Source organism: Apteryx rowi, unplaced genomic scaffold (genome assembly GCF_003343035.1).
Source record: "Apteryx rowi isolate R43461 unplaced genomic scaffold, aptRow1 scaffold_629, whole genome shotgun sequence".
NCBI lineage: Eukaryota > Metazoa > Chordata > Aves > Apterygiformes > Apterygidae > Apteryx > Apteryx rowi.
Genome location: NW_020450904.1, coordinates 1,283 through 145,461, shown reverse-complemented (window position 1 = coordinate 145,461; position 144,179 = coordinate 1,283). Strand labels below are relative to the sequence as shown.

Below are 144,179 nucleotides of genomic sequence, written 5' to 3'. Positions count from 1 at the left end.
TGAAGGTAATACCAAACCTCAAGGTTAAAGTTTTATGGTTTTTTTTTCAATCTGATCTTCCCTTTTCAGTCTTGCAAACTTTCTCAACTTTAACCCTTTGCAATGAAAATTTCCGGGCTTGGTGTCTGCATCCAGGTAATTTTAATATATATATTTGTTTTGGAAAACTCATGCAAAAGTAATTTGACTTGTTTTGATAATGTGCAGCTTCTGGGTGGGGGGAAAGAATGACAATTTTTTCTATTTAAAGATGAAGCTCTTGCAGGTGTTTAACATTTTTTTTTTAATTTCAAATTTGAAACATGGTTTAGAGTTATTCCTCTTTCTAAAGTTTTTTCTGATTAAAATATCATTTGACCAGAAGTCTTATGCTATGTTCTGGTTTTGTGCGCGTCTTGCTGAGACCAAAAGTTGCACTATTAGCAAAAGATGTGCTATTTGTTCCTGAATGAGAAGCTGTGATGAAAAGTGTACTCGGAGAGTCTGCAGGTGAGGTGCTCTCTGCTTGTTCACACGCAAAGGTATTAGGCACTTATTCTGCAGCTGACAACAAAGGGTGTCCTGGCAGACATGAAAGTGCTGGATGTGAGATCTTGTAAGTGAGGATTGCTGGGCACTTTGAAATACTTGTAGGAAGAAGTCTTCTGTGATGGCGTTTAGGACCTCCCCAATTCCTGATGCGATAGTAAGCAAACTCTTTTTCTTCTGCGGTTCATCTGGGCAGAGGACAGGATTTCCCAGCATTGTCCAGCCAGCACGTTCATAGTTGGAGGATGTATATAAAGCATTAGAGGTTTGTTGCAAAGTTGCAGACTTCTGCATCTGTATTTTGTAATGTGTCTTCTACTGAGGAAGGGAAAAGAACAGCCAAACAACTAGGTAAAGTATCACAAAAACTTGATAAAATGAGCTAAAGGATGTTGGGGTTGCATATATTAGCATCCCAGTAGGACAATATTAAGGATGAAGTTGCATGTTACCTTAACTCTGTCCTTTTCTGAAATCTGCAAGATGATTGTCTTTTATGAGTTCTTACATTAAACATAGAGCTGTGCATAAATAAAATCTGAATATGCCATATACCATGCTGATTTAGAATTATTTTCTGTGTTGTTTTCTTAATTTTATTCCTATGGAATTTGTTTTTTTAAAATTTCAGATTAATAAAATTAAACAATATAAAACCATAACATGATCTTGATAGCATCTTGAATTGATGCTATATATATTAGTTACTGCATGTACTAGTGCAGCATGCTGGATTTACTTCAGTTGCTGGAATATTACTTGCCTGATCAGAAATTATGTGTAAATCTCTCAGCTATAATTTTCAGACTGTGTTTTGGGCACTTCTCTGTGTGTGCTAAGCAATTGGCTGGTGATCTACAGAGGACCATTTGGGCATATGGTGTTGGTTCATTTTCCCTCTATTTAGCTACTAATGGTTTTAAAAGAAGCCAAAATATATTAAATACTCCTCTAATAATAATTATCTTGATAAGAAGTTGCTTTAATGCTATCAAAATTGGAGGTGTGTACAAATACTATGTGAGCAGTGTGCAGGCAAATCCAGGAAAAGGTTCAGTGAGAGATACGTTGAGTTCTGTGAAGATCTGCTGAGATGCTGTTGCTGCAAAAAATGTGAGCACTTCTATGACACAGTAAATTTGGAACAAAGACAGAGGGACTTGATTCAAGGAATGCAAAATCTGGCTTTGCTGCTACTTTCATAGTGCAGAAATCATTTTTGTCGAGTAAAACTGTTGGATTCCTCTGAGTAAAGGTTTTAGCCCTTAAAAGCTCTTCCTGACACTAAACAGTATCCCTTTCCTGTGTTTGAAGTGTATTAGAAAGACTGGCTAGTAACATTCGTACTGGTGAATGAAAAAGGAGCTTACAACATGAGATACTATTCTTTAAATTATTTCCTTTGTTGTTAGTTATTACAAAGTACTAGAGTGCTACAACTTGAATGTAATTAATGTAGTAAATGGTTTATTAGGCACCATCTGACCTTTTGTCTTGTTTAATTATAGAAGCTTAGTGCAGTGATCTGTGTACAGTATTCAGCAAAAATAGTTACTTTCAGACTTTTATCTGACCACGGTTATTTTTGGAGTGGCTGTATACATGGCTTTTTCTTCAACTTTGTACCTTTTAGGCTCTGATTAATGGCAGTCATGCCACTATATTTCACAATTTACATAACTCAAAAATACTTGCTTTGCGATTTTATTGGTAGTAATTCAAAGCAACTGTTCCACATGCCATTATACACCATATGTCTTGATCTTTCTTAAAATTCTTTAATTGATGTTTAGGTATCAACAAAACCATGACACAAATGGGAAAGTTGCAACTATTTTTCTTCTGAAAGTTTTGGGAGTTTTTAAACAGTTACTGTATTTCTTCCAGTGACGTTGTGTGTCTTCAAAATGATTTTAAGAAAGTAAAAGGAGCAGCATAGGGTGAAGTCTGTGCCATAAAGAGTTTACAATAAAGGGTTCAGATACAGCAAACCCTTCTTCATGTGCTTAATTACATATATAAATTCCATAATGGATGCCATCTCCCTCTAGCAGAACTCATGCGGTCACATTTAGGATATAAGAAGATCATATGAAACACTGATTGCAATTACTGCATGATACCTGAGAATAACATAAAAAAACTGATATTTATTATGAATCTTGTGAGCATTTTGTATTCTGGGTCCAGTCTTGAAAATGTGCAACTATAGCAAACTGATTTTCTTGATCAGTAACATTCTTGAGAAGAACAGATTTGAAAGGATTTATTTTTATTTGGTCTGAAAAATTACACAGATTTTAAACAGTGTGTGAATAGCTGGCCTTGAGGGTAAAGCATGCCAAAATTATCATTTGTTGTATTCATTTTTCAAAGATTGACTATTTCCATACGGATTAAAACTTTAAGAGTTAAATGTCAGGGAGCTGTTGTCAGTGTTCTTGATGGGGGTCCTTGACCTTGGACCTTGCTCCTAACAGATGTGCTGACAGAGCCTGTTTGTTTACTGGCCTTCAAAGCCCGTTAGACACCAGTCCCTTTGGAAAGGCCAGGTCTTCCACGCTGCTGAAGACTGCTAAAAATTCAGTGGGAGCTGAGGGCATGCAGCAGATCTGGCCTCTAGGATGCACCGGCCATTCTCGCTATTACCTTTTGTTGAAGATGCGATCTTATAGTTGTCCGCATGTGGTGTTATACTGTGCTCTCTGGAAGGCTGCACTTCATAAATCTAAACATAAATGAAAAGCAAATGTTATTCATTGCATAGCTCTGCAATTGTCATCATAGTAGGATTCACTGCATTTCTTGTACAATCCACTGTTTTTTATATTAAATTGTATAAATACTGTACTAGATTAAGGTCATTTATACCTAGGGTTGTGAAATGACTGCAAGTGCTTTCTGAAGACTCAGCACAATACCAGTTGAACCAAATGGCTGTTAACTGTGGAAGGGAGTTTGTTCTTCCCTTGTGATACGTATCTATCTTTGTGGAAGATGTCTGGCTCACAAAATGTAGAGGACTTACTGAAATGTGGTGATTTGTTCTGCAACTTTGTGAATCCATTGTGTTATTGATGGAGCCAAAGGTGCAGAGGAGGTAAAATTTGATGAAGGATCTTTATCGGTTCCTCAGTTTAAAGTAGCTCTGCTAGACTAAGTTGTATATTTAATTTTGGTACCGAAGTTGCCCTTCAGTTCATCATTGGAAGAACTACTTTTGGCCTGGTCACTGCTGTACCTGTCCCTCAGCCCATATAGTATGTCCCTCAGTACATATATACCAAGCATATAGTCTCTTCTGCCCATGATGTCTTCTTTGAAGGACAGGGACCAAAGTCTACACCTTTTGTGTATAAAAATATAACGGTGTTCTCTGCAATAATGGTCCAAACTGCCTTCATTCTTCAGATATTGCATAACCACGGAGTGCAGAATTTTACATTCTTTAATGAATAAACAAGCATCCACAAGACTTACTTTATAAAAAATATAAGAATAGTTCTTATAAAAGAAGATGCTAGTTCAAAATATTGCTTCAACACAATGAATTGCAAATCTCAAAAATATTATAAATATTTTATAATTCAAAGTGCAGAGCCGGAGTTGCTTGGCTTTGGGCTAGTAACAGGATATCAGGTCTTTCACACTTACACTGCCTCTGTGAATCCAGGTCAGTAACAAATGAAAGCTGTTACCATCTGATGGCTGCCTAGTCACCTGTGAAATGTGGTTTCTAATAGACAGATTTCCAGACCATAGAAGCAGCCACTGCAATTAGATAAGCGAAACCAGCACCCTTATAGAAAGACTCTCTAGAACAGCTAACAACTACATCATGCCTCATCTTAGTCTAAAACTGATCCTGCCAGGTAAATATATGTAAATATATACTTATGGCATAGGGTGGTGTGACTGCTAATCATACTGCATCTGCTTGTGCAGAAAGAGTGCATTTCACTGTCAGAATTATTTACCTGTCTCTTCTATAAATGCTTCCTCTCTAAAAGTAGAAAGAAGTAGGATGCACAGCAGCTTCATTGAGGTCCTATCTCCATCTGGAGTTGTCCACAAAATCTTCACACAGGCTTCATTGGGTTTAGGCTTTTATCCTATGGAAATATTATAGAGGGCACACTCTCTCTCCCAGTAAAGCTAATCATGTCCAGGCTTGATAATAGTTACCGAGAAATTGGCTGAGAAGTTGGTGATTAATTTTAACAAAAGAATTTTCTCTGAATGCAAGCTCACACGTGCAAATTATAACAATAAACCTACAATAAAATTACATTTTTTTTCTGTTTAAACTTCACACCTGTTGATGACTAATTATTTCTTTTGATGTCTTAAAACATCTATGCTTTATGAGCAGCGTCATTGGGGAAAACAAACAAATGCTCTTTCTCCCCCAGAATACCCTAGGTCCCAACCAAATGTTCAAAATGTTTTTTCAAGAAGGTAAGGATTATTTAGCATGTGGTATCATACAGTCTGGAAGGCCTCTAGTGTCTTCAGTGAGCTATGGCCCTGATCCCAAGTTCCCTAAAATCAGTTAAGTCTCCCACTGATTTCAAGTAGGCTTTGGATTTAGACCCATGTGATTCTTAGTTTGTGTTCCAACTGCAAGCTCTTTTCAACAGGAGACAATAAACTTGGGTGGTAGGAAACAAACCTCTTAGAAAACATACGTGAGTTAGGTCACATTTTGATGTATTGAAGAAGCTGGTTTTAAAAGAAAGCCTGTTGGGGTTAAATATATCATAAGTCATTATAGAAGAAGTGTTAGGAATAAGAGAAGCACAGGAATATTTGGAAGTAAACAGTGTACACTATGATTTTTCTAGAAATGGTGGTACTAGCATAAAAATTGCATTATAGCTGCACAGACAAAAAGTATTATTTCTTAAAAATACATATGTGGTTTATAGCAAAATCAAGTAGTGACATGTTTTAGACATTTAACTGAGATATAATATAGTACATGGATGCAAGGCCGTGTTCTAACTACCTTGACTCCATGCACAGACTTTTTATTAGCACTGCTGAAGGGCACAGAATACCACGAGTGGTTTTACATTGATGAATCTGCATGACTATAGCTGTGTGCTGTTGACATTTTCTTTATAATATTCCACTTTTTTTTCAGAAGCATATAATTCACCCATAAAACACATATTCTGGTTTAAAGTGTAGTTAAAAGGCCTACTTAGTGGAAGGAAAAGTTTTACTAAATATAAAAATAATTGCTTTGACAAAATGGAGAATAATGTGGCTTTAACAAAGAGAGCTCTCTTATCTTCTTTCCTTTTTTTTTTTTTTTTAAATCCGTAACTCTCAGTAACCTTAGATTTAAAACTGACATTTAGAAAACTGGAAGTCCCTTAAAAAATTGTTTCTTTCATTATCTTGACAAACCTTGAAAAGTAGTTTCTGTGCCTGCACAATGATTGTGTTTCAGAAACAGTTCTTAGGGATTTTATTATGTGCTGAAACATATGTTTATAAAAAAAGACTATAACCTGGTGGAAAAAGTGTCTTATAATAATAAACCTGTCGATGGGCCATATGCTGCCATCAGTATGTCTGAAAAAATAAATTCTTATACAAGCGCTAAGTAAGTTTACAGCCCAAGTGTTAAGTTAGGGTCAGACTGTGACTGGCCCTCTGTGGATTGATAGGGGGAGGGAAGTGCATAGAGGTCCTTCTTGTGCTCTTCTCATTTGTTCACACAGCAGCGCGCGGAGCAGGCTGGGTACAGCGGTGTGGCATGCCTTCTCACGGTGACAACTGGGGCTATTCTCGAGCCCTGGCAGGAGCGCCATGAGATCTGCATGTAGATTTGTGCCAGTTCAGCGCAGGGCTGTGGCTTTTTTTTTATAAAACCTGACTGAGCTCTGCATGGTCTCCTGAGGAAAGAAACCCTTGCAGGTAAATTATCTGCATTTAGAAGGTGACAGAACAGATATATAAAGTTGGTACAAATAAAAGAGCGCCAATAAATACACAGTTGGTCAAGAAATGTGGAAAAATTTCAGATCTTCCCATCTACTGGGTAGATCACTTATATTTTATGGATTTTTTTGTGCTCATATTATAACTTTAGTTTTTAAATGTAGGGGCAAGATGATTGCAAAGTCTTTTGTTCTTGAAGAGTAAAAGTAAAATGCAGTAGGTCGAAGAATGTGTCATTCTTAAAAGGCACTTCTTTGCAGGATCAATGCTTGGTAAACGTAGACACTTTCAAGCCTATTCTACTTTTGATGCACTCACATAATTCTTGTGAATGGGAGTCATGCATGTGTGCATCTCGAAAAGAATAGATCTTTTTGTAACTGAGGCACTTTCCTTGTAGAAAAATACTTCACTGAGAAGTGTTTTTAATGTCCTGATGTTTTCCACCACTGATCAGCTGTGCACTGTATATTTTTGTGGCAACTCAGCAGGTGATAGTCATTGTCAAAGGAAATAAAGATTAAGGAGAATTGTTTAAAGTAGGTGACCATGCTGAAGGCTGTGTCAAGAGATCCATAAGGTTGCCATAGCATTTATTATCAAAATCAAGATTGTAGACAGAGCAGTCCCCACAAGGAGCATATTCCTCACTCAGAAGCTTTCCAGGGTTCATCAAAGCTTCTGGTTTGCTCAGGTGGAAATTTGCTCCTTGAGGGCTGAGATCTTCCCCCTGGGTTTTCCTGCCCAGAAGTCTAATGAGGTGTGTTGTGTGTATGTGTGCAAGGCTCCAGATCTAGAAGGCAGCCTTCCGTGAGGGAGTGTAATGGAGAGGGAATGAGCCTCAGAAGAAGCCCCAAAACCCCAGGAAGGAGATGGCAATCAGTGTGCCCTCAGCAGTGGAGTGGATCGGTAATGTGGGGAGGAGGGAGGGATTTGGAAGTTATTTGGATGTTCCCTGAAAAACTTATGGGAGATTGAGAGAATAAGGCCAAGTATGGATTGGAAGAGTAGAAGGTGAACAACAGTAAGTCTGAGGAGAGAATTCATCCATGCCTGGTCTGTGTTTAGCTTTACAAGAGAGGCACTTCGGTACTGGCGAGGCTTGTAAGCACCCTGGGAATGCTTCCCTTCAACTTAGGGAAAGGTAGCTTCCCTGTGGAGACTGTAAAGTCCAGCCAAGTTCTTACACCCTGTTGGACCTGAGGGAAGAGTCTTCGGCTTCGGTTCTGCCGCCTGAGCAGAACTGATGAGGTGATTAAGTAGCCTGTAGTGGGCCAGACTGGCTTGCCTATGGTATATGTAAGCCAACATGTGGTGTTAACAACTGCAGTACTCAGGATTTGCACAAACCCACATTTAATAATAAAATAGCCTGCAACTAGTCAAAGGCACCAGTAGTAGCCAAGCAAACTTGGAATGTTTAAGCCACCCATTTTTAAGTTATGGTGAGCCAAAAAAAATTAGGAAGCAGTCCAAGAAATGAAGAACACCTCACTTTTGGAACTCTCATATCTCCAAGATGCCTTGGCCAATCTACCTCAAACTTTCCAGAGAAGCTTTCCTTGGCATAAGATCATGACTGTGAAATTTCATGTGACTGGGTTTTAGTTTGTTGAAGTTATGAAGGTTAGAACTGGAGTTTGTTAAAAAAAGCTAATCTTTCCATTAGAAATATTTCTGCATAGTTGGCATTCATTCCATCTTAATTGTTTATTGCTATTTCTTGTTCAGGCTGAGTATATTTTTGCTATTCATTTTAGATGAATTTGTTTTTTGAAAAAAGTTAGATACAGATCTGTGTAGCTTGGAGTCAAATTGTGCATGGCTGTGTACAGGTGTACGTGGTGAGGCAGAAGCATTAGCTCCGTGTTCATGGGATTGGTAGTCACAATTAAGAGTCCTATCCMCATCTCACCATCACTTCAGAGCTTTTCAGAGCATCTGATTTGAAAGCTCACTGTTTAATAGAGCTTCTCCCTATCTGCTTGGCAGAAGGGAGCCTCTCTGTTGGCCTAGTTATACTCTCTCCTCCAGGCAAAAAATGTTTCTGGTTGATGCCTTCTTGTCCTGCAGTGTTTCCCCAGTGGCAACTCCTCCTGCTATGGAAAGCCATGAAGGTGGCAATAGCCTAAGATTGGCAGCAGTGTTCTCTTTGCATGCTCTTGAGCTGTTCTTCATTGTGTCTAAACATCCTTAGCCTGAGATGTTTAGCTTCCAAAATTGCAAAATTTCAGAGAAAAATAAGAAAATCTAGAGCAAAAAAAAGCTGCATCTAAATTGGTGGGCCTGGTAGTGGTTCTTGAGTTAGGGGCACATTTGGCACATTTGGTTCAGTGACTGAGGGAGACCCGGTTATGAACCAGCCCTTTCCTGCACTCCCTGAGCTTTGGTTTCTGGATGATGTGGAGACTAAGACATGCCATTGCAGATACCTGCTATTGTTAGATGGAGCCAAAAGAACGCTAATGAGAAAAGGTCTTTAAAGACACTGTATTTAAAGACACTGAATTAATTTAACCAAGTCCCTTTACAGACAGAGGGGAAAGGGCTGGAACAGATGTCAAGCTGGAATGAGCCCTCACCCTGAGGCAGGAGTTGAGTGCTTTTGAAGTTGATGCTTGACTGTATTTTTCTTTCCCTGGTTAGAGTCTAAAAGTGCCAAGAGAAACTGAGCAGAAATCAGGAGGTGCTGCTTCTGGAGGAGACAAGGTGCTGTTGATCACTGTTTGGTAGGACTTCGCCTCTGTTTCAGGCAGGAGCTCCCAGCACCTGCAGAGTTCTGCGTTTCATGAGGCCAGGAGGTCCTCTACTGCTGACATCTCCCTTGGTATGTGCTGGGCTCAGACATTGTGCTGCTTGCCATTTGTACTGGCGCTGATATCTGTACCGGAGAGGGGTTACTGTTTCTTTCCTAACATGCCCCAGGACGAACATTCAGTTGTTCGTTAAGATACAGTAGATTATCATGGGTTAATCCCTGAAAAGGGTGTCTGCATAAAATACCTATGAGCAAGTTTTCTATTTGTTCAGGCTTTTTATTATTAGAAGCACTGAAAAGACCAACAGAGGCAGCTAAAAATCAATCTGCCACTATATAGACTGCCAATTAAAAGAATGTAGGGTGGGTGTAATGTGATCACAGCTACTTAAACCAGTGATCAGATATACTGCTACATTCTGCAAAAGCTGCAAGCAATAGAGAAACCCTGCTGGAAACTCCTGGACCACGGAATTAAAATAATTAAGCCTTGCGGTTACTGGAATATACGTTGCTCTTGCAAGGTCGTCATGAGATAAATAGAGGCACAGCTTGAGCACATTGTGTACGTGGAACTTTGCTTTTGTAGTGTGTGACAGACAGGTTCTTATTTTTAAAAAATAATAACTAGCTGTGATTCAGAGTGCCCTGAGGATTCTTCAGCTGTTTGATATCACCAAAACCATAGCCATCAAAGAGAAAATACGAAGCAAGATGTATAGGTATGAGCATATTCTTCTGATACCTGAGCTAGCTCAGGCATCACGGTGCAGGACTGTAGTGCTCCGCACAGAGACTCCTGAATGATTTCTTCAGAAAGCAGGGCCACAAAGGTAGAGTTCACCTCAATGAATTTTTATGCTCTTGGCATTTCTAGAAATAGTGTGTCTGCATTCTTTTCAGACTGCAGAACTGCAAAGCTTTGAGTTACTGCTAGTGCTACTCCATCCAGTGTTTGCAGATCAACATTTCCAAGGAGGCTCATAAACTCATTGCACAAGCTGAGAGAAGGGATAGAAAACTGCATAGCCTGTAATATTGCAATATTATAGTATTGTTTACTGCTGCAGTAACTCCTGCTGTGTTTGGAAGGTCTTAGGCGTACCAGTACCATGTCTAATCAGTGAAGCAGCCAATAGAAATTCATAGCCTTGACTGCTGAGCAATTTAGCATGGCTAAGATAGACACCTGATCCAGACTTAAAGCCAGCAAGAAGCTCAAGAAAGTGCAGTCCACTTCCTATGATTGTTTGCTCTCTGATAGATCCACTTCTACCTGGTTTCTGAATTTGCTTGTTTATTTCCTAAAGAACAGTTAAAAGGTGTGACCTTTCAAGTAATTAAAATACCACCTTTAAATCTTTGATACTGTTTCCTTATCTGCTGTTGTTTATTTAACATCATTTAAGTAAATGAGGCAGAAACAATAAAAGCTGGGCAGTGATACAGCGGTACAAAGACAGCAAAGCTGTTAGGTGGACAGTAAAGGAGTTTCATGTCTCAGAACTATATTACCAGTGCAGAATGGACCCAGTAAGTATCTGCAATAGAGATGAAGTCTTTCTTACCCTACCACTAGGTTAAAGTCAGTCTCTGTCCTCAGGAACACCTCTATGTCTGTTTTGTTTTTTTTTCTCTTAATTGTTTGGGATCAGCTATGAAGCAGAAGTGTGACAAGTAGTAGCTGAGGGAGCAGTTGTTCATTACGCCGGTGTCCAAGTTTCCCCTAAAGTGATATGTGATACCACATCAGTACCATCATGGCTTTGGGATATAAACTGAAATTGATTTTTTCGTTCAGATTTGCTAAACTGAACAGAGTTATATTTTTCTTCTTTGAAATACAAATACTTTTCTAACCAAATCCTTCTCCTTGCTTTTCATCCATCTGAGGTGAGTTTACAGAAGAAAATTGCAAGTGCTGTGCATGAGAAGTACTCATGAAGATGTGATTGTGACTTGGAAACAGGCATACTGAACAAAAATTTCATCAGGATAAAGACAGATTGGGTGAAGACTTACAGCAACAGTAACTGGTTCACAGATCTTTGAGATAGATCAGGTTAGGAATGCTGCTCCTCATGAGGTGTTTGAAAGCAAGAGGTGTTTATATTGAAAAGGTGACATTGGAGAAAGCACACAACTTCAATCTGGAGATGCAAGTCACCTGTCATGACCAAAATGCTGAAGAAATAGTAGCCATACAGAGAGTACACACAGTACATAAAGTGTGTGTGTGTATGTAATATATATACACACACATACATATGTAATATTAAGAATGTTACATCTACCAAGAAAGAGAGTGCTTTTAGAAAGTAGGTATCGTGTACTAACAGTCTATATTTTCCCCGATCCTTTGATGTCTAAGCAAAGTAAAATTGATTTTAAACTAAAGACACCAATGTGCCTGTTCCTTTCAACAGTGTGCTTGGCAGAAAAGTGATATATTAGAATTCACATAAACTTGGATTCTGTGACTCCTGGAAAGGAAATTGTATATGTTACCTGCTGACGAAAATGCTGGCTCCTCTACAGCATGCCCTTGGGCATGTTCTATTTAAGTGGCTTGAAAATATGCAATTATTCTTCATGTGCTTGTCCCTATTCTGTATCCTTATGGAGACAGTGACATTTACAGTATCTGCAAGCTGGAGTATTGCTTTTGCCATAGCTTTTAATTTTTTTAATAAATGGAGATAAACATTAAACAGAAATCTTGGACTAACAATGGCATGAAAGATTAAACAGACACAAGTTGTTACCTGCGTGTGATGATAAAGTTAGGAAATACTTTCAAAATATCAAGCTTTCCATTTGCCTGATCTTATCCATACAAATTCTTTTCCTTTAATTTCTCTTCACTAATATCATAAAACTGTGTAAGTCTGCTTATTCTCTCATCAAAAATGATTCAGACCTGAGAGACACTTGTAATTTGGAAGTAATTAGTAAATAAGTCAGATAAATACTATCCATTGAGAATTATGAAAGCACATTGGACAGGATTCATAAAGAGCCGTATCAAATTCTAACAATTAAAGCTTAAAAAATTATCAGTAGTTAGTATGATAAGTCCATTTCATCATAAATTAGTTCACTGTTAATAATTTCTGCAGCTTTCTGAGCAATCTGAACAGATCTTGCAATCTCAAAAAGTGGTTAGAGTAGTAAGAAGGAGGAGAAATTCTGTAAAACAACAGCATCTTTACACTAAATTGTGACTGTATCCAGCTGCCTGGTTTGTGATATGAAATTGGGGTGTGTGTTGGCAGCCACTACTTACATGCGAATGCAAATGTAGTCAGTATAGTTGTGTGTGCAGACCTGGGCCTCAGGTGTGAAGGTGATTACTTCCCCCTCCCCAAATAACTTTAAATAATATTTCTTTCGGTTCTTTCGGTTCTTATGGGGCACAACACTTTATTATGTGCTATTGCTTGTACACTTGCTTAAGAAAAGCAGAATGGTGCTCATTTTCTTATGCTGATTTTAAAAAGCCATCTTGTGGCTCTACTGTTTCAGTTCACAGAATCAACCCCTTTAAGAGAGAAAGCAAAATCTGACATATAAGGCATGTTTGAATAAATGTAGTAAGTAGACCCATCTACCATGCAGTTCTTTTCCTTAAATCATCTTAAAATCTTTGTATTGCTCCATTTAAATATCACTTCAGGATTGTAAGATGCTACAGAAGTCTATTGTAGCAACACAGAAATGGGGTTGTATGAACACTTAGGACGATACTATTCTTTCCTGGGAAACATGCAGTTTGATAATGTGATGCTTCTCATGATCTACCAAGATCTATTAGAGGTAATATTTGGCTTCATGTTTCGGGGTTCAGTGATTTTTGTGTCTTACAATTCACTATATTTACTAGTAGAACTATGAAATTATGCAATGCATAGATAATTAAAATACAAGTTATGATGTATTAATGAAATATACCGTTCCTATATAGAGTTCCTTCTGCTTTGTTGGATTGGTGCATTACTTAATCAGTTCACCAAACTGGGTTTGGTGGTTGGTGGGTTTCATACTAATGGCAAGTTTCCTACTAATGAGTATGAATTACCAACACTCGGCTGTACTACTGTTCCTGCTCATGTAGTAGAGAATCACAAGAAATTATTCTTTTACCTCATTTCCTGAACCACTGTAGACCAGACTGTTGCACAACAGAATGTTTTGTATAGATTATTAAAAAAATCTGAGAAGTTAAGAGTAGATCGAAGACAGCTGAAGACCAGAATGAGAGTCTCATAACTACCTGACATCATTTATGATTGCTCCCATCATATCTTTTTCCACTTCATACCCATATTTAGCATGAACTTCAGTGCATTTCTCTCCAATAGTTAAGAAATCTGAGGAAAGTAGGAAAATTTTGCTCTTCTTGCAGTTATCTTTTGTAGTATATCTCATACCTGCTACAGTAGATTTGACTGTAAAACATCTCTGTGAGCATATGTTGATGAAAAACGTAGATGCACTTTGAGAAATAAAAGCAAGAATCATTAAAATGTTAGAAACATTAGCATTAGCTTTTAGTTCAGACTAAATGTTAGTTCATTTATTTTTTGTCTGAACAGGATTGAAGCAAGACTAAAAGCCATCAACATAGTATGTTTGACAGGATTGGGAGTTGCTAAGGAATCAATCTATGTTAAAACAAAGATTTCTTTTTTAGAACACTTTACGGTGGCAAAGAAAACCTTTTTACTGTGATTGATACAGGGCAATTAATTGCCTTCATTTTATTACATGTTCTGCGCCTTTAGCATTTAAAGGCTGCAGCCATGGATTGGGGCTCTATTGTGCTAGGCAAGGGCAAAAAACACATAAAAGTTTGTCTCCATCCTTACAAACTTTTTTTCCTTGATTCTGCAAACAGTTGGCTTCAGTGCCTCCACTGTTGCCGATAGCTGAAGCGGTAGATGGTGAAACACAGAGGAGTGTGCGTTTTCCCCAGCATTGTCTGGGAAGGCTGTGAACCTCAAGAGAAGCAAGCGCTGGATCCAAAGAGGCTCCACGAGGAGAGTGAGCAGGCAGATGCGCTTGGAGAGCGTGGGCAGACCCCAGCTACAGCCAGCCTGGGGACTTAGTCGCCTGGCTGCTGCAAGAGGGAGCAGAGGGAGGCAGAAGGAGGATTTCGGATRTGTCTGACATCTTCCTGAGAGGGTGGTGAGGCTCCATGCCGGGAAAGAGGCTGCGTTTTATCCGCGTCTGGAGGAAGCTGCTTCTCCTTGTGGAGCTTCTTCCAGCGTGTCCCCATCTACCCTCCTCCCTGCTAGGACCGGCAGCCACTTCTCTGCTCTTCCCTTCCTCTTTTCCTGAGGAGAATTGCATTCTCCTGAGGAGAGTGTGCAAAAGGTAAGCAGGGCTTTTGCATGTTTTGACTGCTTAAAAGCAGTGTGAAAGAGGAGTCCTTTTTAATGAAATCAGCGGCGTTTCAAAGAACTGCCTGTTGGCTGGAAACCAAAAAAGACGTAGCAAGTATTTGAAATACTAACAAATATTTGTATGGAAATGTTGAGAGTTTCACCTGTTGAAGAACTGAACTAAGGGAATGTATTGTGTGTATACTGATTAGCTTCAGACTTCAAAGTCAATATTTAAATGGGGACTTTTTCCTTTAGAGGTAAAGGCATCTCAACAACCTCTGCCAAGTGTCTTCGTAAGCAATGTATTTACTCTTTTACAGATTCATCTGTAGTAGCCTGTAGATCTAAAAATAGATGGTTTTATGTTCTGATGTCTGTTATGATGGTGCAAATTAGCAGTAAGTGGTAATTCCTCAGATATATCCAGCTAGTATGAGATCAGAATCCTGTCTTTTCAAATTTTATAACAAAAAAAACCCAGTGCCACTAATCTTGCATACCAGCCAGCCCTGTCTTGCTTCTCACTTACCTCAGGTTTTCACTACTGTAATAATGTCAGAGCTTTCAGAGATCCTAACTTTTTTCCACTACCTTCCACCTTGTAAAGTCACATGTACTTCTAGGGAGTGAATGGCAAGTGCTGGAAGGGAGGAATGGTAATATTTTACGTGCATTGCATGTGGGCTCTAATGACTGCGCTATGAAGAATCCAACCCATAACCTTCATTTAACTGACAGTATTCCTCATACCGGTTTCATGATGGTAGAGCTCAGACATCCTGTTTCTCTGCAAAATTTCCAGTCAGGTAAGATTCAAGTTCCAGTGGTTAGTATCAGGTTACAGACAGCTGTATCCCCCACAGAAGAGATTTCTGTGGATCTACTTGTAGTTTAAACTAATACTGCTCTCAGCTATGCATAAAACAATGCCAGAATGGAGAAAAAGAAAAGAAAACTTTAAATATGAATATCACTTTATTTTGTTTTATGAAGCCAAACAAAACATCCCAGCTAGGTTGGCTTATCATCAGCATAGTCATGTTAAGTATTAAAATAAATTTTAAAAAAGTGTTTTAGTCCAGGAAATTTCAATTTTGGATTGTATTTGTAATGTAACAAGGGCTAAACTTCATACTTTAGTTCGGCAGACCTCCTCCCAGGGTGAAACTTTTCATTCAAAGTTTTAGCCTAGAGCAAGTAAGTATATAGAAGGCATGTTATATGTATAAGTATATAGAAATGAGACATTAACAATGATAATTTCCTAAATGATATCTTACAATTATGTTGCCAATGTATAAGCAAATAGGAATTGGCACTAAGATAGAGCTGAGAAATGGAGAACAATTAATTTATCATTGTTCTTCTGTTCAGAGTTTTTAAAACAAGGACTTGCTTGCTTTCTGGAACAAATGTAAAAAGACAAGCTAGAGTCTAATAAAAAGATAATAAAAAGCAAAGCAAAACAAACTGCTGTAGTCTTTGCTTTATTGGAATGTACAGTAGAAACATAGTCTGTGGATGTAAAATTTACTGCTATACAGATATTCAGTATATGTCAGAAACAGTGCTTTACAGTGGAAAACCAAACTTCTCAAACCATTTGTGCTTGGAACAGTTTTTGTGTTTGGTCAAGTTTTTGTGATCCTCTTAAAACAGACTTTTGTAACCATGCGCTCTGTTCACATGGATGTTAGTATAAACGTTTCTTTCAGGAAGCAATTTAGATTGCTCTTTTTCAGTGCAATTACTGCTGCGTTAAGTAATATAGTATCTAGAAACGTTTATAGAGCAAAGAGAAGGAGCCTTTTATTCTAACCTTGCCAAGAGCAGAAATAAAATGAGTTGTTGTGTTCTCAGTGCAGAACTGCAAGTGGATTTGTAACGTTCTATTTCTTGTGGTTCAGTCTTGTGTGCAGACTGAGATTTGTGTGATTTAATGAGACTGTGATTCGTTTATCCTGTCAGGCTTTAAATTAAAAAAAAAAAAACCCTCAAAGCATTTCCTTCCTTTTTTGAATTATGTGTTTTTGCAAGTACAGTATCAAAAGCTATCCCTTAAAATTAGGTTTCTCCCCTGCCCCACTAATACAGCTATGTATGTTAGTTGGGTTTTTTTAATGTTTTATTAGACACTGAGTAGACTATCCATTTCTCTGTGTCTCTCTGTTTTGTTTCAGGGCATTAAGAGTTTCCTGCAATCATGTTTGCTTACATGACATCAGAATATAGACACAGGCTGCTCTGAACTGCTGTTTTGCAGGAGGAAAGGGATTAAACTCCTCTCGTGAACTCAAAGGAGTGGGCAGGGGAGGTTCAGTCCCACAGAAAGCCAGGCTGTGCTGAAGATGGGCAGCAATTCCTGCTTGTGCTCTGGATCAGCAGGCACCTACTGCAGCTCCAGCTTGGAGCTGCTCTGCACGGGCTTCTCAGAGACCTGCCTGGGGTGGCCAAAGGGTCCTGCTCCCCCACCAGATCTCCAGCCTTTTGCAGGGGCATGCTGGCATCTGTCCTCTCAGCTGCTTGGGAGAAATAGGGTAGGACATCGTGGGCCCTCAGCAGGAGCTGGGTTCACCTGGTGTTCCCCTGGAGGGAAGGATTTGATAGCTCTGATATGAGGAAGGTTTTGCTTCCAGTTCTCATCCCTTCTCGGTGCTGAGGTGCCCGTGCCTCTGGCAGGTGTTGTTTTGCTCTTTCACTACAGCTGTGGGCATCTTTTCAGTCTCTTTGCCACTAGCCCCTGTCTTCCTGCCCTCTGCAATGTCCTGCAGCTGGCCTTCCTTCCTCCCTGTCTCTTCTGCACAGCATCCTCCTTCTTTCCTTCTATTTCTTTACTGCCATTCATCTGTGTCCTCACTGCTTCCTGATTAACCCCACCTCAACAATAAAAAATAAATACATTAGGCGGTTACGAATGAAGGGAAGATGAGCAGACAAGTGGTGGCCATCAGTCTGATTGCCTTGTTTCTGCTCTTGGATTTTATCTCCACCCAGCAAGCCTGTTCAGCTTGTCCTCCTTGTGCAAATGCACAGCATGTGGCTTCGCAGGACCCTAATGCTAATCAGGTCCCTTGGGAGCAGCTGCAGTAGTAGTCAGCTTTTGGTTTGTGGGGGGGAGCAGACACTCACAAATGTATCGCAGAAAAAAAAAACATGGGCTGTTTTAGGGCCTGATCCCTGAGATTTCTTCTGCCTAGAGGAGCTACGTAGATGCAAGGGTGTAGCCAGCTGGGGTGTTCCTTGTGCAAAGCTGAATCTCTCCAGGATTATCCGGTGGCATACTGAATTTCACTTTGTAGATTACTTGCAATATCTTTGGATAATTGCAGAGGTTTTATACTGATGTAGATAAGAACTGATTTTGTTTTTTTTCCCCTTCATGCTTGGACCAAGAGGTAATGCTGTGGCAGCAGAAATTTGACCAAAAGCTGCCCAAAACAGCCAGCTGGTAGTTCTTCAGGTGGTATAAAGATACCTTAATTGCCTCTCTACTAGTTGTGAGGACATGCRAGGGACAGTGGCCAAAGTGGTAGCTCTGCACCCATGTCCTGTGGCAGAACCAGGCACCGCTGACATTTGCTAGAACTTGAAGCAGCCTTGAACCTTTGTTATTGTGACTTGCGGCAGGGCACTGCAAAGATACGGCAAGAGCAAATGGGAAAGAAAGGGAAGCAGGTGAGGCTGAGTATGAAGAGGGAATGGATGTGTGAGGGATTCTCTGAGAGGCTGTAGGGGCCGATTTGAGTTATGTTGTGAGAACTGCTTATCTTCAGTAGAGCTATGTGATACTTCTGCCCCTTTGTAGTTTCCTTCGAGGAGCCTGGAAATGATTTACACCAAAGTTCTGGATTTTGCATGTAGTGAAATCTAATACATTTCTGTAGAAACCCTCAGTTATGATACCAAGACTGCAGTCAGCTCATAACTAGCTCATAAAAGACAAAGAGGTTGTATTTCCTCCCCTGACCTAAAATTTGGGAGGAAATGCTGACTGGAGTGTTGAGTCTCGGTGTCCATCAGAGATGGAGTTGCTGTTGTGGCTGGTGAGAAAAGGTGCTGCAAGGTGGATAGATGGGGATTGAACTGAGAGGTACAGCCAGTCACCATGGAAGCCAGGTTTTCCCTGGCTCTTGATACTGTGATGATCATTTCCATTGGCAGCAGGAAAGCCCACATGTGAGGCTAAAAGCTAGTATGGTTATTTTTACTTCCCTCCTGTCAACCCTCACTCACATAACCTCTATGTGGTCTCTGGGCTGTGCAGGCAGTACTGAAGGCTGTAGGAAAGTGGTAACTGGCTTCAGTGCCAAGCAGCTTGAACCTGATGATGGAGGGTGGAGAGTGGGTATCAGATGCATAGAAGATAGCTTTGACCTCCCACTAAAATCTAGAGATTTATGGATCTAAGCCCCCATGCTCCTGCAGAATAATCTAGGACACATTCCTTGGCAGAAGCCCCACTGAGCATTTCTTCAGCTGCAGGGTTGCCAGCTTGAGTGAGTTTTACCACAAATCTCAATATATTTGGCAATTTTTCTTACAGTCTGAGCTACTGGAAATGGGTCATTAGCAAAAAAAAAAAAAAAAAAAAAAAAATCCCCCAAAAGTCCCCCCTCCCCACTTTAGCTTAAAATGTAAGGTTTTATCAGAGAACCTAAAAACAGGCATGCTGTGTGCCTGGATTCTCAGAAGCAAACAAGAACCTGAGACTCCACTTTCAAAATGTCTGGACTTGGGATGCTTGGCTCACCTTTAGTGAGTGATTCAGGTTAACAGTACCATCATTTGTGTCCCTCCCAAGGAATCTTCCCTGAGAAGAAGATAACTGGATATAAGTTAAAAAGGCACAGAGCAATACTGCAAAAAAAATCATACTTCTGAGTTGCTTGGATGTTTCTTCTTTGTTTCAGAAGGCATTTTCTTACATTGCCACAAAAAATACTGAATGCAGCTTGACTCCTCTGAAAATAATGTTGAAAGAAGGAGCCAGATTTGTTGGGACTAACAAGGAAGTTGTCCAAAAGAGATTCATTAATTAGGAGGCCTAATCACAGCCAGTAAGACGAGTTCCCAAGCCATCAACAGACTAATATACTTCTTTTGGCAGTCACCACTCCCCACAGGCTTGCCTGTCTGTTGCTGCCTACTGTGTGTCCTGCACAGCAGAAATGATGTGCTGATGCTGAAACCAATTTGGCACTTCCCACACGAGAGGATGAGTGTGCTTCCCAACCCTGGAAATGCAGCCTCCAGCTGTCTTGCCCTATGCCAGAGGTTTCTTAATGCCCTGGAATTAGCTGACTAAGAGATGAAGCAGACTAAAGAAGCATTTGCTATCTGTTCAGGCTGCCTAAGCTTTCCATCAAATAAACCCCGGTCTGATTCTCAGCTCTCTGGGAATGGTTGCCCACAGCTAATGTTTGCTACCCCAAATAACCCCGAGGTGACCTTCTCACTGCAAAACTGCAGCCAAGAAAGGCCCTGTTTAACATAACAGTGTGCAGCTTAGAACATCAACTTGAACCGTTCTGACCTCTGAGCTGCTGGGGTCTGTACAAATTAATTTAACAATAGACAGCGTTGAAAGGGAGGAATGTTTCAAAGGAATAAAAGAAAATCTCCCTCATCCATCTCTTCTCATTTTAAGAAATAGTCAGGAGGCCTACTTTAGAAAAATTAAAAGCGTGCTTTGTTGCAAAACAATGGGCTATATGGGGAGTGGGGGGAAGCATTCACTGGTTTCTTGCATCTTAGCATAGCACAATGAAATTTCCCATAAATGAGTGCTGCTTCTGGAAAACCAGCTTCCTTTAATTTTAACTGAAGAGTTGTCTTTTTTTTCTGGGAGCTTCAAAGATACTCTTGCGGTTTGCCTTTATTTTTCATATCTGCTATTAGTACTTCTATTAAGCAAATAAATAAGTCTCCCCTTCCTACCCATCTCACTGATTTGTACTTTGCTCCATGTTTTTTATGGCTTTCATGCAAGCAACCTGACTGGGCAGAAAAAAGCCCTTGTCCATATGGCAGATGGAGTTTATATCAGCTAACGGTTAGAAGAGCCCATCAGATAGGAGATGTAGCAAAATAAGATCTTCAGTCACAGGGGCAGCTTGTTCTACTGAACAAGTAACTGAGTTTGTTTAGGTCTTGGGGTTTTTCCCCTAAGTGCAGGCTTATTTCTCCTGTCTCCTGTCAAAGCRTGAGCTTTGACTCCAGTGTTCTCATTGCTTGTAAGTAGGGAGAATCGTCAGGGAAGGGGTTGTGAAGTTGCAGACAAGAAGCAATGTTAATGATAATTTTAAAATTGGTATAGATTTGCTTTGACAGCTTGAAAACTGCACGATGAGCACAGATGAGAGAGCTACAAGTTTCTTCCTGAGGGATCCAGTGGACTTCAATAAACACAGTCATGAAACTGCCTGCTTTTCTTTATTCAGCCAGTGTAATTCATTATGCTTATCATTTCTGGTTTCCTACACAGATGGCTTTTTTCTTTGCAGTTGAGGTGCCTCATCTTCAGAAACATACGTCGTGAGCCCAAGCACGTCCCTCAGATGGTTTGGGGGAGATTCCCCACTGGACAGCAGAGGGGTCTGCTGCAAGTAGGGGGGAGTGTGGCGAGAGGCTGCCCTCTCACCTCAAAGCCGGTATCTGCGAGGTGTGAGAAGTTGCTGGGGCTGAAGGGGGGCATGACTTAATGTTTAGTGCAGCGGGAGATAAGATAAACTGATATTTCTTTGGACTTAGTGCAGCTTTCCACTCCAGAGCCTTCAAGATCCTGTAAGGTTGTAGAGGTCCTCTTACAACTAATACAGTAATGACCTTGAATTCGCTTCCAGCTCAGCTGTGCTGCTGGAGGACAAGGCTTTTCTTGTGAGCAAAAAACATTAAAGCAGTACAGAGATTTGCCTGCATAGCTCTGGTCTTCAGGAGATTTGAGTATCCTTTTTGAGGCCCCACTTGCAACAAGGGATTGTAGATAAGCTTCTGCAGTAGTTAATACGTAAAGTTTTCTGATTTATTCTTACTGGTGTCTCTCCTTTTGCTTCCAGTGTTGACAAATACATTGCTGTATGCCGATTCTTTGATTTGCACAGATAACTTTTTGCTGCATGAAAAAGGTAAATATGTGCACGCTCACATGTGCACACCAATAAATACAGGCTTGCTTTTATGACCGTGTAAGTGTCAGGGAAAAAAATCCATGATTTAAAAATAATTAATAATGCAACTCATCCCTTTTTCAGATTGTAACCTGAATATCAAATTTAGGACTCCAGGCTAATTCTTCCTGCTGAGGCTGTCTACTGCACCATGCAAACGTTAACACAGATAATTAAAAACTTTCATATTCTCACACCTGAATTAAGAAAACTAAATCCTTTCTGTTTTTCATCATCTTCTGGCATTAAATATAACCTGGAAAATTTGAGAAAAATATGAGATTTTGTGATGGATTATGTTTAAACTGGTGGTTGAACTTGTTGCATGAGTCAGTGGAAAATATTAGTGACCTCTTCCTTTATAGCTTATACTTCCTGCAAGCTTGTCTGTTAAAAAAGTTCTACAAGATGCTTCCTTTGCAGATCCTGTAAGAAATGTATATTCAGCAAGAGAAACCTCTGACTGAGCAAAGGCTAACTTATACAGTGGTTTGGAAGCCACGTGTTGAAAAGTGCTGGGGAAACACAGCAGGGAAAATGATAAAAAGGGATGAAAGCCATTCAGACAGGCGAAGAATGCTGATTTAAAAATGCAAAACATCCCAACACTGATGAGTGGGCAGGTTGCAATAACTGTAGGGCAGATCTCAGTTGCACAACAGTCATATACTGTAAGTAGACTCCCACAGGACATAGCTTGTAGTGATTTAAAATTGGAAGAGGTGGGGGGAAGTGTTGAGATACTGAAGAGAACAATCTTGCGGCAGCAGAGTGCGACTAGGAAATGGGTCAGTTGGAGTAATAGCTTTTTTTCCATGTGGTTTGTGTAAGCCAAACCAAATGTGTGCAGAGCACAGGGTTATCATACTCATGAACCTTTTTCAGTGTATTAGAAATGAATTTGTTTGCAATGAAATTTGGCCATCCAGGTGTGACATTATGAATCATCCCTCTGTTTGGACACTGCTGTAAGTCCCAGAGTCAGCTTGCTTTTTTAATGTTCTAGGCTTTGTCTAGACTATTAAAATAGACTGTGTTTGGAAATGTAATGCTGTGGCCTTACGTTCCAAAGAGGTCAGCAGAAATACTGGTCTAAAGTATCCCTGCTAATACCACCTGCGGTTTGCTCTCGCCTCTGCATTGTGGTGGGCAATCTCCTCATTTGTGCTGAAACAACTGTATGTGTGGCCACACTGAAATGGATAAAGGAGCTGACCCAGTTAACACAAAAATACCCTCTAACGCATACATTTCTCCCCCACCCCTGCCATATCAGTTCACTGGTCTAGTTCCTCATTACTCCAGCTTCCTACATAGCAGTGTTACACAAGCTGGAGGCGGAGGCATGGTGCAAGAGCAGGAGTGAGGAGCTTAAACCAGTGTTACTGCCCATTTCTTTGTGTTGTGAAAACACAGCCTTACTTAAAACTTGGTTGCAAACTTTACATTCAGCGTAGCTTTCAGAAAGGTGATAGTGTATGATGACTATGATTTTGGTCCTGCCCAGTTGTCAAGTATAACCAGCCAGTGTGTTGTTAGAGGTGTGCAAATTGTGTGTGGTGTTAGGCAGTGGTTTGATGAGATGGTGGCTTCTGAGGCAGAACCTGTTAATGAAATCCAGGCCTGCCCCCACCCTTTTCTGACCATAGCTGGCTGTTATAAGTGGCTTTTAAGTCCCACTATTGAAACGAATGGGTTAGAAACCAAACCCCAAGAGAAAGGGATTATTTTTAATACAGATCAGGTAAGTGATCTGTCCCTTAGTAATACATCATTTACACTGCAATGTTGCAACTGAGGTAGTGAATGAATATGATGCAGGGAGATGAATAAATGGCTTATGCTAAGGGGGGTCAGGACTTTCTTAAGCCAACTCTGCCACCGAAGACAACATCACTTGATTATGTGAGTGATTATGCAAGTGAGTTCATGTTTCCTTCTTCAGACAAGGCCCTAGGAAGCAGTCAGTGGACAGCCTGCACTAGGGACACTGTATGGTGTGTGTGGTTATTGATTAATGAGACTTTGAGGTAGAGCATTTGTTGGGTTTTTAATATAACAACAGGTAAAACCAGTGTAGTGTGTAAGGGAGAGAGGTAGCTCCCTCTCAGGTTCTCGCTAACAGTGACTCGTTCAGGCCAGACTGCTCCAAGGCACTTCAGGAGCTAGTTAACCTTACAAACTTTGCACCTCTGAACATCACGTCCGAGGTGTAGGCAGCAGCTGTTCATACTGCAGTGTGCAGCCTGCAAAGTAAGGATATGGGCTTGCAGGGTCATTCAGGCAGGTCTGTGGAGTCAGTTAAGCCTCTTGGGTGGCTAGTAAGATTCATGAATAGCAGGCCCATGATAACCCAAAACACGCGTTGATGAAAAACGATAGACAACTTCCAATTCTCCCAAGCCACTGTTTCCTGGGCTTCGGTAGGTGACCAGCTGAATAGCATAGAAGGACATAGCATGTGTGATGGCCCTTTGGTCCAGGAATGCGTTAGTGTGTTTTCCTTGGAAAGCAGCTCCCCTCAGTCAGACTTCAGTTCATTTGGGAGAAAGTATCCCTGCTAGCGGACAAGCTAGCCAGAATTCCTGGTGATTAGTAGAGCACAGATTTCCAAGTATAGGCCTGACTCCTCTCCCCATCTTCTTTAAGGAAATCTCCATCCTAGAGGTGTATATTCAGTTAGTTGTGCCAGCCATCATCCTTTTCAGAAAATGCGAACTCCTCACCCCTTAACATGCAGAAGTCCAGAATATTCCTTCAAGTCATCTTAGTGAGCATGCAGCATCTGTAGCAGAAATACAATTGTTTTTCTCATATTAGAGTCTGATTCTAGGCTGCACTCCATTTCCAGCAAACTATTTGTCCCACTGATGCTATACCAGTTCATGCCAGCTGAATAAAAGGTTCCCCTCTGTCCTGCCCGTGGGATACTCTCCCCTACACCTCCTTGATGATACCCACAAAGCACTGCCTTTCAGGGATGTAGGCAGAGGAGGACCTGGGGGAGTGTATGCTCCCTGCCTGGTCCCTTTGTGCCCAGGCTCTTTCTCAGTCTCACAGTCTCACTGCAAAAGGACTTTCCATGACAAAGAGAAAGCAGCTAATATTTCCTCTAATATGCATGCAGCCAGGCTTGGGGCTTGATTTTGCTCTTATTATGGTATGCTCCTTACAGCAGCAGAAGCAGGCAGGCACATGATCTCCCTGAAGGCAGGATCCAGTGTTACTGTAGAAACTGGCCACCAGCTTCTTTTGTAGCTAGCAGCTGTCACTGTGTGGTTAAAGCCAAAGCCTGTCACTCCTGCAGTGTCTGCAAGCCCTGGAGTCTTTTTTCTGCTTCTGAATCCCCCATGCTACAGAATAGAGATTAATTCTGCACCTTCTATCAAAATTTGCTAAGATATTTCTGAACTGTATCTATTTTTAGAACCCTTCCTGATTAATATTTGATGTTCTTTCCAGGTTTCATTTTCCTTCACCAATACTTCAAGGCACAGAAGAGCTGGTAAAGGCATTGCCATGAAACCTAACTTGAAGCAATGGAAACAACTCATGCTGTTTGGGATCTTTGCATGGGGTCTGCTTTTTTTGGTGATCTTCATCTATTTTACAGACAGCAACACTGCTGAGCCAGTTCCCAGTTCCTTTTCTTACATTGAAGCTAAGAGGCTTCTGCCCATTCAGGGCAAGCAGAGAGTCATAATGGGAGCCATACACGATCCATCATTCTCTGAAACTATTGATGAGAATGAGGTACTTCTTAATGAAGATCTTTTAGGTACATTTAAATCGGGGACTGGAAGTATTAAAAAATGGACTGATTTAGAGGATGCCTTCAGAAGTGAAGATGAGTTTTTTCCATCCCAGATAAGAAGAAAATCAAAAAGTGCTTTCTACCAAGTGACTGATGATTATTTATTTGCTGCTGGTCAGCCTCAGACACGCAACAGCCTTCAAAAGATAGCAAAATTCATCTCGGCCGATGAGGATAATCCAAAGGAAAATGTTTTACAGAATAACTGGAGTCACCAGAGAAGAATGAGGAGGAGGAACACAAGGCACAGGAGAAGCCAGATGCTTGACGAATCTGATGACTGGGATGGGCTATATTCCACAATGTCGAAATCCTTTCTTTACAAGCTTTGGAAAGGGGATGTCTCTTCCAAGATGCTAAACCCTCGACTGCAGAAGGCAATGAAAGATTATTTGAACACCAATAAGCATGGGGTGCGGTTCGAAGGGAAACGAAACTCCAAGCTGACAGGAGACCAGCTTTTCTGTGAGCTAAAAGAAAGGGTGAATGTGAAAACAATAGATGGCAAGGAGGCTCCCTTCTCCACTCTTGGATGGGAAAAGCACGTTCCCCAAATTCCACTGGGCAAATTGTATACACATGGCTTTGGGAGCTGTGCCGTAGTTATGTCTGCTGGTGCAATACTGAACTCCTCTCTAGGGGATGAAATAGGTGGGTGAAATGCATCTGTTCATGTACACATGTATGTACATGTATGTATTCACGTTCATCTTTTGAAAGATTCATTCTCAGGCATAAGTCTGTAAAGTCCAGTTGTTCTCTCTTGCCAGTGTTATATCAGTGTAAGCTTATAGACATAAGTAAAGCTATTCCCTTTTTGAACAATATAACTGAAAGGAAAATCTGGCTTGAAGTCATAATTTGATTTAAATAAAACAATGACACACTTTTATTATATTACAGCTAGTAGTATAAAGGAGGCATTGGTTTCATCAGATCTGCCATATATGACATTTTGCTGTGATGTGTGTTTATTTCTTCAGCAGATTTAGAACCATGTTCAGGCTTTTATACGGAAAAGCTGTGTTGTACCTATCTGTATTTTTTGGTAGTTCATAGAAAAACTGCTTGTGGTATTGCTATCCCAGGCTGAAATTTGTTTCCATGCCAAGAAGCAGTACAGCATCCTCTTCATTTGCTACGTGTTTAGAGTTCCCAGGCATATAGAAGTCAGACCCTTTAGGAGCTTCATGAACTGAAGTCAGGTCCTCTGACCTCTTTTACAAGTGTGAATTTAAATGAGTTCAAGTACCTCCTCCTACTGGTTTTCCATTGCTGCACTGAATCAATGAGGTTTACAGGTGCTGAGACATCAACATTACACAGAATTCCCCACTTCCAGTTGGTAGTTTTGTGATAGCTCAGAAATGATTGTGGAGTCATAAAATTAATCCAGGTCAATTTTATTTTTTCTTTTAAAAAATGAGTGTTACTAGTCATGTTAATATCTCAGTAATTCTTCATTTTAGTAGTACATATCCAGTATGCTGAAATATTGGAAGAAGGATGAAATGCATGTCTCAAACTTGCTTCTGGAGCAAGAAGAGTTATCACCTTCAGCTTCCTATAAAGACCTTTTGATGTGCACTTGTTAATCCTCCCATCTTCCAGGACTTCACATCCCACTACCTGCTTCATCACGCTGTATCATCTCTTTGACACAGATGGGTTTCCTTTAAATCTCTGGGATATATTAAAACTTCTATGATTATCAAACTACTCTAATAGGCTTCCAGCACAGCACAGGTGCCCTGTCTGCCTTCAGCTAAAATCAAACCAGGGTAACCCCCAATTCGCAGGAAGCCCCACTGATTTAGAAACCTCTAATATGAAATAGCTTAACTATTCCTCACTTCTACAATGTGTTACCATTGAGTGAAACAAAATCTTCTGTCAGTGTTACCCAATACACCTGGTTTACACCAGTAGTGATTAGTGCGGTAATGGAGAAATCACAGCACTGATTTATCTGCACACTCTGTATACCAGCACAACAAGTATGGAATTTGGTGCTTGAAGTAATACCTAGTGGTCCTTATGCTCCTGTATGTATCCATTTTCTCAGAAATACTGTGAGCACAGAAAGCTTGTGCCATTCACTGACAGAAGAGCTTTTGATTTAATTGGAAATTTTCATCAGATGCCACCTGAAGGGAAGAGATGTTGTGTTTCCTAAGGCCTACGTCGCAGTTTCAGATCTGCTCCTACTTGATCCCAGATCACCCCTGTCTGTTATACAGGATAGCCTGTGGGGCAGCAAGAGTCATAAAAGATTTTTTTGACTTATCCTCCAGGCCATTGTCAGATACTTTTGGCTGGGCAGGGAGTGTGGCCCAGGATGGTGACAGGGCAACTGACTGCTTAAAGCCATCCTAGAAGGGCTTCATTCATGTGTATGGGTCTTAGTGGTCACTGCATCTCCTTGGAAGTGCAAATATACTGGAGATGTAGTGCCAGTGTTTCCCTCTTAAAAGACTGGTCCATGGAAAATGGAAGTGCCAGCATCCATCTATATTACTTTTCCTGCAGAGAAGAAATTATGCTTAGCATGTGCAGTCCAAATAATATGTGTCACAGATGAGCTCTTGGTCTCTCCATGTACCTTTCCACCTCCCCTCTAGTCCTTGACATTGGGAGAAGAGTCTGACTGAAAAGAGAGAGACCAGCTTGTTTAATTTTTTTTTTTTTCCTGTGCATGCATAGCAGTAGGAGAAGACTGTCCCTTCCCAAAGTTTGCCTCAGAGCTACCATCGCTTGGTTGAAAGGTTGAGCAGCCTGCCAGTTTGGAGGCACCTTCAGGGGCCAGTCTTACTGCTCTCTGGAGTCAGCCTAGCACTAGTGCTGAGCTCCTCGGTATCCACAGATGCATGGAGAAGCCCTTATCGTTAATGAAGGAGGAGAACACCGCGTGCATGAGTTCTGGTTCTTCAGCCATACCCTGTACAGACTTGGTTTATGAATTTCCTGCAGACAAAGGTTTTTTTACTGTTTACCCTCCCGAAAGAAAAAAAGGCATAAGAAAGCAGTATTAAAGGACCTTTTTCTTCCCAGGCCTTTAGCTCCCTCTTCTGTGTTCCTATTAGAAATGCAGGCGGAAATTTTAATTTGTGTTCTGCCTTCTTGGCCTCCCTTCTGATTGTTTTTAAATGAAAGTAGGTTTGGATATACCATGCAAATACTGCAAAGACTCCCATCATGATTATGTTATTTAATAGGAGAGACAACTGTTTTGATATTATCACATTCGTCTAAGGAAGTAACAGGGACCACCAAACAAAAATCAAACATTTTATAACTTTAAACTCGTTATCTCCAAATACTAACTAGCATTAAAATCAGTTGACTTAAAAACAGCTATTATCAGTGTGTGACTGCATCCAGATCAAGTGTTTCACAGTGAAAGAAAGTCTTTTAAATTTGATATGAAGAACCAGCATAAGTAATGTTGGAAATGTAGCACACTTTCTCAAGTTATGAACCATACAGTTCCCAATTCCCCATACAGTTCCCAATTCCCAGTCAAAAGATTGTCAACAAATTGTTGAATACAGGTCCAAATTTACATTTTTAAATTCATTAGCAGGTTCCAAATGTGAAGGATCTTTGTTTTCTTTGTCTTCTCCAGAAATGTGGAGTATCTGTAGCTTCTGTTGACTTTATGTCCTCTAGCTCTTAGAAGATCAAGATGCTTAGGTTTAGGCAGATGGAGGCTGGGTATTGATACCTGTATAGGGACATAGAAAAAGCCTACACTTCTCAGCTCCTGAGAGCTCATTGGACATCTGGCAAAATCTCTCTTTTCAGACACACTATGTTCAAGCAAGCAAGTCTGGCTGAGAGTTCTGACTGCTGGCTTCATATCACACACACTTTCTTGTCTTTTTTTTCTGGAGGAAAAGGTGTGAAAGGAAGGAAAATCAGAGTTTGATGGGATCAGGACTGAACTCCGTTAAAGCATGTTGGTTCTCTTTGAAAATTCCTGTCTGCTCCATTCCTGAGCTATACAACCACATTTTAAGTTACTAGAGATAAATAACCATATAAATTACCTATGGGTACCATTCTGTTCTGAATCACGTTCTCCGCTTCCATTGGTAGAAGGGATAAAACCAAGTGGACCAAACAGGAGGATACTGGCAGGAGCAGTGTGTTTCTGGACAGCAGATATCTTTTCTCACTCTCCTTCACTTCCTTTGGGGCTTTGAGATCTCCGTAAAAGAAATACTGGGAGGGTGATAATCTTTTTTCCAACAGAGAATTACACACAGTGTCTGCCCTTGACCCGTGCATGACCTATAGCTACTTTTTATTTTGCATGACTGTGAGATCAACAACTTGTGGGGAGACTTCAACAGTTCAGTTCTGTTAGATCTTTGCTGCCAAAGGATCTTCAGAGTTTCTGTACTACAGCAGGATTTTGAATTGACATCCCTACATAGATTCTTCAAGATCTATACTAACCTTGAGAATAGGTAGAAGGTGCAATTAGTAGGTCTGGGGTGGTCTGAGGTTTTGAGGTCTTATAAAATACAGTGAAACATAAGTTTATGGTTAAGCATAGTTATTCATTCAAATCTGCAATTAGATATCACTGTAATTAACACGCTTTTGTGTGGAGTAATTCTTTATAAATTTTGCAATAGAAATAGTGAGCAATAGTGTGTACTGAGTGTACTAATAACCTTTCCATACTAATTTTATCCAGTTAAGCAAACTGTTTAAGGAATGCAAGCTAAATGAATAGATTATTCTGAGCTTTTTCCAGTGGATTTTAATAATAGTAATAACATATGGCAGATGCAAGAGTATTTTTATTTGCTCATAGTAGAATATTTATCATCCTTAGAAAATCAAGATTAGGAAAATGTGTAAGTTTTACGTTAGTTTAGATCATTTGGCTTTTTTTCCTGTTATGTTATGTTATTTCACTGTTTTGTTTTACTAAGAAAAACATTATGACCCCTCATTGTGCTCCTAGATTCTCATGATGCAGTTCTGAGATTTAATTCTGCTCCAACACGTGGCTATGAAAAAGATGTTGGAAATAAAACAACCATGAGAATCATCAACTCGCAGGTAAGATCTTATTTTTGTGAATTCAAATCAATATTACTTCTGTACAAGATGACAATAATTTCTGAGAAAGTGTTGGGCTTTTTGGGAAACATCTAGTGATTTAACAATCATGATGTAGAGCAGGTAAAAGTTCTCCCTTACAGGGATGTTCACATACAGTGTTGGTGTAGAGTGATTGCAGTAGTTATTTGATATTCTTGTTTTGAAGAGCAGGTTTGTAGAGTTTCTGATGTGTCCTGATGTGTAAAGACTCTGCAGGATGCCAGAGCCATCAGTAGAGAAGACCTTCCCCACACTGCCTCCAGGATCTTCAGAAAGCCTGAGCTGTGTGGGTCCCAGAGCTCTTTTCTCATACTCTCCTGTTCCCCAATTATTTCCTCACTGGAAGGTGAAAGAGATGGCAACTGAGTTGTCTTAATGCATAACTGTAGGCAAGTCACCATTCTGTAAAAATTTAGTAGGAACAAGATGCTAAAATACTTTAATGAACACTGGATATTATGCCTAACATGAGGTTGCTCATCTGAATGGAAACAGAAAATGTGATCTTCTGCATACGGGTGCCAACAAATAAAGTGTGTATTGAGCTGTAGTGACACCTTATGGTTGAGTGTGTCTTTTAAATTTTGACAAAACTATTTCCTGAACTCCAGTCTTGGGCAAACTAAGCTTCTTTCCTCTTTGTGAAATGCACAAATGTGAAAATGTGAAAAGCTGAAAAACAACAGAATTACTGTGAAATTTTGTGAAATATTGTGAAAGGATGAGTTTAAGTAATCAATGGCCATAGTGTGATTGCAGAATTAGCAGCATTTTCATTTCCTATTACAGTTATGGATTTATTTTATTCTTTTTCTTCGCTCATGCAAAGTCCCTCCTTGGCAGGTATTTTTTCTGTGTGTATAAAATCACGTTCCTTGCCACCACATAAAGAATGCTGTTCAATGTCATTCCCTTCACATTGGTTTTGTAGTTCATTGTGAAGCTGCAGGGCAGACTAGATCACTGAAGTGATCTGAGTTAATTATACCCCCTTTCTTTTAGTAAGGGGGAGGAAGTAGAAATACATTAAGCTGGCTTTGTTGCTGAAACTGATGTATCGTGGAATGTTTATTTTAGTGTCATCTATTTTACCTCTCTTTTTTAACTATTCTTCATTTTACCGTTGTTTGCTGTTAGGCAAAATAATTAATATCTGAGTGTCCTGCTTGCTGACCATGCCTGAACTCCTGTGCCAGGCAAGGAGGAGGGTTTAGAAACTTTATTTAGTTGACTAGTTTCCCTAGGCCCTGTAAGAGAAGCGAGAAGTTCCTCAAGAGGGTGATTTGAGCTTTGTTAGCTACACAGTGAATGTGGAGAGACTAAATGGCTAAATTAGCTGATCTCTGCTGCTAGTGGTGCATTGGGATCCTCCTGGCTTCAGACACTGCTATGGTACAGTTCTGCCATGGTGATAATGGAGATTTCTGTAGTCTCTGCTGCTCTGTATGTTGCTTATTCTCCACACGGCCTCTCAAGAACTTCAGGGCATTGCTAAAAGTCAGACCAGGTCAGCTCACACAGCTTCCCTCATTTTCCTCACAAACACACTTATTCCCACCAACTTCTGCTCTTTCAGAGAGGTCAGAAGAGCCTGCCTTGACACTCTGGCCTCCTGCAGAGAGACTGGCCTTTCCCTTCCCAGGAGTGAAATCTGTGCAGCTCACTTGCTAAAGGTTATTTTCCCTACAGATATTCAGAATGTGATGTCCATACAGATTTTCTGACCTTCCTTCCCTCCTTGCTACTGGAAATTCCTTCCTTTAATTGATTAAAAGGCAGTTGTGGCCCTCTCCTTCCTTCATTTTCTCTGCTGTGGAAGCCCGAAGGACATGAAGGAAGTGAGCGCAGCCACAATGGATATTGCTGTTCCAGGAGAAACTCATCTCATACATATAAATGCAGGCTCACTAAGAAGGAAACTTGTGTAGACAACCCCTCTAAAGAACTCTTGCTTACTGAAAGCCAGATAAGAGCTCCTTTGTGTGATAATTGTAGAACAAAGCTTTTAAAAGCTTGACCCTTTGATCTGTTTACTCTATACCCTAAAGAAAGTATGTCCTCAGACAAAAACTGCTCTGAGAAATGGAATTTAGGGGTGCTGATGGCAGGAAGACTAATTCTGCTGTTATTGTAGAATGCTGATGGAAAGTCATTAAGCTCAAAGTTTATGGTAGGAAGAATATTGCTATGGCAACAATATTATTTTTCTGAAGAAAAATATGCGTAATCAAATATGGCTCATTGGAACCTAAAGGGAAATGAAAATTAGTATGAATTTATTTGTCTGGAATGCTGATTAGTTTAACAGCTGGAGCCAAATTCATGCTGTTTCAACCAGTGTTGAAATCATTCAGCTCAATCCTTCCTGAGACTGGATGCACCAGGGATCAGAGAGATCTGGTTCAGTGTGGAGAGTCAGGGAAAGGATAAGCCAGCAAGAGTGAAAAGGAAACATCCAGTGCAGTGGGAGGATTAGGCAGTGTACCAGGAGGTGCAGGAGGGAATTACCTGAGAGCAGTAGATCAGAGTGATATGGCTGCTACTTCAAAAATAGCATTGTCATGTGCCTTTTCTTGGAATTCTTATTCTAGGTAGACAAGCTTTTACTATCATGGTCTAATTTGCCTTTCTGGAGTTACTTCAAATAAGACTGTGTTTTTGTTAAAATCAGAAAACAGTGGAAAGAAAAAAAAAGAGGAAAAAAAAAAAGAAAAGAGTATCCTTGGGGCTGCAGCCTTTCAAAGAAAGCTGCTCTGTGTTCAAAAGAGGCTCTATGGGCAGTCTGAAATACCATTGCTTTCATTTTACAGTTCCAGAATACACTGTAATGTTCATATGCAATTATGCAGCATTTCAAGTGGTCCCATCACATCCCTCACAGATGGAGAGTAATTCAGCAAACTGCTCCTTCAAACTGTTACCAGTGCTGTTTACAGCTAAGCTGCTTTATATATATATATATGTGTATGTATGTATGTATATATATATATACACACACACATACACACACGATTTTTTTTTTTTTGCGAAATAAGTTCAAACGAATTGCTTAAAATCAACCAAAATTAATGTAGAACAAACAGCAAAGTGGAGAGGAGTGTTCATTTTAGGAGATGGTCCCAGCTGCTTTTTGAAAGTTTAACTCTGCAATTTTTTGTATGTTTGTTTGCAGATTCTCACCAACCCAAACCACCACTTTGTTGACAGCTCCTTGTACAAAGATGTTATCTTAGTGGCCTGGGATCCTGCCCCCTACTCTGCAAATTTGAATGTGGTAAGATCTTCTTGGTCCTTTTCCTAACCAGTCTGAAAACAGTGGACAAAATGCATGTATTTAGTACTTCAGTCTCCTGGTTCTCACTCATCACAATGAACCCTAAAGTCTTACTCTGAGGAGCGGGGCACACCATTTCTGCCTGAATGAATCTGTTTATTGGTTAAAAGCTTTTTAATAGCCACACTTGTACTGGAATGGGCATGGTAGGATAGGTGGATGACTTTTTTTTTCTATAGAACATTGCTATTTTCATATAAAAGTGAGATTTCTGGTGTGTTTGCCAAGGAGGGGACATTATTAGGTTTCACAAGGAGGCTTTATCAGGAAAGGTGAAGAATTGCATCCATTTTTCCCCACCTTCCCCCCTGTCTTTCCAAACAAAACACAACCTAATAAAAATCTCTCCTGGCGCCTTCCCCATTTCTCAGGCCTCCTCCCCACCAGTCTTTCCTTTGTGTCCACTCACCCACAGCCATCTGTGCCCAGCCGCCTACCCCCTCGCTGACAGCAGCAGACGTCCATCTGGTTGTCACTCAGGGAGTCTCTGCCTTGGCTGGTGTTGCACAACTCCAATGGGCAAGTTGATCTGATGGTTATTGGCAGGGGGAGCTTGGAGCTGAGTAGACTGCAAGTAGAAAAAGTAAACCTTCATCCACTGAACTGCCTTAGCAACTGATGTTAGAAACCATCTGCTTCCTACACAGGCTGCCTTAAGGCTGTTTCACATGCTGCTGCTGCCAACAAGGATAGAGGCACTTTTAGAGAAAGGTTCACCCTAATGCCCATGTCTTGTGTTGAGGCTTTCTGAACCCATGATTTAACAGGGGCTTGGGAGTGGGAGATGGTGTTGGCTCATTCCACTGCAGTGAATTGCTTATTGGGAGTCCTTGTATGAAGAACATACTGATTTGATGACTTTGCTTCTGTTTTGAAGAACCTGAATGAAGCTAGTTCATGTTACTTTTCATGTAGTGTTCAAAATACATTGAATACCATTAAATAATTTCTTACTTTTTCCACCCAGTGGTATAAGAAGCCAGACTACAATCTGTTCACTCCCTATGTACAGCATCGCAGGAAGAATCCAAACCAGCCATTTTACATTCTCCATCCAAAGTTTATATGGCAGCTCTGGGACATCATTCAGGAGAACACTAAAGAGAAGATACAGCCCAACCCTCCTTCTTCAGGTTTCATTGGTAGGTGTATCAAGTCATGGCCCAGAAGACATGTTAGATTAAAAAAAAAGTAAATGTGCGTGTTGCATGAGGATCATGTCTGTGTGCATGTTGCATGAGGATCGTGTCTGTATGCATGTACTGTTCATGTTGCTTCATACAGAAACAGTGACTAGCTGAAATATACATTATGAAAAGGATAAAATAGTTGGGGGAATTTAAAGTTCTGCTTTCTTGCCCGTCACATCCGTATTATGCATTCTGCATTTTTAAATCAGACATACATCTGTGAGAAACCTGTAATATTCCATATTAACTTGGTGGTTACTTATAAAGAGAGATTTTTGGAACTGGCTGTAAAAATTTCTATGGAGAAATCTGCTCATGTGGAATGATCTCAGCAGCATCATTCAGATTTTGCAAAAACAATTCCTGCAGTAATGAAGTTGTTGATAAAAATAGGATAACAGCTGCTGATCGTAGGAATGGTGAAGAGGCTCATTCTGCTATCAGTCTGTACTTCCATCATATATAAGAAATACTTCAAAAGCTGTCCTTGAAGAAAAGAGTTAATTTCATTGAAAGAATAAAGCAGAAACCTTCAAGCCCAAATTTAAACCTTCCTGACAAAAAACATCTCCCAAGCAGAGAACACTATGAACATACCAATCATTACACAAGCAAAAACATTAACAACAAGAGCTGTAGAGATAAATATACTCTGTGTATACAGATAGAAATTTAACTCCTTCAACTCTACTAGGAATTTTATTTATACCGTTCTTTTCCAAAGAAGATGCTTAGACATTGTGGTAATGTCTGCTAGTATTAGCCTTAAGATAACTAGGCAATAAGACAAGCTTATTGTGAGTTATATTTACCTCATTTGATAAATAGCTACCGCTTTGATAGATGCATTTAAAATATTTTCTTAGGGAGAGGTTTCCTATTTTAGTAACCTTATTTAATGAATGTCTATGCATTGCATGTATAATGTAATATAAACTGGGAGCCAGCACAGAAACAACAACTGTGTGTTGTCAAAGGTGGACATAAAAGGCATGATAAAGCATACATAATTAATACAGCTTGGCAGAAATCTGAAAGGGCATGATGGTCTTCAGATCAGGTATCTATCAACAACTCATGCAGCAAATATCTACTTGGAACTGAAGCTGACAGACACAATTGAGTGGACCTGTGTGAAATGTATTCTAAATGTCAAGTTTCTACCTGATTATTATAAAATCTATACAATTAATTTCTATAAAATTATTAGAAAGAATGGACAAGTTATAGCCATCATAAGATATGAAAGTATCTCAATTTCAGGAAGAGATGGAGGGAAATGGTTTATTAAACAACCACACTACTAATAGGATTGTGCTCAAAACATCTGTATGAATGGAGATAGGAGTATCTTGCATGTATGAATTTTCACAGGTGGAGGGATCTATGTCCTTGAATCTAAGCTGTTTACAACATGAACCACAGGCAGGATAAAAGCACTTTATTAGAATGACTTTTTCTAAGTCTGCATGTAATGCTTTGTCATTAGAACAAGTACCGATTCTGCGTAAGGATCAGGTCTGTGATCTAGATTTGCACTGGCAGGGAGTCAGTGAGCAAGTAGCCCTATGTAAGTGCTGAGATTACTTGTGGAAGAAGAATAGCAGTTCTACAAGTCACTGTTGCTGCCAATAACATGGAAAGGAAAAAAAAATGGTTCTGTACAACTGAATCACTTTGTTTCAAGTTTTTTAACACTCTTTAGCCCCAGTTCACAAAATTAGACAATTTCTAAATTAAAACACAGAGACATCACATCGTTTCCTTTTAGGAATGTCAGAAATGTTGTAATGTGGTCTTAGGGTGTTTCTTCTATAGTTAGATTTTTCATCTGACTCTTTCTGCTGCTTAGCACTATTTCTAAGAAACTTAGTCTCCCCAAAGAGAGGAGGTTTGGTGGAATGTATTCTCTTAGTGTTCTTCTGCAGGAGTGAGAATCTTTTTAACATTTTTGAAAGCTGTATTCAGATACTTAAGTCACAATATTATTAAGTCATTTGGAAAAGGGGTCAGTGGGTCATTTGTGGGGAAGAAGGACTTTCTTGCATGCTGTGACTTTAGGGGAATGAGGGAGTGGGAAGGGGCAGGACCTTTTCCCTGGGTTTGCCACCTCACGGTGGAAGCTAGGGGGAAAGATTTTTGCCCTTCCTCTGGGGTGTGGGATGCCCAGTCTCATGAAAACGTTCACTTACAGTTTTTAAATATTACTATAATTACATATGTCACTGCTTTAAGCCGCTTCTGAAATGCTAACATACACCTCAATAGCAATAACGAAATTCTTATTCTCAAAGAGAAGTTTGGGGAGAAAAGGGAGGGGAGTATAATATGGGAGAGACATCTACATGTAGGAGACACAAATGAAGATATTTGTTATGAAGATGCTATTAAAATATCCTAGAGGAGAAATCTGCTGACATTTTGTGTCCTCTAAATTGTTATACTCCTCTTAGGGTGGATCTAATTTCAGTGCACAGCAAATGTGAGCTACTTTCAGTTAATAAGAAATTAAATAACAAAGTTCACACAAACTTGTTAATAAAAGATATTTTGCTAAATGTGTGCTAGCAGTCTGGACTGATGCGTAAGCTGCTCAGGGGTTGCACTTACAGGTTTACGCTGTGGCACATGCAAGCATAAATGATCCATAATACACTTTGATGGATTACTATCATCTTTTGGATGTTAATAAATTACATCTAATGTAACCTTACAAATTTTATTGGTACACAGGTTTTCATGTTTTTACTTACTGATCACACTAGCACAGCAGCCCTGAGTCTTTATGACTTTCAGCTGGCCAATGAGAGTTTATAGCAGGGCAAAAAATACAGCAATTAGCTATCAGACATTTGCTGGTGATCTTTGGTTTGGTTGTTGGGGAGCAGTGGTTAACTGGGAATGATTATTCACTTGTTCAGAATTTATACAAGGGGGACCAAATCAAGTTATCATATGGTGGGATCAGAACAAATTAAAGGGCATACATTTTCAGACACGACATAATTAAACATGATATTTACTGTCACAGGATGTTGTAGATGCCACAAGTTTACAGGGTTTTGCAAGTGATAAGACAAATTCACAGAAAGCTACTTAATGCAGAGATATAGTGTTACTGTCTCTGGAAGTTCCTAAGCTGCAGGGGGCAAACGACTATATGCTTGACTCTTTCCTAGGCATGCATTTGTCGGAGAATCTTCTCCTGAACAGCCGTTTTTGAGTTCTTATAGAAAGAGAGCATTGCGTGAGCCACATCACTCTCACCGCTAGCATTATGTTTTATTTTCACTGAATTGAGTACTTTGCATCAAAGTTATAAATTGGAGTTTTTTAACCATCATGGTTCCATGTTTTGTGACTCATGAATCAGCAYAATTATCTTGCACAGGAAGGCTGACCATGGCCAAAAAAAATATTTAAGATATGTTCAGTTTCTTGAGTTGGGTTGACTTGATTTTTCGGCTTTTAATTAGTGGGTGGAATTTTTATCTGCCGCTGAAAAGAGTGAGCAATGTGCCTGGGTAGACATGGTGCTTGGGACGTTACTGTACTAGTGATGCACTCTCTAAAATCTGAAGTTAGCTGTCTTTTGGGGCATTGGGTAAGATGAGGCAGTTTTAGGATAATGTGCTCTTCTACATCCAAAGTGGTTGTCTGGACTCCTGGTAGTCAGCAGGTAAAGGGAGTGGTTCATTAGGTAAGAGCCTGTTTCTCTCCACTGACTATATAGATTAGATGACCATCTCGGAGATAGACATATTATACATTATGCAGGTCTAAAGTTAGGTGAGATGAATGCTACCCAGCACTGATCAGCTTCATCCAAGAACAGAGTTTCTCAGTTCCCCTGGCTTCAGGTTCCAACATTTAGATGTTCCTGCTTTCCATTTTCTTCTGAATAACATGTCAGCTTGTGGTGACCCATTAGTCACTGATGCCATTCTGTACCTTACCGGTGCTTTGTATAGGTCCTTATCTGACTGCAGGTTTTTCCACTAAATTTCTTACTGCTTTAGCACTGTTCTCTGTCCAACTTAGTGGTACGTCTAAGTCAGGACATCACTGAAAACAGGCTGAACTCATTGTCTTGCAAACTGCAGCCAGTTTGTAAGGTGTTGCATTTGAGGGCGTATCATGTCTAGAAAGGATTTTTCTCAGCTGTGATGGAGCGTAAGCATACAACCATCAAATTCCAGTTGTGGATTCCATTGAAAAATCCTAAATTGGCAGTTGAAAAAGTCACTGTTTTTAGGCAAGGGTTTTGCCCTATCTTTTGGCAGTGACAATAGGTGGTATCTGTTCACTTCACATTAATACTGATACCCTGTAAAGACACAACATTTTTCACTTTTAAATAAGAACTCAGTCTTCCTCATCTCTTTCTGAACATATCAAAGTTCAGTTTTTAATTGACACTGATGATGCATAAATCAGCAGTCTCCATTTTTACCATTCTGTTGTAAGAGAACTGTTCCTATGCTCTCCTTGAAAGCTTGTATAAACAACCTAGTTCTGACTTTACATTTTTATCATCTAATGACGAAGACTTTTCAAACTGCTCCCTTTGGTTTCTCAAAAGCAGTATCTTGTGTACATTGGATGTTTTTGTATATTAGCATTCTGAAGGGTTTTTTTTAATAATATCTAGGTTATATACAGGTTTTTCTATTAAGTTCACTATTCCAAGATGTTTTTGAACCTGTCCCTTGTTTTGCAGCTGGATTGGCCATGAAGTCTTGCTTACTGAAGTCCATTGGTACACTTTGTTAGCTTACCTCCTCTGTGATGATATTACTTGAAATTCATATTTATGTACCCTTTACTTTATCCCAGCACCTTTGTCCTTTTCCAAAGCTAGATGCAAGCCCTGACCATGCTGTTCTACTTTTTTTACTCCCCAAAGATGTGTGTGTAGATTTTTGTATTGCAGGTTGTCTGTGTAGATAGCAATCTTTGCTACGTGTTGTAGCTTTTAGTGTAACATATGAAGCATTAAACACAAAATGATAACGAAGCCTAGATTACTTTATTATTGGGAGAAAGAAAGTCTTGTTTGAGATTTACAGTTGACATAACAGATTTAAAACAGCTATGCATCATTAATTGTTGATAACATTATTTTAATCTTTATTTGCATGCATCCAGACAATAGTACAAGCAAGAATTTCATTACACTGCAATATAAGCAGATCATTGTTTGACTAAGAACTTATATTTAAAATTGCTTCAGAGAACATGTTGAACAGAAGACTGCATCTAATCTCCAACTTTGCTTAGAAAAATACACTTGCATAAACTGAAAGAGACAATTAGACATACTAAGAGTTGACTTTATTACTGTGACTTAAACTCAGCTACTTGCCAACAGTTGGCTAAGGAACAGAATAGTGCTTACTCTTTTCAGCCCAGTTTTGTTCAAGTATCATCACACAAATAAATAATACCTCCAAAAAGATAAACTTTAAATTCTTATCACGCAAATAAAAAGCACTCCAGTATTTGAGCATCTTCTGCTTCCTGATACACAAAGAAAAAGGAACAAAGTCTCTTCTTAAAGCACCCCAAAGCACATTAAAACATCTTTAATATTTTAGTATATCATCCAAATTTGAATAATACATTAAAAAGCATATGATATTACCGGTCAGTATTTTCCAATCTATGTTCATATTACAGAATATATTATTGTGATTAAAGTATAACTTTTGCATTTAAAATTAAGTGATAAGTATGTCCTTTCCTAGCTCTACTACATAATGCAAAATCTGTACATCAAAGACAAGTATTGCACAACTTATTAAGCTTAGGCACAGAGCCACTTGGTGACAATTAAATTCTTTAATAAATACTTGGTTTTCTGTAGATTCAGGTAAGGTTCTCTTATGGTTAGCATTTTTCATAGTGTGTGGACTAAAGAGATGTAAAAGAATACTTTTTAGAATCATAGTATTTAAAAAAGTCAGAGCTACTTTGATTATATATTCCAAAAGAATAACTGAGGCACATTTGGCCCAGTTTCAAGGAGTAGCAAGTTTTCCTGTGGTACCTGGCCTCCAGCAACAAGCTGATGTGTTTACACAAGAAAGGACCAATACAGACTTTAGAGAAGTAAACTAACACACAAAAACTATACATGCTAAATGCTTTATGTTTATTTGTAATACCTTCTAGCATGTGTAATATCAAACACAAGCTTATTGGTGCATCTAGCTGAATTCTTTTATGTAACAAAATTTCTGTGATGTGTGCAAAATGAGACACATTATGAGTGTAATAATCATATTATGTGTATTTAAATGTGTTCCATGTCTCTTACGTTTTCTTAAAGTGATGGTAAAATCTTGGTGAATGTTTGAAATACAGTTATTATTTTAGATGCTTTCATACAGCATCTATTGTATTCAGGTATATTAAATTATATTTTATTTACTTATAAACTAAAGAACATTCTTTTTAAATTATTTGCTAACCACAAAACCTAATTGTACTGTACAAAAGATGCATGTTGGAAATTGAAAACCTCTTGAGTCATTAAAATTGCCAAGAACAAATTAAAACACATTTTCTCCTTTTGATTAGAATCCATAATATATGTTCATTTGTATAAGCCATCCATGCAAGGAATTTATTCCTAATTTAATTCTGTTTTTAAATGTTTTCATCAAGGACTGTAAAAGCCCAGGAGTTTAGTTATGCCAATTAGACTGAATTTAAACCATACCTAAAACTTCCTGTCACCATAGATATCTGCCAAAAAGTAACAAAAAATAACACATCTTTTTGAGCATTTAAAAAATTAATATATAATATTTTGAAATATATAATATTTTGAAATATATAATATTTTATTAGCATCTACCATAGTAGTGTTGTAACAAACTTGCAAGTTGGCTGTTTCTTGACAGCTACATCATTTTGGGGAGAGTAATATGTTTTTAAAACATTTTAAAATGAATATTCTATGCTGGCAGCCCTATTTTTTCAATGTGGAATCCAGAAACATTGTCATTCAACTATAAAAAACTCATAAATCACAGCCTTGAATGATGTACTATAAAACAGCTTTTCTCTACACAGAATTATTTTGCATTTTTCCATTTTACAGATATAAAAATGGGACTTCTGAAAGAAAAAAATCCAGCAAAAGTGTTAGCATAGATTAGAAAGGCCTATAGATAAATATCTTTAGTCATGATTTTGAATGTATGGTTGCGCTAGGGATGTTTGCCAAAGTTAAAATCATGCCAGATAGACTGACTTTTTCCATATTATGAAATTTAGATAGGATATTTAAGATCTAAGAGTTAAAAGCGCAAACATCATACCTGGAAAACCTACAGGTAGTTTTCCTTTCTGCTTGCTGATTCACAGTGATGCCTACAATATATTTCTGCATGCTTCAGTATACTTTTGAAAAGATTCAACAGTTCCATCTCCATCCTTGGAGATAATTCAAAACTGGACAGGACAGGACCCCAAGCAACCTGATCTAACTTCAAAGCTGCCTCTGCTCTGAGTGGAGAGATGGGACCAGATGATCTCCAGAGGTCCCTTCCACTCTGAACTACCCTACAGTTCCCTTCAGACCCATCCACAGATCTCATTGCAATGTCATCACTCCATCTGACGATATTTCTGCTATTTATACTGTTGCTCAGCAGGTTCTTGGCCAAATCACCTAGGCACAGTAGTAATATTGCTACTACTAGCTTTTAATATAGGTTTTAATGAGCTTATTTGGGGCCGGCTGATGAAAAGTGGACTCTGACTTAGCCTAAGCAGACTTTGTGTTGTGCCGCATGAACTTCTCTCAGCAATCTAAGGAATACTCCTTCGTTTTTTGATGTTTGCACACTATAGATAGCTTATAGGCTTTCCCTTTCAGTTTTTACCTTTTGCTAAGTTGTGCATGTCCTCAGGTCTTCTCTAAATACTTCATTATTCTCTTCTACTCCTAGTGCCATATCTTAATCCTAATGAGTGTAAAAAGGTAAAGGCAGATCTGGCCATCTCCCCTTAGCTTGGTGCTTGCACATAAAATTGACTTCTCTTTGTAGTACATAGCAAGGTTGGTCACACTAGTAGGACTCATGTCACCTGGCTTTAGATGTCTCCAGTGCAAGTCTACATTTGTGCTAGTCAGCCTCAGATTTATTACAGCAAGAAATAGGCATCTGTTAAGTATGGTTATTAGACCTGTCTTCACACCTACATGTGAAATTTTCATCCTGTACTCAGATAGAATTACAGGTATCTGATAGAATACAGGTATCTGTGCTCCCTAAAATGCGGGTATTGGGATTCCCTTTATAGTCAATAGCAAGAAAAAGAAACTTCTGGAGAATGATTCATATGTTCCATTTTTAAATATCCACTCTAGGATCTGCTTCCTAAAAACACCTGCTTCCTTCCACCACAGTAAAGGAGTCTGTGATAACTTTCTCAGATGGGGTATCTGCACTGCAAATGGGCACATTTGATAGATGAATCCCTCTGTATTTTCATTTCTTCACACAGTGTTCCTGGAAAATCCAATTGCATTATTTTTCTGAAAGCTACAAAAGCTTCTGACCTATAAGAGGGGAGAAGAACATGCTTGATTTCAAGAGCTAGATTCTATTTTCAATTTTTGTCTAGTCAGTAGAGAGAAACAGCACTTATAGGGTACAATTCACCCCATCCTAAAGTAGAAACCTAAAATAAGTCAGATGAATTGTGCCCTACAAATGCCTGTCTCTTTCCCTGTTTGTAAAGAGTTCCCTAGACAGCTAGCTCAGCGATGGGACAGCTCAATGAGATTAATTCTACCCAGACTAAAGTGTTGGGATAAAGAGTGTCTCACCATGCTCATTAATATCTCCTTACATCTTGCATAAGCCAATCTATGCTGTTTTATATGTAGCACAATGCACAATTGTGCATTGATGGAAAACATTTGTGCATTAAGGACTGTGAGCAAAGACTAACAGTGAAGCATATTGTATAGAAATTCTTTACCTTACAGGCTACCAGATAATTTTTTTTTCATTTGTATTGATGCTGGTGATCAAGGAGGAGTGCTGAGATATGAAACACACTTGCAGATGATATGAAATTGGGCAGTGATGTGAAAAGTAGACAGACCAAAGAAATAAGTAGATAGGCATGTACTGTATTGGCAATATATGGAAAAGAAGTAAWCATGGGACACCTGGAAACTGGGTTAATACATGTGGGAGGAAATAACCAAATGCAAAGAGATTCAGCTTGAGAAACCTAGGAATCAATAATGCAGAAAAAGATGTGGAAAGACAACAAATGGGAGGTAAGGTAGGACTTTGCAGAGCAGTCTGGCAGCAGAACAGGTTAACAGAAGCAAGATCAAGTCAGGAAGCAGTCAGGTGACACACCTTTTCTTTGTCTTTGAAGTTGCATCTAAAATGTTATAAGATCACTGTTATAAGATCACCGAAGGTAACTGAGAAGAGAAGGGAAGATGGAGAAACTGAGTTGTGAGGAAAATGAAAATATAGATAGCTTGGCACACCTATAGGTGGGGGATACAGATGTTAGTAGCTCATTGCAAGGTTGTTAACACCAGGCAAAGAGAGAAACTGAGTTCAAGTGATACTAAAAAAAGATGGGGTGGAATGTGAAAGCCATAGCCTGGGAAATTCTATTGGCAGCCCCATTTCAGGGACTTCATAAAAACAAGACAGACGTGGCATTAGAAAGTGAACAGAGAAAAACCCAAGCATATCCTAATAAGGAGACTGTCATAAATGTCCTCATGGTTTAAACCTCTGCTTCTTTTAAAGATGCCTGATTTTTTTTCCTTCTAATTCATGTTGTTTGTAAACTTAGATTTCAGTGAAGGCTCTACAACACTAGACGTGTCCCACTGTGGAGGAGGTGGGTTCACATCCTCTAAGGCACAGGAGAGAATTGAACTCATTTATTCCATATTTTAGTGGAAACTCTACTCATAAAGGAGCAAAACAGCTCACAGACACCTGCTTCCCAAGATCTGCTTTTTTGTTCTTTTTTAATATAGGGCTATCCCACCTTCTGTTTTTGAAAGAAACAGTGGGAACAGCTAATTTGAAGAGTATTTGGGGGCTGTGACTGCTGAGTGGAGGGACTTGCCTCCTTGGGTTTATGTAGCTCAGGCAACAAGTGTGTAACCTTGGGATCTAGTGCGTAGGTTGTTGAGTTGGGAGCACTAGTTGTACTGCATTTCTGGTCTCTCTTGCTGGTGGTCTATGGTATTAGAGGTACTGAAGGAATTAGAGGTTACTGAAGGCCACACTTTTTCCTCAAATCTGTCTTTGAGCATTTGGCATGTGCAGCAGACCTGGAAGTCTCAGGAGTGCTCCCATGTCCACCAGGACAGAGTAAGCCTTGGCATCCCAGGGACACCTCCCTGCATGGTAGTGTTCATTCATGGTCTTAGCACACCTTTAAGTTTGTTGCCTTTTGTAGACTTTGCCACAAAGATGTGCCATAAATTAGCTGTTTTCACTCAGAAACTAGACTGTCAAGCCACTGTGTTTCCTCCTTCAGAACATCAACAACCAGCATGATTAAAAATTTTAATGGACTGTTACAATTATTAGGGGAAAAAAAAGGTGAATAAAAGAGAGAAAATCACTATGTCAGTATGTAAGGCCATGGTGTGCTGCCATCTTGGATATGCTGTATGCAATCTGGAAAACTCATCTCTAAAAAAGACAGAAGAGCAAGACAGTAAGTGTGATGAGAGGTAAACACCAACTTCTGTAAAACAGAAGACTAAAATCAACCTAGTTTTATCCATCTGGAAAACAGATGAAAAATGCTATGATAGATATCTGTAAAATTTTGAGGAATACAGGAAAGATATTTTATTTTTTCCTATCAAAGGGGGAAGGGGACCCTCAAGATATTTTCATCTAAAAGAGATTTAATGTAAACAAAAGGAAGTACTTTGCTCACAAGACAAAATGGGCCTGTGGAACTCTTCCACAGGATGCTGTGGAGACCAAAAGCTCGAGTGAGTTTAAAAAGGAATAAACATGTTTAGGTTGGACAACTTCATCTCTGGGAATTAAACAGGGTTGTCTGGATACAACCAGTGGGTTAGGAAGTCCTGAATCACTGATAACTTACCATGAGTAAGTAAATGGTGAATTAAGGGTTTGATGATGAAGAATCCTCTCTGTATTGATTTGTTTCCCTTTTTCCCATCTGCTTTTTCCCTTTTCCCATCTGCTGCTGGCCCTGTTAAGACCAGGATATCAAGCTAAACAGACAGTTGGTCTGAGCCAGCGTAGAAATCCTTCTGTTGTCTTCTGTGGGGAATACAGATCCATCCCTAAATTTAATGTTGTGAATTTCACTAGGCAGCTGGGCATCTAAATGTAGAGTGATGCAGTAGATGTTGTTGTAGACCTTAGTGCTCATGTGGGGAAATCTAGCCCCATCCCCAGTACTTTAAGGAATGAATTGTATGTGAGAATGAATAGATAGAAAGCGGACAAGGCACAACATCCTAATAACTAGACATCCAAGGATGTTGTAAATCCTAGAGATGAAATTAATTTTGAGGAATAACTGACTTAAAGTAAAAAGAAAAATTTAGGCTGAGCTGAATACAGAAAAACTTGGAGATATTTGGCTGTGGAAGAGTTTCCCAAGGGAAATGGCCCAAATTTGTCACCTTGCCATACTTACAGTATTTGTTAGTATCCTAATTTGAAATCCCAAGGAATGGAGTATATGGAACAATGCAGGAAGGCAAGGAGCTAAACTAGATAGCCCAGCATGCCTTTTAGATTGATTCTGGAGGACATTGATCCACAGATCACTAAGAACTAAACCTTTACCACTTCTAAGTGCTCCAGTTTACAGGAAAGGCAATAATATTGCTTTAAAAAGTTGTCATTTTTGAACCATTTCTGCAGTGATGTGACCATCTTTACTGTTACTAAAGAAATGATAACAGAGTCCCAATTTTTTGTTCTTGACAGTTTTCCTATTCCACAAATGGCAATTTCCTTTAGGAATTTTAAGGTTAGCTGGGTAAAGGGGCAGTGAAATGAAACATATGCTGGTTAAGGCTTGTACTTTCCATGAGAACAAATTTTCCTATGACATCGGTGGTGTATTTTTTGAAATTGGCTCCAGGCTTGGCTCTGGGCGCAGGAGAAAAGTCATTTTACTGTCTGTTTTGGGACATGGCTCATTATTGCACGCATTTCCACAGTCCATTCTCTGATTCAGCTGGATAATGGTTACCTTAGAGTGGCTGGTAGGCTCTCCATCAGTGGAGGAATGAGTTTGACAGTGGAAAAGCAGACGAAAGCATTTGTAAAACTGAAACAACAAACAAACAGTTCTTAGTGGCTAAGCAGGCTAAAATTCAGAGCATCTCTATAACAGTCTGGAGGAAAAGAAAGGTCTGATTTATTAAGCTTGTACTTTCTGGACAAATTGTGGTTAAATATTTTTTCACTGTGAATCCATGTTTCCTGCTGCTTAAGACTCAAGTTCACTTACATTTGTGGACTTTTCCTTTGGAATTGATATTCTTAGCTTTTCTAAGACACAGACTCTGTAGAATGTAAAGCTGCAGAACAATTTAAAACATTTTCTGAACCTTTCATTTATGATAAAAGATTTAATCACAGAAATAATTGTTTTTGAGCCACTTCACACATCAGGCAGGAAAACATCATTTTGATAATCTAATGATACACAGCAGGAAGAAAATAAGGTTCATTTCATTAGTAAGCTGTTGAAATCTCTGTGTTCCCAATCTGCAAACCAAACTTCAAACAAKGGCTTTGCTTAATTAAAGAACCAAAATAATTTTGATGTTAATTCATTTCACTTATGAGAATTACCCACAACACCTTTGATGCTTTATGATTTCAAAGCTCTTGTACAGAAAAAAACAATTACTTCAGTTCTCATTTGTAAGTGTCAAGTGAACAGTAGTAACACAGCTGTCTCCTTCTCTGAGAGCTAACAGTTGTATTCAACAGATAAGAATGCCAGTTGTGCAACAGGTGCTTCGATACATTTGCTATAAGTTTTGATTTTTTAAATGAAATCTTCAAAAAAATTTGTCTCCAAGGCTTACTCATCTCCATTATTTTCCTTTCACTTGGCTATGTCAAACAGAAAAGACTCCCATAAACTTTGATTGATGTGAAAATGTTGCAGTTTAGACAGCGCTGGCGATCAGTATCTCATATTGGTCCCTTTGAAAATGTGCAAACTCAACAGTAAGATATCTCTCATTTTCAAAGCTAAAAAGACCTTTTGTTAGTGCAGATTTACTGTCCTGCCTCAGGAAAACAAATTTTGCATAAGTCCTCCTGTATCTGTCATGGCCTTGGGATAAGTGGAATAACAGCATCCTATGATTGCAAGTGACCTTTGGTTAGCTTTAAACAGCAAATGAATTTCCATTTGGCCTGAGTGGCTATTGACACTGCTGATAATAATCTGTCATTGACATGTGGCACTAGAAAATGGATTGGTATTTTGCAGGTTCCTCTTTGCTGCGTAGCAGGTGGTCAGGGGCTTTTCTAGTGGCAGTGTTCCCCTAACAGGGAATTCACCTTCCTCAGCTTCTCTCCACAAGACTCTTTGCCAGCTTCTCAGAGGGCATGGACTTTTACGCCACCAATACATGGCTGATTCTTCTCCTGTATGTCTGTCTGCATGTATTTAAGCTGTCACCCTGGCAATGTTTTCCTGTGTGGAAGGAAGCAAGTGGATGGAAAAAGTGGAATATGTTCAATTCCAGACTGAGAAAAAACAGTATTATGATAAGGGGAGAGTATTCAAGGAGTACAGTAATACTGTACACTTGTCAATGATCTCAGTCAACCATTCAAAAGTCAAAGGAAGAAACATAGGTGATACTGGACCATCTTTCTATTCTTGTTTCTCCTTGCCATGATGTACAAAAAAGGAAGGGAAACAGTCAGGTTCTTCATATCCTTGAAATTAAGCATGTGTGTAAATATTTGCAAGAAACAAATATCTGAAAGCACAGAGAAGGATAAAAAGGGCATACCTTTTCATACCACCTGTACGCGGCAGGTCAGGGTTTAGCTGTGGAACTGGTAGAAATACCAAGAAAGGCAGAAATACCAAGAAAAGCTCCTAAAAAAAAACAAACGGACAAACAGTTCTGTGTGTATGTGTTCCGTACTCTGCAAGTGAATGTAAAGACCTTGTCTGTCTTGCTAAGTAACTTCAAGAGTCAATAATATACAAACAAGGGATGTGTTACAGAAAGCGGTTTCCTCACTTGGGGAGGCTGATGGTGGTATGCCGGGCATTTACAGGCTTCTCTTTCTTTCCTTATGCTAAGTGTCCTTCCCTGACAGCTCTGCAAGGGATTGCAGTCTTTATATATCAGTGACAAGTGAAAGCTGGCCTACTAAAATGGAACTATTACCTCACATAATGATTTTATGTAAGCACAGAGTAATCCATAGGGTGTGGAACACATGAATGAAAGCAAGGAAGAAAAACTGGATTGGATGATTGCAGGGGAAATGCTGGGAGAAAGGTGAAATCTGGGGTTCATTTTTGTTCTCACTTTCTGCTCCAGGTATCCTCATCATGATGTCCATGTGTAATGAAGTGCACGTGTATGAATACATCCCTTCAGTCCGACAGACCGACCTATGTCACTACCATGAACTCTACTACGATGCAGCTTGTACCTTAGGGGCCTACCATCCACTGCTCTATGAGAAGCTGTTGGTTCAGAGGATGAACAAAGGTTTGCAGGATGATTTGTATCGGAAAGGGAAAGTCATTTTGCCAGGGTTCAAGTCTGTCAAGTGCCCCGAACAGAATAATTTCCCACACTTGTAGAAGAGAATCTTTCAGAAACAATGTGCAATAAGGTACTACTGTTGTACTATAAACAAGAAGAGAATACTTGAAAAATGTATCTTAGACCAATCTAGTCTTGAGTCTATAAATTGTAAGTAAGTAGCAGGCATGAGAAATACTTCTTTTCTGAGCCTGAGTATTTATTACTGCTTTGCAAATAGTTAAAGAAAAAAAGCTTAGCTCATGAAGGGTGCAAAGGACATAATTAGGCAGAAAAATAATGTATTGTTGTGGGTGTGACTGTCAGAATTTGTCAGTGGTCTCTTATGCCACATGTGCTAGATTGTAACTTTTTTTTAATGAACTTATTTAACTGTTAAATCTGGCATTGTGAAACAGCCTGTATTGTTCATGTACAGAGCTGCTGGTTGAACAATGCAGCGTTTCTCATGGCTCCATGGGATTTTCACACTCTCCAAGAATGAAGTAATCACTACTCTGAGCTATGCATTCATTGATTAGAGTAGACTAATTCTCATTCATACACAGGCTCAATTCATACACAGGCCTCTAACAATATAAGGGGCCTTACGGTGGCTATGAAGTCAATGCAAATAGAGATTGCTGTACACACAGCTAAACCAGCTAAATGACTGGACGTATCTTTGATGTCAGATCCCCATGCTGACACCGTATGGGGCAGAGGGAAAAGAGAAATTTCTCCTTTCTTCAGAAAGCAACAAACATTCTGAACCAAGTCAGGAAAAATAATTCTCCTTGGGAGGCTTATCAAGAGGGTGTAAGCAAGACTGAATTGATGCCTTAGGGTGCCTTTCCCTGGTCTGCACAGATAAAGAACAGCTACCCAAAGAACGCCAAGGGAGGATCTGTAGCTCGCACGACTCACACTGAAAGCAAACCTAGATGGAGCTCACCTTTTTATAGCAAAGATAGCATTCAAGTTCACGGACGTCATTTGTTAGGTATTTCATTGTGATCCAGATCAAATCCACTTGTTCACAAGTTACTGCTTTTAAGAAAGCATGGGGAGTTTTCTGACAAAGAGGATATCAGCATTTTTTTTATTTCACATTTGAAAGACTATAGACTAAAGAGACCAAAGACTAAAGAGAAACTATAATGCCATCAAAAAACTGACTATGGCTTGCATATGGAGATAATCTGATATTTTCCTTCATAACACACAGTGAGGATATTCTCTAAGGCACTTCTAAATAACCACGTGGATATTAATGCATTTAAAACATTACTTTCCACAGCAAGACTTCAGTTTCAGATTTTCAGAGTGGCAGGACATTAATGTTCTCTTTTTCTAACAGCACTGTGCCCTTAGGTACTGTACCCTTTTCTTAGGGTAAGTTCAGGAGAAAAGTTTATGTACATAAAAGCACAGCTATATCCAACCCTGGTCCATTCAGTAAAACACAGATAGCTTAAAGAGGCACTGAAAACAGTGGCAGAGTGGTTATGGTGGAAAGTATTTTTCATGTTTGGATTTAAGCAAAAGAAAGGCAATCAGAGAGTGCAAACACAATATTAATGACTATTTCCTCTCCAATAATAATGTAAGTATTGGATGGATCACAGAATCCATCTTCTCTCACTCTGCTCTTATGGTCTGATGATTTTCCTTCCTCAAAAGCAAAGAATATGTTTCCTACATATGGTTTAGCCTTTGTTTCCCATCTAGTCATTTTATTTGGGTTTTGTGATCCTCTAAGATTCCTCTCATTGACAGAAAGTATGTCCAGATGATCTAAACACTGTACTTCTGTGTTGTATGGATAGTAATGTCCATAAATCATTTTGGTGCATATCAAAATGAATAGGTTTTATTCACATTAGTTTTAGCCTCTGGATATATCACATACTGACTTTTAATGTTACATATGGCAGCAACTTTTATTCTTAAAGGTTAACACTCATTTAATATTGTGGAGAATAGGTGACCTAAATAGAACTAATAATCTATTTTTTCCATGTATTTGGTTCCCTGTTTGCAAAACATATGAAGTCTGAACAAGTACTATCAAACACGTCTCTCTTTCCTGTATGCTGGGTTAGCTATTATGTGCTTGTAAAGGAAAGGAGTTAATTAGCTTTCTAGAAAATGAAATATGCTAGCTAATGAATATGCTACTTTTCCATAAGCAGGAATTTCTCAAGTTCTGAAAAAGATCACACCACTTTTGACTGATCTGCAACCACTAACATTAAACTGTGATTTCCACAAAGAAGAAAAATACTAACTTCATTACTCAATTATGCACAGCAGGATTATGTTTTATTACTCCATCAGTAATTTGTCAGCATAGTCTATATAGCTGTTGTACAGAACAATGCAAATTCTAAAAGTTTCACGTAACAAGTGCTAAGCATACTTACTTGATATATCTTTTAAATAGCAGTGCAAAACCAGGTCTGGGACGTCAGAAAATAGACTGTACATTTTTAATCTTTTGGACTCTGCACAACGCAGCCCTTCCAGCAGAAATTCTTTCTTTGTCCATATGCCCAGACTCTTTGACCTTTGAAGATACTGGGCAACTAGTCCCATGAGAATTTGGTGTGTATCTGCTCAGCTGTATCCTAATTTATAAGGCAGTCAGTGCCCCTTCCACAAGTCAAAGGTCGATGTGGGTGATGTAGCACTGCCACCTTAGGAGATGCTTCAGAGCTGTGCTACAAGCCCTTGCTTGTTCACAGAGGAGGAAGACCAACTTGTGATGTCCATCCTCTTGAAAAAACATAGGCACCCTTAGAGTGGCTTCTGAACACTGGTTTCCCCTGTGATGCCTCACTGGTCTGTCTGCTCAGACATCTTATGATTGCTTAAAAGAGAGTTTACTCCTCCTGCCTCGTCTTGTCCGTACAAGTGCACCTGTTTTGCTAACTGAGGGCTCACCTCCACCTTGTGCAAGGGGGGAAGGGGCAGAAATAAAGGGGGAACATAAAGGACCTATAGAGGTGCTGCGACCACCAGTGCATGCATTCTCTGTGGCTTTGGCATGGGTGGCTTTTATAGGAGCCTACCAAGTATTTTTGCATTTGTGGGCATTTTCCTTGCCCCTAAGAAGGCAGAGAGATCTTTACAAAGGATTGGCTTCAGTCAACTTAAAACAGTGATTGAGTATGTAATAACACTGAATCTGTATATCTTTTAATAATAGTAACTTATGAGAGTGCTGTTTTTACATGCATATATTAAATGCAGCTAATGTGAAAGGAAATGCATTTTCCCATCCAGATCTTGGGGGTTTGGGGAAATAAAGGCATGACTTTGCAGCTCTCCTGTGTGGCTATCACACATTAAGAGAGGGGAATGCCAGCATAGAGGAGGTCTGCTCAAACACAGCTCTGCATACATCATCAGCAAAGCAAATGCCAGTGCTAGCTGGCACCTTGGGCTCCCTTCACACTTGTTACAATGCTGCAGGCTTTAAATTTAACAGGTGTTACTGATAAATAGGAATAAATTGCCTTCAAAAGATAGAGAGCCTCGTTCTGTGCCCTGTTACTGTGAACAGCAGTTGCACTTGATTAAAACAAAATAGAAACACAGCAGCAGCTTAAGTAAATATGCTGAATTTATGTTGAATTTCATTATGCTCTTTTTTCCACTGTGAATTCTGTAGCTTTTCTGACTTGTGGTGCTCTATTATTTTTTGCATTCAGCCTTTGGATGGTTAAATCAAGGTATTCTTCTGTTTATTAAAGACAAACAATGAAGAGATTTTGTCTCATTTTGAGCCAAAGTCTTCATCCTAGAAAAAATTATTTCATTGTTCCATTCATTTATTGTTCTAAAGCTTACCTGGGCATAACCTCACAGTCAGGCAGTCCTTCCATGGACTAAGCTACTAAGTCTTCTTTCTTCCCCTTACTGTGCTGGTGAAACTCTGATAAAGTCAGTGAAGTTACAATGATGCAACAAATATGTACCTTTAGAGAAAGACATATGATTTACATACTCTAGACTGATCTACACTCAGTCTGCAGAAATTTAGCTAAATCTTTGCATGTCTTTGCTCAGGACACTTTCTTTGGTGACAGCATCCAAATTTTGAACTTGCTGCTGTAGACCTCTTGCCAAAGTCATCAAAACCAAGACAATTTCTTCTTGAATGAAGACAAGTGTCTACACTAAATGGTTGCACAGACTGAACTCAATCATTTTAGAAATGGATTGAAATAAATAGGAATTCAAAACACATGTAGACTAATCCAATTCATAGTGATATTTTTTTCATTTCCTTCTTCTAAAGTAGTTCTTAGGGATAGGAAGTGCCATTTGGACAGTGACACAGAGGTACCATGAAATGAATATTAGATGCATTGACTGCAAAAATAAATGGCTAGCATTTCTCCTTTCATGTTCTCTAAAGTTCATGGGTATTGAATAAAAGGAATTGTTTTTTGAAGTAGGCATTTCAGAAGGCTGTCATTAGAAAGCATCTAAAACTTTCCTGGGAGCTATCCTCTCACACACAAGGAAGATATCTGATTTAACTATTTGAACTTTAAAGTAGCCCATGTCTGGGCCTACCGGCATCATTAAATAACTTTTGACACTGCAAATTTTGTCTCTCTGGCCTAGTGATCAGGTTTAGCGTTTTGTTCTTGAAATAAGAGTTGTGTGTAAAAGCCTTACGTTTATTCATATCATCCCATCACTCTTATGATATGTAGTCATTGAACTATTCAAATATAGACTGTGTACTTTTTTAATAGCTTTGAGAATTATTTTGTATGATGATTTTTTTTAATGAATGTGTACTCTAATAACAAAGTTTGAGATTTTACAGGAGTCACATTTTTAAGCAGTGTTTGTATACATTTTAACACTTTTTATATTTTCTATTATGATTTTTGTATATTTTTATGTATGCACAGTGTACAGATTTTTTCCTGTAAATAAAACATTTGTTTTCATTTGTTTAGGAGTTCTGGTCTTTTCATATGGGCTCGAGTGGGTGACACTAAACTGCAGACAGTGTGAAACAGGGAAGGTGACTGTCAGTTCTGCCCACAATTGCAACAAAATCTCAAATTAAAATGGACATCTAGGCTGACAAGGAGCTTTCACAGTAAACCACAAAAAAACACACAAAAATTGTAAAGTCAGTTTTATTTTAAAATGAGCATGTCTACCCAAGTAGGAGCTCTTGGGTTCCCTTGGGGGAATGTATTACACTACTATAGCTACAGCAGTCAATTTATTGGGATAGTTAAGCCCTCTAAGGGCTTCACCTCACCCTCTGGTGACTTGAAGCTGTACTCGAAAAGCTGGTAAAACTCAACCGAATGGCACTGTCACCAGTTCAGAAAGTCCAGTGTCATGTCTTAAAGAACAAGACTAGACTTCTTTTTAATTAATCATTAATTAAAGTGAAAAACAACTTACCAGAAGGAAAACATAACTTGCCACTTAGTCTATGATGAAATACCATATAATTTAACCACTACAGGTCTGCTTAAATCTATTAAATATGAGGCATTCCTCTGCTTTTGATAGTCTTTGAATTATGCAATTGCTAGAATTCAGCTAATGGGAGGTGAGGTACATTGTTTTCATCCCAGAAAGTCAGTGAGCATTCACACTTACAATAAAGCTAGTTACACATTAGTGAAACATTAAAATTTGGATTGCTGTCATATAAACTCCTGGCAGGCACTAACAGTGCAGCTCATCCTTTGTATTACACCACCTCCTGGTAGGCAGTGTGAGGGGATAATTACCATATGTCATGAAATGCGAGTAACACATCTCTGAAAACTCAGAACAATGAACTACAGTAGATGATATACTGAATGCTGGGATGCATGAAGGAAGCAACTAATTGAAGCTTTTCAAATCCATCAGCTTTGCTTTTTCCATTCTTTTTTCTTTTTAATCACTGCATTCCATATGATAAATTGCTCAGTAAACTTTGTTGTCTTTATGAGATGGGAAAGAACATCCTTGTCTCACTGTCTATCCCACATGCATGCAATCCAGTATCTCAGTAGTAGGTGAAACATAAACTATATGGTGTTGGGTGTAAAGAACATGTTGCCATACTCCCTATTCTTTAGCAGTGATGGCTGTAGGAGGTGAAGGTAGAACTTCATACAGGCATCTTGGTTTGTTTATCTGCATTATTAGCTTCTCTGTTGTGACTGTGTTGAAAGAAGTGTCTCAGAAGATGATTGCTACAGCTTGCTGTCTTGACCGCAGCATGTACCTGCTGAAGGACTCAGAGCAACTCCCAAGCCAGGAGAAGCTAGTCTTCTGCTATCATCACACCAGCCATCTTCTGCGGGAACCTGCATCTGCAGCAATGATTAAGTAGTGGCTTATTGTGAGGCTACTTCATTGATCAGCATGAACAGGCCAGTAATGCTTGTGGTTTGGTTGGGTTCCTATTCCAGCTCTTCTAGCATCATGATCTTTTCAGGTTGACAAGCGGATAATTTGATTGTTTCATTGGAATAGCATAGGTTTACCCATTTAGCCCCACAAACCTACCAATGATGTCCACTTAAAATATGTATGTTTGCTTATTTTTAATAATTAGATTCTACTTTCTTACAGTGGTAAGTTACTCCAGATGATGCACTTCAAAGCCATTACTGCACTTGTGGAAGTTAAATGCAGAAAGACTCCTTGGGTAGCTTCAAGCCTTGCTAACCAAGGCAAGTTACAAGTGCATGTGCTGTTATTTCTTGTAGCTAAAAAATGACCTAATGTTCAAGTAAACGCTTATTGAGTTTGATGGACATGCATTAAAAACACAGAGAACTAATTGTAATACTAGAATATGGTGGGTTTTTCCCCCAGAGACAGAATAGCCACCAGAGAACTGGCAGCACAAGTAGGTTGTGACAAATCATAAGGGATGCCATAGCTGATGTGACCATCTGATTCTTAAATATGATAGAAGTAAAGAAAGGGGGACATGGGAAGGAAGGGGGGGAGACAAAGAATGATGAAGCACTGCAAGGAAAGAGAGAAATAGCTAGGAAGAAGTAATATACTAGACGTAGATGCAAAACTGCTGCTTTTTCCTTGTAGTCACTTAATTGTTTTCAACTGCTTGTTTTCTTAATTTTTCCACAGATCTAGAGAGGAACCCAGGTAATCTATTGCTCTTGCTGCTGTCAGGTTTAGCATGGTGGGGATGTGATTTTAAAATGAAGAACTAAGGCAGAGCCCTGAACAGTAACCAACTTCTGCTCAGGCTCAGCTTGCTTGTAAACACAAGTACCATAAAGTAAACTCAGAAAAGCCTCATGTCAGCTGAGTTGTGGGGTTACTTTGCTACACTCAACAACCTCCTCCTCCTCCAACTGCTTAAACTTGGCTGTACAATAACTGAAATACGAAGGCCCATTTCCTCTGGTGACCTGTTTCTGAGCATAGACAAATACAGAATTAAATACCCTCTTGGCTAAAGGATGCTGACAGATATGGGATAATAACTGCAGCAGCAACTCCTTATATGCTTGTGAAGGGACTTCGCAAGTGATTCAGGAGGGCAGGCAGTAGACATCACAGCTGCCTTCATTTTATGGGAGCAGCCAGAGGGGAAAATTGCTACCAGTGCTGACTCCAGGCTGTGTCAGCTGCTGTTAATTGCCTTGCTCCCAGACAGTTATCTGGCTGCAACTGAGCTTCCCAATTAAAGTATCTTGCTGGCCCACCTTCCAAACAGTGCTCTTTTCCTCAGTAAATCCCAGCGTGCTGATGCACGTGGTTAATTCTCCACTGTTGCTGCCATGAGCAGCAGATGTATCTCCTGTGCAGATGAGGTGCTAGAGAAAAATGGGGAGGTTTGAAGGTTTCTGAATTGTTTTCACTTGTGCCTGTAAAACAAGAAGACTCTCTTTTGTCTTTTAAGCATTATTTAGTCATTCTTAAAGCACTGCAGGCAGATCTGACATGAATTTGCCTCAAGAAAAGTACAGTTCATGTCTTGTAGATTGTCTGATGTTTTATAGATAAGGTGAGGTTCCTGATCTCAAATTCATGTCAAGTATCTACAACCTAGATTAGGACAGGGACAGTAGCAGGGACTTCAGGCAAGTCAGGAATGAAACATGAGATGTGTCTCTTCCGCAAACTAAAAGTGCTTGAGGACTACCCTTAAGGCCAGCCTTGCTGCCTATGAGGCGTGTGGGCAGCAGGCAAGAGGGGCATTATGTCCTGAGTGTGAGGAGAACAGACGTCTGGACAGATGATCAGGAGGGACAGGGGAGGAAAGTTCTGCGCAGAGCCTGCTTCAGAGCCTGCTTTTTCAGAAAAGAGAACAGGAGGATTTGCCAAAATTTCTGTATGGATCAAGCGGCATTATTTTCTTTCCCTAGCAATATGTCTCTGTGAAGGTGTTGGGTGGTTTTCCAGTTATTTCCTATGCTTGTCTTCTTCTATATAACTGAAATTATAAGCTATCTGATGGACCTAATTTAGACTTTGCAAATACATGGAGCTGAACATAGCTATCCAGCCATTAGGTATTTTAATGAGCAGTTGGAGCGTCCCGAGAGCAGTAGAGATGAGAAGAAAACAAATCAATAAACTGTTACCAAAATAATGCTAACAAAGTTGTTCCACAGGAGAAGAACAGGGTAGGCAAAAATAAATAAACACATACCAAGGACAGAAGAATATTGCCTTATTTGCATGGATATATCATCGATATATATTCCGATAATCCCTGATCATTTAAGAGTACTATTCTTTGAAGATAGATCCTCAGGCAACCTACAGCCTCAGATAAATTGAACAAAGTCAGAGATCAAAGCTGCAGGGATCATTTTGTGGGAGTAGCTATTCTGTGGAAAGAAACAAACTGAGAGAAACTTTTCTTTCCTTTATCCAAACTTTGATGTAACCAGCACGGTCACTGAGTTTCATGGGGGTTGGTTGTACACATAAAAGCAAAATACTAACACTCGTATGTCTTATGCAAGCACCTCACATTGCTTTAGAAGAGCATTGTCTCTTTCAACAGGGTTTATCACTCGGAAGAAAAAGACCAAAAGTCATATTGATCCCACACCAGCTCTCCGCTGGACTTAAATAGAGCTATTAAAACCCATACAACACACAAAGAGGCAGAATATGTGAAGTTAATTCCTCCTACCTAAAATGAACTTGAGAAAGAAGAGTTTCCTAAAGCAGTGTGAGGAGCAAGAACAGGCAAAGAACTTAACAGAATACCAACAAAATGGATTCTGCCTCTATTTCCTGTTCTCATTTTAGTAAGTCAGAACTGTTTAGACCTTTGCAATGTGATTGATGGATCCTGACTGACAGAGCCAGCAGCAAATTTACCAGTCACTACAGTAACATTTTACTTCACAATAGGAAATGAAGGGTCTGTTACAAACATCATATGTGATGAGTGGTTCCAGATCATTTTGAAATAACTCCTATTTTGCTGAAAGCTCAAAGCATAATAGTGAAAAATATTTTGACACTTAAAAAATATGTGTTTATTTAGTCATAGTCAATATGCTGTCCTGTCTACCTGTGTTCCTGTTGCATTTGCAGCTCTTCACCCATGGACTCTGGATAAGCTCACAAGTATCAAAAGAAAGACTCCAACTGACTGCGATGGGCTTAGGCTGATATGTCCCTGCCCCATTTCTGTTATGATTAAGGCATATGAACAAATATTTGTAGGTCTGTGACCTTACTGTGTTCTTGTTGCTGTGTGCTATGAGCTCTCTGTAGACTATCCTTGGCTACAATTTGCATATAATGCATGTTCGGGGAAAACAGTTCTTCCAGATGTTTCTTACAGAGCTTCGCTTAGGCTCAGACCAAAAACACTACGCAAGAAAACCCAAAGCTCTTATTTCCATTAGGTTATATTTGCAGTATTTCACATACCACAGTTATCTTCTCTTGGGATTTACTCAGGTTCTTCTTGCCTGAGGCTGGGTCACTGTCTCCAGCTCTGCTAAAATATTTTATATATAAGGTTTTAAAACCTTCAGCGGCTTGTGGTTGTTTCATCTCCTGAAGAGTAAAGCCATCCGCCTGTTAAATATGGTCAGATGAGTCTATGGCAGCTTTCCTCTGTGCTATCTTTCATTCTGCCTCCGGCTAAAATATAGGTTTTTATGAGCTTCCCCCCAAATTTTCCTACCTCCTGCCCTGTTGCTACAGCTTTTGTTGTCCAAAATGATCTTCTTCTGGTTGCTAGAAATGAAATACTGGAGGTGCTCTGACAGTTATCTTTATCTTGGTTTCCAGACAATTAGGTATTGATTTTACCCAAGGCAGAAGTAGAAAGCACTGAGAATGGTTTGATTTGTGACCATGTTTTGGTAGAAGCTGTTTGTTTTTATTCATAAGTAATGCAACAACAGAATAGATTGGATTAAGAAAGCAGAATTTCTGTTGTGAAGGAAACGCTAATAGTTCTCCAATTTTTTTTCCTAATCTGGGACAAAACCAAAACAAATTACTGAAAAATTCCAAACAAAATCTTGGACTGTCAGAATATTTAATTACAAGTAGATGCCTTCAGTGGATTATAGTTCAGATTCATTCTGCCCGTTGTCCTACAGACTGCATTTCCCAGCTGGGCTACATTTCACTGCACTTTCTCCCCTAACTGAGCCACAGGAGGCCCATGGCTGCACTGGTGAAGTTGTAGTCTGGTCTGTCCTGCCTGGGAGAATGAGTGTTAGTCACTGAAGTTGCAGCTTTTGGAAAACAGGGTGCAGAGGCTTAGGCCCAGACATCTGACCTGAAATGGGATATTTTGGCCTAATTTTTTTCCCAGTTGAAAATAAAATTGGCAAAGTTATCAGTTTCTAACTTTGCAGAAACCACATTTTGTACTTGCACTTGAGAAGACGTTTTAATGGAAAGTTGCCCGACAAGTTCTAAAATTGCCTGGTTTTTGCTTTTTAACTTGCAGATAAATCCCTTGAATGTGATGTTGGTCATTGCTGAGGGAGAAAACAGTGAAGGAAGATATAATGTCTATGATCTTTTGGGCAACTTTTGAATCCCAATTTTCATTTATTCCTGTTGGCATAAAGATAGCATGCTCAGAAGCCTTGTAAAGCCCTGAGTAAGTACTTCCTAAAACAATAAAAAATATTACATTTGAAGCAGAGAGTCATCCATAAGGTACTCAGTATACAACAGTTGTACCCTATACAACTGACCACTGTATATTTCTATACATCCATTTCTCAAAATCTGGTTCTAATTTAGTCACAGTAAAGGGATTTAAGAAACCATTGTAGAGCTGATGTTCTTGTTTTCAGTTCAGGTTGTAGAGCTAACAATAGTCAGGGAAGCTAAACACTGCAGAAACAAGAAATAATTCCTAATGTATTGAAGCGTTTGTCCTCTACTAATATTCAGTGAACTGCTAATAAGTTACTTCCCAGATGAAATATGCAGTCTCAAGCATGATTACAAAAAGGGTTAATGTTTTGAATACTTATTTTGTTATTTGAATTTTTCATAATTTCAGAAAGCTAAAAGAGTCATTACAAGAGAAAATGCAAGAGGAAAATACTCTAAGAAGCCAATGTGTCATTCTCTGCCATGCTCCCTTTGTCACTGCATGCCAATGCCACAAGAATGGCCCATTGCCTACACAGCAAGGATATCTATTCACCCACAGCAAAATAAAAGACAATGTTACTATCTTACCATATGCAATTAATGAAAATTAGGGCCTATGCAGGGCTGGTTTTGCTATGACTGCACGTTAGCGATGACGGTTGGACACATTCTTGGTCACAGGCATTTGCGCATATCAAGAGGATTGACTCTGTCTTTTGAGCATGAGACTGCATGGCAAACACATTAGTATTAAAAAAGCCTATAACTGTGTTTAGATTTGACATCAGAAGAAAGAAGAGCCTAGGCTACTGGAGGAAACTAAAAGAGCTAAAATAGATTCACTTAGCAATATGGAGACAGAAGGTAATCTGATTGCTATGTCCCAGTATGAAGTGAAGATAACTATCAAAGAAGGAGAAGGGCTCTTTGAGCATACCAAGAATAAAGGTTTAGAAAATGGCTACAAAGCCAAAATTTAAGCTGTAAATTAGCAGAAAGTTACTAATCATGAGAGGGGACAAACCTCAGAAACAGCTTCTACATCAAGGAACCTCATATTTGTTTTAATTTGGACATTCTTGAATTTCTGAATGGGATTAAATGATGCGGTTTACAATGAATATTGTAAACCATTTACATTGGACTTACTCCAATGAACCAACAGTCCCAGTATAGTTTTATGTTTTTTTCCATAGTGGGACAAACATTATTTCCTTCAGTATAGCAGTGTTTTTGCCCTGAAATGAGAAATACATTGTGATTAAATCATAAGATAACGTTCTACAGATTTGAATTGTATTTGCTATGCAAGTTCCTCAGGTTTTGAGGAGTAATCTAACCCTTGGTCCTCAAATTTCTCTGGCTGTAAAACCAGGATTATGATAATTAGTTGCTTTACAAGCTGCCCTACAATTCATTTAATATTTTTTTAGAGAAGATTACATAAATGCAAAAAATGTTCTCTGATTAGGTAATCTCATTTTGTTTTTCTCTCCATCCATCTAATCTGAAATGAGTGGTTCTTGAATTGTTAGCTGTATACATGACTGCAAAAATACACCTGGTAGACACAGTAGAACACTGAAAATTAATGTGAACTGACAGACAAAATGTACAAAAATGTTCCGCTCTGGATAAAATTTTAGTATTATACCACTGCCACATCACTAGGGATTATTCAGTGATTGAACAGGAGAAGCAAATGAGAAGTTCTATTACCTCCAGGGTTACACTTACTTTTTCAAACCTTTTTCATCTGTTGAATTTGATTGTTTTCACTATGCAACTAGATTCTTCATTTATAGAATCTGTTGCATTGCAATAGAGATTCTCTTTTCTTCAGCTGACCTATTAGCATGTATTCAGCTTTGAAATGGTATGCTGAAGCAAATGTATAGCTGGAGAGCTATTTGTAAAATGTTGATATATTATAGAAAAACAGAAGTATTAGAATTAACATGGAGAAGTCTAAGTCTGAATTAATTCTTGACCTTAGTCAGACCAAGCAGTGGGATAAAATTGATTATGATCCTTGACCTGGCATTTGCAGCTGAGATCTCTGTAACATTTGTTCAGTGTGGTCTGGTATGCTATTTGAAGATCGGCACAAGTTCAGTCTACCTATAGATCCCCTATACTTTTGTAGGACCTGGACTGTCCACACCAAATTTGGAAATCAGTTCAGAAAAAGACACCAAAATGTTAAGCGCTTACACACAACTTCTTCATTACATTGAAGTAATGGCAAGACAGAAACAGCACAGTTCACTAATACCTAATCTTTTTTCCTGCATTTCTCTAAGCACCAACCTAGCTGTTGACCAACTAGACTTTCCCTTGAGGGGTTCCCCAAGATGAACATGTGAAGACAGTAAAGAAATATTGCTTCTGGTTGAGTTTCTGCTGGTACATACTTGCAAGAGCAAACAGGATGCTAGTAGGTCCTTCCCCCTCACCTTCCAAGTGGGCCTTGTTCCTGACATCTTTTATTTAGGTCTGAATATACTGTATTCCTTGCTTCTATAGTCATCTCTGCATACTGGAAATCTTCATTTAACTCTCAATCTATCCTACAGATTTAACATTATAGCTGGAAGTGTGTCAGAAATGGCTGGTTGTAAATGATGTCCTGAAGCTCCTGACAAAACTACAGCTTGATTATGATAGGTAAATGCAGGTGATTTGACTGAAGCTGCATTCCTTGTACTGAAGAAAAGTGGAGAGGTATAACTCAACAAATTTTTTAGATCTTTAAACAGTTCTGGAAAGTACATCTTGCATCATTTTGTTTCATTGCCTTTTGGATAGTGACAGAATACCCAGTGTTTTTAGAAGTTAAATCTTTTCCTACAGAAATTTCCCTGCTACCTCTAAAACAGGTGGCAGTGTTAATTTCCTGTCATTCAATCAGTGCAGTAAACTTTGATTTTCCTGGCTCTGTAAGGGTAACTGTGACTATAACCCTTTTTACTAACCAGTTGATGCTGATCAATATGCCACCTGCAAAGGTGGCATGACCACAGAGGCAATATTCTCTTTTCTCTCTCTCTCTAAGCTAACTTCAATGGAAATGCACTAGGGTGGTTGTGACCTCTTAAGTTTAGCTTTCAACTATACTCCTGTTTTGAAAGCTGACTGTGAAAACTTCTAAAATGAAATCTCCTTTCCTAGTCTGATCACACCAAAGCCTTTTGAGTATATGAAAACACTTGATTTCACTTCTTTTTCACCTCCCCTGTAGAAACTAACACACTCCCACTGCAAATTTTGCTTTCATGAATTGCATTTTCCAGTAGAAACCCCTCCCATCAGATGACATTCAGCTTGTCCAAACACATCACAGTGTTTACTTGTTGCAGTTCACCTGCATCATGACTAGGGCCTTACTCTAAATGACATTGATGACTTTATTTAATATTTCACTTGCATGAGAGGTGGCCTGACTTCCTACTTTTGCTCTGAGTCTAAACAAACTCCTAAACTTCTCTGCAATGTTGAACACAATTAAGCCCTCAGAGACCATCCCCACAGCAGGCAGGGTAAGGCTGAGCTCATGGAGGCACACTCAGTCCAGTTGGTACTAACCAGAGTGTAGCCTGGGGAAGCAAAAGACTGGCTGGGGCTGCAGAATGTCCTTGGGACCCTAGGTGAATGCTTGGATTGTTTGCCTGAGCTGATTTTTTTTTTCAATAGCTGAGAGAAATTCCTAAAGTAATTTTGAACTTACTGTGTGAACTGCCTTACACTTTATGACAGCAGTGAAGGTGCCCTTGAGACCTCTCTTCTCTTTGCCCCTCAACTTTAAAAACTCATAACACTACATTTTGGGAAGAAATAAATTCAAAACATTTCTGAACTGTACTGTAATATTCTACCTAATGAAGAACTGCACTGAAAGATAATTTTGACTTGGCCCATTTTCAGCTTAAGAGCTTGAGTGTGCAATTCTATTTGGATAAAAATGCTCAGTTTCCAAATGACTGAGATGATTCAGCAACACTTACTTATGTTGACTAGTATTTACTCAAAGTCAGTCCAGCTGCCAGTAAAGATATGAAAAACTAGATCATAAGTGATAACATCTAAATGAATTTATTCAATAATGATAATAATTTATGATAATAAATCTTATAATAAGCCCATAAACCTGACATAAACAGGGTCTCTTTTCAGGAATTAACAGGTATGTCCAATTTGGGCACAAAATTAACCTTGACGCAATTGTCCCTGGATTGTATACTATCTTTTTGGCTATGTACTCCCATGTTCTCATGCACATGAAATATCTTGTTGTTTCCCAAGTAGGAAAATAAGCAGCTTAAAAGAAAACAGTGTTACTTGTCCATGTCATACTTCTGCAGATTTAAAAATCAAACATTACTTTTTGTTGGAAATACTGAAGTCTGTGCAATACCAGACATACGTGAAAAATGCAGCTGTTATGCATGGGAAATGTCAAGGTGGTTTGGGGTTGGTTTGTTTGGGTTTTTTTGACTAGCACGTGTGACTGTTTCCCAAAGCAAGTATACATTTCTTCCTGCTCAGTGCCTATGGTAAGATGAAGAAGGACTGAAAAGGATTCTTAGAGAACTGGGAATATAAGGCACAAAAAGATTATCATTAAAGAAGGACTCCTTGTTCCTTGTCTGGCAACAGGGAAGTCCCACAAAGGTGTTAGAAGAGGGAGTTCAAATGACTTATCTGAGACGTACAAAAAAGAGGAGCATTACTGTGCAAGGCTGACAAATGCAGAGAAAGGAATAAGGGAGATCCCCAGTTCCCCCCATCTGTGGATTAGTAAGGTTAAGTCTATGCAAGGGAACCCATATGTAGAATGGTCCTTTGCTTTGTAACCTGACTATACCGCTTTGCCCCCTGGGATGAGACAATGGATAATGTCTTGTCTTAAATAAGCTGGTTTTAAGTTGGCTCATCCCTAACTCCTTGCAGGGTGCCACCCCAGCTGGACCAGCAGATGGAGGAATGGCAACCAGGAAGGCTGTAAGCCCAAGTCCTGGCCAAGGAGGAGCTGAACTGCATAACTTCAGCCCGTAAGGGGGCTGGCACAGGCAGGGATCCACCTGGGGAGAGCCGGGTAGCGGAGGGTACAGTTTCTGCTGCAGCTAAAGCCTGTCTGCGCAGGGTCTGATATGTGCTCTTAGGCACTACCGGTTCTCTGAACAATGAGTTATTGCACATCTTAATGTAGCAAAATAATAAGAAAACACCTTTCCTTTTGCTCACAGTTCTAACTTATTGGGGAAAATCCACTTCCCTGCTGGGTTAGCTTCTTGTATGACGCATCAAACTCCAAAACTCAGTTCCTCTGCCTCTTTACAACTCTCTGTACAGGCTCCCATCCAGAGCCTAAACATCTTGCTTTGCATGCATGAACAATGAAGACAGATGTGAGGCCAATTCTATATGTGTCTGTATGTCCCATTGCAGCAACGGGGCTGCAGGCCTGAGCACGTGCTAACTTGTGAGAAGCACAATTGAGTGTGCGGGGTCCTGGTCTCACTGAGGAAAATTCTTTAGTACATTATTATTCTTATCTCACTGTCCACCAGAAATAATGGAAATTTTTGCAACTGGCTTAGTTTGTTCATTCCTTCTGTGTACCTTTCCCCTCACTCAGCCCCCAATTAGCTGGTAAGTTGTAAAGGTCACAGTATTAATTATTTTCAAATGAGCGTACATATTCTTTCAAGCATCACTTCTTTCTCCAAATCCTTGGTCAAAATGACAGGGTCAGCTTCTATTTTTATAACTGCAGTGATTTTAATACAAGAAGACAGACAGAGAGGAAATCAAACTGCTAATCAGGGACTTCTATTCACATCTAATACATCCCTTCCCTCACACTCTCCCTCCTTACTTTTGCTCAGAGACACTTTCCGACACCAGAAATAGCACATTGCTAATCACTTTTTTTTTTCCAATTGTAATATGCAAAACAGTATTAGATGTGCTAACCTAAGTTTCAGTAGTCCAGGGAGCCCTGGGTGCACAACCTGAGTGACTAAATGTGTGGAAATAACTCCTGAAATCACATAAATAGTCTGAGGCCCATTAGAAGCAGTGGAGTAAGGCTACTTTACATCAGCAGAGATCTCTGATCAGTGGCTCCCAAGTGATTGGTTCTGTAGATCTTTAAATGATATGGGTTTAATTTGGCTTAAATTTTTCTGTCAGTAGCAATGTGGCAAATTCCTGTTTCTCTGAATGCTAACTTGAAATTATGTGAAACAGAGAGTGCAGATTCACTTGATCTCAATATCCATACCCATACCTACTCAAGTGCTCATTATTCATATCTCAACTTAACAGCTGTATCAAGAAAAAAAAATGAACTTCAGATATGTAAGATAAGGTTAACCTCAAAAAGCTGCCACACCATTATGTTATCTGGCTAATGATCTCTGGTTCTCAGGACAGTACATCTTCAAATACAATTATACCAGCCAGAAAGTTTTTCAGTGTTTGGGTTCCCCTGCTGTTCTAGGGACTATGTAAAATTGAAATCCCCCTGGCGATCATCCATGTAACAGGGAGCTCATAGCAATGGTGATGCTTATAACTGTTTGGTGAATGCTTAATACTTGCTTGAATGTTACATGTGAAAGAGAAGGTTTCTGTTAGCCCTGTCACAGTGAAATGCAGGTAATGGAAGCTGTCATTAAAAATCTGTTTGGGGTGGCTGCACAGATGGAAGTCTGAAGAAAGCGAATGTGAACCTGACAGGGAGCTGTGATAGAAATAAAAGATAATGAGAGAGGTAAAAGAAGATGAAACACAAAATGTATTTAACTTTATAACTACAAATGAGTGAGGCACTGAAAGCCTAAGCGTGCTGACCCTGCCCAGATTGCTCCAGCAACTGGTAGGCAGTGCCAGCACACCTAGCATGGCAGTCTGCTGTGCACCGCCTTACGGGGAGCACTGCACCAGACACACACAGCAGCACTGCCGAGAGGCAAAAGAACCAGGCCTGGTGAGAAAACAGGTAAATCTATCTGGTGGGGAAAATACAGTCTCCTTCTCTGCTGTTTCCCCTGCTTCCCCCAAAACATCGCTTCAGGCTGAAGCAGCTTAGTGCTTCACAGCTGTGTCAGTGAAGCTGGATGATCTCAGGTCAGTGCAGAAGGTAACAGCAAAGACTAAACTTTCTTGCTGGGGCTCCTGGACCATGAAAGTGACTTGGTGCCTGCATGAGAGTTAATGTAAAGATGTGCTCTGCAGTGCAGGTCTTAAGGCTGACTCAGAGGCTGGCAATTCCATGATATTCCAAAGTGATTTATGATAGATTGAAGCTAACGCCACCGCTGCAGTCAACCAATGCTGTTTTGCAATCTTCAGGGCAATCGTGCATCCCAAAAGACAGGACTGTGAAAAATGTAGGCCAGATACATTCTATGTTGGGAGGCACCAGCCCCCTGCAAGAATTTTAAACTGAACATGAAGCCCAGAAAAGCTGAGCACTGGGTAGGAGACAGCTTTTCCTGAGGTATTAAATTTACAAAAAGGAATGAGAACAACTGCAAAGGAGTTAAGTTGTGGTGAACACTCATGACGCATCCAATGAGGGTGTTACTATTGTTCCTGTTCTGAAAGGATGGTGAACAGATGGATGCTTCACTCTTTCTTGAGTGAAGTTCATTCCTCAGTTTCAGATAAAAATAATTATTTTACTGATAGTACAGTTGTAAAGCAGATAAGAGCTATGGATTAATGTGAGACATTAATTATTATTTTGGTTTTATAACAGTGAAAACTATTTACTCCAAATCTGACGAAGCTCCTTTTCAGGAGTGATTTTTTTCTAATTTCTACAGCAATAAGAAAATTAACTATGAAAAATCCCAAGCCATACAGCGACTACCAGGGGGCAAAGACTGATTCAGCTTTGCCCCTTTGCACTTTCTGATAAATGATGACAAGCGTGGAAAGGTAGGCAGTGAGAAATGAGTGGAGCAAGCTCTCACTGTTCAAAAAGGGAAATCTAATACATCAATCTTGCAGACTTGCATTGATCTGAAGACTAAGCAAGGATATTTAAGAAACTGTTTCCAGTTCCCTGCCATGGTGCTCCTGAATTTTTGCACAATCTTTTCAGTTCCTGCTGCTAAGAAACTGTCTGCCTTGTCTCAAAACCGTCCTCACAGAATTTTTCTCTTATAGAGAGATCATCCCACACTGCTTTTCTCTTATAAGAGCTGACAAACTGGATCAAAAGTCACCTCCATATTGAGAAACAAATTAAGCATTCAAAAGTATTTCCTTTATAGCTGAAAGAGCTATACATTGCAAGGAAAGAGCGATTTTCAGACATCTTGCTGCATTCCTGTGACGTGCAGGCACCCTGATTTTATTCTTGCTAATCAAGTTTTCCCCAACAGTGAATCTTTGCTGTTTGCCTCAGCACACCCACAGCAGCATGACTGTTTACAAGCCTTTGATGCTACAGGAGACACTTCTCAATAACTGCTTGGATAACTGTGAAAATCTTTATAGAAAGAGCCTTAGTTGTGTGTATATCTGTGGATGCCAGATTGTCACCACCGATAATTGTGCCTGTGATTCTGTTCTTGAGATGTCTGAAGACAGCCAAGACTCTATACTGAGTTCATGTATTTTAGGATCCATATCTCTCCTCAAGCTTCCATAGTCTTGCTATTTGGCTTGTGCTGCATGTGTGAAGACAATGCCAAAATGTACTTATCTTCTCTGTTATAGCCTGCTCCAGTGATGACAGCATGGTCAGATGATCTCATGGAAGTTAAAGACCTAATCAATCAAAATTCTTGGGGAATAAAGAGCTAAGACAAAGGCTGCCATTGAGCAGTTTCCATAAGAATTGTAAAACATAAGAGAAGTTACTCTTTTGCTTCAGTATTAGCACTTCTCAGCTGGAGCTATCTTTTTCAACATTAGCTCAGACTAGATTTTGGAAATGAGATCCTGGCCTTGGTGTGAAGGCAATAGTATTCTTTTCTTCCAGGGAAGTTTCATGGCTTGCCTGGGATCTTTTCTTGAAACTCCAGGAGTAGATTCATTCCTTGTTTAAGAACTTTGGATTAGACAAACCAGACCAAGAGTGATCTCAGGCTGTGGTGAAGTTAGCGTATATTTGGTGGTCACATTCCACTTTTCCCTTGGCTAAGTTCCATAATCATATAATGCTGCTGTTGATAAATACTAATGGTAAGCTCCAGCATACACTGAGTAAGAAATGATAAAGGAATTTTATTTGCTTTATAATAGTATACTGCACATAATGGCAATAGAAAATTGAGACTGTCCTAACACTTAAAATAATCAAAAAAAGGTGTTTTCATAAACTATGCTGCATTTTCCAAATGTCTTTACTGAAAAGCACTTTTAAAACTTCCAGATCTACCATTTACCAAACTAAAGTCAGAGTTGTCAGCACAGAAATATTAAGAAGTTCACTTTTCTGTACTGAAAATGCCATTTACAGGAATTAGACACCTGAACTGGATCTAGGCATTTTAAAAGCTTTAGAATTGGCCTTGACCCTCATAAGCCAAAATCCATTGTCCTATTCTGGCATGTAGCTGAACTGGAAATTTAGCAGAAAGGATGTAGAAGTCCCTAATAACTGTAATTGTTATGACCATTTGTTTTCAGGGGAATCTGTCAAGAAAATAATAAGTAATTGCAACTAGTTTTGTCCATTATATTGTTTTCAAGGTCATGAAATATTTTCCTCTTCTGTCCCTTTCTTTCCCTCCCTCCAGACAAAAATGTTTGTGTACTAGTCTTGTAAATAGATGCCAATACCTTTGGCAACCCTGCAGCTTACAAATTAGCATCCAGTGTGTCCTTAAAAGAACACAAGCAATTTCAGTTAGCAAACTTATATCTGTTCTTCCTATCTGGCAATATATTATGTTGACTACAAAAACTTCCATCCCAAGACTCCAGTGATATCATTTGGGCAGACCCTCAACGCTCTTCTCCCAAAGACACATCCAAAGACAACCCTCAATGTGACAGGCAGTCGCAGTGCTCAGGTCAAGAAAGCATGACAGATGATGAAGAAAATATATTTAAAAAATAGTAGGTCTTACCTGTTTATTCATAAGTATGTAGATAATGGGATTGCAAACAGTGCTGCTTTTTGCTAGGATAGAAGGTATGGTGCTTGCAACTGGAGTCACCACACCTGGTTTACCAAATGTTGCAAGCAGTGCTATAACTCCATAGGGAATCCAGCATATGAGGTAACAGATAACTGTAGCGATCACTATGAACAGTACGTGGCATTCTCGTTTGCAGGTAGTGTTCTTGTGGATTTTTCCAACCTAGTGAAAGGTGAATAAAAGATAGGATTTAAGGAGCTGAGCTATTGTTTTTATTGCTTTAACAAGCTGAGACTCTTTGTCTCAGATCAGCAATGATAATCAACATTTTAATTTCAAAAGTAAAACAAATCTACATCCAAAGCTGAACAAATGCTTTCATTTTCTCTGCCAAGCACAGGAGGAACACCTGCAGATATCATGCTATGTGCCAATGTAAGCCAGAATCATAGCGAAAGGTAGAACAGAAGCAGAAGGGTGATACAGTTATCATGTAGTGCTTAACCCTTGTTGATCATCTCCTGTTGCTTTTCAGGTATACCATTTTGCATGATCTTCCAGTATTTTCACTCAGGTTAGTCCAATACCCATAGCTTGCTGGAGGTGGAGAAGCTTTATGAAGCATATGGGAATCAACAAAAGGGTTTTCTGTTTTGGGGTGTGGAAACAGCAGAGCAGCTTTAGGACTATGATAGTGCTCAGCTGTGGTATCTCTGTCCTTGGATGTTTTCAAACCTTGATTAAATAAGGCCTCAGCTGGCCTGGTCTAGTGTCGGCAAAGGGCCCACTCTGAGTTGGATGCTAGACTGTGTGACCTCTAGAGATCCCTTCCAAGCAACACTTCTGTGAAGTTTTAAGTGGTAGCATTCAGTCTTTCTAGCCTATGTTTTACAGGTATTTTGAAACAAGGGCCTCAGTCCTGATAATCTTCTTAAGCAGTTACGTTGTGCCCTTAAAAAATGTGCCAGCTATTGGCAGAGATCAGTTACTGTGTTATGTCATGGGAATGGAAGGGAGCTGGGTAAATAAGAAGCATGGATCTAAACAACCAGTTTCAAACTAGTGGTACAGTAACCCATTTTGCTTGCATGAATTTGCCAGTAGTTATAGCCTGCGGGCAAATCCAGCTCTGCTTAGGAAATACTTAATGCATTTCCTCTTTGCTTCAAAATATACAGTCCCTTGGTCCGTTTTCGATTAACGGGTCATGTCCTTTTGGAGTCTAGAGTTCTAAGATGGAATGTAAACATTAAAGCAATGGTCAATTGTTATTTGTAAGGTTTGGTGTGAATGCATTTCTATACAGGCAACTACAGAATGCTTTTCCATTGTACTTCTACCATTAAGGGCATTGGCAATAATCATGAGGAGGAAGTTTCACAGAAGGCGCATATAGTACTATCTGCAAGCATTACTTTAAAGCAAGCTTCCCATGTGCTGTCTCTGTGAGATGGCCATTAAGTTTGATCCCAAGCTCACAGAAGTCAGGACAAGGTAAGATGGGTATAGATCAGGTATGGGTGCTTAGCTTCATTTTATGAAGGATTATGAAGGTTATGAAGGAGTTCCTGGGAAACACTTACAAAGACAAACTCCAGAGGAGTGAGGCTGGTCTCCCTAAGCATCTTTGCAGCCAACAGAGAAAAACGTACTCTGCAAGGACACTCATTTTGGAGCGAGCCTCCCTCAACTGACTCTAAAGGAGTTTCAGCACACAGGTCTCCCAAGGTTATAGGTAATTCCATAACTGACCCTCAGAGTGTGTTTAGCAAACCCACACATTCCAGCAGAATTTCAGGAAGTAGTCAAATGATCAAAGTATATCAACTGAATATTGTGTTCAGCCAAATGTAATTTATGTCCACTTTAAAGTCTCTTTGTCTCCCAAATTTAATACTTGAGAGCAGACTGCACACAAGGAAACTAAGCTCCTGTAAAACTACAAGCATAAATAAGCAAAAGGGCGGCTCCCTTGAATGTAATGAGTCCAAAACTTGTCTAGCCCCCCCAAAAAAGTTGGAAATGAATGGATTTAACCTGATGCAGTAGAACACTGATGTGCACATCTCTGTAAATGAATACAATAGTGTTAAAGGTGGAAGCCACTAATTATCCAAGTCAAATGTCATCTACTGTCTCAAGGTGCATAGCTTGCACATGCTAATGCTGTGTGAATACTGTGTCTGTGCTAATACGAATGAATGTCTGCCTGACTGTTGGTCCCAATAGTTTCTTTCCTTGTAAATTTGACTGAGTTTCTCCAAAGGTTTTGAGACTAATCAGATGAACAGATGTCTTTGACATTGAGTTCTTCACATGTGACTAGAGAAGAAAGATCCTTAATAATGTTCTCATCAAGGAGAAAAATTCAATGTAAGATGAACTCAAATTAGACACCAAAGAATCCCCTCTAGTAAAGTTTTGGTTTGGTTTGGCTTTTTTCTCTTCCATCTTGTTTCTCTGATAATTAATAAGAAGCAAGCTCTGATCACAGCTGCTCCTGAAATAGGTCATTTATAATGTCTCCCTGATATCTGTTAAGGGTGACCTTCCACTGCAGTCTTCTATAACTGAGTTTAAAAAATCATTTGTCATGAGACAAACCTATTGGAAAGCAAATTTAGTTAGCTGTCATGCTCACAGAGTCTTTTGCTTCCATGTTTATGCCAGTATACCTAATTGTTTTGATTTTTTATGTGCCTCATATTATATTCCTATAATATGATTTAATCACAGTCCAGATCCTGGGAATGAGCAAGTTAGAACTTTGAGTTTTTTTAAAAGTACTTTTTTTTTTCAAAAGTACATTTCTCTTCTTACAGTTTCAGAGAAGAGGTTAAAAGTATGGAGTGTCAGGGCAAAAAGCGAGCAATGGACCAGAAGAAGCGAGGAAGGATCAGAACATATGGCCTTCCTTAACGGCTCCAAAATCCTGGTGACCTGGGTGCCCCAGCTTTCCAACTCACCTGCTTCCTCATTATCAGTATACTCCCTTTTTCTTGGTGTTCTGGCTGCCAGTCTCCCCTAGCTTTCTCTCACTCCATATCCCATTGGCCTCGTGTTTACACTTGAGATTCAAGGTTCAGTGTTCTTCCCTTAGTACCAAACCAGCTGATCAGCTGTCTGTTCAAAGACAGGCCGTCAGTTTGTCCTTCAGCTCAGGAATAGCTTGGGAAAGGATCTTACTGTGATGGTGGGTTACCAGGCATAGACTCTAACTAGCCCAATGAGCAGAAGTAGCGGGTTTCATTATAAACAGAACAGGACAACGCAGAGTCCTTGAGAAGCTGCAGTGAACTGTGAGGTGAAAGCAATCAGAGCATTGAAACTGGGTGATGCAGAAAGGTCCAACAGTAAGGTACGAGCTATAGTTGAGACCTGAAGAGCCATAACTGACCATAAAATGAGATTTGCTCACTTAGCATGGGGGGGGAAAGTAGTAGGAAACCACAGAATCAGCATTACTGTTTTAATTAGATATGCCTCAATATGGAGAAGGTGTGCTGGTGGTTCATTTGGCTTGAAGCACAGGATGTGTGCTGTTCTGGAGTTCTGGAGTTGTGTGCTTGTGACTGGTACCATCCACTGGAGGCACTGAAGAAGGGTGGGGGAAGAGTCATATTGTTTGGTGCCTCCGAGCACACCGCTGGACTGATCGCCCACTGCTGGGTGACTGTCCGTCCTTAGTCTTGTGTCATGTCTTGGGAAACGGGGCTGAACAGTGTAATCTTGTTTACTAGGCTGTTTTTGTCCCCCCAAGCCATTTTAGCCCAAACATTGCTGTTGTGATGGTAGCAAAGGTAAGCAGCAGAGTCTCAGGGTGGTTGTGATATCATCCTGATGCATTCTGGGATACCTTAACAAAGCAAGAAATGCTAGAGGATTTCAAGAAGTGTTAGACTATTCTGTAAGAAGTGCTCAGAGAGTCCTGTTTTTGGAGGCATGTACTATATTTTTTTGCACAGTTTTGGTACCATTGTCTTTGCAACTTTGGAGCCCACCTTTAAAATGTTATCTTTAAAAATTCTCTGTTTATAGGTGCTAGAAGGTCTCAAGCAAAACGTAGTTCAAGTTGACCTGACCTACACAAAAACTAGTTTTTCAAGTGAAAAAGCAGTAGGCAACTTAACATTAAAATGATTCTATTTCTTATTTTAAAACTTTGGGGCAATTTAATGCAATTACTACACACTCTTTTCAGTAATCAAATGGGAGTTCCTCCCAAAAAACATTTAGTGTCTGGACAGCCAGTTGGTAGAAGAGCATCAGATGATGGTAATAGAAAGTAGATTAAAATAATGTTCTAGAATAGCTCAGTTTGTTAAGTCAAATCTAATTGTGAAGATATAAAGTATATGTGCATACAATATATTTTGAAAATGTATAAAAGATATAAAACACATCATTACAACAACACAAGAAATACTGGATTGTTGGCACCAAGAGATGTTTATTTAGAATGGTTGGAAAACATGTGCTTTTGCTATAAACTCAATTCTTTTCTCTGGGACAAAGGTCATCTCCTGCCAAATTTGGGAGCCCTGTTCTGGTGTAGGAGAGGCACTACAGTTAAGGAGAAAAGGGCTGGGGGGGGGGGGGGACCTGAGATTCTTTTTTAATGAGCAAGTAGTATCTCACATAGTCTCATTCTGGGAAGCAGCAGAAGTGCTTTGGCGGAAACTTCAGAAATAAGCCTGGGGTAGCTACAGACAATCTTGTCTAATCTCAGGCACTGAGTGTAAGACTGGCACAACTAGCTCTTGCCTTCTTTTGCCCTGTAGCCAAGCTACATCTCACACATATACATAGCGATCCTTTTCCCCCTCCTTTTCCGCTCAATATGACATGCTAGACACCACTAGTTAGATGATTATGGCAATCTGCTGAGCAGATGCATTAGATTTGATAGGCCACAGAGCATGGGAAAAGCCATGGGGGTTTTCAGCGATGGCAGTGGCAGAAATATGCTCAAAGGGGGCCTGAGTGACACGTTGCTTGGTTGACATCAAAAGATGCATCCTCTCCCTTCCAAGCTGACAAGGTGTACCAGATATATCCCTCACCATGTGATAGGGTACTATTTCATGCATCGGAAAAGAAGAAACTGGAGAGCTCCACACAGAGTACAGAAAATTTCAACACAGCTGGTGAAAGTGTGGAATAAACCACTGAAAGGGGAACTTACAGCGGGAAATGGAGGCAATTAATAACAAGGGATGCTAACAGGTTGGAGCTTCTAAAAATAAGGACCCCAAATATCTGTTGTGGCAGGTACTTTGCCAGGAACCTCAGCCAGGGTATAGGCAAATTTATGGGGCTCTCAGACAGGGATCTGGGGAAAAGGATCTACTTAGAGGAATCTTAGCTGACCTTGTAGAAAGGACAGGATGAGTTTGTCCTTTTCCTTGCAGAAGACTAACCAGCACTTCCAAACATATTAACTCTGTTGAACAATATTATGGGAGCAAATAATATGGCAATAGACCATATCAAATGATTTTAGGGTAACAGATTTATGCATGCGGTAGCTCTGAAGGGTCCAGATCTCACTGCTGCCAAGTCAGTTGGTCCCATAAGCCTCCTGCTGGAGGGGGAGCCAGCCTGCACCCATAGGTGAGCCAATGTACTTTTTCAGGCTTAACACTGGAGCATTCCTATTTTGGAGACAGAAGGCCCAAATAAAACAGGACAGCAGCCTCAGGTGAGAGGTATATTGCTTTTAATACTTTTTTTCTTAGCCTCCACATGGGAGAAGAAGAGCCCTAAATGGTGTCCTGCCCAAGGGGACAGCCTGCCCTTTCCTGTGCTCCAGAGACCAAAAATTTGACCTACTCCAAACCCTGCTCAGCTCACTTCAGATTTACCTGGACATGAACTGTGGGACCTGGGGAGTACTGGTGACACTTCAGCTACTTAGGAGAGGGCTCTAGTACTAGGAAAGACCTGACTGATGGGTGTACAGAGAGGCTGTGTTGCTGCGTGTTGCATGTGACTGAGAGGCCTATGAAGCCAGGCACATACATCTGAGTCAGCCCTGTAAGGCACTAGCACATAGTGCATACTCCCATCACTCATAGGCAATTTTTATGTATTTATATACGTTTATAAGACAACTGAGTTTGGCTAAAGATAGCTATAAAGAAGAGAAACTTTTAATGATGGAGGTTTAACCTGATTGCTTCATGGATTCCCACCTTCCATTTTGCATTTACCCCCATCTCCACCCCTTACCTAATGCAGCTAGCTCCTTTCTCTAACAAAGTATTTCCTTTATATTTTAACTTCTCCCAGTCATTTTCAATTGTGAACATCTTGAAAGGGTTTGAAGAATATAGGGCATCCCATCCATCTAACCACCTGGATGGAGAGACTATGCAGTAAGAATCCAGCATCCAGAGCCACTTGAAGGAAGGAACACGCACATCATAGCATCTTAAAAATCAAGGGGCTATTTATGCATTTTTTCCTTCAAGATCAGCTTCTCTTTCTCCAACTTCTCATTAAGAAAGAAAATAACTGAAGTCCTACACTTTGTGAATCTAAACAGTGGATGTTGTAATCACCCTTTACTTAGCCCTTTCTAAATAAGCAATATGGAAACAGTGTGCAAAGTGCTTTGTTTATTTATCATGGCTGATACATTATTCCTGGAGCTGTCTTTGTACATTTTACAGTCAGATAGCTCTGTTTTTTCACTCCTTCAAAACTGGACTATAAAGAGCAGGCTATTTATGAACAGCAGTGTTTTTGCCAACCTCTTTAAGCATCAGATATGAATGCTTGTTTTGACATGCTCAAATACTCAACAGTACTACCAAAAACAGGGACAAATTAAATATTCACAATCATTTAAGGGAAATCTGTCAATCTTTGAAAATTTAGTCTATTACAGTTTCTTGAAATGAACAGAAGAGAGCTAGACTTTTTAATGTGAGAGCCACAGTATAGAAAAAAAACTGGAATAAGATAATTTTTCTTCTTTCACTAACCAGTCAAGTCAGACAGTCTTCTTTGTTATGTTTCTACTGTAAGAAAATTAGAAAAGCTCTCCACTTGTTGGTAAGAATTGGCCCTCCCTCCACCAAACCCAGGAGTCTCTCAAACCAAGCAGTGACACAGATGTCAGCTGTGATGAGCATTCTCCTCCTGGGTGCTGTCTTGAGGGAAAAACAGAAAAAAAAAGAGAAAAAAACCCAAAGAATGAAAAGCTCTAAATGGAAGCTCCAGGTAAATCACAACTGAATGTAACTAACATGCAGTGCTACTCCAGAACTGATACCGTATGAATTTATAATTTGGTTGTTACTTAAGGCAGATAATCACGGGAAAGAAGGGCTCACTGGCTTAAAACCGAATACCTTCTGCATCAGTATTTAGGTGGCTACATTCAAAACAAGAGTGAACACTGAAGAGAGAAATAGTTTCTGTGGAAACAGGGACTGAACAGAAAGATCTGATTAGAGTCATCTTATCATGCAATGAGCCCTAATTCAGCAAAGTATTTACACTTATATGTTTACTGACTGAACTGAGATTTAAGCATACATCCTAACGCTTTGGTCATTTGGGCACACGTAATGAGTTAATAGCAACAAATACAAAGGAGGAAGTTATAAAATCACACAAATGGGCTTTATTCTTAATTATTTTAGTGTTATTGTTAATTCTAGGAACTGAAGTCCACATGAAGGATATTTTATCAGCTGAAGTCTGGATTTATTGGATGAGAGCAGTCATCTTAATATTTCAAGTTAAAGTGAAGCTGTGCTGTAAATGCTAAACTTAGGGCATCAGACACTGCCCTTGAAGCATGAATGTTATTGCTACTAATATCAGTGAAGCTCTATTGTGGACTTAAGAAACGCTATAATCCTCTTTAGTTGCAGGAATTCTTTTACTGTATTAGCTAAAGAACTATTAGCAGTAATTTGACTTACACAGTGAGCACATTTGCATGCACTAAACAAACAGCTCATGGTGTCACTTCCATCATATACAGCTGGCACTTTATCCTGACCTTTCCTCACTGTGGATTTTCTAGCATCAATGTACATGAGAAAATTAAAGGTGTATTACTCACAGCTATCATTCAGTTTGCCTAACAGTCTGGTTTTAGAAAGGGGAGTATATTATATATCCATACCTTCCCAAAATGGAGGCATTCCCTTTTCTCTCTCTAGCTACAGCCTTGCTGAGCAAAGATAATGGCTACAAAAACATGAGCTTGTGCTTCTCCCTGTGCTCAGCTGGCAGGATATAAGCCAGCTCCAGTTCAAAGCTCAGCAGGCACTGTGCTCAGCCCCGATAACGAGCTCAGCCTCGCAGCAAGCCAGCTTATCCACTGGGCTCAGCAGCGGACCAGCACAGATGTGTGAGGTCTGCAGCTGCCTCTCATCCCACCAGCCTGGAGTATGGGCAAGGTGTACATACTCCCTCCAGCAACCTGTCCGGACAGACCCTGACAGCAGCTGGGGTTGTTTTTTCTTATATTGGAGGTAGGTGGCTGGGAGAAGTTGTTTGCCTCTGGTGCTGTGAGGAGGTCAGACCAAATAATCCAGCCCCCAGAAGACATCGGCTCACATTTAGGGACTGATTCATTGAATGGTCTGCAGGCACCACAGCAACAACTAAAACAATTCAGAAATGTTAAAATCTAAAACCATTAAGGAAAAAAAATCCTTCTGAGGTGAAATAGATCATCTTAAAGCTGAAGCATCAGCAGCCCTGACTACTCATTTAAGCAGATATATTGTTTGTGATGATAATGTACTTCTCTAAAATGTTACTTCTATATCCTTCAGTAATTGTGGGACTGCAGAGAGCTGCTGTCTCCAATATTTGCAGCAGCACTTCCATGGCACTTACCTGCCTGAAACAAATCAAAGATGTGTAGAAAATAAGATATGTGGAAAATGGAAACTGAAAGGGCAGTGAGGTGTGCTTGCTATCTAGAAGATACAGTTAGACAAAAAAAACCTGGAGGTGCATGAAGCCTCAAATGTTATGTTCAAACTTATTTAAATTCTAATCAATTTTCTATCAAAAAGATGATCAAAAGAAACTATTCTATGATGTCATATAAAATATTAAGATTGTTGGGGTTTTATGCATCTAACATGCCTTACCCTATTTCTTAAAATTCCCTAGACAGTTTGGGAGACTGTAATAGATATTCCCTTCCCTTGAAGCCATCAGGTCTAAGTTGTCCAAACTGATGGCAACCACAGTGTTCATTACTCGCTGGTACTTGATTGCTTGTCTAAGTCTAGTTCTAGGGAGCGTGCTATAACTGGCCTTGACTCACACTAACCGACATTCCTATCAGTGGGCTGAATGGGAACACGCTGGCATGAATTAGCCTAAAGACCAAATTATATCCTACAGATGATGAAGGTTTACAGGCACTTCAAAGCTTTAAAATCAAGATGCACTTTGCTTCCAGCACAGGCTGCAAAGGTCTTTCAAAGAGCCTAACTCTTTCTTTTAACTGTAAAAGGAGACTAGAAGATTAACTGGCCATGGACACCTAAAATTCAGGTTGTTAAGTTTATATGAACTGAACCTCATCCAGAAAAGACCAGGAAGGGACAGAGAGGCAGCTAGTCTTCTTTCCATTGCATTGTAGGCAGTACATATGGGATTTTACAGTAGTATACAGTAAAAAAGTGATAACATTGGCCAAAAAAAGTATTATAAAAGAGAAAATCCTGTGCCTTTTAAGGGGGGAAGAGTAGGAAAATTGAAGACACTTGGCAAAAGACTGGCACTGGAAGGGTTCTGGGGAACAAAGCTTGTACATCAACTCCTCTGTGGCTCTGTGCAGAAACCTGGCCTGCAATTCTGCAGTTAGAGGATTTTCATAGTAAGACAGAGAGACAAGAGTGTGGGCTGTTTTGATTGTATCAGGATGGAGCAAGTATTTCTTTGGTCTTTGAAAGTTTTTGTTGCATGGTTGAATTAAGCAGGAGATAAAAAGGAAGTTTGTCAACAAATACATCACAGATTCCTGAAGGAGATTCAGTAGCTGCTGAACCAAGTGAGGACTGAGAACAACCCAGAGCCCATACTACTGGATCCATCTATGTGGGGGAACTCCACCTTGGGGAGATAAAAACTGAAGGTCTGAGGGATATTCTCAGATACTAGAAATAGAATGGAAATGCAGCTAGTTTCATAAGGATATAAGAGTATTACTAGGAGCTGCTTAATGACACAACTTCCCATTATAAGGTGGAAGGTGCTAAGACCACCTTCAGCAAATTGAGCCAATAGTTTTGTTTAAGACTCTTTTTTTTTTTTAAAGTTTCCTAACAGATTATACCTATAATGGATTTACTTTTCCAATAACTGATTTCTATTTTTACCTTGTTTACTTTAATAACTTTTGCAATGGTTTGGACTGATTTAACAGCCCAGCTGAATATAAAGGAAAAGAAAAGTGAAAACATACTTCTGATTTTTGAAGCTGGCTTCAGTGTATTTTGCATCAAAGAATTTCTGGAACAGAAAGGAGAAATATCAGACATTAATTCCATCTTGGTTCCTGTGTACATTCTTCCAGATAAAGCATCATGCAGAATGCATATCTGCAAAATTGCTAATGTGGCTGAGCTCTTCAAAAAGAGATGAATTGACAGGTGTAAAATTTCTTTTCCAGGTTTCAAAGTTACCATTTGATGCTAAGCCATAAAATGCTACTATCTGCTTAGGAAATGGACTGCATATTGGCCTGCATATAAAGGGAAAAGTGTCTTCAATTATAGGTAACAAAGAATAATGTTTGGAAAGACTGGAACACTGATACAACAAAAGCAGGAAATAACAACCTGTGTGTAATAATTGGCAAGGACCATAAATACAAGAGTAAATGTCAGCTGAGATCAGAAAACTTATTTAGTTAGGATCAGAATACATTAAAACCTTCTCCCTATTTGTCATTCGGACAAATCTGTATTTGAAGTTTGGGTTATGTACTCTCCCTTCTCACTGAAAAAGTGTATGATGTATGTGTGAGTGTGTATACATATATACACACATATAAGAAAGCTATGATGCAAGTATGGCTCACTGCCCTGCTCACCTCTTGAATGAGATTAACAGCAACAACCTTTCCTATTTTATTCCTGACATATCAATACTTCCCCTAAATCTGGGGTGTGAATTACAAAAAAAAGTGTCAGGATTTTCCCTAAAAATGATGCTTGGGTATTCCCCTAGATCCCATTTTGCTTGCATGTATAAAAAACTCTCACTCATATTTAACACTACTTTTCACCAAGGCTAGCACATGTGGGTGAAATTTTGATCTTTGCATTCCTTTACATTGGTATTTGCTTTCCTTGCAGTGAAGTTAGATGCTAAAATCATTCAAGCATCAGCAGTCTTTCAGCACCTAATCACAATTTCTCGTTTTCCTGGAGAGTTTTCCTATACTTTACTGAGGCCTGACACACACATCCCCCACCCTGGGCCCAAGAAAATTTCTAGAGATCTACAAGACAAAAAGGCAGCAAGGACATGTGGGCATGCCTTTGACACTGGCTATTTATATTTAAACAAGCAATACAAATTCTGTAAACTCTTTATGGAATATAAATCCAAAGTGGCTTCAAAGCTCTCCTTTCACTGGCATCTTTAAAAATTCTCCTGGCTATAGTAATTATGCCTAAATTGGCCTGAAAACATTCTCCTCCATACTCATGACAGACCCTTTCCCTCAAATTATTACAAATGTATGACAGCACAGGTGTATTCAGTAAAAAAGTGACCCTGCAAAGTTTGGAAGTCTTCAATTCCTCTCTCCTTGGTGAGACCCCTGTGGAGTTGGCCCAACACTCTCCTGAATTTTAATCTCTTTACAGCACACCATCATTTTTTCAACATGCTTTGATAAATAAAAGGGAGGAAATTATGTAAAGTACTAAATTAGAAGAACTAAATTTAGGCAATAAGCTCAAAGCTCAGGTGTACAAATCTGCTATTTTTTTCCCTCAGGAGACTGTGTATCCAGAACAGTGTTGTACCTGAAGAAGTTAGGTCTCTCTGACTCTCACTCTGACGTGCCAGAGAGGATGAGCAAGATGAAATAGGCAGAGTGAGTTATATCCAGTCTGGGTGCTTATAAACATTTATCTTAGCTCACAGAAAATGATGATAAATTCCTTTTCTGTAGCTTATGTAATAAAGACAGTCTTTATAAATTATGTATCGTTTTAAAACTTCCAGTTTGGAAACTTGTACTGAAGCTGTACTAAAGTTTCATATTTGTTTTAGATTAGTAAAAAGCAAGGTAAGCAGAATGATTATTACAATTTTATGAGTGCAATACATTATCCTGCAAGGCAGTCATTGACTATGCAGTTATTTGTGCTTGGAGAAGGCTATGATTAAACACTGAATAATCCAGGAATAAACAAGACTGAATTCCTCACTAAATGCTTTGTAATCCTCTTCCCACATCCCCTACCATTAGACGGGTGAGGAGGGCAGAGTGTCTCCAGAGCGTGGTGCACATAAGAATACAAAATGGTCCCTGAGCTGCGTGACCACACGCTTCAGCATGAAGAGGAGATGAGCTAGCATTTGTCTTTTAAGAGGGTGAGGATTATGCAGCACATTATGGATATTTCTCTGTGTCTGGTCAGTTTGCACAAGCTGATGATGTACGTAGGTATGGCAGAAGAGCAGGTATAGAAATGGCCCCAAACCCACAATGCAGTGAAAACATTGCCAATATTTCAAGCCCGTCATATTTCCAATCATTTTGCAGCTGTGTTCATGCTGGCACTTACCCTCTGCTGACAAAACAGGGAAAGTCCTGACAAGAAACAACAGCACATAGGAATCTTTTATCTAGTTTTGGTAATGTAGGCTCAGATAGTCCTAATATAGGACTTCCACCTTCTGAAAGAGTCTCTCTCTCTCTCTCTCTCTCTCTCCCTCTCTCTCTTTCTCTCTTCTGATTATAACAGCATCCCAGAAAACTGGCTTAGAAGCCTACAACTTAGATGCCTTCAAGTTAGGTGAGTCGGTGAGACGAGTCTAACTCTTAACTCTTTAAACCAACATGTTTATTGTTCATAAACATGCTACAGGTATTACGAGTACGGAAAAGTAGTTTTTAAAGGAAGTTCTTGATTTATTATTCAGAAAAAGGTTCCTGTACAAGTAAATGAACCTGCTTTATGAAAAAAGCTTGCTCAATAAATTACTAACTGTTCTTGCCTTGAGTTCAGAAGTTGAACTGTGGCTATTCCAAGATACAGTGGTTAATCCAGTGGCTATTCCAAATAACCAAAAAGTATGAGGTACTTTGGGTCATTTTTAGATCTACCCAGAATAAATACGTTTATTCAAAAAAAAAAAAAAAGCCCTCTTTTTTCTAGTTAAAAAATTAATCCCTATCTCCACAAAAAATAAGAACTTATACTGGGATTGGAATATACATAATACTAGGCCAAAGATTTGATGTTACAAGGAGAAGATGTCATAAAATACTGCGAGGAACAGGTCAGGGAACAGGTAAAGAAAGAATGCTGCCCTTTCTAATGGCATTTGAACCCCTACAGGAGAACCATCACAGCTTCACTCTGGGAAAATCATTCTGACTGTCCCTCTAACCTTATTTTGGGGATCACCTCCAAGAAACAGTGTTCTTCACAGCAGGACCCACCAAGGAAGGTAGGTAGCTGGGACTCTTAAACCTGAATATGTGCACGCTGAGGAAAACCTTCTCTCAAAGGGGAGAATCTTGTTCACTGCAGGCAACCAACCATAACCACACATAAAAACAAGTTATAGGAGATGATGGGCAGGAGTGACTTTGCCCAGCCTACAACACTAATGATCTTCAGACTCCCAAAGGCATATTTCTAAACTTCATTATTTTCAGAGATCCATAATCTTCAGTGAAGGTCATTTAAGACCCCATGCTACCCCTAAAAGGGTCAAGAGGCCACCCAAGGAGGTGGTGTAAATGATGTGAGGGGTTTTTGAGGTGTCAGATACGGGGTAAGGGAGCTGGACAGCAGCAATCTGACATGAAAAGAAAGATATCAGGAAAACAAGTCCTGGAGTGTCAAATCTAAAACAGTGACCAGACTTTATCCATGCCCTGTTAACTTGGAGACATGTGAGATCCAGCAGTTACATGTTGTTACCACAGACTTATGATATACAATAAGACCTGGGTCAGAACAGACCACAGCTGCCATGAAATACTAAAAAGGTGGGAAGCTGGATTCTTAAATGCTATTCATTATTAAAATTATGAATGAAGCAACAAGAACAATAAAAACAAGATGATTTCTTGTATGAGGCAAAACTTTCTACTTTTTCAGGCTTACAGGCTTACAACTTAAAAAAGTGGGCTAGCTGACAAACTGTAAAATTTCTACCCTATATAATTCCTCTCTGTAGAAGCAAAAATGTATGAAAAGTTACAAGTTAAAGATATATATGGGGAAGGAGGACGTACATGCCAATATTTGTTTTGTTTCAGTTTTACACCAAATCATGACTTAAAGTGGAGCAGTCTAGATGTGTTCACAACAGTCAGAAATGTCATTACAAAATATAGTGGAGTATGACAAGACATGTATATCTTTTTTTTTTTTTTAATAAGATGCCTCTGAATTATTCTTTCACTGTCTGACATAATCATTCCACCTCATATCCAGTCAGATCTTGCCCTTTGTCCATCTTCTGGAGTTGGATACAACATTTGAAAAGAAAAGGAAATAAATGTTTCTTAATGCAAGAGGAACACTTAAATATGTCAAAAAGTACAATAAATATGTCATAAAGTATTCTCCAACTAATTGAAAACAAATGTCAAACATGACAGAGTCGGTCTTTTTTTGTAGCATTTTGGGCTATAGCTGTTGTTACATATTCACAAATCTGGCATGCTGAAAGTTTATTTTACTTTGTCAGATGCACATTAAAATAAATAGCAGCTGGTGGAGTCAAGTCATTGAATTTCTCTGCTTTTCTACCATTTCATTTTCATATTACCATAAACTACTCCAGTATTGCAAATTTCCTGTTACTTTGATGAATTTGTCTTATAATCTTTGCAAATAAATGTTTTGACTGCCATGAATTTTAAGCATTTAAAATCATAAAACCAGAGGGCTGGAAGGATGCTGAGGAGATCTGGTGGTGTCTGTCTCTCCTCCTTCTCCATCACACACCCTAGAGCAGGGTGAGCATACCTAGAGCAGCCCGAGAGTTACTAAGAGAAAGAGATCTCTTATTCCTAAACAATCTGTTCCATGATTCACTACTTATATCCTTAGGAACTTTTTGATAGTATCCAATCTAAGCCTTAATTTCTATAAATTGTTTCCTTTTGCCTTTCTCTCAGTGTAAGGGACCACAATTAATCACAACCTTTTTTCTTAGTAGCAGAGTTTTATACATGGGAAAGCTGTTCACATGCCTGTTCTCAATCTTTACTTCTCTTGGCTAACAGTTTCTTTTTTCTAGATCCTCTCTAATTTAGTTACAATTGCCCAGAACGGCACACACTCTCTTCCTGAGCCCTCAGTCACACACAACAGAGCATAGCAGAGGTCTGGTATACCATACTTCTGCTCACATGTCCCAGGATAAGATTTATTCTGTTCACGAAAGTATCATGTTCTGGAATTGCATATAGTTTGTGATCCATTATTCAAACTAGATCCTTTTTATAGTATCTAACATGTATTTGCTCCTCCTATATGCTTTCTCCCATCTAAGCAAAACCCTGCACTTGCCTCAGCCAAATCTGATGTTCACTGTTAGTTTTAGACGTAGATTTCTACTCCATCATTCAAATTGGTAATGAAAATGCTAAAAGTGCTTGACAGATCACCATGAAATACTCACCCAGTTTAACTATTTTCCATCAAGTTGGACATCTTATGGGGATTCCTTTAAGAGCATATTTCTCCAGCTGCTAAGAGAATATCATGCATCAAAAACTGTACTTTAGCCCACTTAAATCACAAATACTGTTTCCTTTCTATCCAATAGGCCAGGTATGCAATGAAAATGGAAATGTTTTGACCAACTTTTGACCAACCCATGTTGGCAGTTCTGACCTGAAACATTCAATTGCTAAGAGACTGAAACCTTTTTCTAAAGAACTTCTAGAGTAGTGAGAGCAAGAATGAAATTAAAAAAATATATATATATCTCCTGATTGGTGTGACTCAACCCTGACTTAATAGGGTATCTACAGAAAGGGAGTAGTTGAAAATATTCAGCTAATGGATCTTTGGAAAACAAAATTCCTTGTCTGATGTTTCTACAGTAAGTGCTCAGGCTGCAGATTTTTTTTCCCCCATATCTGTGGATACTGAAGAGATTATCTTCTCTGATATATCCTTAAATCCTTATTATCCATAATTGGTAAGATTGTGAAGGGTAGATAGGATTCTCCAACTCTCTCTCTAAAAATTATTTGAAGAACCTAAGATGTAAAAAGTTTTTCAATACAGGAAAAACAGGAAGCCAGATAGAAAACTGGTGGAACCATATGATGATAAAAGTATAAAAGGTGTACTCAGGGCTGAGAGGCTCTAGGACGGAAGTGTCATGAATTCTTTGCATCAGTCTTCACTGCTGAAGATCCCATGCATTCTTCGTAGCAGATATATTAGAAGACCTACACCAGTTTGAGGTAAAATTGCAAGTATTAAACCAAACAGATAAGTTAGTGGATGCTGAGGGAGTCCTCTGGGAATGGGCCACAGAAGGTGACCATATTTGCATGCATTACCTAGATAGCATCTCCTGTTGTCATTGTCAGTAGCAGAATACTGGCATGACAGACCACCAGTGGGGAACTCCTTATGCTCATATGAAACACTGGAGGAGCTGCATGCTTAATTTAGTGTAGGGAACAAGAGTATAGTTGCAGACTTTGTCTTATAATGTCTGTATGAAAAAACTAAGCTAGAGATTATGAACGCTTCAGCTATAAGTTCTTCTAGATCTTTCTTTTAGCATTACAGTCTGCTTGCATTCCAGAATAAATGATCATTCTAACAGACATTGTATGTATCACTTTATGCTGAAGGGGCTCTCCTAAGCTTCATATTTTACTTCACTATCTATATATACTTATTTATATTTTATATCTTTATATTTTATATTTTTATTTTTTATATTTTTATATTTTTATATTTTATATTTTATTTATATTTTACTTCACTATCTATATATACTTATTTATTCCTAGAATGATATTTTTATGTGTATGCTGTTCACATCAAGGAAAAAAATTAATCTGAAGGCAATAGCCACAATTATTTCATCCTGTGGACACAGGAAGACAGACAAAAACAATTTTCTGAAAGTTTTTTTTTTCCTCTCAAAGATATTTTTGTACTACCTTGAACATGAGATTAGGCAATTACTAAGCCACCAAATGCCACACAATTCCAAAAATTGCCCATAGCACAGAGTATTCATCCAAGAAGGGTGTACCTACAGACTACTTGCAGCTGACTTTGCAAGAGCCTCTACTGTTCTTCACTGAAACAAAGTTCACCGAGCCTACTTTAAGGCAGGTCAGTGATTTCTATGGAGATGTCAGCATCACTTAGGGAAGAAGTGGCAGTTTTATAGCACTGCTAGAGACCTACTGGCATTTCTAAGAGAGAGTCAAACATTTTAAAAGTGATGAGCTGCATTAACTTCACCACACTGGGATAAATCCTTTTCATACCTTTGCAGAAGGAGCACAATACAGATGATAGTGCTGAAACACACATGTAAAGTATACTGCCAGTCAATGACAGTGTTTGTATGGAATATAGATGCATTACATGTTAAAAGTAGAATGTGCAGCTCTACAAAAATTGTTCAGTTGGCGAGCTCCATTTCAGTTTTATCTTTGGTCTGTAATCATATGTAAAATAAAATGTAGGAGGCTACTGGTTTGTGATAAGCACACTCTCTTTGAAAGAAAGCAATGAAAGACAGTAATAGTCCATCACATTATATTGGCTTTGATACTACTCATTCTTTTGAATCTTGACAGCTCCAAGTGCTCTGAGCCTGTAAACTAGCATTATCATGACAGAAAAAGAATTTCAGTAAGAAAAAGACTAAAGTAATCACTTAGAAAATGACCTGAACATAAGACAACTGCTACTGGGACTTTAGTTCTAAATAGTATTTGCTTTTTCCTCAAAAAATTTTTTTTCTAGTTTGTTTGGGGGGGAGGGGGGAGGCAAGACTGTTGCAGGCAGATTTCTATATTGTTACTTTGCTGCAATATTCCAGAAAGCACTTTTGTAAGTGATTTCTGCAAGTAGCACAGACTTGTGGGTTATAGGGGAACAAGAAGAACAACACAGTAGTGATGGCAACTGAAAACAGTCAATGCAGATTCCAAATTTTATTTCCAAAGCAGAAAATTTGTTATCGCACTGTATCAGTTCATTTGAGCTATTTGCCATGTATTCCCACATACCTTGAGGTGATAAAAGGGCACACTAGCAGACTTCTATCAGTTAAAACCAGATCATGGCTTTTCTTTAGCCTACTTTCATATTTGTATGCAGTGGTTATAACTCTAGAGTAGGGAAGTGGCAGCTTAACAGATAACAGACTAATCTTCCACCTGTGAGACCACTGAATCTGTATCTAAGTAGCTATCAGTTTGTACAGCTGCAGTTTTTTTCTCAGGAGAAATCCAAGAGTAACCTTACATAGAGACTAAAGATGTAGTTCTATCAGAATGGTTTGATCAGAATGGTTTGATCAGTAAACCTGACCAGTCATTTATGCCTTAATGTATTTATGAATTTAGATGGAAACAATCATTTTCAGCAAGCTCTCTGTTGATCAACACTAAAATGAATGGAAAAGTAAATGAATGGAAAAGGAAAGGAACTTAAAGGAATGGAAAGAAATTGAAAGGAAAGGAGAAAGGGGAATGAGCAGTGGGGAAATCTGGCTACTGAATAATCTATTTTATGAAAATCTCCACAAAGAGGCATGGTTTAAATCTTTCATTTCCTTTCCAGTTTGTGGATGGTAAGAATTCTGTATAATGCCCAAGCATTAGAAGACCTGAAAAAAAGTTGTTAAGCTAAGCAGAATGTGGTGTGGCACAGTTAGATCTTGCTTGTTTATGTGGGTAGACATGGAAATTCAGAGCTGAAACTCTGCTTCTGAAATGTGGTTTATATATCCAGAGAATTCAGTGGGACTGTACATGGACCAGTCTACTTACTTGCTTGGGTCATATTATAATCTTGGAGTTTGGGATTTTAGCTTGAAGAAGTTGAGTGCCTCTTCTTAGGCTTCTGTTTCCAAAGTAATTTTTTTGGTTTCAATTAGTTACTGTCCATGATTAAGTGACCAGCCAAATTAGTGATTGGTTTCTGAACTGTAGTTACACCTGTATCTTTGTCTCTACAAAAAGCATAGTGCAAAAGAAGCAATGTGAATCTGTATTCTTTTTGCTTGTTAATTATTCATTTAAAAGCTCTGAAAAAAAATCATATGTTTTACTTTAAAGATAAAGGACACTTTAAGCCACATTCCTGCCCTTTTCCTAATCTGTTGTCTAAATTCATTCTGGGAACTCTCTCAGCCCAGCTGAAAGAGTTAACGCATTAAATTCTTCACAGGGATTCTGTCTTAAATGTTTTAGTAAATAAAATTGGCCATGAAGAACCAATGATAAATAAAATAATAAGTTTAAGTAAATAAATACTCTTTTCCATTATGTTTAATCTGGATTCACATTGCTAGTTATTAGTGTCATAATTCTCCAGCTAACCAGAGAAAATGTCAAGAGTAAAGGATTTTGTACAATAGTTGGTGCCCAATGCCACAAAACTGAAGTGAGGAAAAAATCATGTTACGAATAAAATTTGTCATTTTTAACAGCTGGAGAGATTAACCACTGAACCAGGCTTTCCAGGGAAGTAGTAGAATCTTCCTTTCTTAAACTCCATAAATCAAGGATGGATGCATTTCTGGAAGATGGACTTATGCTTTGTGAAACACATTGTATTAGTTTGAAAGAAGAGCAGCATCTCAGTGAAACATTCTGGCCACAGGTTGGCAGACTAGATAATCCAACGATCCCTTCTGGAGCTGAATTCTTATTAATCTTTAAACAAGCTTCCTAGGATAGACAAGAGCTGAATTTATAATTTGAACAATAAGCAAGCAAAAACAAGACAAAAATAACCTAGAAAACCTAACTTAAAGAAACAGAGCTTCTTGAGCTTTGCTTTCCTTTACAGGTTATTTTTCAGAAATTGAAGCCAGCTTCAGTTAAAACAAGTGATTATGTTTAGAATCACAAATGCAACAAATTAACAACACTGGTTAACCGCTATGACTTAACCTGGAAGATGAATGAGACCAGTAAATCTTATCACTAAAATGTATGTCCAGGGCAATGCCTTTATTTGCTTATACGGCAGAATTAAAGGCTCAGTCTGTCCAAGAGGATTATCAACATACCAAAGCCCTTAAAAAAACCCTGATTTTTCAGAGCTGCTATTTTTGGCTTAATGAGCAAGCTTTTCTTTTATTTCATGGCAGTTCCTCTTAATGCATACAAGTATGGCATGAGCATCAGAATGACAGACAAAGTCAAATGTAGAATGACTCTCAAATGTGGCACCACAACTGAAAGATGATAATGTTTGAACAGCGTTTTCTAAGGATGTTTTTCTCACTATTTAATCTCTTCTTGAATGACAATTGTTCTGTAGCTCTAGACACAGTCATTAGGAGAAAAAGAAAAGGCACAAAAAAGACTACGTCCTTTTCAAATAGGTGAGCAAAATTCCACACAGCATGCAAGTTTATGTGATGGTATAATAACATTTGGGATTTTGCTCTCAATTCCTTTCATAACACTTCATAAACAACCTAAATATTTTCTTGGTTATCCTGAGCACAGAACTGAATTTTTTCACAAAATTACTCAAAGTAACTCCAAGATCTCATTGAAGAGTGGTAACCAAAAGCCCTTAGTTATATATGTATTGCTAAGGTTTCCTTTCTCCATACAAAGGATCGTACCTCAGGCACTGTTATCACCTACTGCTCTCATAGGCTCTGCAAACTCCATTCTGCTCCTCTAGCAGTACTGGGGCCACTGTTACCCACCTTCACCCTTGAGCTATGATGCTACTGCCAAAGCTACTTGCTCCCTTGATTCATGGGTTTCCTGCTTCAGACAACCGCTACTGACCATTATCCGGCTCTGCCAATCTGGACCTCGAATACTGCTGCTTGCTTTCATAATCAATGGCACTCATTTCCCAGGTGATGTTCTCAATAGATATTTGCTATTATATCAATCTGTTTGGTTTTGTTTCTTTTCAAGGAGGTTGTAACAAGCACTACCAGAGATGATATATGCTCTGGATTTAGATTTTGAATCCCTGCACAGGGATCTATGGTCAGATACTTATATCACTCTGTTTGCAAATTAATACTACTCCCAATTGCAAAATGTGTCCTTTATCTTCCCAGGAAGAGGTTGGCACTAGGATAATATTCTTTTACAGCCTAATTTTGCTTTAGATATACTGGTCAGGCTCTCTCTCTCTTTTTTTTTTTTTTTTTTTTCTTGACAATAATATATATCATTTGACTACATCTAGGGAAGCAACATAGATATTTTAAATAATCTTCTAGATTTTTTTCTAATTCCAGTTTCAAGGGATCTAGCATATGTCTGGGACAGTACCAAGACACAAATTACTCCAGCAAAGATTTATTAACACGTCTGTTCAAGTCAATATCTGTAAAATACAGATATTACACATTCAGGTTACTTGTGAGTTACATTCTCATTTCTGAGTTCTGTTCTGGAAGAATTATTCAGAGTGCAATGAGCAAACTGGAATGGCTAAAGTCAGAGCCACTATGAAGCCTGTCCACCATGAACTTTACCACCTGTGAGAGAAAAGGGTAGTTTAAAGGATGGTTTCTTATAAAATTCCACAGTTCTTCTGAACAAACCTAAACTAATCGAGCAATACCTGTACATCCCCAAGAAAAGGTCAAAGCAAAAAGAATACTGAGCTAACAAGATGATTCAGCAGGCTGAAATCGTATTTCTTTTCACTTGACATTTAGACTGAATTAACATCCTGAACTTACTCAGCAAGCAATGGAGCTCAAAGCAAATGCATTTACTTTTATATTGAGAAAATCCAAAATGTGCCAGAGTCACATGACTAAGCACCTACTGAGCCTTGACCACCCTGGAGTACAGAAGCATGAGCAGGGCAGAAGAGCTTTTTCACCACTGGAGAGTGAAAGAAAACATACAAAAAGAAAGGGCTCCCACAAGTAGCATGCAATTAATAAAAGGCCAAGGCCAGATTGCCAACTGCAGTTAAAAATTTTCTCCACAAAGGGCTTAGAGATTGACGTGAAAAGACCAGGTTGAAAAGATATGAAAGCCCATTCTTTTAACTTGACATTTAGACTGAACTAATATCTTCAACTTGCTCAGCAAGTGAGGGAGATAAAAGGACAGGCTTTTAGTGAGTGCCTGCAAGCCATACAAATGGTGAAAATAGAAAGCAATATCTGGTAGAATTAGTTAGGTGAACATTTCCAGAGGTGGGTGTTTTCTCAGGCCCATCTCTTACTGAAGGTATCAGAACAGAGTTGAGTGCTATTGGTCCTTAACTAGAGATATCTATGATCAGAAACTAGCGGCAATACTCATCCTATTTTCTGTGCAAGGAAATGGCTTGTTTATAGTGTTTTTACAAACTTAAAACCAAGCTTTAAACAAGCTCAATGAGACTGCTGATAGGAACAGAGATATGCATATGCTTCAGTGTTCACAGGGCAGACCAAGCTCCATTCATTATAGGAACGTTAGCCCCCTTTTTTTTTTAATTTAGGCTCAGAATATTTATGAGTTTCTTTCATTTCTACTTCTATGCAGGTTGTTTTTATTCATATTTTGTTTATGATTAATATTTAGTAGGCCAGAGATAAGCAGCAAGATCACCGCTAAATGGATATTTCTCTTTCCATACGTTCTGGTCGATTTCCGGAGAGGTGTTACATTATTAGATAAAATGGACAGCATCAGCCTTCTGAAACACTGCAATATTGTGCCTCGTCTCCCTTTTACGTGACTAGAAACAAAACTGTCTGATATTACCAAGATCCTCTTATTAAACACCTTACATGCTTTTTATTATCTAAGAAGCTGTTTAGTTGACAGATCTCCCATTCGAATTTAGATTACCACTCTTAAGTACAACAGAAGGTGTGGAATATATCCTAAAGGCAGCCCTATCACATACTCAGCTGTGATTAATCTAACTGCTTAGCAGATGTCACTTGTGCTATCAAAAGCCAAACAGTTACCCATTCATGGTAAGCTAAGATCACCCTACCTCAATCCAGAGACAGTTGTTCATTGTTTTAAGATGCATGTAGTGTCGGCTTTTTAAAAGAATAACCATGGCAAGAAGATGCTTATCTAACAGAAAAGTGAAGCCTCAGATCCAGAAATCTTAAAAAGTAAGACTGAACGTTCATTCTTTACGTATCTTGTAATAAAAGAAGAAGAATGAATCGAGGCCACATACAGGGCAATGGTTGTTATAATGAAAACTGTATGGAATAGAAAACTTAAGGAAGTCAATGGATTAAGTGCTATCTTCTCAAAAATAACTTGAGAAATACAGTAATATACTTTATGTAGATTTCTCTGAAGGAAACACTAGCTACTTATATCTTTTCCTTCCTAGCCTTCGCCTGTCCAGAGGGGTACTGATTTACTGCATAAGTATTCCTGCTATTTTGAAGATCTCTGTAATTAAGCAGTTCAAGAGCTCACCTGAAAACTTCATTAATTACAAAGTGAAGTTCAAATGAATCATTTGCCTGATAATAAGAGATGTAACGCTCTCTCCGTGGTCTGATAGATCCACATCGTTTCTCCTAGGAAGGTTCAAAACAAATGCTCTTTCAGTGAAGGAGGCTTCCTTTAAAATTAAAGTGTCAGATGCAAACTGGAAATTGCCTGAACAGTATCCATATTCTTCCAGCAGGACCAGATGTTTTGAAGAGCCATATGCTAGAACTTAATTAAAAATGCTGTAAAAGCCTCTACTCTACTCTATTTTGCACAGACTGTTTTCACTCCAACCGAGGCGGCACTCAGGCGGAGTGCAGGGTGTTAGCTCCTAGACCTACCCAGCTGCGGCTCTGTGACCGACGTGAGATATACCCCGAACCCCAACTGCTGTCAAGGCAGTGGTACCACTCCCATCCTCTCACTCCAGCCTTTCTTTCCCACCTTCACATTTCCTTCCCACCCTGCCACATTCATAAAAAAAGATTTATGTTCAGCCAGATGACTGCCCCAGTTATACTCTAACAACCCCTTCCTCTGTGCCCCAAACAGTTCATACAGTTGGTATCCTAGCAAAAAGTTGTGAACTTTCTGTTGAAGCATCAGAGTTTGACCTTAAATTTGTGTTTAATCCAGCTGAGTTAGACTGCATAATGAATACAGTAGGATTATACTCTATCCAAGTTTAGACTGTTGCCTAATTAAAAGCACTTTGGTTGTTGCCAATCTGTTTTCTTTGATACAGATGAATGAAATGCAGCCTAAAGTAGAAGTCTGTGTGTTTAAAATCTTATTGGACCTATTTCTGCCATCTTTTGTGACTTGTGACAGTGGCCTCACTTTATCATCAGGGCCACTCAAACGTGTAAAGCCAAGCTGCCTATTAAGATACTAGTAAATTGAAGTATGACCCCAGTTTTAATCTACTGGAACACAGAAGCTAATTTCCACTGACTCACTGTGAGACGGGTCCAAATAGTCTAGTCATCTCTTTATCTTTTTCAGCTCAGCTGCAAGAAGTCAGACTTTTCTGAAATGCTGTCTCTAAAAAGAGGTTTCCCAGATAAAGCAACAATAATTTAGTAAAGGGAAAAAATTCCATAAAAAGTCCTGGCTGATTACTTTAGTAACAGAGGAAAAAAATTACTAACAAAAAAAAATCCCTGTAATAATGCTGATCTGGACTGACTGTATGAAAGAGATGGAGTGTATAATTAGACCATGTGAAAATTAGTGTGACGTTCCAACATTTCTTCACCATACTGATGAGGCTCAGCAAGCTAAATACTAGTATTTGCACTTTTGCCCTTGTAAAATCTGAAGGGCAATGAACCACTATGTAAATGTGAAAGCTGCACATCTATTACCATATCACATCATGCATACTGAACAGGGTGGTGAAGATGAAGAAAGTGGAAATGTGTTTAGTTAAAACCACAGAAACCCTCTTGGTATTTTATAAGCAAGCAGCACTGCAACAGTGAAATACAGGAGTTTAATTTGCAAAGAGACAGATTACAGATCAGGTAAGATTCAAATCAGAATTATTCTAGTGCGACATTTCTGCTCTGGGAAACTCATTCACAAAAGTGAAAATATTCTGTGGGAACATGCAAATTTGAGACATTTCTGGTGAAACCCAAGAAATTTTCCTAGGTTTCTCTCTCGCTCCTTGACAATTTACCTGCCAGAGATGTAAAATGCCTGGTCTTTTGGTTCCCAGTTACCTCATGGAACTATTGTATTCAGGATCCTGGAATTAACAAGTATTCTAGCTCATCAGCTCCAAGAATTTCCAGGCTTTCTTGTGCCATGTCATGTTGGCTAAGCAACTGCTGTCACAGGGCACCAAGACCTTGAGTGGTTTCAGGGTCAAGAAAGACTATTTTATTTTATAACATCTAAATGTCTAGTGGAGGATTATGTGAAAAATAAAATACTGCTGGTTTCCTAAGCTGTGAAAAATAAAATGGTTTAGATTTTTTCTCCTTATTCAAGACAAGAAATCTCTCCACCAAAAATCTCAAGCTGGGAGGAGACCAGAAAGTCTATTTCCCAACCAGCTCTATTTAAAATAGTTTTCACAATTGTCTGAAGTTAAGGAAAAAAAGCCAGAAATTTAGAAATTCATGTGCACACACAGAACTTTTTCATACAAGAAGCTGCCTTTAGGGAAGACAAGAAAATTCCAGTTTTCTTAAAACTGAATTAAAATCAAACCTCTCTGGAAAAGAAAGACATGGACCAGGCACATATTTTTAAAAGCATGAATAGCTATGTTTATGTCTACGAAGTGAGATCACTCTCTCAACCCCTGATCATCCAGCCTGCCTACCTGTTAGCATGCTTGGCTCCCCAGCACAGTTTTGCCCTAGAACTCTTTATGATGATGCCCTCAGCCACTATTTTAAAGACAGAAAGTATCAGAGGTAATCTGCTGTAGGGGGTATGGTCAAGGCTGCACCAGGCGCAGCCAGCTTTTTCCATCACCTTCGGACACTGTACCTGCAGACCTGTGCTCACAAACATCTCTGCTATAGATCAGGGCACACCATAGCAATCCTCAGCTTCATGCTATAAAAACTCACCACTCTAGTAACCTGGAATGCAGCCCTCACATCATTTCAGACACTTTCAGTTGGGGAAAGAAGGAAAATATTAGCTACTGTATTTGAGAGCCACAGGGACACTCTAGAAGGTCCAGAGGAGGTCATCTTATCTTTAATTAGGTTAATTTGAGCTATAGGATCAGAAAATACTGGAGACGCTAGACAGAAATGACCTGGTATTTCTCACTTTTTTTGTGGATGAAACAGCTTGAGTGTTGAGTAGCTAAAAATGTAATTTTTACCTTGACTGTGGTAAAATGATATGATCCATTTCATAACTTTACATAGGTTAATAATTTTATATTATTGACTGAGATAGTAAAAGCCTGGCAGTTCCTTTCCTCTGGCACCTTGAACCTGTATTTATGCAGAGGTTCACCTCTGCAAATGTGCAACTTGGAGAAGTGAGCTAGGCAAAAAACCCTACCTCACAGATCATTTCCCTACTAATGTTTCTTTGAAATGATGTTTATTCTTGATTTTATGCATTCATCCTTCTTTTACATGTTTTTGATTTTCATTGTGTAATCACATAATCATCTTTTGCATACATTTCATCTCTGTGGCATGTGGATTTGTGTGTCGTATCTCTATTCCATTGTTCTTTACTGCATGATTAAGTTTGCAGGCAAAATTATTTTCATCTATGTGAATGAATATTGTCTTTGGGCACTGAACCTTGAAGTTTCAGGATTTCCCAAACACTGGAAGGAGGGCAAATACAAGGTACCAATGAATGGTAATAGTTACTACAAAAGTCAAAAGTCCACGGCTAAATCCTGTCTGCAGGTACAAGTAACACAGGACTAACCTGGAGAATAAGGGTGGAAGAAGTCATTCTATGTCTACATTGCAGATAGGCCCTTGCAAGCGTTTCTGCCAGGGAAACACCTCTATAGTGCTACCTGCAGGATAATGTGTTTTGCTCAAAGTCTGGTTGCCAGGGACCCTGCCTAAGGTCACAACTTAGTCTCTTAAGTGGAGTCAAACTACAGGAGAGTGAATAACTGCAGCTCAATTCTTAGTGCTGAGATGTAAGTAAACAAAAAAAAAAAAATTCTCTACTGCACAGAACACTTTTCTGTAAATTTAACCTTTCCAATTTTTATATCTAGTGATTTAAAAAAAAGTTATGCTTTTACCTATCATGAAAAATCTTTACAAAACAATCTCCTGAAATGAGACAATGTGAGTGCTTGGTATTGGTGTACACCATCTGCTCTTAACTGAAAGACCTGTCAGACCTCAGCCTATTCTTTACGGAGATAATGCATCCAAAGATTAAAGCATCAGATCTTAAATTTCTATTAGTTTGTTATTGAAGCTTGTGACAAGCTTTTTTCCTCACAAGTTTAATTAAAGAATGAAAAATGGCAAACCCAATGAAATTCTATTTTCTGCCGAGCCGTTAGTTTGATTTACAATGAATTTGTATAGCACCTGATTTATGCTAACCTTGCATTGCTACTTCTCCACTAAATACAAACAATAAACTAATGATTTACACCTACGTAAGCACAGGGGAAACAAGATCATAGTCCTTTCCCATTCTTGTTTCCTTTCCAACATGCTCTGACCTCAAAAAATGAAGAGTAACCTGGTCAGGCATGCTTCAACAGTCAGTCTACGCTTTTTAATTAGAAATACAGAGAACATCCCTGAGTGAACATTTCCATCATCCAGGAGCTAGACATGTGTGTATACAAGACCTGACAGCAAGTCTCTAAACACCTTAGAAGGTATTTCATGTTGAATGGACTCACCTTATCTTCTTTTCCCTTAACAACTGAGATGCTGAACTTATGTGCCTTGCAGCTATACACAGAGAAAAAAATGTTAGCCATTTTCTTTATTTCTCAGGATTTTGCACTCTTCTCAGCTGCTATAGAAAACCCTGGATTTTGTGCCCATGAGGCAGACTCCTTCCACAAAAAGTGCTATTAATGCGGTGCACAAAACTGAAAACATTTTTACAGTTGAAGCAGTGAATCCTAAAAATCAATGCTCATACTAACTATATTACATGCTTGTGATATACTCATGCTCATACTAGCTATATTATGCTCACGATAGCTATATTACAATCTACTCACCTTCTGGGAAAATCCTAACATTTAAGAAAGAATACAAAAATAAGTCAGTCCTTTAAAATTAACCATGCCGATAAATCTTCCTCTGAGGTAATCAAAACAACTTTATATGCTAGCAAGCTGATTATAGAAAAAGAACCAGCTAACAGGAATAATCAATGTTTGCTTCACTGAAATATCCTTGAACAGAAATGTAAGGATAGAGCTGTTTGAAATTTGGAATTCTGACATCTGAAAATTGCTGTTAATGAAAGTAAAAACAAGTATTTTTTAAGTCCTCATGAAATAAATTCCAAAATTCAGTTTCAGAATGCTACAGATCTTATTTCAAAAGTTATTGTTACATTTGTATTTTTTATTATGTGCTGGCATAGGATAACAATACCATAATGGCATAAATATTTAAATACTGTACTGTTGTTTTGAAAATCACTGAAAACAGGTACTTTTTTATTAAGAAATGATTGATATAGTGTATCCACTTTTCAAGCTCAAAGGGGATATCAACTGTAATACAGTTTACTACTAGTGAGATTCATCTTACATGCTTTTGTTTGACAAAAGTTGTCTATTTTGAGATTAAATAAATGACCTCCTTGGAGGTGCCTGTCTTTCTGTATCGACCTCAGAGGGAATGCAAACAAAAAACTTAGACTAGATAGATGCCTAAAGTGCCTTGAACTCTCACAGTTAACTTCTCAATATTAGATGCTTTACTTCTGTAGAGTGAGAATAGTAGTATCAACTTTACAAAGCATTGCAAAACCCATGTGTATGCAGAACATTTATAAACTGCCAAAGGAAAATAATTACGGAAACGTCTTCGCTGAAAGAAGAAAGGAGGAAATCTGTGTGTGTAAAAAATAGCATCAGGATAAAAGAGATGAAGGAAGCAATGAGACTCAGGGCCTGTGAAAAACAAAAGTTGTTGTAGAAGCTATCAGTCAGAATATTTTTAAATAAGAAAAGAAGCTGATATGCTAAGAAGTTTACATTCCTCTAAGGCCACTTACAGATTGTGACCTGATTCTAAATATTCAACACAATAATATTAATTTTCTCTAGGAGAAATGGCAATAGTAATGATTTTTTGGTCTCTCTTTTTTTTTTTTTGTACTCCAAGAATTTCCATGACTTTTTTCTTAACAATTTTCAAAATAGTTGTCTGAGACATGACCTCAACTCCAGGCTTTTGAGAAGCTTCATCATGGTAGAAGCCAAGAAGACTTGAGAATAACTAGATCTTCAGAGAACTGAACACTGATACATACTACATGTAGCTCAATGGATTTCAGGGCTCCTCTTCTTGGAAAGAAAAATATTAAATAAAAAAGTCATGCCAGATGCTTCGCTTTTCCACTTGAGAAATGATCAAGAAATTCAGAGAGAATCATATTTCAATTGCGCTCATAATTTAAAGCTCATTCTTAGTACCAAAAATCCCAAACCTGACAAAAAAGACAAGTTCTAAGTGTTGTTATCATAGAATCAAAAAGTGGCCTGTTACCAGCTTTGTGTTTAAGCTATACAATGGCTTACAATGCAGAATTTGGCAAAGCTCAAGCAACTGCTCAGCAAGGGGATGTTGAATATTGACTGCCATATGCCAGCTGAAGGCTGTGCAGGAAGTTCAGAAATTCTGATTTTGATGATTTTCTTGATAATGGTGGCTATAAACTAGATGATTACATTACTTTTATCACATTCGAAAATCCAGCAGACCCCTTTCATTCATTATGCTGAGATTTATTCCAGCTCTCTCAGCTCTATATGAAGCATATTTCAATTAAGTTCCCATAACCTCATGATGATGTGACAGAAACAATCCATCCATTCATATGAAAATTGAATCTCTTTAGGCTTGCTAATTTATATGTAATTGTGATATCTTTACAGCAAGTTTTAAAAAGGAAAGGCAAAGTTATTTATCATTCTTCCTCTATACCATCAGAAGCTTGGAGAGAATGTATACAGGAGGACCCAAAGGAAAGAAATAACAATTATGAAATTACAGTCATTACATATCTGCCATATAAGCGGATATGGCTGTCTAATGAATATAGATGTCTGAGCATAGATGCAGTTAGGGTCAAACACATTTTAAATTAAGTCAAACCCCAAATGTAGACAATCACATTTGAAAAAGATGATCTGTAGGAACCACGTAACCAAGTCTACATCATCTTTACCTGAATTAGATTTCTTAGGACTTCCTCTTTCATTAAATCATTAAATTAAATTTCATTAAATTAAAGATTTCTAGCTTTGCTTCTAAAATAAGGCCTATGACTACAAAGATGTTTTTAGTTGGAACTTTTAGAAGAGAGAATTAATGGTGCATAACTGCCTTATTAGTTTTCCTCAAGATAAGTCATCACTAGCTTTCCCAAGGTAAGTCATCACTTCAGTGCCATCGGTTTATGATAAAGCTTCAGAAAATCAAGTTTCCCTATAAATAGACATATGAAGCATGTGAAGGAATGATGGAACAATTGTTACTTTTCCATTCTACTCCTTGCATTATCTGAAAATAATTTCATTTCAGTTTAAATCACTGAACATTGTCCTAATGCGTTGTCTTCCTAAAAACAATCATTTCCAAATGAGCTTGAGAACTGGAAACATTCGCAGGAGTGATCTTTCCACTTTATAATCCTTTCCTGACTGCTTGAAAGAACAATGATGCAATAATTTCTTTTACAGATATTTTTAACTGTTCCAAATAATACAGACATAAAATAGGGTTAAGGAGTCAGAAGTCATAAAAGTCTACATCTCTTCTTTCCTTTTCTCTCTAACATTCTTTGTGGGCATAGGAAATTTCAAAACCATCACTGTTATTTATATTGGATGATTTAAAAAAAATACAGCAAAGTTGAAACCTCACCCCATGGAATTCAACATGAGTTTTTATGTTTAGAATTGAGTCACAATTTCATTCTGGGGCTTTATTCCTTAGTCAAATAAGACACATAAGTACTTTTTTTCCAATAAATTTAGCAATTTAATGTCTGGAAGAGGAGTAAGAAACATAGGACACGGCAGCTTTGTAGAGCATAATCTGACCCTCCCTGTTTCATTACAAGGTGACAACATCGTGAAAGGTCAGGCGATGGGATAATAAAAGATGATCTTGTTCTCCTAAGACGCTTGGAAGTTAGAAATCAAGAGGCACTTTTCAGAAGAAACATAAAGAGTTGCTGTATTAGGAGACCCTGAACCCTCCTTTTGGTCACTGGTTAAATTAGCAGTTTCTGAGGAACTAAGTATTAGAACACACATCACAGAGTGGAGGACAAGGCATATTGTTAAGGCTAGCTTCTCACTCAAGTGGGATACTCAATATTTTCTTCTTTTTTTTCATATTTTTTTGGTCAAAAAGTTTCACATGGTATAATTTCAACTTTTCCTTTTGTGGAAAAATTCAGAGTAGAAATGGGGTAATGGCATGAAAGAATGTAATAACTATTTTTCTTATCTACTTTTTCCTTGCTGTTACCAAGAAAAAAGAAAAAATCCCCCACACAAAAGTAGCAATACCAGGTCAGGTCACAAGTCCATCTACTCTAGAACCCTATCTTTACTAGAGGTTATAGCTTCTCTGTGAAAAGGGGCAAAAAAAGATCTAATGTGCCTCAAAAACAAAGTAGAGCCTTGATTTTTGAAGATAAGGTGAAACCAATTCGAAAATTGCAGTAGATGGCCTTGTTTCATTCATCTCTAAAAGGAGTCAGTGTCACCACTGGCCCTTTGCTCACTTCAGCACACAGTCTCTTGCACTGGGCAAGAATTGCATACTCAGATGTGTGCTACACTGTATTTGATTTAAGTCTTTGTACTCTGTTCACAATCCTTCTTATTGTTTTCAATGTCCTAGTTACGTTCCATAAAGAGCTTTTGAGCTTTGCTCAGGCATAAGTTTTGATAAAAGACACTTGCAACGAGAAGAGCCAAGATGAGACTTTCCACAAAACCAGCCTGAAAACTTTTCTTGGAACAATGTTCTTGTCCTTGGGCAGGATTTTTGTATGCAAGTGGGAGATAATGCAGACTGAAGAGATCTCTTTCAAATGTTTTACTAATTTTCATTAGGTTCATATGAGTTCTCTGGGTCCCTCAGTGGAGGATTTTAATCATATTGTGCCTTCTCTGCTACAGTGATCGCAATGCTAATCTCTGTAATTGCACATATGGGAACCCACTTTTCAAACTGTAAACAACTGACACTGAGTTTATAAAGAACATTTTTCCAGGGGGAACACATTGGTGGAGTCAGAGAACTATCTTAAGTCAAAAACTAAAAAGAATCTGATTGTAATGAGAAATAAGCTATTCTCAGTTTCTTCCTCCTCTTCTCTAGAATGCACATGAATGCACATGTTATATATGAATAACATTTTGTGAGGTAGAAAATCTTGTCCCGTTCTTCTTACAGGAATCAGATCCGTTGCATCTAAGAAAGAACTTAAAGAAGAAACTGAATTTCAACATCTGCAGCAGTGGATCAACAGGCCTCATAAAATCTGTATACAAGATTAGCATGAGTAAAAATATGGACTCAGAAGAAAAAAGTCTAATAAAATATTTGTGTTTCTGTATGTCTTAAAATCTGATGCACTGCCAAGATCCCTAAAAGCTTATGAAACCATAGTTTTTTCCATTGGCTCTCCATTTTGAACATTACTTTGCTTAGTATCTCCAAAATGCTCTTACTGTCCAGAGCTCATCCACTCTAGCATTTCCCAGGGCCATGACTTGTGCATCCAGCCCCATCTCTTGGGCTGGACTGAGCTTGACTCCTCCAAGCACGTCACACAAGGATGGCAGCAAAGACCATCTGCAGAACCAGACTCAGTCGTCCAGATAAAGACTCTCTCTTGAAAAAGAAACAAAAAACAAAAAACCCACATATTTTAAAAGAAAATGCTCGAGCAATTCCTAAGGGTCTTCAAACTTGATAAATGTCAAGAACTCTGAGATAACAGTGTAATCATGTTGTAATACTGTATAATGGCATTGTTGTTAACATTATTCATACAGGGGTGCTATTGACTTGTAATTCCTTCAAAATTCCTTCAGAAAAAAGATCTTTTATAGTCTGTATTACTGAAATCCTTGTGCCTTTTACCACTACATGGATTGTAGATGATTTCATAGGAGCTATTAATGCCTAGAGTGACAGAATGCTACAGTGCCTGACTAAATTTAGAGAAGAAAAAAAGAGAAAAGCAGACCTATAATTACAGTTCCTGCAAAGAGAAAATGCAGGCACCATGCCAATTCTTGCATTAACTGGCCCAAACCTATTAAGACATTTCTTCTACCTCAATTAATTTACATTGCAGTACTAGTAATGGCATAACTCCCACACTCTTGATCTCAAGGTGCAAACCATTAATGCTACAATACTGTAATATACAATCTCCTATATATCTTGCAAACATAAGAAATGCATATTTTAGAAAATTTACATAGCAGCTGAAGCTGGGATAACGTGCTTATTAGGTTTGCAATGTTCTCACGTTTCTTCTAATATACTACAAATAGGGTCACAGAAAGACTCTCTTCTTAATCTATGAGACAAGAATATAATCTTTTTGCAAGCTAATGATTTTTTGCTCAGTAGTAACAACATTACAATGTATGTGGTAACCTCTCTAACTTTTTTGTATTACTCTATCTAATCTCTGTAGGTTTGTAAGAATTATTATATTTTTATTTGCCCATTGCTCATCTCTTCTTCCAGTTTGAAATACAATCTGCTTTAGCATTTCACAATCCACCCTGTTTATTACAGAAGAGTTAGGGGAGCTCAAACTGAAGATGAAGTTGTATTGAAGTGATTGTGTAACGATATAATCTTTGGAAATTTAGATATATATCACAGCAAATTTAGGACATGCCAGATTTCAGGATTGTGGTATGATGCTGAGTTTTCTTATTAAGATTCTTATTGCTGAAATATAACTTATCACAGAAATCTTCTGGAAACACCAAGAAAACGTTAAATGTTTTGTGCAAAAATTAAAGATTTAGCTATTCAAGACTTCATCAATGCTCAGGCTGCTGTTATGGCCCTGCATCTGTACAACCTTAGTGAAGAGATACAATATGATCCTCACTGGAGTTCCTTTGTATTTAATAAACCTTAGTTCCCTAAGACCTGCCCTTCCAACAGATTATGCAAGATCCAAGTTTGATTCTTTTTCACTCCCACCATTTACAGTATTTCTCAGGGATCCCTAACCTCAGTGTCCAAGAGACCTCTTGATCACTCTGTAAAGCACTTGGAAGGAGGAGGAGACAGGGTTGTGAAAAATACTATTCCTTCTCCTTTTTTTTCTTTATATAGCCAATTAATCAATAAACCTAGTAACCACAAATAAGGGACCTCCTCATGTCTAAATACAAAATGGCTAGAGATTGCATATATCTTTTCACTGATACTTTGTTCCCTCAGTATTTTTACCACACCTTCTTGAGACCCATCAGGCAGATCTGTGAGATTACTACTTTTAATAAAATTAAATTTCAGAAAAGGTGATTGAAATAACACAAGTCTACATTTACAACTACAAAATAAAGTACATGCTACAGACATTTTATTCACATAAGTATTTGTATGTTGTCGTCATGACTGTTGGCAGTGAAGACTAAGGGAAAGAAGAGAAAAAAGAACAAGAAAATTGTAGTTTATGCACATTATTAGCCATATATGCTCCAGGATCCTACTTCTTTCTTTAAGGCAATGGTAAGTGATATTGCTGCCCAGGGACCAGAGATGGTCTGCAACTTCACTTGGTTTACAGTCAAGGGAAATTTTTTCCATATTACTATTTCACAGCATTAAGATAAGTATTAATGTATGATTCATCAAAGGCATTTTACTGGCCTGCCTAGCACTCCACCAGGAAAAGATTTCTCACTCAGGCTTCGAGTGTTCAGAAAGTTTTGACAAATTATGGAAAAGGCTTGACCTTAACTCTTTATGACTAATCAGAAGTGAACTACTCTACTTTAATTCTGAATGAGAGCCTCTCCTCTGGGATTTACTGACTTTTTTTTTTCTTTTTCCCCCTCATTTAACACCTTAGTTAATTCATCTGAACATTTTAAAGAATCACTTTTTAGAGAACACCTATTCATCGTTATTCATCACTAAGCCATTTCATTACTGTCTCAAGAGCACTAAAACTTTGAAATCCTGTATCTCCTGGCAGGGTCTTTTTGAACATTCATTTTGGAATATCTGCAGTATACCTTAAATCAGTTAGAGGAGTGTCTTAGTAATATTTTAATCAATTTAAGGAAACTTTTAAATGTGGCCTAGAATTACAAGGAGAAGCTAATCCCAGGGATGACTCTGCAAACTGTGGCAGAATTGCATTAATGTAGAATTCTGTCTCCACAGATTAAGAAGTAGAAATTATTAAGATGTTATGACCTAGAAATAGAAAGAAATGAGAACATGGGTGTCTTATTTATAGACAGGTAAACATGTTGGTTGGTGGTGTTGGTTTTACTACTAATTTAACCTTCACCCAGATATACTGGTTTGCTTAGAATACAGCATTTCCATGCCACAAAGTCAGTGTGTATTTGCACGATAACTTATTGTTCTGAATGGAGTTTCAGGAGCATGAGAAAGCTTGGTGAAGACACCACCCCCGCTTTTTCCTGCTCTTCCTTCAGGCTTTCTGTGGTCTTTCATTTGTTTTTGGTGTGTTGTTTAGCTCTCTACCATCAGTACCTCCACTACTAGGTAATGGAGACAAGCAGCATTTGTCTCAACTCAGTCTGCACTATAGAAAACATGCAGTGGCCTACCTGTCTAACAGCGTAAAGGAGACAGCCATAGCAGTATATCATCACCACTACAGGAACGACCAAGCAGAATATGAAGAGACAGATGACGTAGGATGTGGACTTGGCCGACTCAGAGGACCAGCGTACTGAACAGTTGATACCCGCACCTTCTATCCCGTAATTGCTCCATCTGATAAGAGGTGGCACAGTCCAGATCAGGGAGTAAATCCACGAACCACCAACTGCCAGCAAGGCTTTCCGATAGTCAGCGCTGCGTTTGTTGCACAGGGTGAGAGTGCTGTATCGCTCATAGGACAGGACAGCCAAGGAGATCAGGGACACAATGCCTGCAACCAACCAAGCAATGTAAATGTTTACTTTCATTATTTTACCTGGCGTTGGTTTCAAACCCTGAGAAACTAGACCCTTTTCTGGTTATTACATTATATGAGGCAACAATGAAAACTATTTCTGTTATTCTCCACATTTAAATCCATGCTGGACCCTGTTGCTCTGTCCAGCACATCAATTTTTGTTTAACTCGTATTTAGCTTACTGGAAGACTTTCATACTTGAGAGCTATTTCTCTTCTAGGCAGGTTTTCAAAGTTAGCTGTTTTAATGTTACACAGGGGAAATCCATTTTTCACATGAACTAATAAATTGCTGAAAGATTTCCTCACTAAGAAACATTCAGTCTTGGAATTTCATGAGCCTTTTCCAGTATTGCATTGACTTTTAGACAAGCAAGATTGGAAGCCCAAAAATGAAGGAAATTTTTGCACTGCTGTTCCATCAGCCAGATATATCTTCAGTTCTGACCATATTTACAGGACAACAACAGACAGCTCTTGGCATGAATTTGATATGGCAAGTCACAATTTTATTTACATATATATCATATAATCTGGCAAGTACTGATTTAGCATTGAAGCCTAGGCACCGGGAACCACCTGTATCCTCCAGCAGAAGATTTTTAAATCTGGGCTGTAGGACATTTCAAATCTCTTTTCCAAGGTTTGAGGACCCCACCCTCTTTACACCTCCTTTGTGGATTTGCATCACTGGTTCTTAGTCTTGACTTAGTGTTTTACAGCTATTTTTCAGGTTTTCCCTCTCCTTACAGCTAATCCTTGGCCACACAACACTGGATACCACTTCCTGGGACTTATTGCACAAGGTACTTTTTACAAGAAATTTAAGATCTTCTCTAATGGGGTCCAGACTCTTCCCTTTGGTCCTGTAAGATGAAAAATCCAAATGGATCTACACCAATTTGCTCTTTTCAGGAAAATTTCTTCTTGATCCTTGCTAATACTAACAGCCAAGCATGCAATAGTATGAGACCTATCCTGCCAAATTCTCCGTTTCTGAGTGAGTGGTTCCTACTACCTGCAAATCCGAAAACAAAATAGCTGATCTTCAGGGGAATCCACAGCTGTAATCCATTTTTTCCGCTTTGGACTATCAGTTTCTCCCGGAGTTCCTTCCTATGTGTGGGATGGAGATGAGTCACAGACTCACCAGAGGATAGCGCTGGTCCATCCCGTCCCTGGCCAAAACACCCTTCCCCCACCATACATACCCCATAAGCAGTGGAAGATCCTCCACCGACACACAATTTCAATTCTCCTTCCCCTGAAATTCAGGCACTAATTTCCTGGGGAGCTGAACACAGGCACAACCGCTCCTGCCATTCTGACAGCAATTTGCAGCCACTTTGTGCAGAGCTGGTGTTGGTAAAAGACCCTGTGGGAGTGCAAGCACTGCTTGCAGAAGCAGAATCCCTTACGTCTCCGGGAAAGAGAAGAGGAAAAGGCAAGAGGGAGTGAGAAAAAGACAAGTTTTGATGAAGAAAACATGCCTTCTATTGCAAGAGCCCCTAAATTCTTTTCTGTATATAACTGGGAAGTCAGATCTACGAGGTGGGTACACTTACGGCTGTAAAATGATGCAGGTCCACTGAGTTCATTTGAATTACACAGTTTAAGAGTCCAGCTTTAAACCTATTTAAGGCTAGACTATCTACTTTAGAGGCAGTGGAGACTTTGTGTGTGATCATTTCTTATGTAATGTGATTTCCCACATAACATATGACTGCCCAGCTCTTGAAAGCCTTTGGCCATAATTCCTGCATTAAACTCATATGTTGAGCCAGAAGAAAAAAATACTGGGTTCTGAATTACAGACTCAGGAACAAAGAATCTACCTAAAGAATCTACTCTAACTATCAGAAACATTTAGCTCATATGGTAAAATCCAGATCTTATATTTGGAACATAGGCCCCAGTAAGATGACCTAGATCTGTTTATGCATTTCAGATTAGACCATCATGGACTAATATGAAGTAATCTTGGAAACCAGAAATCTCTCCCCTCCCAGCTGAGTGCTCTACAGCTAGGTTATATTATTCTTGCTTTATCTCTGCTGGTAACTGAGGGCACAAGGAACCTGTTTTTAACAAGCAGAAAATATGTATTTTTGCCAAAAGTATTTTACAGTGTTGTGGGTACAGAGTTGCCTAGAAAATCCACATACGGTGCTCAGACTTCCCTAGCTCAGGATCCTGCTTCCTGAATGGAGGCTGGCCTCAGGTAAAGTCTGGCTGCCCACTCTGCTGCTTGTCCCTATGGCTGCACTATTATCCGGTAGCTTCTCATGATTTGTATTGTCATGATTTACAGTATTCTTTTTCATTCCCTCACATTTTTATCTACTAGCTAATAGAAAAAAGAATGTTCAGCTTTTTTTCATGCTGCTATTTATGATGAATGCCTTTATGGCACTAGTGGATCTGGAGGTAGTCACAGGCCATGAATACAGGGCTGCTTGCTTTGAGCCGAAGAAAACTTCTGTCTTTAACTTACATAGAAATAATACTCAGTTATTAAATTAGGACCATGGCATTGTCAGCCAAGAATTAATCAAGTATTAGCAATCAGACAAAAACACAAAAACCCTCAGGCGTTTTCCTTTAAATTATAGCAAATAATTTTTCTTCTCTACACAGAGGAAGATTGCAGACTCTTAATTACCCATCACGGCAAGAGCCATTTCATCTTTACTCACCTTTTATTATTGAGTTCCACTGACAAGACACATATTACATTATTCTCTGGAGGACAAGAACTGTGATATATAGAATCCCAAACCAGAGGAGTTCCCCCCTCCCCCCCAAAATATATATATCAATATTTATCTTTTTTATTTTTGTCACAGTAAGACTTAAGGCTTGTTCTATACCTGAACTTTTTAACACCACTGAAATTAATACCAGGCTACATTGACTTCTAGTGCTTTTCAAAACAAGTGGAAAAGAGGAAAGCACTAAAGGGGCAGTTCATAAAAGATACTAAAAGTTAAAAGAATACAATGAATTTCATGCAAAATATATTAAACTAGGATATGATAGCTATTTAGGAAAATTACACATACTTCGAAAGAATGAAACTGGTGCTTTGGAAGGAAGAATAGGGTGAAATTAAGAAGCAAAAATAGAAGAAAAATAAAACAGATAATTCTTTCCAACAGTGAAATTCATTAAAATGAAATGGTTGGGAGTAATAAAAGCACCTATTTAGCCGGGTGGGGGAGAAAGAGACACAACAGAGGCTACAACATCCATCTCCCCATCTATTTTACGTGACCTCACGTGGGGTACACACAAAGTTACATGTGCTGTGACCCTCTGTGCCCTGACACTGCAGCTCCAGCCAACCTTGCTGATGAAGGACCTTTCATCCTAACATAGAAGTCAAGACTGAACAAAACTAACATAAGATACACGTCAAGAAATAACCCTATTCCAACATTGTGGCAGATTATGAGCCCTGATAACTCTCTGCAGTTTCTGTTTGCTAAGAATATCCTCAGTCTTTCAACTTAAGAAAGAAAATTTTCCAGTCTGATTCTTTTATCAGTCCCATAGCTGAACCCTGGGAAGTTACCACTATGATGTGATCAACTATAGCAGATACAGGCGTAATTTGTTGGACAGAACCAACATAATTTCTTAACAAAGGCAAAAATGGGTTTTGATATACAGTATCTAGTTTGACACTGGGTGGAAGTAAAAAAACATAAACCAGATACAAAACAGATATTGAATGAGCTGTCAGGAGAAAATAGGAGCTCACTGCTGAATACCAGGAGTTAAGGACAGTTTACTGCAGCACTTCCCTGGACCATACTGCTAATTCCTGCGTAGGGACTGTGTTCCTGCAGCACAAGATTTTCCTGCAAGCTTATTCCCTGTCTAGGCAAGGAAAGAGTGGGCAGGAGCCCATTGCTGGTGAAAGTGCATGAAAAGCACCATGTGCCTAAACCAACTCTTATGCTTCAGCAGCGCTCCTGAGAATTTTTAGGTTTAGTCCTGAGGACGGGCTTCCATACACTTTTTTTTTCTTTGTCCTGAAAAGTTTCTGACGGTAAATGAACACATTTCAGTAGTTTCTCAGGAAGTCAGTGAATACTCTGTGGACTGTGAAATGATCTGGTAATCCTACTTAGATAAAGTAGTAAAAAGCTTCTTATTTTTCTTTGTGCCTCCTACCTTTGCATATCAAGAGTTTTCTTAATGTCAAATGCATTTAACTGTTGTGGCCTTTGTCAGAAACCCCAGTCATCTGGTGTTCTGTTCCACATCATATCTGTTGCAGTCATGTGAGTTACTGAGAATCTCAGCTTTAAGAAAAAAATTAAATAAATAAATAAATACTTCAGAATCGTGGTTGATGAAAAAGACTCCACAGTCTTAATAGCCAGAAAACAAATTTAAAAAAATCATGAAAGTTATAAAAAGAAGAAAATAATTATAATTTTAAAGCTAATTACAATGCTTTAGCCTAACATTTAATTCTTATTTTACAGTAACATTTGCAACTGGCTAGACTGCATATATGAATTTCAAATGAGTAATGTTTTCTAAATTACAACAAAATTTAGTTCAGGAATTCTACATCTAATTTTAATCTGTCTCCAAGAAATATTCAGGGGCTTGAGCTGGTACCAGGCCATGTAACTCTACAGAAGTCAAAGGCAGTAAGAAACTTAATTTTCTCCCCCAACATTTCAAGCATAAACAGGCACAAAGCTGGCTTTCTCTCTAAACAGCACTGAAAGATGACACAAAAACCCTTTTTAAATTGCATTAGAGGAACGAATTGTTCTTTAAAAATTAGCGGTGGAAATAAGTGACTTAGAGACAAGCTGGGTCTGAGACATGAGACTCTTCTACACAGCAATGAATTGCAGTGAGTAGATTGCAAGAAATTCAATTTCAAGTCATAAACCAGGACAGACATCCATTTATAGCATTACCATCTGAGACATTATCTACTATTTACTTTTATTAAAAAATCTGTACATTTCTTCATGAAAGCACAGCACAGGGAGCATTGCACTAGATGGAAGACACAACAAATCACTGAGCTTTGTTCCTCTGAGCCCCAATTAAGAGCATTACATTTTCATATTACTTTTTGCTGTTTTACACTGCTCACTGTGATGCAGTAATTGGAAACAGGTTGCCAGTGGCCTGAGGGTTATGAAAAACTGAGAATTCCAGAGATTCAGCCTGTACTGGGTGTTTTGACTGATAACTTATGTACATTTGCCCTCCTAAAGTTTCTTGGTCATTATCCCACACCACGATTAGGCTCCTGGATGATGAAGGTTGCATGACGTAATGCATATCCTACACTGTATTCTTGTTTTCAATAACCAATAGCAATGAAAATAAGCCACAGATAAGCTCTGGCAGACTGGGCTTGGAGGAATGCAATACCACCTTCTTCCACAGGAAATTAATGGATCAAAAGTCAGTGCAAGCTCTTAAAAAAGAGAAAGGTGATTTTATTGCACAAAAAACTCCATGCAAGTTCATTTTACCCACTCACGCTCATTCTCTCTTGGCTTTCATTGATTCACATTCTCATGCCCACAAACTCACAAGCACAAAGGTGCTTGTGTTCAAGAGGTCTGGCCAAGACCACTTTTTTGCAACGGGGAGAACAAGGGACACTAGYTATCAAGTCCTCATTATACCTCTTGGGCTGTTCTTCTCCTTGTCAACAAATTGTTTTTTGGAGAGAGCTTTTATACCCTTTCAGGTCCACAGTTAAGTGGTCTTTTGCTTGAGAATCTTGCCCACATCAGCCTCTATACATCTCAGGCAAGGTTGCTGCTCACTGTTTCTTTTTCCTTGTTTGGAAGGTATGCCTGGAATATACTCACCTTTATGCGTACTGTCTCTTCCCACAGTGAGCTAACAGGGAAAGAAATGGCAAATGAGATGTGTGGTACCCTTCCCTTGTTGCCATCCTCCTAATGTTAGGGTGCAGGGGCCTCTGCTGTTTAGTCATTTGTGCTGTGGTCTTATCAGCGCAATGTCCTTTGGGCTTCACAGAATCAATGTTTACCTTGATTTGATAACTGGGAACTCTTTATCTATACAGGCCATCCTTTGAACTCTTGTTCTGCTGTTTCTTCTGGTGTTTACATGTTTCCAGTTGTGTATCATTCATAGTAATGTTGATAATTCCCTTACAAGTCTCTACACTTCTGAACGCCAATATAGTCCACAGCCAGACCAAATTCAATTGCTGAAACTGAGGCAGGGATGAGACTCAGCCATGCGGCAGACACGAGGCAAGGGAGCAGCAGTCTGCCCCAGCTCTCTGGCCTTTGCCAAGCTGCTGCTGAGACCCAAGCCATGATGGAGCCAGCTTTGCACTGCTGGGTACCTATAAGACTGTTTTCCAGAATCAGCCACCGAGGGCCAATTACAAAAGCAGGAAGGAAATAAAGTGGATAGGAAGTGCCAGAGTTCCCAAGCACCATCTACAAATCCTCTCCTAACTGCAGCAGGACCTGCCAGACGCAGAGGTTGATGCTTCCCACCACAAGCACTGCACAAGCCCAGAGACACTCTGCACTGACTGCGTTATTTCCCACCTGAACCGTGTGAGGGTCACCGCCCTGGCCTGCTCGCGCGTGTCTTCTGGGTTTGCGTGCTCAGGGTCTGCTGCCACATGCTCCGAGAGAGCTCAGTGCAGCAGCAAACAACAGCAGCTCTGGCATAGCATCCCATAGCATCCTCATAGGCAAGCTCAGGAAGCGTGGGTTAGATGAGTGGACAGTGAGGTGGATTGAGAACTGGCTGAATAGCAGAGCTCAGAGAGTTGTGATCAGTGGCACAGAGTCTAGTTGGAGGCCTGTAGCTAGCGGTGTCCCCCAGGGGTCAGTACTAGGTCCAGTCTTGTTCAACTTCTTCATCAATGACCTGGATGAAGGCACAGAGTGCACCCTCAGCAAGTTTGCTGATGATACAAAACTGGGAGGAGTGGCTGATACACCAGAGGGCTGTGCTGCCATTCAGAGAGACCTGGACAGGCTGGAGAGCTGGGCAGAGAGGAACCTCATGTAGTTCAACAAAGGCAAGTGCAGGGCATCTGCACCTAGGGAGGAATAACCCCATGCACCAGTAGAGGTTGAGGGTTGACCTGCTGGAGAGCAGCTCTGCTGAGAAGGACCTGGGAGTGCTGGTGGACACCAAGTTAAGCATGAGGCAGCAATGTGCCCTTGTGGCCAAGAAGGCCAATGGTATCCTGGGGTGCATCAGGAAGAGTGTTGCCAGCAGGTCGAGGGAGGTGATTCTCCCCCTCTACTCAGCCCTGGTGAGGCCACATCTGGAGTACTGCGTCCAGTTCTGGGCTCCCCAGTACAAGAGGGATGTGGCACTACTGGAGCAAGTCCAGCGAAGGGCCACAAAGATGATTAGGGGACTGGAGCATCTCTCTTATGAGGAAAGGCTGAGAGAGCTGGGCCTGTTTAGCTTGGAGAAGAGAAGGCTGAGAGGAGATCTTATCAATGTGTACAAGTATCTGAAGGGAGGGTGTCGAGAGGATGGGACCAGACTCTTTTCAGTGGTGCCGAGCAACAGGACGCGAGGCAATGGGCACAAACTGAAACACAGACACTTCCATCTGAACATGAGGAGAAACTTCTTCACTGTGAGGGTGACAGAGCACTGGAACAGGTTGCCCAGAGAGGTGGTGGAGTCTCCTTCTCTGGAGATATTCAAAACGCGCCTGGATGCAATCCTGTGCAATGTGCTCTAGGTGACCCTGCTTGAGCAGGGGGGTTGGACTAGATGATCTCCAGAGGTCCCTTCCAACCTCAGCGATTCTGTGATTCTGTGATTCTGTAACATAGCTACGTTCCCTCAGTGCCTGTGGTTTCAACTACTAAATGTGCTGCTCCATCAGCTGGAGAATATGATGAGATGCTCTATGGCACTATGAGATGAAGAAATAAGTAAGTAAAAAGGAGGAAAAGGTCCTTGTGACAAAATACACCCCAAGCTGGGAATGTTGGGGTGGAGGGGAGATATTCTTATGCAATTTCTTCTGGCTGAAATCTTTCATTGGGTTTGCCCAGGTACTTAGAAGTAAACATAGAACAACAGTGGTAAGAGTGGTACCACAACAGTGGTATCAACAGAACAACAAAAGGCTCCTACTACCTCAATTTTAAGGTTTTTGGTTCAATTCCAAGTTGTGCTACGAAATGGTATTATATAAATATATTTTTCAGTTACATAAAACTAGTTTGATGAGTGACTCAGTGCTGTTTTCAAAGGAAATATCTTTCCTGAATTTAAATGAGAGCATTTCTATTAGCTTTCTATAGAAATAAAACACTCTAACTATGAAAATGAAACATAAAAAATTTAAGCAATTTAAAAGATATGACCTTTCCAAAATATTTGTACTTCTATATCTCCTTAGAAGCCTCTCATATCCTAATATCACCCCTCAGGGAATAGTCATGGAATAGAGTTTTTAGGTCTCCTGTGTTTATAAGATAGGTTTGGAAGCAGTGAGAGGAGAAAAAGCAATAAGCTCTCTTTCTAATGATAGCTTAATCTTCAGGTGAAATTTTATCAACTTTTGGCCAAAATACCTAACCTAACACCTGCTACAGAATAAGAGACTTTACAAATGTGCAAAGGGAGCAATCTGTTCTATTAGCTTTGTTCCTTGCTTTTATGCACCATTTAAGTTAATATTAATAAGCAAAACTACTGGACTCTGCTTATCCTAAAGATTAAAGCTTTTCTTCCACACAAATACAGTCATTTCCACCACAGCAGTTACTGCCATCACAGACTTTCTCACAGGTGAGAAGGTAAGACTATTATAGTGATAAAAGTACTATTTTTCAAAAGCTGACTCACTGAGCAGAATAGGGGGGGAGCATTTGCTTACCTGGCAGCTGAGTTCTCCACAACAAATGAACATGTTTGCAAAAATCAGAAGCTACTGAGGCACAGCATAATAGGGGAAGAAAGAACAAAACTAGTTCATTGTTTAAAAAAACTGTTCTATTTTGTTTTCTAGTTCTGAGTCTTATAACTCCAGTGGTCAAGATAGGTCAAGATAAACCTGTCTCATATGCAATCTCCAGCAAAGTTTTGCAGGTTACATTTTTTCTTCTGCTGGGAGACTGGAGTTGTCACAAGTGTTAATGAGGATGTTGATCAGTCTGCAAAATCTGGGACTGGCAGCAGAGAATGAAGCAAACTTACCTAAATTAATAGAATCTCACTTTAATTTCCACAGCTGCTAGGGCTAGTGGGAAAGTGGTATCAAATGAGTAAATCTGAGAACGAAACAAGTGAGACATCAAGGATATGGAATTTCACAAAACCATTTTTAACATTTTTTCTTTTTTTTTTCAGAAGAGAACCATAAATAAAAATTCAGAAGAGAAGCAAAGGGGCCTGGAGATTGGAAAGCTGCTTATGTGGCTGCTGTTTCTTCCCCTCTGACCCCCAGTAAATTATCTACTTTTTCCTTTCCCCTCCCCAACAACAAAAAGATTTTATGGGCCAGACTCTAGCTGCTGACAGATTTTGGCAGAAGACTTCCCAGAGTTGAGATGAATAGAGTCAAAATAAGCATTGCCCTTGGTGGACAACTAACCGTTGCTAGCCCAACTAGTCCGAGGTTTACAGCTCTGTATCTACACATCAGCAACTGAGTAAGTCACAGTAAATCATTTTACAATACACTAAAATCACAATACAAGTATAACAACTTCTCATAAGTTCAGTGCTTGTAGAAGGAATATGAACTGCAGGCCTGTGCATGAATGTCTCAATAACCCACAGAAGCGGCTAAGAATGAAATCTGCTTACAAAGAATGACAGGCTCTATTTGGATATTCCTAGCAAATATTTTAATAATAAAGACAGCATAACTGATCAAAATAATCAAATATTCTTATCTTTGATAACTCTTATTCTAGCTGAATACTCACACATGTGTTAGTGATCAGATCACTATTTTTTTTCCGATTTTTAAGGCATTAAAAGCCCTTCTATTGATTTGAAATAGAGAAAGTATTTCCAACAGTCATTTGTTACACATCAGCAGTTACAGCCAGTGTTTAAATGCTTGCAGTCCACACTTTCAAAATATAGGCTACTTCAAATATCAATAATTCATTTCAAATATAAGTAAATAAACCAATAGATATTTATCTAATGCCTGTAATTATTTGTTGTTCTTTTTCCTGTATAGCTTGCAGTTGTGAGTCCATTAGAGTAGGAAATCATTCTTTTCTCTAAAGAAAACTCTTTCCACTTGATTCTAATAGGAGAATCAGTTTAACTCTGACTTCTCTAAAAGAAATTGCTAAGAAAACACTGTTGCAACCAAGCCTGCTGCGACAAATCTGACAGCAAACATTACTGGTCCTGTTCAGTAAATCTATCTTGGTCTTTTCTCAACAATCATCTCTCCATGTCCTCCTTTTTATGATATAGCCTTCCTATTGTGTTTGTCTAGTGATACCTTCAGTACAGGCAGTATGTATTACTTTTATGGAAATAGGAAATAGTAAAGAATCATCTTTTTTCACCTCCCCCTGCATCCTCCCCACCCCTGCTGATTTTTTTTTTTAAGTGTACTTGTGCCTTAGGGGTGAGCTTAACTGTTAGCTGTGTCTTGTGATTTAACGTTCATCACCAGGTATTACCATGCTTTTGTGCTATGTTATTAACCATCTGCATTATCCATCATTCAACAAAGGAATAACTGTTCCTAATGGCACAAATATAGAAAAGAATTCCCTTTTGCATCTGAATGACATCAGCACAGTGCTAAAAAGCAATATTCGTTTCAATCTCACTTTCCATATGTTGTGCAGGATCCCTTTGCATTCTGGAAAGCAGGGCTACCACATGCAAATTAAACCTCCTACATCCACCACCTCATTATTATTGTACTTATCCAGCTGCCTTTGGAATTCAGACTGAGAAATAATGTCGGCACTAGATGGAGCTCCTATACAACAACATCACAGGAGAAGACATGGGGGTTTGCATGCATGTGGAAAGCGGGAGGGATGGGCAGTGCTGGCTTGGCTGGAGGATGCCTTCAGGATGGTCCTGTCTGGTGCAAAGCAGGTCCATACYCGAGGTGTCTCGCAGGGGCTCCTGCCAGCACTGCTCCTCTGCTTTCCAAATGTGGGACAGCCCCGGGACTTCCTGCATGCTGAGCATCCCCATGGATTTAACATGTAGCAGGTAGCTTCAGGGTTTGCCTACATGTGGGAGATAGCATATAGCAGGCTAAGAGGTGAATTTACAACGTACTAGCATCTCTCAGCTGGGGAGCCAAGGTTCTACCAGATCACAGCTAGCTAACTTCCTTTGTATGAGCCTTTGCTTTTTCATTGAATGCACCAGCTCATTTTAAAGGCATTTTTCTACAAATTTTAGAAGAATTCTAAAAACCTATTTTTTCATTGGTTACCATTCCTATAAATAGAACACTCTACAGATATATACTCTCCTGAGTCAAGTTTCTGTCACAAGCTTTGATAGTCACATTTTTTCTTATAATACTGTAATATCCAGTCGCATATGTGCTAATATGAACGTAGTGTCAAAATATGTGTAGCAACCTTTCTTCTGCCCTTGAGCCAAGAGTTTCTTGTACAGTTTTACAGACCAACAACGTCACATTCTGCAGAGGTGGGAAGAAAGAGTGGCAAGAAGGCTGCTCCTACCTCTGTACGAAATGACTGTGCTGGCTAAAGGATGTGCAAAGAGAAGTGGTTCTCCATTCCTTAACTCTCAAAAGGGCCATAAAAGAGGAAATCCTTTGTTACTTCCATTAAGAAATGGTTTGTAACTGATGCAGATGGAATTCCTTTTCAGCCCATTTCATCCATCCAATGAGTCTAATCTGCAATACTGGATCAAATGGTAGAAATTACAATGCAGAATATAATAGTGGACATATAAGGAGGTATGACATATTGGGAAAAAGCCAGTATGGCTTCTGCAGAGGGAAATTGTGCCTCACTAATCTCTCAGAGGTCCTGGACAATGCCGTTGAATATACAGACAGGAGTGACACATTCAATAAAGCCTACCTGAAATTCCAAAAAGCTTTGGCTAGATCTCACCACAAAAGTTCTTAAGGAAAGTAAGCTACCTTGTAATAAGAGAGAAGATCCTTATATGGATAAATAACTGGTTAGAGGCAGTAAATAAAGATCAGGAGAAAATAATTAGTTTTTTCAGTGGAGAGTGTTGGCCAGCAAAGTCCCCTGTGGATCTGTCCTAGGCCCTGTGTTATTCAACATACTAATAAATGATCTGGAAAAGATAGCGAAGAGTGAAGTCTGCTGATTATAGTACCCTGAATAACTCTCAATCAACAAAAGCTGACTGCAAAGTGTTGCAGAACAACCTCATGAAACTGAGTCACTGAGCAGATGAAATTCAGTATTGATGTAAACTGCCATATGTGGAGAAAAACAGTCCTAGCTTTAAATACACAGTGATTGTTTCTGATTGACTTATCACTCTGGAAAGAGAGTTATGACTGATAATGCTATGAAAACCACTTCTACCAAGCACCAATGCTCAGTAGCAGTGAGAAAAGCAAACACCAGGGATTATTAGAAAAGGAAAACCGAGAAAAGAATAGAAAGCATGAAAAAGATGGATGGGGGCTGATTATTTGCTATTTCTCATAACACAAGAACTGGGTTATCAAATGAAATTAGCAGGCGGCAGATTCAAAACAAACAAACAAGGGAAGGTGCATTTTCCATAGTACACAGTTAATGTGTGGAACTGCTTGATATATTATACTGTGAATATCAAAATTTTGCAGGGGCCTAAAGAGCCATAAGACTAAAGTCTGGGAGATAAATCCAGGAAGACTATTAGACTCAACAGTACTACTTCAAGCATGAAGTCCCTACATCACATATCACAGGCTGCTAGGACTGTGTACTGGAAAAATACCACTGTATGCTGAAGGTTATCATAACTTTTAAGCTTAGCATTTTAAAAGCTTAACTGTACAACATATCTTTGAATGGCAAATATTTAGTATGGATTTATTATTTTATTTATTTGTTTGCATTTATTTATTAATATTAATTTGTATTATAATTATTATTTATTTAAATGATAAGAAGCTGCAATTACAGAATAATAAAAGACAATTACTTGCTTATATCTACTATTAATAGTTTTTTCCAAAAGGTCTGTGTGCTTTCAACCCCACAAAAGATATAAACAGTTATAAAACTCCTACTTGTTCTCCTCTTCAAATTCATTGTTAAACACCCCACGATGCTCTAACCAATAGAGAAAAAGAGCTGTATGGAGCAAAACAGATGGTGGTATGTCTACATTCTGCTCTTATCACAAAGAATATTAAGCTATGGCTTTGTCTTGCCTCGTAACTTGCTTTTTACCCATTACAAAAAGCCCATTTAAATCCTGACTGGCATATTTATCTGGCAGCCTTTCATTCTATTCCTCTGATGCAGTCTTTGCCTCTCACAAAGACATTAAATAAAAACACGCTTTCAGTTTTAAGAAATACACACAGTAAAACAATCCTCAGCATCTTCACGCAGCCATTGCTGGACCATAACCCTCTCGTGTTGCCACATGCTCTTTCTCTGAAAATTGAACAGACCCCCCAAAAAAAAACAATTGGCAGTTTTCATACCCAGGCAATTGAATGAAGGCAAAATGCTGGGACTTGTTACAAAGACTTGTATGGAGGAGAGCTGATTTGGGCATGGCACCCAGTGTATAGAATATATACATAATACACACCTACATACCGTGTAGATATTCTACCCTTGCATTAAGAGACAGAATTTGTAGCTTGTCATCTCTATTATACTACTCTCTACCCTATAACTGTTTGTAGTGAAACACTGCTGAACGCATACCAAGACACACAGCTCTACTGTCTGGATGCTGGTGAGCCTTCTCCATGTTGCTCCTCTTGCCTCTGCAGGAGGAGCGGGAGGTGCCACTCCCAATCCCCAGATGAGATCCTGGTTCCAGGGCATCAGGCCTCGTTTCATCTGCTGTGCAGCTCACTAACAACTTACATCGTTTCATTAGGGTGATTAAACATGTCAGTGTAAGAAGGTTTCCCAGTAACTTCATGAACAGCTTGAGCACAGAACAGAAATTATCCACAAAGTGTAAATCTGGTAAACAATAATGCTTCAGTGTGTACAAGCATGTAAGAATCAAGACTAATGCAGACCCAACAGTATTCAACGGCTGGGTGTTCTAAAATTTTCGTAAGTTCCAGCTGAATAGGGATTATCAGTGTTTTGGTAAAATTCATAGCATTTCTTAGCTTGAAGCAGATCTTTCCAGATGTTAGTGTGCTGTTTCAGTGCATTTCAGAGGTCCGTATTGGACTCAGGCAACAGAAATTTAGGAATGAAAATGAAAGATATAGGAATTAGTTAATGGTTTTGAATCTTTGAAATAATTAGAGGCCTACTTTAAGCAAATTTTTGTTATGGTTGATTTTTAAAGATGATTGAACTATTTTTTATGAAAAACTTGCATGATCAACTCTCCTTTTTTTTTTCATTTTTCTGCTAACCATATGGTCTTAAATAGATTTTGATGGTTACAAACGTATATGAAACTCTTCAAATAATTCAGGTTAAAAAAGTTTTTGTCTATTGACTCCTTTGAAGCTTGCTCACTTTGATTCCTTCTTCCCTTTAACAGTTACCTGTCATTTCTGCTGTGGATTGCATTAATGATACCAATAAATAGAGGATCAGCACCTGGTAAATATCTGTCTCTAATAAAACACTACTGAATATGTGTAAAGACTTACAGGTTAGCCCAGGGAGCCACTAGACTTCTGCATTCTGTCTGCTTTGCTTTCATAAAGGATAGTAAAAGCTTGTATATGACCACAGGATGAGACTGCATTGCTAACACATGGCCTGGCAATGTTGAATGTGAAACAGGTTTAAGAAACTGTGAACAGAAGACATAACAACGTAATTTTGCCACATTTTAGGAAGCATTGTTGGCTGAAATTTTCCGCAGCAATTGAGCCTGAGGCTGATAGCTGGCATGAAAACCTCCAGCTGAAGCACTTGAAGTTTGGCAGTGTAATAAAACAACCATTTTAACAGATAGTGCCCAGATGACCTTGACTGGAGGAATTACTACCTAGAGCATGGAGAACCAAGAGGGGGAGGTCGACACCACCTCTGAACCTAAGGCTTCACCCTGTGACTTGCTGAGCACCCTTCTCTGAAGCCACGAGAAAGCCCAGTATCTTTGAGAGATGAGACCCATAATAAACCACCACCCCTCAGATGCCTGGCAAAGGCTGTAGAGATAGACCTTGTGGTACTTCCAGAAAATGAACAAAAACAGGCCGTGACAGGCAGGGAGGCAATGACAGAGAAATTGTCCTGGCAGCCAATCCTTTCCACGGGTATCTAATGAGCTCCAGCTCAGCTGCCTCTCCTGCCCCTCACCAGCCTTGCGCAGCACTGGGAGAGATGGTCTCTCCTGTAGTAGTCAAAAAACATGGACGCTTAATAGAAAAATAACAGCGGGATGTCAGTGTAATGAAGCAGCTACCTGGCGTGACACTCCCTAGCATTTACTGTCTGCTGATAACAAAAGCTCATCCTGCCTGTATCAATTAGGGAAAAATTTACAGCAGCCAGAGGTCATTTTCACTTAGTATTCCAAACAAACAAACAAATGAACGAACACACTTTCCTGCAATAGGAGGAATTTGCACTACATATGTAATAAATCATATTGACTGTGAAATCTAGAGAAACAATAAGTGGTTTGTGAATCAATAGAGGCTTCAGTTATTAGCTTATTTGTCATTTACTCAATCTCCAGCTTCAAAAACAGCTTCTCAGCTACTGATGCTACTTAGAAAAATACTAATCTAAACAGAGTAGCTCCATCTTTCAAAGAAACTTATTTTTCCATAACCAGACACTCCATTAACAAACTACTGCAAATGATTTTCTCATCTTAATAGACATTCTTAATGAGAAAAGCGGCAAACAAACTAACAGAAAAAAACCCTGGTGATTACTTTAAGTGTGAGGTACTGGACACAGTTGAGAAAAAAGGGAAAAAAAGTAAATTGCTAGTTATTACCTATTACTGTGTCTTTATCTGGAATTATGCCAATATCTCTTTTACTACACAGCATTCAACCTAAATGCTTTCTAAAAGGAATGGACAGAGAAAATGAATGTCTTCAGTTAAGAAAAAGACACTAGGTATATAACTTGGATTTAAATAGCCAGAGATAATATCTTCTCTCTAGTAGATTACAGGGACTACAAGGAAAATTTAAAAGTTTTACAAAAAAATATGCAATTCTATTTAGGTCTGACAGCACACAGACAGTCTTAAGAGTTAATAGAGGTTACCATATATATACAGAGCTCAATAGAATATGATTTAATAGCCTTTTAAAAGCGAACTCCAGCGTGCTCGGATGTACTTTTTCTGACTGAATACTGCTTATTCACCGGGGCCTATTTTATTTACTTCTACCCACTGAGTGCCCAGAGAACCAGCTACATTTTAATAACATATTTCTTCACATATATGTGGCCTGACTAAGGACACAGCTGGTTTCTGCTTTTTCCTAAAGTGATGTTAGAAAACCAACATCAGACATAGCATTGTCCAGGTTAATGCCATGACCCAGGATTAGGGAAGAGGGTCTGCAAACACAACTGATTAAGCTTAACTCTGCCAGTAACGCTGTTCCGCCATCTCATACAAGCTTATAGCCATGATCTTTAATTCTCAGTTCATTGTCAGGATAATTTTGCAAGAAATCTGCGTGGTCTTTGCCCTTAAGCCCCTTCCAGGGCTCTATGTAAAGTCATGTTATTTGTGTATTTCCTTGTCCCTAGCATTCTGCAACATGTGGCTAAAATGCCTAGCAATGTAACCTCAAGGAGGATGCTTCAAATCTAGATGGAGATTTGTAGCCTCCTGCCCATCACAGAAACTGTCTTTGGGCACGGGCAGCACACTTTGTACAAAGCAACAGTCGATGTCATGGGGACAGCCAGGAATAACGCACAAGAAAAGCCAAAGAAGTTATTGATTTCCTTATCAAATTCTTCTACGTTTCTGTCCCTCCTTCTAGGAAACTAGCTGGTTTTTCTACACACATCCAAACACACACAAGCTGCTTTCCACCCTTCCCTGTTGAAATCTCTGCATGTTTTTTGTTGTCTTTTTCTTTTCTTTTTTTTTTTGTCAGAGGATTAGGAAAATAGTCTCTAGATTATCATACGACAAAAGACGGCAGAAAACATCAACATTGGCTGACATAGGAAAACCTGGTGACTTAATCTCTGCTTGCCTGCCGGTGCGTGCTGAAGTGCATCAGCTATGGCTGTTCAGCACCCGCTCTAGCTCCTGTCTGAGCCACGTGCTTGACTTCCCTGTGTGTGGAAAGCCAGGAGAGGGAAGGAGGACGGAAGGGGGGGATTTTGGTGCACCCCACAGTCCCATCACAATGGGTGTCAAGACGGGGTTGAGGAACATGCCCAGATCCAGTGGGTGGGAAACAGCCTGGGGTGGTAATGCAGACATAGACTATGCACTATACAGCTGGATCTGACATTGTTTGGATCAACGTTCACAGTCTGCAAGCATATAAAAAACATAAGCAGATTGAATGAGACCTTAGGTGATGCTCTGCCCTAATAAATGCAAAATCTTCTCTTATCCTAAACTGGTGTTAAAGCACCTCCCACAGTGAGGTCTCTGATTTCAGGATTAATGTTCAAAGCACCACAAAAGCCTTCTATTTCCACTTTCTCTGCACAATATGATTCCTTGCCTAAGTTTCTTTTTTTTAATTTCAGAGGTGACAGTCTGCTTCAAGCATTTAAATTGCACATAAAAGTCCAATAGCTGTGCTCTTCAAATTACCTGTGGGAAGAGCAGACAGCATGTTGCCTACATGATGAATGTCAGATCATGTTCTGATGAAGGACTCGGGCATCTCTTCACGGAAACAAGGCAAATGCTTGCCAAATATCCACTCTTGGGCAACTATTCCAAGTGATTTAAACATTGTGCTGTGTGTAACGCCTACAGGAACCAGAAACAAATCCAGCACCCTGGAAGAGGATGCTCAAGTGGAGAGGGGATGATAAGGAAAGATGTGTAAAGGAAAGGAAGCAGAAGGAGCAACGAGTGCCCTAGTTGTGAGGGTCATCTCATGACTTCAGGGAGGTACAGAACAGATATCTACTCCTGAGCTTGTCATCCTGGGCTCCTTTCCATAGCCAGTGGAGATAAAGAGGCACTTCTAGGACACAACTCATCTCACCCTAAAGAGAACATCTCAAATACATCAAGCAATTTGCATGCTGGCAGTGCCTATTTGTTTTTCTATTGATTATAAAAGAAGCCTGGAGGATTGGAAAATGTCTGGTTTTAGTCAGATGATTCCCATATCTGTTCCCAAGGGGTTCAGCAGTTCATATTTCCACGTGAATGTGGCTCTCTCAAGCATATTTAATAATATAAAGTTACCTCATCAACTAATTAGTTAAATAAAAAGAAGGGCAGTCTAACTGCAGCCCCCTAGAGAAGGGATGCCAAAGGGGAATTCAGATTACATGTTATCTGTGTCTTCTCAAGAAGTCCCTATTTTTTTCCATTTACTATACAGTCTAGGAGGATATCAGGCACTTCAAGTGGAAAAAATCCAGGACAAAGTATCAACTATAACACTACACCAAAATAAGTAGAGCCCTCTAGGTAACAACAATATTCCTCCTTTTCTAGATAAAGGAACTGGAGGCACCTTTGATGTACTCTCTCTGGTTAGATCCCTTTTCTTTTCCCTTCTGTTTAAAACAGTAGCGTATTTCTGATATAGAACTACCACCTAGGAAAGCTCGCACAGGTAATGTTAGCTGCAGACATAACAGAGTCTAACCACTTCAAAGAGAGAACACTTTTGAGGCCCAAGGCAGAACTAAGTTTTCTTAAATGTTACTGATTAGTTGTGCTTGTTGTCAGCTTTATTTATAGATAGATTACTTTAAATCACATCCTAAGCCCATCTGAGAAAGGAACTATCCATGTTCAGTGGCCAGTCAAGGAACTAAAAAGTGTGGTTTCAGACTGGGAGGTGAATTTTTGCAGTATCAGGGCTCAGAAGACTCAAGCTCTTGCAGGACCAAGCCAAGCATGATTACGGCTTTGCTCCTGGACAAACATCTATTTTCACAAAAAAAGAGCCAGTCATTTCACCTGGAATCTTAACTGCATCTTATAAGCAAAGATCTTACGCTACACTAGACGTCTATCTCTAAATTTAAAGTGCCTTAGCTTAGTACAGCGAATCTAGGCCAAAGCATATAAAAATCAAGGCAAAAGATTAAGAGGAAAATTATTCATTAAAGGTCACAAAGAAATTTTCCCACTCAGGTTTAAAACAAAACCATGAGCAGTTCTGTTTTTCATTCAGTGTGTTCGCAAGGGACTAGATCAACAACTGCTTTAATGTGATTTAAAAGATTATCTACCCACATAGCTGGTTATGATGGCATTTCTTAAAAGATTCGTTTTGACCTCCTTATTTAGATAGGACTTTGGTTTGGCAAAACACATAGAGATATATATGTGCTTTACCTCAGTTTGAACAGGTTTCAGGATGTAGCACTCCCCTTGATATAGGGCAAAGGCAGTATGCGGACCTGGAAGACATGGCCTCACAGTGCACAGGTTACTCATGGCAGAGGCATGCCTATGCCCTCTTGCATAGCGATGCTCACTGACACAACACTAGTCTGAATTTTGTACATTTTTTAAAATGAAATATTGGAATCAACTTCTCAGGCAAACAGCCAGGTGTTTTAATTACCATGAGAGCTGAGGTACAGAGAAAACATACAATCAGTAGACACCTAAAAATACGAGCTAAGAGTTCAGCAGTCACAAAAACATCCTTGTTAGCAAAGTACCTTGAAGCTTGCCAGCGTTAGAATCTGGTGCTGGATTCCCTGAGCTGCGGAAGGCTTCATCTTTCCCATGTGAATTAATCTATTGAATATTTAATGCTGATATGGCATAAAGTAGCAGTTCTGAAAATGAACTCCAAAAGTCATCCAAGCTCAAATTCTGACTGTCCTATGTGTCTGGGAAGTCTACATTTGTGTAAAAATCCATACTATCTTGAGAAAGGATGAAACGTTTCTGAAAGTTTTCAGCTATCCAGAGATTTGAAGTGCTTAATAGGTCATTGGAGAAACTACAAGTGAGATGGTCAAAGCTGCACGACAAATTTAATTTTAGGACAGGATATCACTTTTTGTGTATATGGTCTCTATGGGAGTGTGTTACTAAGTAAATTATTTTCCCTAAATTAAAATCTAATGCTTAATCAGTTCACGCTATATTTAACAATTCATATTTCAGCCTGCTTTCAAAGTTTACTCAGAGTTCAGCTCGGAAAATGTGTCCTGCACATGTGTCCCTTCACATGTTTGTTTAAATCTATAACCATGAGCCTGTCAAACCGTGGTTAAGTGGTGGGTAATGGGAGTGAATGTAGCAAATCCATCCATTTCCCCAACTCGGTGGCATGTGCAGTTTCCACTGCAGTGACCTACTTGGCAGAGCTGCAAACATGCACAAGCACCAGGATAAAATCATTTATGATGTGAACAGCCCACGTTGTTCCTCCTGCAGTTCCACTCCTAATGCACAGCAACTCTAACCTTTCTATAGCAAGCCCATGATATTAACAGTCTCCTTGAAATCCTCATTGCATGTTTATTGATCAGAATCCACACTTTCCATCAGTTTCTAAATCTTCTGCTTTCAGAGAATGGCTTGAAATCATGAAACAGACACTTTTAGAAACCAGCAAGTAAATAAACAGAACGCTTACACTTTTCTTTTTGCCATGATGCCCATGGTAACCCCCCAGTGCTGGTTCTCAGTTCATGACTCCCAGGTGTCTGGTGTAGGCAATGCAGTGCCCTGGACTGCCCTGTAAAGGACTTACACCTTGATTCCACCCTAAGTGACAGCAAAGTATATTGTACTGCCAATTTTCCTGGGAGAAGAATGAGCTCTGCTTTCCAGATCACCTCCCAGGGAAACAGTTGTGTAATTTTAAGAAACATAAGACACTTCAGGCAAAAAGACTAATCTATTGCCATGCATTTAAATTTGAAACAAATCTCAGTTTCCTACTTTCACTGGCTCAGGTTTCATCCAGGCCGGGGACCTGTTGGAGAACACTTTCACTCTCAATTTGACCTTAAACAGGAAGAAGGAAGGGGCTTTCAGAGTATCACAAAATAAAGTGGGAAGGAACAAAATAATCACTAAAAATTCAGTCCTTCTCAGTCTTTTAAAAGATTTAAAGAGGATTTTAAAATGTTTTAACACTTTGAAATTGACTTAGACGTGTTTTACACCTCATCAAATACTCACCAGGTCATCAAGTTTAGTATTCCACTTCAAATTTATCTATGGTGTAGTACTATACTACAGTTGTACAGTAGTTATACTTCAGTATCCACTAGTTATAGTGCAGTTAAAAAAAAAAAAAAAGTATGTATCCACTTGGTATAAGAGAGTGCAATTCCACTGAAGTTAATGAAATTACTTTGTTTAACAGCAGCTGAAATCCTGGTCCTATATTGACGTCTGTCCTAGTAGGATATACACCTTGTCCACGAGGGGGAAAAAAAAAAAAAAAGCAACAGATAAGAATTTAAAAGGTTTATTCTTAAAAAGCTTGATGTTAAACTTCAGTTCTTCTTAATTATCTTTCCTACCACACCCCCTCTCTCTTCCGCACCCCTAACATTAGAACAGTTCGTCTTGGCCTTGACAGGCCAAAACCAGAGATGAGGCATAAACGAGTGTAAGCCAATTTTCATTAAATGGAAAATGTGCAATGTTTTTTTGGAAGAATAGCTAAAGGATTGCATGAAAGTGTATGTAAAAGAAACAAATTTCTCCTCCTAATCTATACAGTTTTGCTATTTATGTTTTCTTACATGTTTCTTTTATATTGCTCAGTGTATGACGCTTACAGCACACACTGGATGCAAAAACAAACAAACAAAAAGTTTATATACTTTATTATATACCTTACTGCACACCTGCATTAGCTCTTTTTTTAAGCACATTTTGGAATACATAAATTCAAAAAAAAAAAAAAGATCAGCAGTATTCATCTGCAGATACAAGCTGTCTGTAAGATGCATAAATGTTAAGCAATCTCCTACTATTATTTGCTTTTACTTATGTTATCTTCTAGTGTATAGTGTGTGTTTTTTTAATTATAACTCTGCAACAGAACTCCTTCAGTATGCCCTTTATAAGCACTGGAAAAAGAAAAATATTGTGAGCACTGCATGCCTTCCAGAAAGGAATTCTAAAAGAATTTTTTTTTAACACTGTCATGAAAAGTTTTCATGTGCACAGTTCAAAAATAATCTGCATTCTGGCTGCCTCAGCCACCCAAGATCCCCTGCTGGCATTAGTATAACAACTCAGAGGAGTAGAAGTCACCTCACTGGATGTGTTCCAATTAAATTCATCATCTTGCTCCTTAGCATTCTGTTTTTTAAGTTTTCATTTACTTGCTTGTTCTTTGAAGATCTAACCAATTTTAAGAATTATAACAGAAACTCTCACATGAACACAGGTATCACTACAGCATAGAAATCTGCTCTCCTGACATCCATCTGATTTATACAGTAGATTTGGCTCCAAAGAATTATTCGATAAGCAAGTTCATCCATGAGAAAAACTTATTCATTCATTATTTTAATTCCACTGGAACTGAGGTGGTAACAAACAGGTATTCTGACAGAAGCAAATAGGCTCTAAGAGCATTTTTGACACACTTCTTCTAATCCTTTGAATACATACTTTTTTCTCCTCCCTTCAAACGTTACCTTCCCATCCCACCCCTAAATAATAAAAAAGAGAATAAATCAAAGGATGAGGAAAATACAGTCCTAATTCTTTCCTCCCCAAGAAGACTAGTGACTAAAATATTCAGCTCTCAATTCTTCCCATAGTTATGAAGACAGGGATAACAGAGGGCTTGGGGAATACAGGCAAAACCCCCTGTGACTCTTCTGCAAACATTTTCCTCCAAGTTATTGAGAGAAAGCTGTATGCCAAAACCCCAAACAACTCAAGGAACAGGAGTCTATTTCAGTAACCTAATGACTCACAAAAGTGGAAGTGACAGAGGGAATGAGAAGACTTCCCATTCTGACCTGCACAAATTAAAACAAAAACAAAATAAAAAAAAATAAAAAAGCCAAGGTATTCTTGATATCAGGGTGTATTTTTGGATCTTTAAGGTCTGTGTTTTTGTATTACAAAACACTGCTAACTCCTGAGAGCTCACTTCCAGCACAGCAGCAATTTCCCAGTGGAAGCTGACAATCTTAAATAACTGTCATTACTGGAGCATGAGCTTGAGGAAGAGAAGGGTACCAGTGAGCACACCACTGCACAGAGAGAGACCTTAAAATTCAGGTAAAAAATGCAGGTTTGGAGACACAGTGCCTGTGTTAGATGCACAGCAGCTCCAGGCTGGGATGAGACGCAGGAATGTGCCTGGCCCTGCCCTCGCAGCCTGGACCACCTTGGAGGGATGAAGGTTGCCCTCTGACTGTGCTTTTTAGTTCTGTCTTGTTTTTCTAATAATAATCTTCAGTTAGAAAGATTCATATCTAACACAGCAAACCAGTTGCAGGAAAAGTTCTGACTGGATAGGAAAAAAAAAGTCAAGATATTATTTTGTTGTGGCTTTGATACACATGTTGAAGATTTCTGACGAATCTATTTCTATGACTTCATTTGTTATTGACTCTGCAAGCATCTAATTTTAAAATAAAGATTTTGCTTGGGGGAGAACAGAAAGTATCAAAAGATGAAAACTGTCATTATTTGGAACAAGAGGGATTTCATATCACAGATTGATAGATAATTACAGATGGTAAATGGAATACTTTCAGGAGGCTTGGTTTGTTATAGAGGCAGCACTGAAGGGATTGTAGCTGCCTGTTGACAGAGATTTTGCTGAAAAAGAGGGAAGCGCTGTATTTGTTCATATAGCTAGTCAAAGTCCTCCTTCCAGAGGCTTGCTTCTTTTTGGATGCCACTTTTTGCTCTTAAAAATAAGTCATTTCAAAAATGGGATATGTTAGGGAGTGTTTATCAGCTCTGGACTATTCCTTTGTAAAGTCTTTGGGTAAAATGTTTTTAACCATGTATTTCACTTGGGTCTTACCATAAGACAGGCAAGCAAACCATCCTTCTATTTACCACAGAGCAGTAGTCAGCTACCTGCCTGAGTTCAAGCACTAGCATTAAAAAGAATAGTGTAAGAGAAGTGTCGGTGAAAGCTTACCAAAGCACGAGTTGACAAAGCCATACCACCTACAGCCGTGTTCCCCTCCAATCCATTTGCCATGGATGTTAGACACAAAACTGAGGGTCGTGCCGGAGATGCACACTAACATGTCACCGACACTGATGTTCAGGAGGAGCATGTTGACCGGGTTATGAAGGGTTTTAAATTTGCAGAAGAGGATGAGGACAGCCAAGTTATTCAAGAAACCAAAAAACAAGATAAATCCCAGAAATACAGTCACTACTGTGTGCCCGTTTCGTGAGAGTCCAGTCCTTGGCTCAGCAGGGTCTGTAGGTGCACCAAAGCTCATATTGTATGTCCAAGTGCGGTTCATTTCTGAATATGAAACAAGTAGAAGAAGACAGAGAAGTCAGATGCCCTACTCTGAAGTCCTCTAGCAGTTTCACAGAAGTGTCCCTCCATTACAATTCAAATCATCTCATGAACAATCCTTGTGATCTTCATTCATCTGAGGTAGTTCTTTGATGTTAATGCAGACATGAAATACTGTATTGTAACACATGAATGTTTTACTACACTGTCTATTCAGTGGTCAATTTTGCACAGATCTCCAAGGCAGCAAAATCAAGCAGAGAACAATCACCTCAAATTCAGCTTTGCTATTTAAATCTAGTATTATGTTAGATGATCTTTTTGGAGGCTTAAAACAGAAGATGTCTTAAAAAGGTGCTTGAACATGGTCTCTTCCTTCAGAGCAAAGCGCCACCAGCAGTTGGCTACCAGTCAGTTCCAGCATCACCCATTGTTTCTTCTGACAATGGGGGTCTTTCTGACAAAAGAGAAGAAAATACATGGTAAAAACAAAACAACTCTTTCCATATTAAGACCAAACTAGGCACATTATTTAATTACAGCTACCCCCTCATTGAATTTTAACAACTGTATCTCAGTCTTTTTAGTTTTCACTCTGATTTTCAACAGAAAAATCAGTCTGTTAAAGTTTCCTTGGATATTCTAAATAGTTTTTCCCTGGCTTACAGTTTAGCCTGGATAAGGCTGTTTACACCTTTTTAGTCAAGTTCCTCAGGTGAGAAAAGGCATGGTAAGACATGTCTTTTGCAACAGCTTCAGAGGAAGCTTTTTCTGCCTTTAGTTAACCCGCACCTAGTGAAGCTTTAGTCTTGGTTAGGGCTTAATTGAAATGCCCCCCAAAACCCCAAAATTTAGGAGCAGGACCAGTTATTTCTTCACCCAGAAAGAATAATTTCAAGTGCAGCTACTGAAACTTTCATGTGCTTACAAAAGGTTGGCAGAGCCATGATATCAATTTCACTTCTCCCACATTTGCCAGTGGACAGATGTTCTCCTTCACTATCTATAAAACAGCCAAGTTCCCAAAGCTTCACCTATCTTTCCTACCAGAGACATGAATTTGGATATCCATATGCAATGAATACAATGTGCATGTATTTTGTGAAGCAATAGCAAAGTGCTTAGATTTTTAACTGCTTAGCCAGTCTTCTCCACAGCTGCAGACAAATTCTGCACAGACATTTTTTTTTAAATGGAGGTAGATATATATAAGAATTTCCATTTTTCAGTGCATGATATCCACAGTCTTCTGAATTAAAAAACATGAAAACTTCTTTTTCAGGAGTCACGCACTCCTTAGAATGACACACATTTCAAAAAGAATGACACACATTTCAAATATCTTCTCTATTACTCCTAACTACTGCTTTTTGGAAACTGTCTTGTAGAAAAGATGCATTAACCAAATGGAAAGATGAAAGAGTCCATCAGAGTCTACTGAAGGTTGTTTCCCCCCCCCCCCCTTTTATCATACCTTTGTGTACCACACCTTTTTATCTTTATAACAAGTATTTCTTCTATTTCCTTACTTTCACAAAGTCACTGTACTAAATATACCTCATCAATGCAGTGATTTTGAACTCTAATATACACAACCTGTCTTAAATTTGTCCTGTGATGAATAAATTATGTACACTTTACAGGAGACCTTATACTCTTTGGTCATTTACAGTCTGAAAAGCTGATGCTTTTGACTTTTCCCTCCCATTTAGGAAAGACAGAGTCATCTGGATTGGTAAGGTTTCTCAAATGTTCTGGAAGAACATTTAAAATCCTCATCCTACCATTCTTTTTAAATATCTTCTTTCCAGTTCTGGTTGCAGGTTATGGAAAGAAACTGACTGGGACTCACTGAGAATAAACTCTAAATTTACTTATACTGTGCTTAAAAGAACAGAATGAAAGTTTAGTGGAACAAAACACAAATGTGAGAAAAATGATCAAAAGTATGACGCTGAGTGCTTCTCAGACACTAACTGCATGATTGAAAAGGCAAACAGCTGCAATATTTTTGGAGGAAAAAAGCATTGTGGCATTGGGCTGAAGCAGAGATTCAGAAGAAATAATTCACAGGAAAAAGAGAATGTACAGTAAAAACAAACAGAACAAGGAATCATTTGTGCATGTTTTTATAATTCTGCTTATACCTAAGCTTCTAACAAACTAATCTATTATTTTTCCATTATTTTCAAGACAATTTTGTTTAATCTGTTCACATATCACTGTTTTTTGAAGATGGCAACCAAGGTCAGTCCTATCTGCTCCTCTTAAAAGCATATTGCAGAATTTGGATTCAAAATTTGCAGGGACTTAAGTCTGATTTACAAACAGATTAATTCAGTTACAGATGTAATTTTTCCAGGCTGAACTGGTTACACCTAAATAACGTGCAGCAAAGATTACTGTATATGAGCATAAATGTTTCTATGTGGGAATTAACTTCACCAGAATAACCACAGGCAGAGGGTTTGAACTATATGAGTATAACATTATTGTTAAGGCACCATGACCTTGGAGTTAGACAAAGCTGAAGGTTTTAATTCCTTTAGGAAATATGACTAACTTTATATATGTATCACTACTAAACTCAACATAAAAATAATAAAATATGAATCTTTTATAGACAGTTAAATAAATATTGGATTCTTATAAACATATATTAAGAGCTTATATTTATGTGTTTGTAAAGGATGTGTTCGCTAGGTGGGATTCAGCTGACTGAAATTTAGCAATCTAACATGAGGTGTGCAGGCAAAACTGACTGTGGAGATCATTTCTTCAGTGCCTGCAGGACAGGCACTTTGGCCTGTGAGGCATCTGACTTCTGCATCCCGCACGATGAATTCTGCCCCAGTGCACATGCGAATGATGCCTCAATGCTTAGGCAAAAGGAGCAGCCCCTGGTAATTAAGTGTAAGATACATTTTTAAAAGTTACTACTTAAACTGTGAAGGTCAAGCCACGCTGCCAATCGAAATTAAACGAGGATAAAATGGACACACTAAGATTGCTATGAAAAGTTTTGCAAGAACTTTAACAAGAGATGGGGATTTTACAAAGGAAAGTCTGAAGAACTGCACTGTGTAGAGATTAAGTCTCATATTAGAAGAGCATGTATAAAGTTCTTTGGATAAAGTACAAACCAAATTCAGACTTCAAAAAAAAAAAATCTTCTAAACTTCCATGCAAACTCTTTGAAAGAACTGGTCTAATTCTAACTTAATATTAGCATTAAACTGAATAATACACATTATTACTGAAGAAGACATGAAGACAGGCTTGTGTGCGTGAAGACTCATTTTTTTTTCCCCTCCTACAAACACATACTTTGGTTTAATAGAGATTGCTTTGCTCCGATAACCCTGTCTTGCTAGTGACACTCTGCACTCCCCAATCTCCATGCTCTAACAGGACATACCGAGCACTCCCAATTTCTAGCAAACTCATGACGTGCTAGACAGAACTCTACCTAATTCTGACAATTCTACTTCTCAATAAATTTGTTTTAAAAAAAAAACTTTATCCATCCAATTTAATCCTACAGTTGCAATAAGGTAAACAAATAAGCGAACAGCCAGTTTGTCTCCTCGTATGAGCTTGAGTCTATGTGAGAATAAAAACATACAAAACATGGTGAAAAGGGGCCAAAAGTTCATTTAATGTCATCAGTTATTAAAAGCCTCATCTGTTAACAAAGATTCTGACATTTGTAATCTAAAGACAGCATCATTGCTTGCTTTTTTTCTCCGAAGCTGTCTGTCAGAAAAAAGATGTTACATTAGCTTCTGGAAATAAAGACACTAATACTGAGAGTGTAAGGCTTGTTTTTGTATTGCCACCACACATTAGTAAGTTCGAGCAATATTTTGCAGCAATGAATCTGTTTTTTTTTTCCWTCTCATTTTGCCTCCAAATAAGCCTCAACTTATTGAATGAATTTGCTTTAAGGTTTTAGGGGTGGGGTATTTCAAAATGAATTCAGTCTTTATTTCTAATTGGCAATTCTTAACCATCTTCCCTTGCAAAGTTGTGCAAAATGACAAAAAAAAAAAAAGCTTAATTCACTTTAAATAGATGATAAAATTCCAGAAAATACATTCAAACATCAAAAGCATTTCGCTAAAAAATAAAAATAAAAAAAAATCACATTATTCTCTTGTGATACAGAGGAGCTAAAGAACAAAACTTATATTTACATATGCACACAGCCTTATTCAGCCTGTTGTTAGAGTCCATACTAAAATCAAATTTTGAAATAGTGATTTTCATTCACTTATTCATATTATGATTTCAAAATCAATCCCAGCTGGAATTTTATGAAAAGAGAATCAATTATTTGATCTGATGCCAGAATTTGTGGAGTGCAGTATTTAGTTTAATTTGTGGAGGGAATAATACTGTATTTTAAGTTTCATACACTAAACCTTGTCTTCCAGGTGACAAACAAAATTAGTATAATTAAAAGTATCCACAACCAGAGGACTCACCTGAAGTAATCCTTCTTGCAAACAAAAATAAAAGAAGGGGGACTGTGTGGGACTTCACAACACAGAAGACAAAATTCCCATCTGTTCTTGACTATTTTTTTCATGCCTGAGTAACACTAGAAGATATCAAAAGATCCAGAAACAAGTCATTAGAAGTAATCTACAAAAGAGAGAAGGGCCTTTGGTCCAGATGTTTAGATATCTCCCAGCTCCCAAAGCCTGCTGTCTGTGGGAGCACCTCTTGCACACAGTCTTACAGACTTACTTTTAGGAATTCACATTGATAAAAAAGGCTAAGATGAAAACAAAAACAACATAACTACAGAACACGCTATGAAGCCCACCACCTTTGAAAGCTATACTATTTACTCAAGAGAAATCTTTAACTGCGTAGTAAAGCAGTGTAAGAAGACCCCAAACCATTTCTTTTGAAATAAAAGCTACTTGTGTTTAGTATTTTAAAAGTTAAACAAATCCTCCAATGTGTGAAGAGGAACTTGCAGCACAGACAAGTTTCATTCCAACAGTAAATGAGACAGACCCATTCCAGTACTGAGCTGAAGCAATGAGAAAAGTCTCTTTAAAGACTTAACTGAGATCCCTGCTGGTCTGCAACAGAGTGAATAGAGAAAACCTTCTCTCAACACCCCAAACCGACCCAAGCTTTTAAATCCTGTCACAAGCCAAAGCACAAGTCTCTTCAACCAAAACAAGTAAGAAGAAACAGCACTGGCCACATCCCCCTTTATGATTTTGCCTGACCTTCACAAACTTTTTACACTTTTTTTTTTAAGAAAAACTAGAAGCAATACAGAAAACGGCAAGAAATATCCACCTGCATCCATTACCCAGAAGCTGGGGGAAGGGGGGAACAACCAAAGGAATAAAACCCCCAAACCCACCTGGGTGTCCCTGCGGCAGAGGCATGCTCAGCGGCAGCTCCGCCCGGGGGAGGCTCCCAGGCGGGCTGCGAAGACATGCGATTTTGGGAAGAAGGGGGGAAAACAAATAAATACAAAATAAAAATTAAAAAAGGCTGCAGCCCGCCCCCCGCCCCGCCCCGCGGCGGGGCGGCGCTGCAGCCCGGGCCTCCCCCCTCTCCCGGCCGGGGTTAGCGGCCGCGTCGGGGCCCCCGCGTTTTGGCGAGCCCCCGGGGCGCCTCCCCTGCGGCACCGCGCTCGCTGCTCACACCGCCCGCCGGCGCTGCCGGGGCATCCTCAGGCCTTGGGCGCTTCTGCACAGACAGGTCGGGCTACACACGTTTTGCACTCATAATTGTTATGAAAGAATGGTTTTTTTCCTCTTTTTTTTTTAAGTAAACAGATATAAATACCTATTCCGCAGTAGATTAGTAATGCGATTTTAAAAACCCTCAAAGACGTAACAGACATTTCTTGTGTGTAGACATCTTTTGGTTGCTTTCTCAGTATTTTCCATGTGTATCTTCCGGTCTTTAGCATTCACAGCTCGAACAAAAACTAACGTCATTGTGTGCTGAAATCTGTGTTTTCAGTAATACATCTATCACAAAAAAATAGCATGTGGCTTGAAAACTATGTAATACTGTATCTTTCTGTTACTACTACTATCTGCTACTACTGTTTTATACTTCTACTGCTGTGTTCTTTCTACAGGAGAAAAAAAAATGGGGGGAATGAATCTCTGGACAAATACACTAGAGTAAAAATATTCTGGAGCATGCCCTGCTCTGCAGAACATCTTTTAGCTCTGTTTCTTGCTGAGCTTCTGAAAAGTCTTTTAGATTTGCAGACCACATTTAAAGCCTGTAAAGTGATCATCGTGGTCCCGTTTTTCCACCTTGGTTAGATTTAACCTTTTACCTAATCACACTTGTCAGCTTTTCAAGTTCTCTACCTTAAAGATGGGCAAGCTGATGCATTTATTACAGGAAAAACAGCCCAGTAAAAATTATGCTATGGAGTCTCTTTCCTAGGGGAAGCCTAAACTGAGACCCCCTAGGTATTATTTGTTGTACAAATAACAAATAATATTTTGTTCCAAAACTCAGCTTAAGTAAAACTATTTCATGAAATAAACCAAGAATTATCCGATGAAATAAATCACGAATGCACCTATTAGCACTACCCTCAGAAAATATACATCACAGTTTTACTGATTAGACCTTCAGTGTACACTAACTTTCTCCCAGGAAAAAAACAAAAAAACCTCTGCTGATGTCACACTCAGAGAGAGAGCAGGAGTGTACCTCCTTTAGAGATGGCTAACTAAAAATTAAAAATCTAAAAGATCAAGGCCACTTATAAAAGGCATACCTCCAAAGTTCTCCATTATGGTTTCTAGTTGCAAAATGACACAAAGCTATCAAATTCACATACTGTAATGCTTTTTAAAACTTCATGAAAACGTGCTTCTACAGGTGTTAAACTATACTTCAGTACTGGATACATCTTCAGGTGAAAGCAGTTACAAAAGATAGAGGGGTTAAAACATGGTTTGGAGATCCTTTTTCTTCTATGAACTTTGAGGTACCTTCAAGTACTTTTAAGAAAAGTGAAATTTTCAAAAAGCGGTCTGTACCAGCAAAAATCTTTGTCAACACAATTTTGGGCCATTTCCTTCCTTGATTCATTACTGTGAATCTCCCTTTGTTTCACAGTTTATACTTCAGAGCAGTCTGGCGGCATCACTAGTTGCAAGTCCGTGCCGGGGAAGAGCAGACAGGCTGCCATATTGCGGATGGTCCCTTTGGGTTTGCAGTTCTGAGGCTCTGCTGGTGCTTCAGAAACTCTGCTGAGACCTTTGACTTAAACTACTTGTTTTGTTTGACAAAAATTAAAAGGTTGCCAGGGGAGTGCCAGTAGCTCTTATGAATCTCCTGCTTATCTCCTGCTTCCAAAAAATGTTGTGAGTTTTAGTAAAGGCTCTGCTATCATACAGAAGAAGGGACAGTAAATGAATCATGCAGGGAGCAATACTGGGAACACCTGCTCTACTGTCCTCAAATGAAGCATGCAAATAGCTACATCTGTACCATTTTTCATAGCAACGCCCAAGAACTCACCAACACAGCTCCCTTGCTACAGCAGCCGGAGGTGCGTAGCAAGGTGAACTGTGTGTCCACCAATATGTAAGCCAAGTGGACAGACAGGGAACTAGGATTCATCTGTGAAGTTGATAGTGTATCAATATGATGCTCATATCTTGCATTCAAAAGTTGCCCTTAAATTTGAGAAACCATAAGAGATCTGTAAGTTACTTTCTTATGTTCTCATGGGTGGGAACTGCTTTTACTATCCTCAGTTACAATCACTGTAACTTTCCCATTGCTCTATGACAAAGTCCAGATTAGTCCAAGATGTTTTGCTCTGCATTTTGTTCCTCAGTCTACCCTTCCTCAAGATCAGCCCAGAACTAGGAGTAACATTTGTTCTGAAGCTCTCTCTCTCTCAAAAAAAGAAACAAACGAAAAATCCTGTTTCCTGATCCTTTCCCCAGATTCACTAAAAAGCCTTCAAATTTACTTCAGTCATCATCATTTTATTGGCTTAACTCACAATGATAGAGTGGTGACATTTGTGCATATTGTGCATATTGTGACACATGATGCATATCCAGAGACAATGAAACTGAAAAGTCATGGCACATTATTCTACTGTGGAAACGTAGCTTTGTCAGGTAGTTGTTTTGATGTCAGTAGAATCATTTTATTTTGCATGACAGTGATAAAACAAGGGAAACTATAAGAATCTCTTCCCTTCTGCCTGTCCGCAGCTGCAAACATTTATGCTTCTTAAAATCCTTACTGTAAAGGTATTTACCAGGAAATACTTGAAATCAAATAAAAATATTCTTGGATGTATCACCATATCTCATAGACTATAGCTTCAAACCCAAATAGTCGATTCCTTACAAAAAAATGGCAGCAGATGACAAATGTATTGGCCTCAATTCCATATTTAGATGTTTTGGATGGCACAGATTTCACGGTTTGTGACTTTGGAGAGAGAACAGCTGATGGTAGTCCAAGACTGAAATTGCTCATAATCTCGTTATTCTGCACAAAGCATATGAAGATAAGACTCTGAGAGCAACTACTAAAATTTAGGGCTAGATGCAATAATGTAATCATTCTAGTTTTGGAATAAGAGATAATAGTATATTGCATCACAAAAAAAAACTATCAGAAGATTTTGAAATGCCTTCTGAACAGTGTAGAGCAAGAGTATTTCTCGTAAGTCAACACAGAGTTTTGTAGTCAAATGCAATTTTCTTTATCTAGAAATAATCACTGGGTTCAGTTACCCATACAGAGGTATCTAATGCCTTTTGAGACATCCCYGAGTATCCCATTCAACCCTCTCCTGCCAGTCTAGAGGAGTATGGGTCTCCCAAAGATGGTGTGTTGTATTTGCCAGCCCTGTACTGGCAAATGCGCCAGATACTCCATTGCATCTCAAATGACACTAGATACCTGTGGGTAGTCAACTGAATCAAGCCCTTTGTGTCTCCGACAGAACTGATAGCTGTGAAAAATTTAGGCAGGTCTTACAAACTGTTGTAAAAAGAATACGTCTATCAACTATTGTGTGACTGTTACAGTGATCCAAGCAAGATAATGATCTACAAAATTGTCTAATAAAAGATATTATCTGTATTTGAGACAAGGGCTTGTGTACATAAAGCTTGTCTAATTTTCCAGCTATACTGTCTGTCTTACCTGTCCTTAGACTATCGCACCAATAGCAACACGTCCATTCAGTGAAACAGGTCTTTTAGTTTGTGTCTCACTTCTAGGGTGACTTTGCTTAGGCTTCTGAGAGGCTCTGAARTGCTTACAAGAAGTTCTTTCACATTTTTGCACTTCATTTGAATGTCTAAGTCACAACCTGATGGTGTTTAATTTAGCTGCGGATTCTAAAGATACTTCTAAGTTGTGAGACAGAGAAGCATTTCCCAGGGTCTGGATGCAGACTGCAGATCCCAGCTGAATCCTAACTCCACAGTGTGTGAAGACTACATGTGGTCACTTCCCTTCTTCCATTGCTAACCAGTCTCAGTGATCTCCCCATTTGGGTGACTGAGGGGTACTGCAACTTCAGGGACTCTATGTAGCATGTCTGAGAGGCAAACTTAGCAGGACTAGAATTTTTCTCATTTCAGTAGCTTTCCTTTTGAGCGATGTAGAAGGTTTAAAATATTCTTTCTGTAGCTTTACACTTTCTTACACACTTATTTTGGATTATTTTGAAGTTGCCTTTTCCATTCATTAGTCCCACCTCATGCCCAAAAGTCTTAGGCCATCGGCAGGAAAGCAACAGGAACACTTTCAGAAATCCAGGTACTAAGTTAGTAGTGCCCTCAGAAGACATGATGCTTCAACTAACAGAAACATCTGTGCCTCATTTCAGCTGTTGTAATGGGGGATATATGAGAAACATCTTTTGTTATTCCAGCAAAGGGGAAATTGAGGAAGCAGAAAGAACTGTTTGTTCACAAAAAGGCAGAGAGGGAACTATGGAGGCTGTTAAGATTGTTATTTGGGTCTTGACCAATTTCACTCGGTATTACACAAGGCAGGAGTTAGCCCATTTTCTTGTTTTCTCTGGGGGAAGTGTGGTTCTCTGACTTACTGTAGCTCAGAATGAACAGGGCTGACCAGAGCCAAACTGATGGTGGGAAAGCTGCACAGCTCATCCCAGGCATGTGACACAAGTTTCATCCTCCAGACCACTAGTGGCATCTCTCACTGTCTTTCCTGAGGTAATGAATATGTTGCTAATACTGGGACCTGGGGAGACAGATATGCACTGCAGCTGCCAGCCAGCTCATAGACAGATGGCAGAGGAAAAAAAGACCAGAGGACTACAGAACAGAGGTCAGACGCCCTGCATGTTTGGATGTGACTGGCAGAGCCCTTCCACAACGGAAGTGCCTCTGTTTGAGATGTTCTCTGTCCTCCCTCACTTCCACTGTGCACCCTGCAAAAGTGTATGGCTGGCATTTCTCTCCCCTTCCACACTCTGCAGGCTCCATCACTTCCACTGCTCTCACTGGAAACCAGATGGTGTCTCACTTGGAGGCACCTTCTGTTTCCCTTGTGGCCCAGCCACAGAAAAGGTAACTCCCAGACAAGAGCAGGGTTTGGAATCATTACTGTGCAGGATGCCAAATTCCAAAGGCTCAAAAATCACATCAGACAATGAGGATTTTTTAAATAAAGATTTGGGTGTGTTTTTTGAGCCCTCAGTTCACATTGCCTTTCTGCAGACAGGTATGTGTCTCTGTGTGTGTGCAAGTGTCAGAGAGAGGAAATATTGGTGATGTGTTCCGTAGTTAGCTCCTGCAAGCACATCTGCTCACTCTGTATGCAGTAATTATTGCTATCCCTAAACAGCCTCTTCTGTGCCATCTTCTGCATTCAGCCCTCGGAGTGACACTAACACCCAACGGTTCTCCACACCAACCATGTGTGCTTCCCAGATTTTCATGTCAGTTCCTCTTGCAAACCCAGGAGTTTTGCATCCACCTTATCAAAGTGCATGGGGCTGCAGAAGGCTGATACACAGACCCAGAGCCCTTCAGCCTCAGTCCATTTTCCAATCTGATATTTCTTCAAGGAAAGATTTTCTCTTGGGCAATGGGAAGGGAACAAAACGACTGAGTTTCCTGATCCCTGTTTGGAGAACAGCACCTTCTTTTGAGATGAGGAAGGAGAATAGCTCTTTTTCTCTTGCTGTGTCCTGGCTGGCCATGCTGCCCCCATGCTAGGAGCTGGGACAATCGGATGCCAGTCAAAACTTGTCTGTAATTTGGTAGATGGCTGGGGTAGTTCACTTTCTGACACTACCTCCAGCTTCGGCTGAAATCTGGTATCTCCTTACAGATGATGAGAGCTGGTAGCATGGATGCTAAGGGAAAACATTGGGTGGTTTATCAGTCCAAGC

At 39.1% G+C, this 144,179-nt stretch overlaps 2 protein-coding genes across 3 annotated transcripts; one reads left to right on the top strand and one right to left on the bottom strand.

Moving 5' to 3' along the window:
• Window positions 1–25,295: 25,295 nt before the first annotated feature.
• ST6GAL2 (ST6 beta-galactoside alpha-2,6-sialyltransferase 2) lies at window positions 25,296–50,780 on the top strand. Of its 2 annotated transcripts, none has more exons than XM_026084188.1 (5): window positions 25,296–26,256; window positions 30,584–30,681; window positions 33,896–33,997; window positions 35,025–35,199; window positions 49,841–50,780. In XM_026084188.1, exons 1-5 carry the CDS (start codon window positions 25,311–25,313, stop codon window positions 50,107–50,109), a joined length of 1,590 nt encoding a protein of 529 aa, XP_025939973.1. In that variant the 5' UTR covers window positions 25,296–25,310; the 3' UTR covers window positions 50,110–50,780. The 2 variants fall into 2 exon arrangements, with proteins under 2 accessions (XP_025939973.1, XP_025939971.1); XM_026084186.1 differs by having other exon boundaries at window positions 25,311–26,256; window positions 33,896–33,994; window positions 49,841–50,109.
• On the bottom strand, window positions 47,226–138,240 carry LOC112974826 (pinopsin-like). The gene is made up of 6 exons (XM_026084189.1): window positions 138,156–138,240; window positions 137,254–137,369; window positions 132,431–133,223; window positions 107,664–107,989; window positions 71,263–71,496; window positions 47,226–47,583 (listed from the first exon to the last, which is right to left on the bottom strand). The coding sequence occupies exons 3-6, from the start codon at window positions 132,765–132,767 to the stop codon at window positions 47,356–47,358; spliced, it is 1,125 nt and encodes a 374-aa protein (XP_025939974.1). The 5' UTR covers window positions 132,768–133,223; window positions 137,254–137,369; window positions 138,156–138,240; the 3' UTR covers window positions 47,226–47,355.
• Between the last annotated feature and the right edge of the window lie 5,939 nt (window positions 138,241–144,179).

What these genes read in the sequence shown, in the direction of transcription:
- ST6GAL2 (XM_026084188.1), top strand. Translation starts at nt 25,311, where the DNA reads ATGAAACCTAACTTGAAGCAATGGAAACAACTCATGCTGTTTGGGATC. An exon ending in TGAGAATCATCAACTCGCAG is followed by an intron (nt 30,682 to 33,895) that starts GTAAGATCTTAT and finishes GTTTGTTTGCAG; the next exon opens with ATTCTCACCAACCCAAACCA. An exon ending in TCCTTCTTCAGGTTTCATTG is followed by an intron (nt 35,200 to 49,840) that starts GTAGGTGTATCA and finishes TTTCTGCTCCAG; the next exon opens with GTATCCTCATCATGATGTCC.
- LOC112974826 (XM_026084189.1), bottom strand. Translation starts at nt 132,767, where the DNA reads ATGAACCGCACTTGGACATACAATATGAGCTTTGGTGCACCTACAGAC. An exon ending in CTTTGTCAACTCGTGCTTTG is followed by an intron (nt 107,990 to 132,430) that starts GTAAGCTTTCAC and finishes GGTTGGTTGCAG; the next exon opens with GCATTGTGTCCCTGATCTCC. An exon ending in ACATACTTATGAATAAACAG is followed by an intron (nt 47,584 to 71,262) that starts GTAAGACCTACT and finishes TTGTTGTTTCAG; the next exon opens with TTTTACAAATGCTTTCGTCT.